The sequence below is a fragment of the Ictalurus furcatus genome, chromosome 6, assembly GCF_023375685.1.
Source record: "Ictalurus furcatus strain D&B chromosome 6, Billie_1.0, whole genome shotgun sequence".
Taxonomy (NCBI): domain Eukaryota; kingdom Metazoa; phylum Chordata; class Actinopteri; order Siluriformes; family Ictaluridae; genus Ictalurus; species Ictalurus furcatus.
The window spans coordinates 4,276,282-4,420,460 of NC_071260.1; the positions used below are offsets into that span (position 1 = coordinate 4,276,282).

The following is a 144,179-nucleotide window of genomic DNA, read 5'->3' on the forward strand; positions in this document are numbered from 1 at the left end:
AGCTTCATGGCAGGCCGCATCACCACACCACACACATCTGTATAATGTACAGACCAAGACAATTCTCAAAGCAAATACAACTTCGCTGAACACTCCAGCAATAAACGTGCATTACTACTTACTCATCCCAAACCCCTAGTCTATTTTCATGCACAATTTCTGTTTGACAGTATCCCATTTTTCCTCACCGCCACATCCTGTTCGTAGTTATCACCTGATTACCCCTATTAGTCTCATTATGATGTTAAATCAGTGGCACCTCGCTGTGCACGTCTCTGTGGTGTCAAAGTCTTGCATGCTTCATTATTGCGGTCTGAAACGTGGTTTCTTAACATCTACATTCTCCAGTTTCCTGCTTTATAACCTTACTTTTATCATCCAGATTTTACTCCTATCTCCTGACATACCTGAACTAAGCAATCAAAAGTACTAAAACTTTAGTACACTATAACAGTGCACTATATATCGAACAGGTTGTGATTTCATTCATTCACGAGGCTTATTTTCAAGTGTCGAACACTTACGACTTATCTACAGTCCCGTTCTTCTGTTATAGGCTTGTGCTTTTGAGCTCATGCATACAAATTTACCCACAATGATCTTGTTTGACTGTGAATTAAGTGCTATTCAGGACTAATATATTTGTTTAAGAAACAAGATGCAGGAAGCAGGCATGTACTGAAAGCATGCTCATTGGCGGTAATACAGATATTAATATAACGTACACAAGGAAAGTGAAAAAGGCCTGGCTGAAAACACTGAACCTATGGACAGAAAGTGACCAAACAAGGACAGGAAGATTTGACCATATTAGGAAAGCGTAGGCAAATGGAGTTGGTTTAAAAGATTGATTATTGTGGAGTCCTAAATACAAAAGGTAGTGTATTGAGTTGCCTCTAGCTCCCATGTATTACGACAATAAATATATATGACTGAAAAATTATCCATCTTTTTTTTTTTCAAGTTTTTTCCTCCTTTTAAAAAATATCTACCGTAAGTGTTTCCCACCTGATGGTCCAGATAACTCCTGACATATCTGAATTAAGCAGTCAAAAGCATTGCAAAAAAAACACAAAAAAACATGTTTAAAGAGTTTTAGGAGCTAAGAGACTGCAAAAATATTAACTGACAGGGGGTCTCTGGGGAGGAAACGTTGATGACTGTCAGGGAGAAATAAAAATAACTAAGCTAACATCTGACTGATAAATTAAAATGTTTGTGGCACTTCCTTCTATGTCTAAAATATGTGCTGGTATAAGAAGTGGTGTTAAAGCCAGCAGGGAAGCAGCGACTTGTTGATGAAGACCAACAGCGACAGCAGCTGAGGGGTTCAGGAGACAGCTGAGAAAGTGTCAGAGCTTAAGGTCTTCAGAACCACGGCTCCAGATAGCCTGGCCATCTGTCATGGCTTCCAGATAAAAAAGGTTGTTTTTTTTTTTTAAAAGGCTGAAGAGTCCCAGGCAAAATCACAGCAGGTTATTAATAGTCTCACACACAAAGCTTCTAACACAAATTCCAGGCCCCGATACAGCAATCACTCGTGTTCCACTCACCATGACTAAGCTTTTCCTGAAATGCGAGTAAAAAAAAAAAAAAAAAGAATTTTAAATACAGCATAATTCTTCACCCACCATCACGCTTCTTTAAGCCCAAACGTAAATGAAGTTTAAACAACGTGGCTTAATGAAACTTTTCTAGCAAGGCCACGTGAAGATGTTTGGTTTAAATCTCACTCCCCTCCAGGACGGTGACTTCAGCTCATCAATAAAGGTGTTCAGACCAACAACCAAAGTAAACTGTTTTCATTCGTTTATCCAGCGAGCAGCCGGTGGATGTCGGAGAAGTGCCTGCTATTCAACAGCTCCATTTATTGAAGCAAACAAAGCATTCGTCTAGATCTACTTCAGAATAATGCAGTTTGGTGGGTTTCTTCTAAAATCACCAAACTGTGCTGGAGTCCAGAACTGGAGTTCTTTATAAGAGCCAGATAGTTTTCATGCTCAATCCAGAGTCATGGCAAATACAGCACTTTTTGGTTAATTTGTAGGTATATAACTATAGTCTTCTTTCTCCCCCATGTACAGTGTGTATTAACAAGCCTATACCTTTTATACGTATCATTTTCTGACCACAGAACTCGTTGTTGGCTTGAGATGTTGGTTGGTGACACTGGGGTCTTATAAATCCTACTAACACTGCTGTACCTGTGCACTCAATACATGGCTTAACACACCTTAACACAGGGATCCTATATTATAAATCTGGGTGGGGGGAGTTGGAAAAGGTTTGGGGTCACGGAAAATTAACAACACCTATTTGGAGTCCTTTGAGCAAGAAGTTTGGGAACCCCTGCCTTATACTGCATTTGAGAGGGACTTACAACTTCCAAGTTCCAAGACTACAACCTGTAAAAACCACCGAAAACACACCACAACTTGAAATTTCAACTCATCATCTTGGGCAAGACTTCTCAACTATCGGTTCCTTACCCAGTTACGGAGGACGTCAAATCAACACTGAACGGTGTAAAAGTCCCCCTTCTCTGCTTTTAAACGGGTTTATAAAAGTATTGGCTTTAGAGCAGTTAATACACCATAACATTAAACCCACAGACAGGTGAAGTGAATAACATTGATTATCTTGTTACAATGATGACTGTAAAGGGGTGGGAAATATTAGGCGGCGAGTGAACAGTCCGTTCTTGACGTTGATGTGTTCGAAGCAGGAAAAATGGGCAAGCGTAAGGATCTGAGCCAAACTGTGACGGCTAGACGACTGGGTATCTCCAGAACGGCAGGTCTTGCGGAGTGTTCCCAGTACGCAGTGGTTAGTACCTACCAAAAGTGGTCCAAGGAAGGACAACCGGTGAACCGACGACAGGATCATGCGTGCCCAAAGCTCACTGATCGGGAGCGCATGGGGAGTGAAGGTTAACCCATCTGATCCGATCGCACAGAAGAGCTACTTTGGCTCACTAATGCTCTTGTGACTGAATGGGCAAATCCCCACAGCCACGCTCCAAAATCTAACGAGTAAACTGGGAGAAAACGGGATAAGATGCAAAATGAGATAGTTTGCTATAAATAAGAAAAACATCTAAAGAAATACAGCACAACTTACCAACGAAGAGTCTTTATCTCGAAACGTATTGCTGAGATGGATCAGATAATCATAGTTTAATCGGTATTATGGGATGACGGGATGCTAATCGAAAGAGATCGGCAGGCCAATTTAAGATGTTAAGAAGTTTATGTTAAAAGTATATATAACGTTTGTTTACATATCTGACTAGTCAACTGAGACGTGAAAACTTACATGCATCTTATGGACACATTATGAAACGGTACGATTAGTAATAGGTTCAAAACACTTTTTTTGTGTAAAAGTATGGTATGCTAAAATTAACCACAGCGAAACTAATGGGGGGGGGGGGGGGGGAGATGGGTGTAAATTTGGGGGACTTGGACTCCCAACTTCATAAACAAAACACTCCCAAATCTCAGAACTTTTTTTTTTCCTTCATTTATTTCCATATGACCCAGATTTTCATAAAATTCCTAGTCATAAAAAAACTTTTGTCTTTTTTTAAAAGAAAAAAAAAAAAAAAAACCCTGTCAAAAGCATTATACAGTTTTAAATAGCAAGTTTAAAAAAAAAAAAAAAAATTAAAATAAAAAAATTAAATAAATATGGACTTTAAGATAAGCCTCGACACGCAAGCAGCATACACGTTAGACAAATATGAGATGAAACATTATTTTGGTTTCACATTTTATTCATGGAAACGTTTTACCCACCCACCATTTTTAAAATTTTATTAATTTCTTGACAAAGCCCTGTTTTTTTTGTGTGTGTTTCTTCTGACGGAGAAAGCAAAATGCTGTACAATCGCCACCATGTCCATGATTAAAGGCATGTTTTCTCCCGTAACTGTACATCGTACAAACACACACCCATTTTCTTTCTCTCCCCCTCTCTCTCACACACACACACACACACACACACACACACACACACACACAGTTATAAGATAATAAAACTGTACCTTAGGCAGAATATGCCTGAATCAACGATCATCATCATGATGGCATAGAAAGTAAAATAAAATGATGATATTTTAGATATGGAGATGTAAAAAATACATTGCTTACTTAAACATCTACAGCACCATGTACGCACACGGAGCAGAGAGATGGTAGTTTCTGTACATTCTATAGACTTTAGTAGCACCAATAAAAGCTCAGGTCGTCCCTACAGAGGAGACATGTCAGATAAAGCTTGGTTTTTGTGTGTGTGTGTGTGTGTGTGTGTGTGTGTGTGTGTTCGTTCTGCTATATATGGATGTAAGCAATGCAACAGGAATCTACATATGTACTACCTTTAACGGATCCTGGGAGGTTAACATGGCTTGGAAAGGCATATATTAGGACATAGTGGCCTGCGCGGTGATTAGATTAGATTAGACTCGACATTAACTCTCGTCGGGCAATTCCTCCGGAGCGGTTTCCTCCTCGAGGGGTCTCGCCGATTCTTCCTGCAGCCTCTTGTCCTCCACGAGCTTCATCTTGTCGCGGATGTTCTCGGCTGAGGACGCCATGTCGCTGGGGCTGCCGAAAAACTGCTCGCTCCTGTCAAATAAAACGTTATACATCACGCTCGCATGCTTGAAAATTCCTTTCTGCCTTAAGCTTCGTATAAAAAACGTGCACCGTATGGCCAAAAGTATGTGGACCCCTGATCGTCACACTCGTAAAGTGGATCTTCTCCAAACTGTTGCCGCAAAGCTGGAAGTACAGAATCGTCTAGGATGTCTTTCTATGCTGTAGCACTGCCAATATTTCTTATCCATTTATAGCTACATTTAACAACGTGGACCGGTTTGTTCCTGTTATCACTTTTTTGTCTTAAGCAAAGAAGACAAAAAAGCAACTTGCTACATTATTAAGAAACCATAAAGCACAAATTCCACTGTCTTGAAGACTCTCCTGTCTAAGAAAACGTAAACGAACCACTTTTTACAGGAAAATTCACCATATCATTGATTATACAAATGCGAATTCGTTGTTTTTTTCATCGCAATACTGTGACATCGCAAATCATCGATGAGCTAAAAACTGCAGTAAAGCTCACAGCAGAAGTCTGAGTGCACTTGTGCAACCGCATGTAAATGGTCTGCACTTATACAGCGCCTTTTAACCTGGGCGGTTCTACAAAGGGCTTTACGCTATGTCTCATTCACACACACACACACACACACGCGCGCGCGAACACGCACATGCACGCTAGCCTGCCATCAGGAGCAACTTGGGGTTCAGTGGCTTCAGTGCCCAAGGACACTTCGGCACGTGGAGGCGACGTGGGCTGGGAATCGGACCGCCAACCCTGCGAATAGTGGACTATCCGCTCTACCACCTGAGCCACAACCGCCCTGTGACGTCTGAACTCTTACCCATCAGGAAAGATGACTGGCACAGTGAGGCGGTCCAGCAGAGCCTTCCCCACTGTCTCCACTTCATCAAACGCTTCCAGATCCAGCAATCCGGCCTGGTCCGGGCTGTCTCTCAGAACCTGTTGCGAGAGGGAGAGCAAAAAGACAGAACGTTTATTGTGTGAAACGTTACAGAGCTCCAGACAGCCGTGCCAGGGACTTTCAGCTTTACTCCTGAAGCCAGAGAGTACTCAGAGCATCAGTTATTTCTCTCTCACTCACACACACACACACACGTCCAGAGGGTGAGATCACTAAAACCATCTTCCTCCACCGCACCAACACATCCTTCAAAATGTCAGCAACTTGCATTTAGAAAGTGAAGTGCACATAAAGGTGCAGCGTAGCCAAGAAACTAAGGACACAACATATAATAAAAAATATAATACTCCTTTTGACAAGATCCAGTCTTCCTTCAGGTTTAAAAAAAAAAAAAACAAGACAGAGAATATAATGCAGCAGGTACACAGGATGAAGTTCTTACAAAACACAACACACGCTTTCTGCACTAGTAACGCGTTTCACATTGAAACCCAGAACACACCCAATAAATACGTCGTAATAAAACCTAAAACCTGCACTGAGGTTTAATAGCTGTTGGGACGTTTTGGATTACGCAGCTTTCCATTTGAGAGAGAATTTATGTGGAAAATGCACTTGGAAACGTTTGCTAACTAAGGCGATGAAAGTACGAATTGTATATTAATGAATGATTTTCCCCCCTGTTTAACACTAATGAATAACGGCTGAGGAAAAAGAAAAGTACAGTTTTACAGAGAAATTTTCGCAGTAAATTTATCACGCCCTTCTACAGCAAACCAACGACACAGTGGGTAAAGAAAGCAAGTTGGCTGCACCGAGGAGACAAGAATTACGGCCACGTGACGCGGGTTCTTTCATGGACAGCCTGAGCCGTTTTACTGCATTTGTGAAATGATTGATCGCTCAGGACGCCAACGACCGACCCACGTGTGTTACGCGTTACATAGTTACACAGTCAGGTTATAATCGGTAAAAAGAGCTCTTCGTTAGCTTTCAACTGACACCAGCCCCACACTGCTGTGATCTACAGTGCATGAGATACGAGCCGTGCACGTTTTAGCCGACTTTGGAGCTCTATTTCCAGTTAAAAACGATGCCTCGTTTTTGTGCTGCTACAGAGCTCGTTATGTTTCGATTGATCGTTTTCGCCCAGTCGTTTATTTTGGGGAGAATTTATAAATAAATTCATAATCAACTTATTTATTTTTAAAAGACGTGATGAAGCCGTGGTACGTTTTTGTTTACAATATTACACCTCTGTCCGAAACAACTTTTAATTGATTTAGTTTTAAACAGAGAAAAATGCACGTTCATTCATTCAGAAATAAACGAGGAGTCTTCCCAGTCAGTCATCGTTTTTCTTCATTTAAATTGTGCTCAAAATATTCTGAGAATCGAATCTAAAAAAATCAAGCCTACTTAGTACCACAGTGTTACAGATCCTGAATCCAGATCCTGTGTCTTCATATTCTTTGGCCTCTCCTTTTCTTTTGAAGTTTCAGCGCATCAAATTGCGTAAACAGAACTCTGCCTGCTTTCAGACCATTTTTCATCACCGGCAATTAAATTCCCGTGGTCTTGAGGTATTGTACGATTTTCACCGTGTTGTGAAAATAGTCAGACGACGAGATTTCTCCCGTCACACAGCGTGAGCCCGGCTTTCAACTGTGGCTAAACCCACCCTCTCGGCAGCAGCATGGAAGTCTCTGGCTGTCTCCAGGCGGTGCTGGCGCTCGTCGGCGGTGATGGTGAACTGCTTCCACACGCGGTTCAGTCGGGGTAGCGTGTCGCCTGAGGAGCGCGTGGCACAGCGCAGAGACTGGCACAGCACCACAGTGGCCTGCAGCAGCTGCCTGCCGTAGTCGTATGTACTCTGTGGACGAGAGTTAAACACCCGCTGCTTAAAACTAAATATCAGAGAAAGTATTTATTTATTTTGGTATTAAAAAAATAAATAAATAAAAACTGATAAACCCTCCATTTGGGCTGACGGTTAACGAACCGCAACGACTGCGTCCTGACAAGCAACCCTGGCAGGATCACACACAAACTCCTTCCTAGGATGAATTCATTCCAACCCTACGTGCAGATTCAGGAACTAACCTTGCCGATCGTCACATGTTATTAAACCAAATATATTCATTTAGCGTTTATCTGAGCACCTAAGTTTTGCATTGCAGATGTTGAAACCCTCGGTTAAATCCGATTATTCCTTCTAGAACGGATTACTTACTTAATTACTTATTTAATATCTGAATGCAGTGGGGAAAATCTAAGCAAAATATTTCCCAAAGTTGAAATACATCAATAAATAAAATCAAGTCATTTACAAAATTAAAAAAGAAAAAAAAAACTCCCATTGCAAATGATTAATACAATTTAATAGGGTCTTTTTTTAATGGGATTTGGCTGGTTACCTGTGCAACATCCACAAACTTCCTGTGTTTCTCCAGAAGGACTTTAGTTTCCTGTGAGTCGTCTCCCAGCCTGATGTGGGTCTTCAGCAGGGCATCCAGCAGCTCAGTGAGCCACTCTACAGCCTGAGAGAGCCGGGAAGTCGATATTACACACAACACTGCAGCCATAACATCGCAATAAAATCAATAAATGTTCTTTACTCAGGAACGGAACAAACATGGAATCGAAGAACATCCTCGCTTACGGCTGCAAGTCTGTGACACGTGCTAATAATAATAATAATAATAATAATAATAATAATAATAATTATAATTATCCAAAAAGCTCTATTTGACAAACCTTTTAGCATGATGTTTTCACAGCACTGGCATAACATACTGTTTCCCCCCTCCCCTGTACCTGTCTAGTAGGCAGTTTTTTTAAACCATCAGGCCGAATATATTTACACCAATTTCTCTTCCCAAGTTTAAAAAATAGATTCGAGACTATTGGCTAGAAGACCCGCGACAAGAAGCCTGCCTCAGGCTTCGAAACGTACTGAGGCTCGCTCACCTGTGAAGCATCCTCTTCACATTTGAAAAGCTGGACCATCTGCAGCATCTTCAGCCGCCTCACGTCCACCATGTCCTCACACCTTTAACGCACGGTTCAGCACATCAATAACTGTCAAGGACGCTGTAAAAAGCTGCATCTGTCCCCCCCCCAACAAAAGCTCTCCTCCATGCTGACATAAAACTGAGCACCTCAAACACTTCAGTGGCTTGAACCATCCTGTAGGCTGAAGACTAATGACAGCTAGAAACATGTAATGGGGCAATTAGACGCTTAGTTAAAATTTAAAGAGACTTAAGCAATTAAATCCTAAAAGCTGGAACTGCTGAAATGGAAGGTGTGAGGGTTTAAAAGGTGCGATTTGCTATTGTTCCGACTGAAACCCTTCACGCCGTTCAAACTAGCTATACACTGAAGACATTTGGGTTCGCGATCAGAAGATTAAAGAGACAATCGATCAGAATTTCAGCTTACATTTCCTCATATTTACATCTAGATGTGTTAAACTGCTTAAGATCATACCCCTTTTTTAAGTGATCAAAAATATTGGAACACGTGACTGACAGGTGCATCTTATTGTCCAGGTGTGACCTGTTAAGAATGAGTCTTTAAGCAAGTTACTAGTTCTGAAGGTCTACTCTTGGTTTGAGCCCTAGTTGTTTGCCTGTGAAGACTGCATTTGTTGTCAAAAAGGATAAAACCACATGAAGACCAGAGCGCTGTCTATGGGAGAAAAACAAGCTGCTTTGAAGCTGAGAAAAGAAAAGAGGGGGAAAAAAAATCAATCAGAGCCATTGCACAAACATCGGGTATAGCCAATACAACAATTTGGAATGTCCTGAAAAAGACAAAAAAGAAACAAAAACCCACCACCACCAGACATGGAACAGGTCGGCTAGTAAAAACAGCAGCAACTGACGACAAACATTGTGAGCGCTGTGAAGATAAATAATCCAAAACAACTGTTAGTGACATCACCAACATCCTCCACATGGCAGGGGTGGAGGTATCACAATCGACCGTCCGAAGAAGACTTCGAGGACAGAACTACAGAGGCCAAACCACTCATCAGAAGTAAGAATCATGAAAGCCAGATTGGAATGTGCAAAGAAATACAGAGATGAGCACCAAAAGTTCTGGAAACAAGATGAACCTCTACCAAAGCGATGGAAATGTCAAAGTGATGGAGAAAGAAAGGATCTGCTAACGATCCAAAGCATACAAGATCATCCGTGAAACATGGTGGAGGTAGTGTCATGGCTTGGGCTTGCATGGCTGCTTCTGGAACATTCTCACTCATCTTTATTGATGACGTCACTACAAAACCATTCGGGGAGTGGCGTTTCAGGCTAACCAAGTTAATCACCAGACCTTAAGCCAATACAGCAGCATTTCACCTCCTGAAGAGGAGAATCGCCCTATTAATTGGTCTTGCAGTTCCAATACTTTTGGAGGGGACTATGTATGTGACAATTTCAGCAACACTGGCAAGCAACAAGTGACTTTCTCAAAAGATTTTCAAAAATTCTCTCAATTCTATTCACGTTAGGTATGACAACTGTACACTGAAGAAAACAAAAACAAATAATTGTCTCAAACGATTCCTTGGACCAATCCTGTGCTGTGTGTGGTCTGATCTCACTTGTTAATGTGAATACAGGATAACGTTCATTATATCACAACGTGGTTGAATGCGCAAATCTGATTGGTCAGATTATTTTCGTATTTCCGGCTGTAATATGAACGACAGGTTCATGTTAACGCGCTTGTTCTAACGCGTTATCGTTTCTATAGTAACAGCACATGCGCAGGGATGTGTACAGACTTGGTGCTCCACGTATGCTTATCCTCCTGATCTGGTTGGCTTTCTTCATTTCAGGCCCCTGTTCACATTTTTTCAGGCCCTCTAGCCAGAACAGCGCTGCTCAGCTTTGCTCCTTGTCCTTATAAGGCTACTTACAAGGCAAACGTATAACTTACAAACAATAAGCAGGCTTAAACATGACAAAAAGAAAAAAGACTTGTTTTCACAACAATGAGAAGGAACTTCCTATGTAACAGAGGCCTTTTAAAAACGACAAAAGTGCTCTTTTAACACAAAAAGCTCTCGCATGAACTATAAAGGCGTGGAATAAACGTCACGGTTTATACGGCTCGTAGCTAAATCCGCCCTGTTTGCCAATCAATCGATCACAGGAATTGCAAATGTTTATTTCTAATTCAGCGAGATCTGAACCTCTGCTTGCGCAGCTGCATGTCCTCCATGACGCTGTGGATGTGGTCGACGTTCTCCTTGTTCTCGATCTGCATGTCTTTCCCATAGAACCAGGATGTCTGGTTAGAAATCTGGTCCAGCAGAACCTGACCCTTCTCCCTCAGGCCTTGCAGAGCTCCCTCTAACACACACACACACACACACACACACACACACACACACACAGTTACAGCAGTCAAAGATATTCAATATAACCAAAGTGTTATTTATCTTTATTTGCAGACAAATGAAAGTGCACAGTTAGAGAGGAGGTGGAGAAGGAGGAGGAAGAGGATGATGATGATGATGATGATGAAGTCCTCACCGACACTCTTCAGTTTCTCCTCCAGATGTTTGAGCGTTTGCTGAATGGCGGCTCCGTCGGCGGGGGCGACGTCTGCGCAGAGCATGCCCAGCAGACCGTCCAGCTGCTGAGAGAGCTGGAACAATGAGGAAAACGAGACAGAAGCCTGCGTTAATAATCTCATCTACTTCGTCAAATCACGACACGGTCTCCCACAACAGCCCACGTTACAGACGAGTGACGAGAGCTGATCACGACTGACGACGCATCAACACTCCAGAGTGTATTTTCCCCCATCGTAGGAACGCACGGGAAATGTTTCGCTAGTCCTGTGTTCACATGATTTGAGCCTTTCTTAATTCTGATATAATAAACACAATTAAAACTCCTCCAACATTCTTTCTGCATATATTGTTTTCCAATTCTGTAAATAGCAGGCTGAGTCTTTATTTATTTCCTGCACTGGGCTGCTATTAGGTACCATTGAGCCTTTAATCCATAACCCACTCTTCTCCAGGGGTGCTGTTTAATAGCTGTTGGTTGTGTGCCAAATGGACATAAATACGGGCATTTTTTAAAACGGTCTGAAAGCCACCTGTCAAATTATCAGTGATGCATACGCACCACTGCTTACACCCTGCAGAGGACAAAGTTGTAATGTCTGCATGCCAATCAAGAAAATATGGAAATTTAGCCAACGGAAGAACAGAGTGAATTAATCAGCGATTATTTCAGCACTGGTGTAAAAGCGGACCGAGATAAGTCGAGTGAAGAGACACCGGATGAGGCTCCTGTTTAATCAAATGCCATCATGAATGGCATTTAGCTCGGGAAATGAGGCTAGAGAGACTGATATGGATGATGCTTTTCATCACAGTGAATTTAACATTTCCAATCATACACTTGCAATCAAAATGATTCAACCCCCATTGCAAATCAGGTTTATTGTGTAAAAATACAGACTTTCAGCTGTTTGAGATGAACAAATCAGACAAAAGCAACTGGAACAGTTCAACACAACGAATGCTTCAAGTGGTTTCCTCAAATTCAACTGAAAATGCGACTTAGAAGGATTTCTCCAGTTTCAAAATTACTCAACCCCCTGAACAGAATCCCTCACAACAGCACAAATATACAAAACCGGTGATGTCTCAAGCACACCTGATGTGACTAATCAAGGGCTTCATTAGTGCCACAGTCATCCTTGTGAACTCGTTCTGCATCATCCTCCACCGCTGAAGTAAATCTATTAACCAGCTGAAACTTGTAATTTGTATTACTTAGCGAGCACTGAAGAGATGAGGACGCCGTCCCGCTACTAGAAATGTGCTGGGACGGTCCACTGCACGACAGGGAGCTCACAGCACATCCCGACACGTGACCATGCTCTCTGGATGGGAGAGGTTTACTCTCGCTCCCCTATCAATCGCAGTGACACTAGCCAACCGTGGGCATCTGAGAGTTCATGTATGCGGAAGACGCTGGATAGTGCTTTCCTCAGATTGTGTTACTCTGCCCTGTGAACTGGCATAAGCAGCAGTTTGAAAACATGCAGTTGGCTGTCTTCACGCGTCTCGCCGTCGCAGGTTGGTAGCTGACGTATCGCCTGAGGATATTTATCGAAAAGATTTTGGGTAAGACAAATGGGATTTTAATGACTTGTTATCTACACTAGCTTTGAAGCAACTGAGTAGGAGAAGTTGAGTCGGAAAAGTGGAAAAAAACGTGCGAAGTAGATTTTTTTTCCCCTGAATTACTGCTACTATTAGTACACTCCTCTACTTCTCCATAGTAATTTCTATGTCACACTGCTCTAGAGTATATTTTTCTACATGAAAGATCTTTAACATGACTCTCACGCTAAAGGGATTATCTGAAAGTAGAAGAGGAAGGAATGAGGTCTGGAAGTCTTAACTGGCTAGCAGAAATAAGAGGAGAGTTTATAGTTCCAAACTGGAAATGAGGCACTGATGCTTGCTAGGTGTTATGAGAAAGACGTACATCCTGTGCTGTGCTGTGGAACTCGTGGGCTGAGTGTAGGACGTTCTGTCTGAACTCCAGCTGGCTGGCCTGCCTGTAACACACGTCACTCAGCTGCTGCTGCAGATTCTTCAACTCCAACAGGTCCTCCTCGTCGCCTGCGCTCAACAGCGCCGCCATCTGCTGGTTCAGCTCCACGTACACAGCAAACCACTCCTGCTCTCTCACACACACACAATCACAACATTTACTAACAGAACAAATCTGAAGAACTTTTCAGCTACTGAAAGAAAATAAATAAATAAATAAATAGAAATAAACCAAAAACAAACCAAAAAAAAACCCCTCACGTTATGCATAATTTGTAAATAAACGTAAAACACAATACTTCGATCACATCATTGCCAAGTTCCTGATTGGTCTTGAATAATTAAGTTGAATAAAAATTTTTTTTCCCCAAAAGCAGCTCTGACAGTACAGTGCTATGAAAAAGTATATGCTCCCATCCAGATCTCTTCTGTTTTTGTGTACATCTCATACTAAATAGTTTTAGATCTTCAAAAGAAATACAACATAAAACAAAGGCAACCTGAGTAAACACACTATACCATTTTCATTTTTTATTGAAACGAAAATAAAATAAAATAAAATAAAATAAATAAATAAAATCGGGTTGTGCCACCTTTAACAGCAATAACTGCAACTGTCCCATGGACCCCCTGTAGACCCCTGGCTAAAACCCTTAAAACCTACAGCTTATAATGGTGTGTTTCGGTTGTGATTTGTAAACGCATGTGAAAGTTTCCATATTTACACGACATAAATCTGGATTCAGAATTGTATTACAAAGCCTTCGCCTGCAATCAGAGTTCCTGATTCATCAACAAATTATACATTTACGATTCATAATATCACTCGTTAGGTATAGCATTTACACGCAATTAACTTTCGACCACAAAAAGTTTCACAAACGGGAAAAAAAAAAAAAAACCCCAACTCAATTAAAAAAAAAAAAAAAAAAAAAAAAAAAAAAAAAAAAAAACAGAACCCCTCCATAAGATAAAGTATCAGCTGCACTACTTAAACAGTGATGTTTTCCCCTCAATGACGCTTTGTGTCCTTGTAATTATTTAGAATGACACGAGGATTTATCATCACGCTTGTAAATTTAGCACAAAACCTTAAAGCCAGGCACATCCCCATGCAATGAGTCATGGCCAGAACAGCACCGATACACAGCCTAACAGTTCGCTCAGACAAATAGAGTTATTATGCTGTAAAAGCCTCGAGTTGTAAAACCACAAAGCAGCTCAGCACTGTGAAACAGTATCAGCATTGTAACCACCACTCAAGCAGTACAGACCAAACGATTCCCATAATACCTTTCGGGTTAACCGCAGACAAACAATTCAAGATGCAAAGACCCGTAAATCATCCATCAGGCTCTCCACAACCCACAAACCAGGATGTAAACAACCTGGCGTGAACCACAGGAGGACTGCTGGAAGCAGTGAAGTGGTGTGTGACCACAAAGCCGAAATGGAAAATAACGTCTTGTACGGTGACTTTTTGGCTGGATTCAGCGGTATCACGGTGTGCTGTTCAGTATCTATGATGCAGAAGTCATGTTTGGAGTTTAAATAATTTTTTATAGGTGTTGGTGGTGAAAGCAGTGACGCCCAACAGCTGTGAAAATGAACTAGGAAGGCTTACTCATTTCCTGTTCTTCAAAAACAAACACTGAACCACAATCCTGACAAACCATGACTCATTTGGAAATAAGTCACTAAGAAAATGAAGTTTCAGATATTATTCACTAGGAGAAAAAAGATACAGAGAGATACTTATTCGGACTTACTCCGAATAAGCTTTTCCTTAAAAGGTAGACAGTATTTTTGTTAGAAGTTAGCTGAAGATAACGGTTCTAAAACTCAAAGCGCAAACAAGTACAGTTCAGTGCTCCCTCCAAAGCCATAGAACAAAAACAGATGGATGTCTGCGTCCATGACTAGAACAAGACTACACTGTTGCTGAAAACAGCTTCTCACAGATGTCGTAAAGATCACCGTAGGATTGCTGAGGATGATACCGCATGGACACTGTAGAGATGGCTGTAGAGGTTGGATGCTTTGATACGGCAGACTTCAAATTAAAACTCTAAATGAAATCAGAAATGACTCTGATGCTTATACTCAAGATCCTTTGTACAGAAGGGAAATTATTAATATTCTCGCCATCCGGTACCTCCTAGATGAGGACGAGTTCTATTTTGAGTCTGGTCTCTCTGATGGTTTCTTTAAGACATCTCCGGGAGTTTTTCCTTGCCACCGTGGAAAAACCTTGCTTCTGGCTTGCTCATTAGCGATAAATTAAAATAAATCTGAAAAATGTACATCCAGATTTCTGTAAAGCTGCTTTGTGACGATGTCTATTGTTAAAAACGCTATATAAATAAAATTGAATTGAACTATCCATCTGTCGATCTATTTTCTGTACCGTTTATCCTACTCAGGGTCGCGGGGGAGCCTGGAGCCTAACCAAGGGAACTATCCCAGGGGTGAGGACACCTTGGACGGGGTGCCGACCTATCGCAGGGCACATTCACACATTAGTGACATCTTGGATATGCCAAATCATCCTACAATGCATGTCTTTGGATGAGGAAACTTGGGTTTCAACTGGGTTAGCAACCGTCGTTTAGGTTTCAAAGTGTCACAATAAAATCTGTGTTTAAATATCCATCCCATAATAAACCCGTTACAAGAGCACTCGTGGAAATGAAGGATTTCTAAACACACTCAAACTAACGATCAACAAAAGTCTGTCTGACTGTGATGACCATTACAGCCTCACCATGCTGTAATTCATCAGCAGTCATTATCTGTGCTTATCTGCCAGGACTGTTTTAATGTCGCAGACGTTTTATGAAGATGCAAAACGCAGATTCATTTCCACTGGATGCAATTCATTCATCAGTAGCTACTTGTGCATGGTGAAAATTAACCTGCGTTTTACATCTTCGTAAAACGTGTTCGACAGACCGAGCACCTTTCATCGTCGTAATCTGTTCAAACTAAACAAATCCATCGAGTCGTTTTATTCATGAGGTGATACGTGTGCTGTTGTAAGCTTAGTGAGTCTGTCGAATGCAGGACCCTCTGGGGCCCTAAACAGTCTTTTCAAATCCATTTACTCCTAGAGTAGTCGTGCTCATACGCTCAGGTCCAGGTGCAATCAAGAAATGTTTTGACTGGTTGTCGAAAACCAGTACGATTCCACCAAGTCCACTCGTATTGACTGAAAGCAGCACGAACGATGAAACGCATCAAACGTTAACGCTGTATGTTAGGAGTGAACGCGTTACAAGCGTAGGTCAGGAACTACGGGATTTACCAGGAAAAGGAGGCAGCAATGGACGCAGGCTTACCAAAAGACTGGAAAAAAGACCAGGTGATGGTTTCCCAGTAGTCGAGTTTCGGTGAACCTGTGCCCACTACAGTCCGAGGTTCCTGGTCTTAGCTGACAGGATTGGAACCTGATGTGGTCTTCTCCTATAGCTAGTGCACCTCAATGTTTGACATTTCCTAAGTTCCGTTACATCGGCTGTCCTGAAGCAGCCCGCATATGCTCTTGGGTCTTTATCAGCTAATCTTCATAGCCATGCCAGGAACTTTGACAAGCAAATTAACTTGGTGGAAAAGAGCAGTTTCTTCCAGCTCAGAATGACTGTGAAACTCAAAGGGATCTTTTAAAGATCTGGAGATGCTGATGTACACTAGGGATGTCACGAAAACCGATACTTCGGTGCCAACACTCTTAAAACGTGACTGTACTTGTTTTTCTGCAATAGCGTAGGTACCATCATTAGTGAAGTTACCGGATTGCAATTCTTATTAATCAATGTCAGACAGTGTTTGATAACTGAAATATCCCTCTCTCTCTCTTTTGCCAGTATTAGCCAGAGAAGGATGTCCTACAGGAGTTTAAAATTTTATTTAATTTTTTTTTAAACCACACCATGGTACTGACTTTGGTATCGAGTATCATGTACTTTTGGTGGTATCGGTACCGACTACTAGATTTTTGGTATCGTGACATCCCTAATGCACACTTGTATTTCTTCATGTCTCGACTATTTAACTCCCATACGAAGGGAGGGACGCCAGTCCTATCTTGTTCGTTTGGAGCTGCCGCCAGGCTCTTGACTGTACGAGGAAAAGGGAGAGCATTTCCTCAGTCCTGGCTTCCCTCCAACAGCTACCTGTCAAATTTATAATCCAGTACATCCATTTATTTTTAAAGCTCTACACGGGCTGGCCCCGAGCTAGATCTCGGACCTTGTTTGCCCTCAGTCCTCCTCCAGAATGCCAAGGTTCTCTGGTCAGCTACTCAGCATTTTTAACCGATCAATTGTATAGTGTCAGCGAGGTTATGTTTTAGTTCTCGTATTTTATTTTAGTCTATTTATACAGTTTTAGAACAAACTTGCTTATTTTGCTTATCTTGCTTATTATTTTAGTTCTGTGTTTCAATCTCTTTTCATCTTATTTTACTAGCCCATTCTCTTGTTTTGTGTGTTTATTAGCTTTTATCTCGTCTTATCGTGTTAGGTAATTTTGCTAGGGCTCATCCCTGTATAATTATCTGTTAAAGTTATTCATTCTATTGTACAGCCCTTGCGGTGTTTTAAAACATTGTGCTCTATAAACAAAGTCGACTCAACTTGGCTCTCTCGTAAACGAGGTGTTTCCGCCCACAGAACTGCCGCTCACTTTATGTATTTCACACCATTCTACGTAAGCTCTAGAGGCTGCTGTGTGTGCGTGTGCGTGTGTGCGTGTGCGTGTGTGAAGTGTCAAACACCCAGACCTGACCATCTGGCACAAACAACCACACCATGGTCATAGTCACTGAGATCATGCCCCTCCCCCTCGATCTGAGGTTTGATGTGAACATTACCTGAAGCTCTTGACCTGCACAGCTGCATGATTTTATGCATCGCACTGCTGCCATGTGATTGGCTGAATGGATAATTGCACGCGTGAGCTGGCGTTTCTATTAAAGTAGAGCCGCATCACGTTTTGAAGAGAAAAACCAAAAAAAACACAGTAAATAAGAGGATACTTTAAGATATGTTTTGGACTCGTAAGCAAATTTCTCAAACTAGAAACGATCTCAGGTTTAAATAAATAACGTAATAATAAATAGCAGTTAAACAAAGTGGCAATAACTTTTATTATGATTATTTTTTTAATGAGTAATTGTAGTATGCTGAAAGCAGAAAGCCAGGAGAGGGTGTGTATTACAGTGACAATCATGGGTAATGTTTTTATTGGTTTCAAACCTAGAGCGTTAATACAGAATTAAACTGTGAAGAGGTCAGCCAATCAGATTTTAGAACTGAAAACGTGTTATAAGCAGATATTTACATTTACTCATTTGGCAGACTCTTTTATCCAAAGCGACTTACAAATAAGAAATTTGGCCTGCTAGTGTGGGAGCAGACACCTCAGGCTTTCTGTCTGTGTGTGTGTGTGAGATCAGTGTAAGGGGTGTGCTTACACTGTGCTGGCTCTCGATCTCCTCGTGTTTGACCTGTAGGGCCTGTGACGCCCGGATCGAGTCTCCGATTCCCCACTGAGTGCGGAGCTGCTCGGTGCCAGGACCCTCCAGCCAGTTCACCACCTACACACACACACACACACACACACACAATGACAACAAAAAAAAAGCACAGTGTCATAATACCTCACAGTGAGGACCTCACAGTGACTCCTATAATGTGCGCCAACACAATAACCCTACACTTCACCAGCTAACTGTCGAACGACGACAGGAGCAGCGACGTCTCGGCCAGTCAGCTTCTGGACTAGTGACGGGAAGACGGTGTTCAAATGCCAGCTCTGTTCGAGAGATACTGTTGAGGCTTGTTAAAGATTCCCATAAGCCTCAGATCTCTCAAAACTGTGCTTGGATTAGATTTATTTTTGTACAAATATTAACATGCGTATTCCAATATGTTAAAGTTTCTATAGTAACAGCCCACAAACGGGGACTCGTATGGTGAACCCTACACATAATGTAAGACTAATAAACAGATTTCATGTAGCAGAACAACGTACACGTATAATCGTCGAGTAATATTAATGATACAATAAAAATAATAGGAATCGTCGCAGGTTCGAGGGTCACTGCTTTGTTTTCCGGTTTCTCGCGTCTCTTGTTAACTTGTCTCTCGGACGCTCGACGTCATAAGATCAAACTATATAGCTTTCAAATGTGTGCTGAATCGCTCGTTATTACATTAATCATGGTAATCGCTGGTAAATCACCGTGGCACAAGCAGAATAACACTCTCCAGACTGTGCAATTAGGCAAAAATAATAACGATAATGATGAGCAGTCTTTATTGGTCACGGTAACATTAGAGCACAGTGAAATTCTTTTCTTCACATACCCCAGCATGTCAGGAAGTTGGGGTCAGAGTGCAGGGTCAGCTATGATACAGCACCTCTGGAGGAGAGAGGGTTAAGGGCCTTGCTCAAGGGCCCAACAGTGGCAGCTTGGCAGTGCTGGGGCTCGAACCCCCGACGTTCTGATCAGTAACCCAGAGCCTTAACCGGCAAGCCACCAAAATACTGCACTCTGCTTAACTCCTCCTATTATGTGATGGGTCGATTTGACCCATTTCCACATTTGAGATGTCTGAAACACAGGTTCGTCTCTTTTTTTCTTTGAAATTCTTTGACTTTTCCTCATTCCTCATTGTATGCAAATATTTCTTCTTATGGCTCGCCTCGGACAAGCTCTTTTTGGCTGGTTTTTTGTGTGTATTTAAACTGTGGAAGTCATTTTGACCCATAACATAATGGATGAAAGCCCCTCCCCCGACACCAAAAAAAAAGATGTACTGCTTCAGACCACATAAAAGATGAATTTTCAAGCGGCTTTGAATAACTCCGCGCCTCGGACATCTGTCCGTTTGTCCAGTCACTATGACCTCTTTTGCCCAATCTCACTTACATCCCTCTGGTTCTAAACGCATCAACCTTGAACGAGCGCTATGAAAGCTCAAGGCAGGATTGCGTCATTGTGTAGTGAACGCTCTTTCATCATTCACATAAACACCTGCTGAAACGTCTTTAAAAACAATAAGCCTGGGTTATCGAGGTGGATACGAATTACGAAGAAACGCGATATAGAGTTTGGGGGAAAAAAAACAAAAAAAAACAAAAAAAAAAAAAAACACCCCCTCTGTTTCCTACGAGAGCTCCTGAGTCGGTCTCAGTTTACTACGAACCTCGAATTATCAGCTTTCTAGTGTCAAGTTTAAACAGCTCGCTTATAAAAGCGGATGGGCGTTAAAGCTTTACACCTTCTGCGTGACATATGGAGTTTGACAATCGTTTTTTGTGCCTCTTCGTAGCGGCGTGTCACTATTCCCGATAACATCTGGTGTTTCCGAGATTGAGGTTTCGCCAATTATGGCGCCGATATGCTCGTCAACTTCCAAAAAGCTTTGTCGCGCTGCTCAGGCTTCCCCCCGGGGAGCAAACAGACGGATTCGTGTTAAAAGTGCTTCTTTCCAGGCGTTACTTCATCTCTTTGTGATCTTGGAGATTTTTATGGAGTTTAGTCGGCGTCACTAAATGAAACCCGAGAACGCTCTTTAGAATTCATACTTAATTGTTAAGTGCCATTTATTAAAACACGTGCACATGAGTACCAAGAGAATATCCAAAACTTTTGTAAATCTAATGGGAATTTTTTTTTTTTAATTTCGGTTTGGCCTATTTAAAAAAAAAAATAAAAAAAAACGACATTCACACACAGCTTTGCTAGACGGTCCGATAGCGTTATAATCAGACTTAAGTCAGAAAAAAGAAGAAAATGCTTAACTGATACAAGTGTTTTTTCCCCCCACTTCTTGTGAAAACTATCCAGTATATGACTTGTGAACGAATGCATTCATATCCGACTTGATAAACGAGGAGAATTGTTTGCTTAACAAGAGGAGTAAACGAGTGATCGTTCTCACCTGTGTGTTATTATCAGTAACCGTCATCAGACAGAGAGAGACAGACACACACACCAAACATGAACTTGGACGTGGTGAAGCCATAACTGATTGTTTTCTGTGATGTTTTTTGCATATAATTTATGAGAACACGTGCCGAAAAGCTTTTGGTGAAAATAAACATACATGAGTTGACATATTCTTCATTTTTATATGTAAATATTCATCTACATATAAATAACGAGCCAGTTTCTCACACACACTGCAGACCGAGTGCTCCTCAAATTAAACGTTAAAAGAAGTCACAAGACTTGAGTGCATTCTCCTGAGAGCGGATAATTACAGCCATCGTGGTCCTCTCGGAACGAAAAGCGGATCAGCCGTGAATACATGAGTAACGCCGCTGAGATGTTTTCAGAGAAGCGGTGCGTCACTGCTGAACAGACCTCCACCGGGAAGCAATTCAATCGAGAAGTAGTGAAAGACGTACACGATTGGCTCTGACTGACCTGATTTGGGATTTTAACCCGGCAAACCCGACCGCTATTTAAACGAGATGCGAATGCGCTCCCGGTCTCGGAAGAATCCGGACGCGATCCGTAGTCTGAGCCAGAGAATCGAGAAAACAGGATCGACTTTAAATAAACAGGTTTTCAGTGCCGGCACGGGCGAGGTAATTAAAAGCCGTTTCTCGTGAGACTCTCGGGTATGCGCGGTAACTCGCGTCTGTGATTTCATAAGAGAATTACAGTCGAGTAAGACAAATTTAATTCCCTCCTGCTGTTAAGTGAATTACGGCGTCTAGAGTAAGCGGCCTGCTGCGGCGAATCTGCTGAGTGAGGAGACACTAACGGATCTGTGTTCAAGTGGTTCAGGAGTGGCGCTGTTTCTGCTCGAGAGGCAATTCTTCACCGAGGATAAGGAGTGGGCTAATTTCTTAAAGCTTGCCACACACACACACACGCCTTGCTCAGCATGGCAGCAGATGTTTCCGTTAATTAGGACAACAGAGCTTTGACAGATCTCTTAAAAAGGAACATTTCTCTAATCCCGGCCCAAGTTCTATCCATGTATGTAGTGTATAAATTAAGGATTTTGATGTGAAGGGGAGGGGGGTCAATTACAGGAAAATAATCAGTGACAGGGTGATGTGATGTGGCCCAAAGTGAATCGGAAGTTGATTTACACCTCGGCAGTTTACGGGCTCTAACAATTTTTCATTTATTTAAAAAGAACCACAGACTGTACTTTTTTTTATAGTTATGTTTATTGTAAAAACGTCTGCAAAACAAGTTTGCTCAAGTGACGACGTAACTGAAGCTAGAAACGTTCGTTCCATCCCTTTCTCTGGAATTGAATACGATTTAAACGTTACCTGCATGACCTTGGTGTGGATCTGGTCGAGCTGCGAGCGGCGGCTGCGCTGGCGACACACTTCCTGGTACTTGGTGTACTGCTCGCGCAGAGAGTCGAGCAGCTTCATGACCTGCGGCTGAGCCAGGAGCTCGTCGTCCATCGGGGACCAGGCCGTCCCTCCTCCTCCGCCTCCACCGCCGCCGCCGCCACCACCTCCGCCACCCTCGGAGCCGTTAAACCTCCTCTGCTGCAGCTCCGACAGCAACTCGTGACCTGAGAGCGAGGGGGAAGATGGTGAAAATTTATAAACAAAGAAAGGAAAAAATTTGGAAAAACAGGAAATTAAATAAAAGGAAATAAAGAAAGGGATGGGGAACGAGAAAAAGAAGAGAAAAGGTCATGGATCGTGGATGAGTAAACGCTCCTGAAAGGAAGCACTTCAGCCGGACGAGTAAGACCTGCTTTCCTTTGTTCGCGCGGAAAACGTCACAATCCTTCAGCAGTTCCTTCAGACCGACTAAAAACATCCTTGAAAATGAAGGGCTTGAATTGTGCACTCGGCCTTTGCTCACTCAGTGTGAGTCATCGGAGTCGACAATGGCATTGTTTAACCGTCGCACTGTAACGGTGACGGCACAGTGTTTCTTTCAGCAACGAGCTCGGGCACAGGAAAAGAGCTGCATGAACACTCGTCCATTCGCTCCTCTACACTGCACTTACGGGAGAAAACCGCCTCGGGTGTGTGCTGCGGCTCGGGAAAACGCACGCTGGTTAAAAATTCCACCCTGAAAAGTCTGCTTTTGTCACATCCTGGCATGGTAACCACTTACCAGAAATGTTCTTACCGTTCAGACCCTGACAGGATTAGGACTTGACCGAGTTTCCAAATGCATGGGGAGAAGAAAGAAAAAAAAAATCCTACTATTCAGGACGATGGTTATAAATCTAACATTTCCCCAAATTATATCATCATATGGCTATCTGGCTGACTTCCAGCCCAAACACCACCCCCCCCCCAGAAGTGATAGTTCTTTATAATCATTCCACAGTGCGTTCGTGAATAGAAAGTTAGGCGTACCGGTTTGTAGGACAGTTTCTGGGTCGAATGATGGCAGGGCGTTACACTCTGAAGGCCTGTGGTGGGGGAGAGAGGGGGAAAAAAAGCACAGTTTTATTATTATTATTATTATTATTATTATTTTAAACATTTAGTGCAACAGAATGTCTCCTTGTCTGACCTGAGCCCTGACATTTCTGGTGTGGTTCACAAGACCAGCAGATAAACAGCACTGCTTTTACATAATGAGGGCTTCACGTGCATAAAAATAAACACAAAATAGAGACTCTTGTGGCTGGGGCAATAATTCTACTCTGATGCATCTAACCACAAAGACGAATTACTATGTAACTTTATGGGTTTTTTTTTTTGATGAAAGTTATATTTTTTCCAGACAATAACACACAGTAAGACTCCACAGTAAGACCCACTACCCAAACTTTGGATTTCTTAAGCCCTATTCGGACAGGATTACATTTACATGGGGTCCTGGGGTAAATTTCCCATTTTACAAGCGCTCCTATGTGACTTTTCGTCTGTCCGGATCAGCCAGCTTGTGATTTTCTACGCAGACTGCTGCTACTTTCTGCATGCATTGTCTGACTGTATTTTCAGACTGAAACTTTGCTTCACGCCAAAGCGAAATAAAACCCAGCATTCTCTACTCCGGTGGCTCTTTGGACACCATGTAACCGAATGGAGCGTGATCACATGACCACGTGATTCAAACATCCAGGTTTGCAGAAAATAAAATAACCCGCTAGGATCTCATTCCTCCTGTCGTCACGTCACTGCTGATGCGATCCAGATGCAGGAGATTACAACACCGAGGAGACGTGCACAAAACATGTCCCTGATAAAACTACACGTGTTCTCTGATTGGAAGGGACATACTCGCGCTCCCCTTTCAATCACAGCAACACACGTGAGCTCACGTATCTGAAAAGGGACGGATAGCACTTTCCTCCGTGGCAAAAATATTCGTTATCCACTCTAACCTGTGTCGTATTAAATAGACTGTTCAATCGTTTTAACCTGGCGTTCAAAAGAGGCGTATTAGTATTAATACAAGCTAAACGTAGATTAGCTAAAGCAACAGCATTATCATCATACTTGGTCCATTATGAACTGTACGGAATATAACCCGAGTCCCGGCGCCTGCTGCGAGGCCAGCTGATAGCACTAAATCACTCGAGTAATCTGAGAGCAGAGGACTTCATGAATGCTTAATACGGTTTAATAAAAGCCAGCGAGAAAGCACTAAAGACTGAAACAGCGGCGTATCGGTCTGAACCAGGGGCGTAGATTACCTGGACTTATCCGGCTGAGTGGTCTTTTCGTTTTCGTTAATGATGGCGAGCTCGTCCAACAAGGAAGTGGACTCCTTGGTGAATTTTTCAAACACCTGCATAAAACATAGAATTATGAAAAAATTTACATTCAGGGGAAAAAACAACAACAACAACAAATAAAAACACACATTTTGTAGTGTTGGAGCTTGGTACTGAAAAGAATTTAATTGAGAGTCTATATCATGAAACAAAACAGCACATAATATTGAAGTATGGAGAAAATCAATACTGCAAAATTTTGCACAAGTATTCACCCCCGTTGCCATCGGAATGCAATTAAAGGGTCATGAAATACTTTCATGTAAATACACCTATTCCTGAAAGAACCCAGAGGACATTCTGGCATCAATCTGGGTTTTGGTATTAAAAAATAAATCCAGCAACCACCATTAAATCTATTATTACAAAATAGATGGAATACGGCACAATCTCAGCTCTGCTGGATCCGGCCATCCACCAATAGTTACTGATGGGATACGGAGAAGATTAGTCGGACGAGATAAGCTGTTCATAAGGGTCATAGCCTGGACACTCCACAAAGCTGGGCTTTATGGGAAAAAAAAAAACAAGAACATATGAAATCACTTGTTGGTGACAAAAGGTCTCTCTAGTCTGATGAGACCAAAATGGAAATTTCTGGCATTGGCACAAAGCACTAGATTTGGCTGAAAACTCAGCACAGCTAGTCAACCCTTACAACACCATCCCCACAGTCAGTACGTTTACACGGACAACAATAATCTGATATTAACAAGATTAAGAGGAGACTCTGATTAAGAAACTAGCATGTAAACAGCGATTATTGATGACCTTAATCCGATCACAGTCATACTCGAAGTAAACACAAATGGAATTAAGACGTGTGGACGTGTTTTAGTCGCATTATCAAAGCGCATTACAGACATGTACACACCTTAATCACACTATTAACGACGTGTGAGAGTTTTCACCGCATTGTGCGACAGGACACGTACACACACGGCAGCGCTCAACCGTTTGACGGCAAACAAGAGAGCACGGCTGCGTCCCAAACCGCATACTTACCTGCTATATAGTAGGAGAAATACATGTATCTCGGCTACTATATACTAGGTATACGGTTTGGGACGCAGCCCACGGCTTCAAGCAGTCGTCTATTAGCACGTACAGCACGACAAATAATTAACCGCACTTGAAGCTTTCGTAAAATTAAAAATAAAAACACCCGAAACTGTAAACGGTACCATAACGAAGACCAACTGTACGTCGATACGTGAAATTCCAGGAGGGAACGTCGGACGGCGTGGCGTGGGGACGTAATGACGTGTGACGTTAATCGATCTATATTCTATAACACGTAAAACGGGTACATGAAAGGAATACTCTCAAAGCGCCTCATGTGAACACCTTAATCATAATATTGTCTCATTCAGAAAAAGGTCCATAATTAGATTACTGCTGTCCATGTAAACGTAGTCAGTGAAGCATGCTGGTAGCCTCATGTTGCGTGGACGCGTTTAATCAACAGGGTCTGGGAAACTAGGCTCAGGGTTGGAGTCAAATACATGGAAGTCATAGGAGAAAACCCACTCCGGACTGGAAAGATCTGAAACTATGCCATGTTCGAGAATCGCCTTCGAGCAGGACAACAACCTTACGCGTACCGCCACAGCTGCAGCGGAGTACTTCAAAAACCAAGAATGTGTTAGAATTGCCTCGTTCGGATTTGCGCATCTGTGGCAAGACATGCTCTTATCCAACATCCAGTCTGGTACAGGCTGAGAAATATTGAGGATCCAGATGTGCAAAGCTGAACAAGACATATCCCAAAAGAGTTGCAGCTGCACTTACAGCCTAAACTGGAACATGTTGTAACGCTACAGAATGCAGACATGTTCAAGACTCTTGTTCTCTTGAAGTTCTCTTGACCGCACGGTTTCCCATTGCACGACGAGATGAACAAAACGTGTCGGAATATGAGAAACTCTGTAGTGCCGTGATCCCGGACAGGGTTTCACCCAAAAAAAAAAAAAAAAAAAAAAAAAAACCACCCACACACACAGTACTATCCAAGATAAATCATTTCCCACAAAGAATTCACACGGAAACACAATCTGTACACGAGCTTAAAATAATTATAGCAGAGTTAGTTACTGACCAGCCTCTTGTTGAGCCAGTCCATGTGGTCATACTGCAGACTCCCTCCAAACTCATCGGTCAGCTGGCAAGGCTCGATGTACCGTGTGAGCTTATTAGCCGAGACCAGGATCACCTACAAACACACACACACACACACACACACACACACACACACAAATCTGGTCAGACAGATCGTCTCAAAAACTGATTCAGAGAAACTGAATCTCTGACATATGAGCAAACTGGATGTCTTTGAGAAAAATCACAACATTAATAATAATAATAATAATAATAATAATAATTCAGCTGTAATTATATCTGAAATATCATTGACAGTTATTAACTTCGTTCGCATTCATAAAATGCCAGAGATGTTATAAAAATAAATAAATAAAAACCTGGTCGCTGTGGGTGAACAGTGTCGTTGCAGAAAAATAATAACGACATTGACAAAAATGCCAGCCAAGGTTAATCGTGCGTGAATAATTGAGCTGGTATTTAAAGGCAGAGGAGGCAGAGACAGCAGGTGAGACGGGCGTCTGCTGGGGTGGAATCAGATGACTGTGGTAAATATCACAGACGCTCGTTACTCGCACACGAAAGGCGCTGAAGGGAAACCGGGAGGACAAACGTTGATGCTTTGACCCAGAGGAGCTGAATGGGTCTGGTGTACATTTATCGATCAACACACGCTTACGTGCGATCCGATCTAAACGAACACAACGGTGACGCAAGTAACGTGTGTAAAACTGTATAGAAACTGTGTGCAGCTGTCTCTGTGCATGTGTGTGTATAACGTGGAGGATGCTTGGAAGGCTTTTCAGATGCTCAGCATCAGCATAATTTTCATTTAGAAAACTAATCTGATGAGAACTCCACGTTACCTTTAAGGCATTTAGTAGACACACTTTATCCAGAGCAACGTACATTTCTCTCATTTCACACTTCGACTGAGCAGCCGGAGATTAAGGGCCTTGATTAAGACCCCAGCAGTGACCGCTTGGTGGTGCTGGGATGTTGAATTCTCGATTCTGATTGGTGATTCGTTCTCTATAACAGCAGCTTGGACACTAGTTCCAACGCAGGAACGCGTGTCCGGTGACGACAACTGGTTTTCCAACACGGTAAAATCTTAAGAGACAGATTGGCTTTGCTGTGTCTTGGTAACAAGCAACAATTTTAGTCTTATTAACTACTTATTAAAGAGAGAAAGAAGGGAAACGACCGCTAATTACAATCTAACTAAGCTAACTTGTCTCATGGACAGTACATAAGGTTAAAATGCAACTATAAATAAATAAATAAAGTGTCGTGTAATAAATGAAAAATTTTAACCACTTGGAAAAATGTGGTGGTGTTGTAATAATAATAATAATAATAATAATAATAATAATAATAATCAGAAAATGCTGTAATAGTAAAATGAACTTCACTATCTTGGTGTAAAAGTACCTCCACTTTGCGTCTGGCTGCATCACACCAACCAGTCCTTGATTGTTTTTCTGAGACCGCATGCACTGGAATGTTTTAGTCCTCATTTAGCTGTGCAGAATCATCAAAAGACCTCGGCTGGGTCTGAGAGTGTTCTGACATTTGAACACCACCGCACATCTTATTTCACGGATTTATATCAAAAGGCATCAAAGAGGAGAACGAGAATTCTAAACAAGCATGGCATCTAATATATAAAACAAACACACTGTAGTGTGTGTGTGTGTGTGTGTGTGAAGCTCAGAAACGGATCGATCTCCGTTGTGAGCTCTCGTCTCTCCCTCGGTCACTGCGTCATGCCGCACTAGGCTTGAACAAGCGAGAAACACGGAGAGAAAAACAGAATGAATAGAATGTTCTTTGGATATCCTGCGGTTTTTTTTTTTTTTTTACTCTTCCAATGGACACCAACAAATACGCCGACCCTGAACACAGCTGGAAGACTCCGGCCAAGGAGCCTTGGGAATAATCCGTCCACGCACAGATTTGATAAGACAGTGATTCACACACAAAAAAAAAAAAAAAAAAAAGTAGAGAGCTAGTATGATTCGTAGACACTTATCGAACCTCTTTTACATAATCGATCTGGCATTTAAGAACGACACAATGCCCTTTTAGTCGAGTAACCGCTCTGCGAAGCAGCACGACTTTAATGTTTAATTAGCCCCGTCCAAAACCGTGCACCGTGATTAAGGTCCACGCCGACACAGCAGAGTCAGACAAATCATAAACTCATTAACGAGTGCAACTGAACGCTCCAACGTGCTTTATTTTAGTTGCCCAGAAACTACAGGAATCCACTAACTGGAAGGCGGTCATTTTGCTCGAGTGGAAAATTAGTTTGGACTGTACACGGTTTGGCTCCAGAGGACCATGAGAGACTGAGCGAGCAACTAAAGGCAAACAGATTCCTCCCTGCACTGCTGCAAATTCCCGTTAAATCGAGTGACGGCCGAGTTGTGACATTTCGTTTTTCAGCCCGTATTTGAAACGACCTTGACGATTTACCAGAAGATATATATTTCTCGAATCCTCTACCAATTAAGCCTTCACTTTGCACATATGCAAGTAATCAATGTGGTTTAAAATAAAAAAAAGGGTGCTGGCCTATCTATATACCAAAAAAAAAAAAAAACCTTGGCATCTCAATAGTACCAGGGAGTTCCTTTGGGTTTTGGAGCAGTCAGCAGCATCAGATTTGGAGTTGTTGCTATGTGCGGTTTCGCTGTACACACTGCTAAGCAGAAACGTAAACCCGCTGGTATTTGGGAGCAGTGTTATTAAAATGTAGCTGTTAACATTAGGCTGGCTTTTTGTGTGTAATTACAGATGGGTAATACCGGCAACGTTAGACACTGTAAAGATCTTCGGTTTAGTAAAGCATATTAAAAGGCACCAGTATACTCCATGCTATTGAAGACAAGGTCAAATAGAACGTACACTATATAGACAAAAGTTTATGGACACCTGACCAGCTCTCTCGCTCACACACACACACACGCACACACATACACGTACTTGTTGAACGGCTCATTCCAGATTTAGTCCTGCTTTGCGGTTATAATAACATGCAGCCTTCTGGGAAGGCTTTCTGCTAGATTTGAGCAAGTCTGTAAGGATTTGTCCGTTGAGCCAGAAGAGCATTAGTGAGGCCGGGCACTGGTGTCGGCCGATGAGGTCTGGGGTGCAGTCGGCATTGTTCGGGGCCTTTTATTTCCAGTGAAGGAAAACTAACACCACAGCATACGGAGACATTCTATACAACTGTGTGCTTCCAACTTTGTGGGAAGGGTTCGAAAAGAACCGCAGAGAAGGTCTGCTATTACCACATACAATTTTGCACTCGAGTTTCCTTTAGTGAACAGTGGATCAGTTCAACAAAACAGACTTCATATTAAACCATAACGAACTTTCCTTTACTTTCACACTATCCGCTGTTACCCAGACGAGGACGGGTTCCCTTCCGAGTCTGGTTCCTCTCAAGGTTTCTTCCTCATATCATCTTAGGGAGTTTTTCCTCAGCACCGTCTCCACCGTCACTCAATAGGGATAAATTCACACACTTAAAATCTCTATCCTGTGTTTATATGTTTCTGTAAAGCTCCTTTGAGACAATGTCCAACTGTTAAAGGCGCTATACAAATAAAAATGAATTGAACTGAAGAACCACATATGGGTGTGATGGTCAGATGTCCACATACTTTTGGCCAAATGGTGAAGCTAGAGTCTGTGAGACGAAACGTGACATAACTGGGTAGATTCACGAAGCAGTGAAGGACACAAGTGCAGGTACTTAACGGTTTTAATAATCTTGGCAAACAGTACAAAGACAAAATCCAAGAACGTGGTCAGTAAACATGCAAGGGTCAGGCGATGAACAAACAGCATAAACAAAGGCAGACAAGATCAAAGACATCAATACCACAACGAGGTCAAAACCAGAGAAACAAACGATGGATCAAACGGCTTGGTATCGACTGGTACAAGAGACACAGAGCGCATACTTTGCGATGAACGTGAATACGGAGAGTCCTTGTATAGCGTGTGTGTGTGGCAGTGCAGGTGATGGAGTCCAAGTGTGTGTAATCAGTAATCGGGAGAGTGTGAACGTGTTCTTCGCTAACAATTCTTCTCCAAACTGTTACCACACAACCGTATAGAACGTCTTCATATGCTATAGCTTTACAATTTCCCTTCACTGGAACTAAGGGACCCAAACTTGTCCCAGCATGACGACGCCCCTGTGCACCAAGTGAGCTCCTAAAAGACACGGTTTTCCAAAGTTGGAGTGGAAGAACGCCACACGAAGCCCTGACCTCAACCCCAGTGGACATATCTGGCATGAGCTGGAACTCCGACTGCACCCCAGACCTCCTCACTCCTCAACATCGGTGCCCGATCTCACTAATGCTCTCGTCACTGAATGAACACAAATCCCCACCGCCGCGCTCCAAAATACAGCGGAGAGCCTTCGCAGAAGAGTGGAGCTCATCATAACAGCAAAGGGGGAGTAAATCTGGACCGCGATGTTCCGCAAAAACACATACGACTTTGATTGTCAGATGCCCACAACCATTTGGCTATTTAGTGCATCTAGAGGTTCCTTAATCCCGTCTGATATCTAAAAATCGATGCACATCCTTTAAAAGAGAAAAGAACAACTTTTCTCACAAGCAGGAAAAATTCAAATATCTATATTTACATGAGAGAAAACCTAATCTGCCCGAAAGCTTTGGAAAATCATAGGCTCTTAACTTTTGGCAGTAAAATAAGCTACTTAAAGCACTCCACCTCCTGCTATAAAACTAACCAGCCAGCAGCAGTGCAGTATTCTGGGTAAGAGCCAGGTGTTGTGGAAGTCACTGGGCTACTTCTTAAGCTGGTGGGGGAGAAAAGAACATGCAATTAGCACAAAAATGCGCAAAGCTAGAATAACTGGTCTTCTGGGAGCCGAGTGGCAGAGAGAGAGAGAGAGAGAGAGAGAGAGAGAGACTCTCATCTCCGTATGTTTCTACATTGATGCCAAATGAGGATTTATCGTTTTTTTTTTAAGGGGCTTGCTGAATACAGGATGGTCCTTGTGCTGTATGTCTGTCATCAGCTGTACTAAACCTCTCCATTCTGCGTGTAGGTCACGCACTAAGTGTTCCCTCAACTATCCCCATTCAGGTCACCTCGCTGAATGCAATCAGTACAGCGACCTCCATTCCAGCCCAGACGGCACCATCTGCTTCGGCAGAACGGCCGGAAGGGAGGAAAACAGCCCAGAGGGTAGCGCTGGCCCATATTACATCCTGAAACAGGTGGAGCTCAAATTAAATGGCAACTGCAACACACACACAAAAGCGTCTGTATGTCAGATATGAGGACGTGACTCTTCTGGAAGGACATTGTGACATATTTCATCATTTCTTCGTGGTCAGACAGAAGGCAGAGCTGTCATACAAGACGGCAAATGAGTCATCAATGTGCATGACTGACAGGAGAGCTCAACCCCTAGTCCACCATGTACCTGTACATCACGTTTATGGTCATAGATGCTCGCTCTGTGTGTCAGGACTGGCGGATCCAAAACTCTACAGACGTGTTGGGATTCTTTGTTCTAACTAACATGATTTCCATCATGAAAGTAATCACACACCATGCTCGATCAATTTTATGAGCGTAGACAAAGCATAAAAATGCACAATGCATTGGGACTGCTGCCGTCACCAGCTCACGTCTGACACAAAAAGCAAGACAAAGATATTTCTAATTCCCCCAAAAGCTGTTAACCGAGATGGGATGGTGACAGCTGAGAGGGAAAGAAAAAAAAACCCAGTTTCTATTTTAAATCAAATAAGGCTACACCATATGTGTAACGATCACTTTTACCATCATCAATGTTGCAAATCCATCCAAAGTGTCTCCATTGATTTCAAAAAGGTTTTACATGTCAAACCAAGTTATGATCTGGGCAAAAACAGTATGCACCTTATGACAAAGTAGTTTTAATTAAGTAGAAAAAAATTCAATTAGAAAAGTCAAATAGAAATTAGCGATGTAGCGAAAATAGAATTCCTTGCAGTAGAACCAAAAATCCAGGGATGGAGTTAGACCTGACCCAGCTCCTCCTACCTGGGCAAGAGTTTAAACAAAATTCCAGGGGGTGGAGTCAGACCTGACCCAGCTCCTCCTACCAGAGCAAGAGTTGAAACCAAATTCCAGTGGGTGGAGTCAGACCTGACCGAGCTCCTCCTACCAGAGCAAGAGTTGAAACCAAATTCCAGGGGGTGGAGTCAGACCTGACCCAGCTCCTCCTACCAGAGCAAGAGTTGAAACCAAATTCCAGTGGGTGGAGTCAGACCTGACCCAGCTCCTCCTACCTGGTTGAAGTTGAAGCAAAAGTCCATGTGGTGGAGAAAACGCTGCGTGTTGTACAGCGTCTTAAGAATTCGGGTTAGAGTTTATAGGAGGAGGGAGTTAGATCAGGTCCAGGTCCACCCCCTGGACTCTTGTTGTGCAGCGAGGACTTCCGTTGCCTCAGTGAAACATCCTTTAAAAACTCCCAGGGGAAAAAGTTATTAAGGGGATTTGAAATTTGACTTATTTAACCCTTTGTTCAGGGGGCAAAATATGGCAATTTCCTGTTTGGTTTTTTTTTTTATTCCATTGAAGTCTTGCTGCCCCAAAGTGTAAGCACTGCACACCAATGACTACTCACTTAAACCAAAAAGGACAGGCGTACCGATATAGATCCTGCTCTATACATGTTTCATTGTACTAAATAAACAAAATGAACTATGATATAACTGTTGTTCTACTCATCAGCTGCATTATTTTATTATTGCCTTGTTGGAACACAAATATTTGATGGTAAAAGTTTGTAAAAAGCATGTGATGTCCAGAATACCCGGCCACATTAAGCCGGGACTCGCAGCAGGCTTTAAACAAGTCCCAAGGCGATATGTCTGTTCAGTTATTCAGTACTCTACAACAACAGAACGCGCAGATTTCATACTCAGATACATAACATATTACTCTGAAATATCTTCCTTTCATTTCCCTTTTAGCTATTTTCGCACAACAGACAGACTGCAGACGTTGGCGTCTACTCCACTAGGGCACCTGAACAAACAGGCTGCAAGTTATTAAGCGGGAAGAGTTTTATTCTTGATGACGTCAGTGCTTTCAGTAGTAACAGGTGCGGTAAAGGGAAGAAAAAAAAGCTGCATTTTAATAAAACTGGTTTTCATCATCATTCATCATTATTCGTGTTAGAACTGACACGTCATTAAAGCTTTAATTTTTCCCCCTTGGCAAAACATTGACAGTTTTTCCCCTCTTTTGGCTGAAAAAACCAAAAGGACACGTTCGATGATTTTCAGCTGCCAAATTTTCAGCACGTGCCCCCTGATTACAAATGCACACTTTTCATGACTCGTTCGCTGGAGGAGTTTTCGCCGCACGGCCTGCTGTGGTGTCCAGACAAAAGGCTGACACTACAAACAGATTTTAAAACATTTTGAAGGACCGGTATTTAAGACTGAACTGAAGAAGCCTCTATAGCTCTAGGCCGGCGAACTGCTTTGCATGTAAACGTTTTAGGGGTCTGCGGTTGAAAAGAGAAAAAAAAAAAAAAAAAAAATCACCACTGCCTGCATACAAAGTTATTCGACTTAAAGGAGAGTCAGACATTAAAGCAAGCTATTCGTGAATGAGACGGTCATTACGGGTGGAAAAAGAAATAATGAAAAAGGTTAATAACATCCTGCATAACAACCAACTTTATAACCTGTGTCTTGACCACAATCACAGCGCTTAATGAGCGGAGTGCTTGAGCCCGGCTCAGTTACACAGGTCACTGCATTACAAGGCCACACACACGCGTTCAACTAGACGGTGTGATGAAAACTTTTAAAAGCAGCCATTAGGCCGCAGGCAATTACTCGACTTGTTTGTGAACAGCAACGAGGAATAATTGGGTCTCGGCCCTTTTGCCTGATTTGTTTCTTCATTCGGTTCATTACAGTCAGTCGGAGGAGGAAATTACCTCGTTATAAAGCAGGAAGCCCCAGGGTGCCTCTGACTGTACCTGCAGCACAATCTGTTATTATACAACCACGTTCAGTGCCGTGTGTGTGTAGAAAAAAACGACTCGTTTTTTGAGAGCAGAGCCTTAACTGCACTCCTAAAATTCTGGAGAAGTGAACTTCATCAGCAGCACCCAGGAGACCGGTGCGTCACGAACAGGGCGTCGTGTTTAATTGGTGTTCTCGTTCTGACGCAGACGTGACCTGTTCGAACCTAAGCTCGGACACGAATCCTTCACGCAACAATCCTGACACGCTGGATTGGTGTTGGATAAACTGACATAAAGGATGCTCGTCATCGGGTAAAAAAAATAAAAAAAAAAAAAAAAAAAAACGGAAAAAAGGCATGTCTTCTTTCACATGTACACCATTCAAACATGTTAGGCAAATATTAATGTAAATAAATAAATGAAAAAACATCCATTAGCCAGCACTCAGAGCTGCGATAATCACATTATTCCTGAAGTGCACAAACACGGTCATCATTAAGACATGGATAAACAGTGCAAAGGCTGCTGAAAAATAAACGACATTTCTGGGAACACAGATTTACTGTCATCATTACTCTTGAGCTGATCCTCTGTTTTTAACTAGCTCAAAGCCTTCCTGCGCAATCAGTCGTGATGATAAAGAAGGATTTGACGCAGGACTGTGAAATATGTCGTCAAACACACATTAAAATAGATCAAATCCAACACCATCATTTGTACGATGCGCATTATGAAACCCCACGGCTGATTATGGAATGGTTTTGGGGGGGGGGGGGGGGGGTGATTTATTAAAATAGCTCGGCAAACAGCACTGACACTGGGGCACTTTCCAAAAGATAAGTATTATCAAAAAAATAACCCGGGTCTCATTCCATCCTTTTCAGTTGAGACAAAAATTCTAAGAAATGCACAGGGGACAAGCCCTCTGCAAAGTAGCGGGGGGGGGGGGGTTAGAATGAGAAAGGATGGAGAGAGAGACACAAAGAGCAAAGGAAGGACAGAATGAGTGCAAGAGAGTGAAAGAAGGATAGTGAGGGAGACAGGGAGAGAGACTGAAACAGAGAGGGGAAGGGGAGGGGAGAGAAAAAAAAAGGAGTGCAAAAGAAGGACAGAGGGAGAGCGAGAGAGAATGAATGAAGAAGAGAGGGAGGGAATGAGGAAAGGAAGGGGGGAGGGGGAGTGAGAGTAAAAAAAAAAAAAAAAAAAAAAAAAAAAAGCAGCACTTACCTCAAAGCCAAGCCTGTCCTTCTCCTTCCAGAAGCAGAAATGGGTGACCTTCTTATCCCAGAATTCATCTGGCTTCACCACACACACTAAGGACACCTCAGCTGGGATCACGTTCTATACACACACACACACACACACACACACACACACACACACACACACAGGAAAAACAGCAACATAAAGATAAACCTTACAGATGTACAACCATTAAATTCCCACATAAAGCTATTACACTGATAACCACAAACACCACCACAATCATCTCCACACGCATTCAGCAACAAAGCCATGAATTTGGTTCATAAGAGGACGCAAGAGTGATGTAAAGCTCTTCAATAACAGCACACAGGAAAGCTAACGCTGACGTTCTTCAGCGTGCATGTCTGGACGCATGTCACGTCAGCACGTTCGACCCAGATCATGGTTTGTCCGACGCAGTCCTGAAATTTTACCACAAAAGCACGAGGGCACATCAGCAGACCAGGGCCATCACGGTCCTGCCCATTTTCCCCTCATTGGCTCACAAAGCTTCGGCTCATGATTTACAGTCTGAAGTCCACGCAGTTAACGTCAGCATGAACTAAAACAAAGCAGAAACTCAGAAAAAGTGTTCGCTTTATCACCAGGAGATCGCGAGTTCGAATCCCGAAGACGCCACGGTCATCTGTGAGCAGGAAACGAGAGCAAATTAAGCTGTGCTCTCTGGGTGGGAGGGGCATACTCTCTCTCCCCTGTCAGTCACAGCGACAGTAGCCAATCCCTGGCATCTGTGAGGAACACTCTGAGGAAAGCACGGGTACGCTGCCTTGTGATGCAGCATGAACAGCAGTTTGAAAAGATGCGGTTGGTGTCTTGGAGGAAGCACGTGTTAACCATCTCACACACACACACAAAAAAAAAAAAAACACGTGTCGTTCATGTCCGATCAGTGAATTGGCTTTCCTTTAGGACAAAATGTATTCATGTTCAGTCTGACAGCTGCTTTATCTGAATATGCGTCTCACATACCATAGCAAGGGGCCAAAAAGCACAAATGGTTCTAGTTAAGCATAGATATTGGCACCTCTATGCACTCCGATCGTTCTGGCTCATCAAACCGGTCCATCAAATCAGTCCCTGATGCAAAGTTGTGGGTGATAAAGCATCAAACTGCGCAGATCAATCTGTCCCCAAGATCGTTTTTCTGGAAGTTCATCATCAATTCCGTATAAAATATGTTGGCTGAAAAGTCCCCCCCCCTCTTTTTCCTCCTCACGATAAAAACCTTGAAGCGAACTGTGACACCGAATGAGAAGCAGACGTGGAGAGGTCGGTTTTCAGCCAGATCCCCTCAGGCACAGGGAGATGACCAATTTTGGGCAGAAGCATGCTTTGACGCTGTCATTCAGTGCCGAGTGCAGAAATAAAGGAGAGATCTGCCAAGCTGAATATCTCAACTCGAGTGTCTCTGAAAAATCCAGGTCGAGGGCTACGAGATCAGCCTAGTGCAACGAGAAACGGGAGAAGAGAAACGCGTCTCTACGGGAAGACTTGATCCTTCCCTTTCCCTGGAATAGTTCACACTGTGAGGCTTTTCGGTTTATAATCACATCTTGGTTTAACCAAAATTAAACCTTCCATTAACAGCTCTTTTAATTGGAGTCTTAAGTGGAGAGCGTTTGACTACATTTTAAATAACAGGCGTAAAGGAAGACAGCACGTACTGCCACTAGCAAGACGAGTGATAGTGTAAAGGAAAACACTTGACTGCAGCATAAGAACGCTTTCCCGTCTGTGAAACATGGTGGTGGTAGTAGTGTCGCGGTTTGGTCGCAGCAATGGATTCACCATTATACCGGTGAATTCTACAGGAAAACGACAGGATACCCATCCATGAACTGAATCTCTAGAGGAACTGGGTCATGAGGCAAGACAAGGAACCTAAGCACATGAGTCGTTCTATCACAGAACGGTTAAAGAAGAATAAAGTTCATATTCTGGAATGGCCAAGTCAAAGGCCTGACCTTAATCCAATAGAAATGTTGTGGAAGAACCTGAAGCAAGCAGTTCATGTGAGGAAACCCACCAACATCCCAGACTTGATGTGGCAACCGAAGGATATGTCGCTTGTCGACGTCCTCAGAAACACGTATATACACACACACACACACACACACACACACACACACACACAGTGGCGCTTGAAAGTTTGTGAACCTTTTAGAAATCTTCAAGATTTCTGGATAAATATCAGACCTAGAACATCAGATTTTCACACAAGTCGTAAAGGTGGATCAAGAGAACCTGATTAAATATACACGGTGACCAACTTGTGTACGCATGTAAAAATCAGCCTGAAGCACGGCAGGCACCAAATCTTCCGGTAACGCAGCTCAGACGTCGCAGAGCATTGCCACACGTTAACTCTTCCTCCTTTTATAGGCTGCCGTTACCTCAGAAATGAATGTGTTCATATTCAGGTTCATACAGGCTAACTGTAAGGTGGCTGTGGCTCAGGTAGTAGAGCGGGTTGTCCACTAATCGTAGTGTTGGCGGTTCGATTCCCGGCCCACGTGACCCCACATGCCAAAGTGTCCTTGGGCAAGACACTGAACCCCAAGTTGCTCCGGATGGCAAGTTAGCGCCTTGCATGGCAGCTCTGCTACCATTGGTGTGTGAGTGAATGGGTGAATGAGACACGGTGTATAGCGCTTTGAAACCGCTAAGGTTAAAACAAAAAGCACTATATAAGTGAAAAAACAAAACAAAAAACAGACAAACACTGTGTGAGTTCGCATCAGAAAAAGCATCCCTGCCCAAAACGAAACATGACCCTGAAACATGGCTGGTCATCATGGCATTATGTTCTATACTAAGAGTTAAAGCGAGTACAGCGTGTAAATACTGAACATAAAATGCTCAGAGCCGGCTGAAATCCTCACCTTGTGACTAGCGAGTTAAACTTGTTTGCATTTCATGTGGGAGAAAGATGATCTCTTCGTAACACGACCCAGATCGGATCAATCCGTGCCCGGTTAGAGTCCCCCCCCCGGCCCCCCAACCACACACACACACACACTGCATGTTAACAAAATTCCCAGAGAGTATCAGCAAGGGAAATTTTGAGCAATAAATTTTCATACAGAAGCGACACGGTCATGAGGCAGCGGCCCGAATGAAGTGGGTCAGATCACACGGGGTTTTATTAAAATACTTCTCTATGCTTGTAGAACCAAAAAAAAAACCCAGTCATGGAACAAAGTGTACTTCATGTTCCAACTAATCCGTGAACCCGTTCAAAGCTGTGCTTCATTTTAAACCTGCTGATGATGTGATGATAGGTATAACCCACAGCGATATATAGAAAATAAGAGACATGTTCACATTATTTGGCTCTACAGCACATAAATTAACTAACAGATTTAAAGCTCACCTATTATGGATTTGAAACGTGCCTAAGTTTTTGTTTTTTTTTAAAGGTCTCATACTATAGATTTACGAGCATCCGAGGTCAAAAAACACTTTCATTTGCTCATAATTTAAACTGCAGCGTTACCTTTTTTCCACAAACGACTCGTTAAATGATCCGTTCTAAAGGATTCGTTCTAAACTCCTTCTTTCAGAGAGCATACTCTGCTCTGATTGGTCAGATGTCCCAGTCTGTTGTGATTGGCCCACTACCATAACGAGTTTCAGCTCCATCCGTCAGCGAGCAGCCGGTGAATGACATTCACAAGCAGCTCCAAAACACACACACACACACACACACACACACACACACACACACACACACACACACACACACACACACACTACACGAAAGGTAATATTTGAAAAACCCTAATATGAGCACTTTTCTTCATGGATTTCGTCGCAGACAAACGTAAAGGAAATTTCAATTCAGCCTGCGACACAAATCGGCAAAAGAAATATATATTAGCTGATAACTTTGGAAACAAGCTTCCTCTGATGTTATAGTGCGAGCGTGTCGCCGTGTGGACGTTGTACGGTGTGTGTGTGCGCGCGTGTGTGTGAGAGCACAAGCATGCTCGTCACTTCCTACCTGCAGCATCAGAACGACCGTCTTCACCACGTTCCACTGAGATCTCCGTCCGTCCACGATGACCGTGAAACCACGTGCTTTACACTTCTCACTGTGAGCACACACACACACACACACACACACGATACGGAGATTGAGACAGACGGAAATGGATATCAGATTACATGGATAAAAGAATGAGAGAATGAGACATGTACAAATTGAAAGATAGGAGATGGATAGTGAGAGTCAGATAGAGAGAATGAAGCATAGAGACGTTAATAAAAGGAAACAAACAAAACAAAAAAGAAAGGAAAGGAAAGGGAAAAGACAGACGTCTTGGTGCCAGATACCACAGCACACCTTTAGAGGTCATGTGGAGTCCATGCCTCGATGGGGTCAGAGCCGTTTTGGCGACGCTAGGAGCACCTACACGATATTAGGCACGTGGTTTTAATGTTACGGCTGATCGGTGTACATCATCATCACGTCACCCAGCCATTATAGAAGCCAGACAAATGGGAAATATGAACAGAGCGGACTAAACAGAGAGAGAGGCGCTGATGCAGAGGGGGCTTTAATCAATAAAGAAATAGTTAAAGAGAGAATAAATGAACAGAGAGACTGGCAAATCCAAAAAGCTCGACTCAGTGACACAAGCTAGAACCTACCATGCTACGTTTCTGTCCTACACACTCATTTGTTTACCAGTAAGGTGATATTCAGCACACTCTGCTCTCAGAGTGACTCAAATAGTCCAAAAAAAAAAAAACAAGCCAAATCTGAAACGGAGTGGCGCGTCAGACCGCAGCACGGCTCAGCTGGCATTTAAACGGCACTCTGGATCAGTCTGGAGGGTTCGTGATCAGGCGCCAGACTCATTAAAACCGCTTATAGAATATCAGCGGAGAGCAATCCGAGAGGAGCGAGTGTGGGAACACGACTTGCGACACGTTTAATAAACGAATAGCAAACTCAAGAGGGTCAAATTAAAGGATTTGAAAAAGGACTTCCATACAGCCAAGAGCAAAGTAATTACACCAAGTGCAAAATCTTCCCCGTGTCCTTAACTTGCTCAGATTTTAACCCTGTGTTTGCACAAGGAGTGATTTTGTTTTTTCCCCCCACTTCAAAATGCTATAGGTTTCTATAGTAACCAGCTCATTCGCAGGGACTGGTACAGCGGAAACTCCACATAATGTAATCCAAGACTAATGAATAATAAATGGTTTGAAGAAGCAGTGGGGTTTTTTTAAAAAACAAAGAAACACACAATCAGTGATCGCTGATACAGTGTAGCTTTCTGTAACGTTTAAGGAAGGAGTCTCCAGTGTCTGCGCTTTGTAGCTGGCAGAGGTAAAAATAAATAATAATAAACAGGTTCTGACATGGGATTTTCAGCATATTAATTTCTAAGTCACAGCTACTCCCCATTGCAAAACATGTCTGCAAGGGTTTTATTCTGTTTTGCGTTTTACTCCACATTTTAACGGTTTAATTTTTAGATTTAATGTTGTGGAACAATCGACAGACAAGTTAGTTCCTGTCCTCACCTATATTATAGCAGCTATAAACAGTTATTCCTTCACCACCCCCCCACACACACACACACTTTACCCCCAAAAAAACAACAAAAGCATAAGACTTACAACCCTCACAAAATCAACAATTCTAAGGATTACTTCGTTAAATGTTTCTAAATCAGTTTATCATCAGCCGTAAATGAGGTCACATGTCCACCATACAAATCCGCATGTATGAGTATTATATGGAAGCAATGCATCAGAATGACCACATTACCATAAACGTTCACGTCATAGCTGATAGGTGTGTGTGTATGTGTGTGTATATATAAAATCATAGATGTTATATCATGTTAGAACTACTTGTGCTGTTAAACGAAAATACACAGACATCTTTTGAGCAATCTAATGCAAGCATTCAACTGCACAGTGGTATTAACTGCAATAAACAACTGCTTCATTATCTCGACGGGGGTGTGAATCCGACAAAAAAATAAGATGGGGGGGGGGGGATGGGGTGTTTGACTCGCGTTACTAGCAGCTATATTGCTGCGTACTAATAAGAAATCAAACAAACAGATGATCTGCCTTCGATGATGCCCGGGGAATGAAGCAGGAGCTGTTACAAATGAGGAAATAATAATAATACTAATAATAATATGATGTACAGTAACAAGTGATACACTGGTTAGCTTAGCTAGCTTTATTCAGCTTACACACGAGTTGTATGTTAGAATCAAGAGAGTAATATAGTATAAACGTTCAAAGTTTCTACGAGATGTGAGATTATATTTATACATATACACACACACATTCGGTTGCTGCAGGCTCGGTCACCTCTTAGCACCATTTAACCAAGGACAGGACTACGGCTACACCATAAGGACCTTCTATAATTACAATATTTGAAAGTATTTGAAACATCACTGTCTTTTATTGCCCAATCCATCATAATAATAATAATAATATTATTATTATTATTATTAATACTACATGGATAACATTTCAGCTAACTTCTTGATAGATCAGCATATAGCCCAGTATTGCTGTGGAAAAGAGAATGGCGCGTGCTGACCTGGGGATGCCGAGCAAGTAGTCCAGAGTGGAGCTGAGCTCCTCCATGCTCGTCTGCTCCGTGCATAGTGGGATGGTCAGGATCAGGCCGCTGCGCCGGTCTTTACCTCCTGAAGTGGACAAAAAAATTATAATAAACAAAAGACAGACAACCGATGACCAATTAAGGACCAGGATGGCGATGGCGTAAGGACAAACATTTTTACGAAAGGAGATCGATAAAGCAGACGTGCAAGACTCCATCGCTCGTCGCCAAACACGAAAGAATGACTTGCCTAATTCTGATTGGTCAGAAGGTGCAGATTCGTTTTCGATAACACCCGCTACGCTAACGCGCTCGTTCTAATACGTCATCGTATCCGTAGTAACGGCTCGTGCACACGGACTCGTATGGTGGACGCCCTGCGTAATCGAAGACTAATTTATTACATTTTAAAACTATAATTAAACAAACATGTTTTTACTCGACAAAAGAAAAATGGCTAATTATTGGTGTGGTGAAGCTGTCGGTAAGGAGTTGTTCATTATTAGTGGAAGGAGTCGTCAGCGTCAGCGCTATTTAAAGCGGTTTCTTTAGGTTTTTCCACCACAGGAAGGTTACTATTTTTTCCATCTTATTAACTTCCAGAGAGAGACAGACGGGGGGGGGGAATGAAAGGCTGGTGAGGGAACTTGTTTTGGGGAAGTACCGCTTCATTAAAAGTAACTATAAATGGGTAAAAAGTATGCCATGCCATTCTTGTTTGTAAACTGCTGTGGTGTAAGAGGAATAGAACACAGTGATGTGCGATTAACGGAAAACAGCGAAATTCAGGGTTGTACCAGTAAATCTGCATCACGTCGTTGATTGTTTTCCTATAACAGCATGTCCATAAGTCTTTTTATTTCTTCCATAACACACACACACACACAAACTGTAATGTTCACACCTCCCCCCCTCCACTGTACTCAGAGCGCCACTGGAAATGAAACGAGGAGACCACCGCACAAACTTTACCCGTATACACACACTCTAGCGGTCAAAAGTTTGTGGACACTCGACTAAAATGTTCATGATCTTAAAAACCTTTCGATCTGAAGGTGTGTGATTAAACGTTTGAAATCGGTGTCGTAGACAAAAATATAACCGTGCCGACGTATTCGTTTCTTTCATTAGAAAACGAACATTTTATTTACAAAAAATACACACACACAATATATATATTTTTTTTTATTCTATTTTTTTTTTTTTTTTTACAGACGACTCTTACAGAATATTCCGAAAAGCAGCCGATAAGAGTCCGGCGTAGGTGTGAACTCCTTTAATACTGTTTAAAAAGCATCTCAGGGAAATTCCTCAAGTAATCAGGTGAGAAAACACCAAGAATACATTTCTGTAAATTCTAGGTGAAAAGGGGGTCTACTTGAAAATGCTAAATTATTTTGGATTTTTTTTTTTTATCACAACATAATTCCCATAGCTCCATTTGTGTTACTCCAGAGTTGTGATGACTGTATTATTATTCTAAAATGTACAGAAAAAAATAAATAAAATAAAGAATGAGTATGTCTAAAATTTTAACTGGTAGTGTGTGTGTATAATATATTATATACATGTATAAACATTAAAAAAATACTTTTAAAGGCATGTTAAACAACCTTTCAACATCACTTGATCCTGAGAAAATCACAGAAGCGCACAGGCGTGACTTTAAAACCGACAAGCACATGTCATTAGTGGTTTAAACCGTCATTCAAATTACAGCACCCCATAATCAATCAGCTTATACTCCATTAGATTCCTAAGCAAAGACAAGACAAAAGTTGTTTCCAGATGTCACTCTGTGGGAGAGAATCGATGGCTGGAAAAACCCGGGATTTCAGAGATGGAAAAAGAGCACGACTGAAACCAAAAACGCAACGTTCAAGAAAAAAAATTTTTTTTAAAAAAAAACACTCCCAGAGAACACGAGTGCCGTGAACGCGGATCTACTAAGATGCACGTCAGCTGTTCTTCTAACAGGAACGTTCACGGTTATTAATCAAACCTCTACAAGAGATCACTCTGCTCTTCTGGATAAACATTCCAGTAGTGCAACTTTCGATGAAACGAACTGTTCGGCCAAAAAGAGACGCGATACGAATCGGATGAAGCGAACGTCACGCGATTGTCCCCTTCCTCCGAGTGCGCCTGGGTAACCAGGACCGCGTGGAACGATAATTAGATCCGAGTCACGTTTTAGAACCTCGTTTTCAGTTGAATCAGATACCTTCGTCGTGAATGACTTCTACGACAAAAAAGAAGTAAATAAAGCTTTAATGAAGAAGAAGAAGAAGAAGAAGAAGAAGAAGTGGGTTAAACCGAGGAGCGCTCACTAAAGCTGAAGGTAACCACAAGCACGGTAAATTGTACCGCAGACTTTTTACCCAAGTAGAGCTACAGTTAACGTCCATGACGCAAGTAAGTCCCTGTTAATTCTTTATTGCGTTATAGCGGCTATAAACAGACGTTCCTCCGCCGTCCTCTCTTTCTTCGCGCTCTTAATCGAGTTAATCTTAGTCACGTTACTAACGAAGCAGAAAGCGTACAGTGAACTCCTCCCTCCGTCCTGAAGACTTTCCTGTTTCAGAAAACCTAAAGTCACAGCTTTACCTCGGCCTGCTACGAAGCACTGACACCGGAGACTCCTTCCATAAAAGATAAACAAACACCTCGAGGAATCAACAATTATATTACATTGTTAAATTACAACTGTGTGTGTAACCCTTTTATTAGCAGTCTTAGATTACGTGTCCTCCGCACAAGTCCCTGTGAATGCTGTTACTATAGAAACGAGCACGTTAATATAAACCGGTGATATGAACTACAGCCAGAAAAATTTTAAATCAGCACCTTTCGACCAATCAGAATCGAGAAGTCAATAGTGCTGTTTTATATACATATATATATACACACATTTTTAAAAGTGTTATGTGTATTATAGGTCTTCATTCATTACCTGACAAAAACGCCAATTTCTTCTTCAGCACGGGCAAAATGGCGGAGGCCTCCATACCGGAACGCCTCTCCTCGAATCGGACAGCTGCAAGAGACAGAAGTCACAAAATCTTCACGTTGATATCCAGAAGCACAAGTGGAGCATATCTAAATCTGTCTTGTTGCCAAAAAGATAGTGTTGAACGTTACTAGTGTCATATCGTCATGTATATCGTTACTGCAGAGAGAGTTTTAAGTCTGTATCGCCCATCCCGAGGTCAGACCTGTACCGCTGGCCACATCCTCACGTACCACTACATCGTGATCAGGTACCCAAACTAACTAACTAAATAAATAAATAAATCACACAGCTGGTTCCTTTGGGCCTGAACTGTACAGCCAGTGGAAACAGCACTGTTTATCTTTCCTGGTGCCAAAGTATCCGATACGCTGTGCAGTGGAAATGTTTAAACGTGTTACTGGCACACAGAAACTCAATAAAATAAACATTTATGGGTTTGGAAAATTGGAAAGACGTCGGTGTGCACTGAAACGCTGAACGATGCTTTCCAACACTAATAGTGGTGTAAAAACACTGACTGAAGGTGATCTTAATAAAAACAGCCACGGTGAAAACCGAGTAATTCCGTTCAGCCGAAAAATTCAACGTCGGGTCCGACTCGCCTACGAACTGCGACGCTATTATACGGGATTTAGAGGAATCAACAACTTCGTACTGAACGTAGACGGTCAGTCGGGGGGGCGGGGGGGGGCTGACACTGCACTGCGGTGCATAAAGTATCAAGACTTCAGGTGGAAGTCCTTCATCAGCTGTGCAAGCAAAGTGCGTTTAAATCTGAAGAGTCGTGGGACGAAGCGCTTTGCTTTGCTCGCGCAGCTGAAAGACATCACGGACCAAACCGACTCCACGTCTGTATCTCACGATATCGATCCACTGATTTAATATAAAACGTGATTGGCTTAACTGTCTGTGTCTCACCTCAGTAAGTGGCCGGGAACAGTTCAGATCATTCCCTCATGCGTTTCCTTCACAGCCCATGTCCTGTAGCAGAGAGGAAAGCGGAACACGGGTGAGAAGAACAAAAGAAACGGGTTTTCCCAGCTGGACTACACCACTTTGGGAAAAATTCATGCAACACTGGAGGAGTGGATGCGAGCAGGCGAAGCACAAGAACACTGGAGGGAGGGGGAGGGGGGGAGGGGGAATAATTAATTTAGAGAATAGAGTCAGGATTCATAAAACTGTCAAAGCTTTTGCAACTCTCTGAAATCCGCCGGCAAACGATGGAAGATTAAAACAGCTCATTAAGCAGTGGTTATAAACAGAATCGATGGAATGGGAACTCCATGGGAGCATCACTGAGCAGAAAACATTCTTCTTCTTCTTCTTCTTCTTCTTCTTCTTCTTCTTCTTCTCCTCGTGACTGTGGGTAGGAGTGGATCAGGTACAGCAGCGTCACTGGGATTTTAAACACCTCGGGGTTAAACAAAAATCTCCAGCGGCCAGAAAGTAATACTGAAAAACGCTGAGCTTTTAGTCTCTTAACTGCTGATCCGCAAATTCTGTCCTAGCACCACACACACACACACACACACACACACACACGCTACAACGTCAGGGACAACATGTACCAAGATCCAACACTGAAATTACATCTGCTCAGCGGTGTTCTTACGGCGCATCCCTTTCTTTTGCATTTTCCCTTTAAGAAGACGCGCAGACGTCTTGCGGTCGATTCGCCACGTACGGCAAGCATCGTATCTGAATCGGACCGACGTGTCGATTTCGACGCAGTCACGCCGGTCTTCGCGTAGATCGCCAACTAGCTGAATCGACCACGCTGAAAACTGCATTGCATTCTGGGACTTTAAGTCCTGAACATCTCAAAACATGACTTATGTTTTGAGATGACGTTTTTTTCCCCCTCCGCTTGAACTCCGTTGTAACTGCTCGAGTATAACGACGTCAGCGTCTCACAGGAGCAGTGCAAATACAGCAATGACTGACAAATTAAGACTAAACTCACTAGCAGAGTATTGACAATTTTTAAACATCAGAATGAGTAACCTACTTATTTATTAACCGATCAATCAACCAGGGGAATCGTGGAACCTCATTCATGTCTGTTTACGTTTCCACGGTTCACACAGCAGCCATAAAACAGCACGTGAACGCTACTAGGCTCATTCTTTATAACGATTTTAATCGTTAGCTACCTCGGATCAAATCAGATCGCAGTGGAGAAGTTTTGTTTCAACCCTTCCTTGCGTCAGAATGCCTCGGTGTTAACGATCTGTTATTTCAGTTTGTAGGCATCACGAAATCGTAATCAGGTTTAAGCTATCAGGAGAAAGGGCTACTGAAAACAACGGACCAGTAGCACATTTTAACATCTGTAGCTAAAACTTTTACGCATTGTTTTGCTGTTATTTTGTGTTGTCTGTTCGCCAGGGGCTCCCAAAACAAGTGGTCACTCCCCCCCACCCCCCCCCCACAAAGAAACTTACAATCTCCTCTCCGTATCCATCAGAAATATCAAAAACAGATCACGTGCGCTAATATTTTAAGACGTTACTGGGAGACACATTTAGGCAAGCCGCGTTTAAATGAATACGGTACACGTTTTCAATAGTGTTCGGATTTTCAACACCTCTCATCACCTTCAAACCAGCTGAACAATCAATGAATCAATCAGAGTTTCCGATACGAGACACGACCATCGGTACGTTTACATGGACGACGATAATCCGATATTAACCCGATTGAGATGATACTCTGATTAAGAAACTAGCATGTAAACAGCAATATCTGATGACCTTATTCCGACTAAAGTCATACTCGAAGTAAACACAAATGGAATTAAGACGTGTGGAGTATTCCTGTTTTAGTCGCATTATCGACGTGCGTTACAGACATGTACTCACCTTAATCACACTATTACTTACCTACTACAATATATAGCAGGTGAAATACATGTATCTCAGCTGCTATTTAGACGGTAAGTACGTGGTTTGGGACGCAGCCCACAACTTCAAGCAGTCGTCTATTTGCACGTATAGCATGACAAATAATTAACCACACTTGAAGCTTTCGTAAAATTAAAAGTAAAAACACCCAAAACTGTAAACGGTACCATAATGAAGACCAACTGTATGTCGATACGTGAAATCCCGGAGGGAACGTCGGACGGCGTGGCGCGCTGACGTAATGACGTGTGACGTTAATCGATCTATATGCTATAACACGTAAAACGGGTACATGAAAGGAATATTCTAAAAGCAACTCATGTAAACACCTTAATCAGGATATTGTCTTACTTAGAATAAGGTCAATAATTAGATTACTGCTGTCCATGTAAACGTAGTCACTGACAACAATCAAGATGACGGCGGAAAGGTTCAAGATTTAACGTGTTACAGTTGGAGAGTAATGGTTTGGCTTTGACGTGGCATCTAGTGGACGCCGATTTGAACTCTTCCAAACCTACAACGTGGATTATTTTCCAAAAACAACGCGACACTTCCCAACAGACTGGCAAGCCAGTGCAAGGAATATTCCTTTTGGGGTTTTTGTTGTCAAATGTTACAGCAATCGTATAAAATAAATCTAGAACCTTTTTTTTTTTAAAAAAAAAAAAACGTAGTGTGGTCAAGGCTTGGGGTTAAGAAAACTCAATATCCACAAAAAAAAACTTATTAAACATATTTAATGTTTCAGAGTGGAGTTTTCCTTTAATTTGACATAAGGCACAACCAAAACAAACTAAACAGAAAACAAATGTATTTTCTCACCGATTTGGACTATGCAACTGAGGAAAACGTGACCTCAGATTTAACAACAACAACAAAAACACCATCACCACCATCAGTAATTCAACTCTCACCAACTCAAAGAGGAATATTTACGGATAATAACACTACATAAACTACTTACAAATTATATTTTACTAAGTTTTTTTTTTTTAAGCTCTGGGTCATATTTCAGTTAATCTGAGTCTGAAAAACTCATCATCAGCAGCAGCAAAAACAATATATATGTATGTATTTCTTCCATTTTTTTTACACTTTTTTAATAACTAATAAATATTTCTGAATTAAATAATATATTTTGAAAAATTATTTTAGCAAAACCAATCCATCTGCCTGGCCTACACAGCACTCAGAAGTACTGAACGGTCATTTACATAAGAAGCTCATTACAGTGCATGAAATAGATTGCGTACTATTTGTACATACTGTTTAGTGTACTAGTATATTAGTATGCGGCCCGGTTATAAACCACCACCTTGACTCCTATACACTCGCGTTTTAACAAGTACGCCACGGCTACATCCGGGTACTTCTCCCATACACTACTATTATCACAGTTCAGATTGTGCACGAAGCCTGGAACGACCGTTAAACTGTTTGGGATGTGTGCACGCGATTTCAACATTTAATAATAATAATAATAATAATAATAATAATAATAATGGTCAAACGGCGTTTTCCCTGAGTTTTAGTTATAATTGTGATCCCCCCCCCCCCCCCAGTCCGCATGCGTGTGCGCGCGCGCGCGTGTGTGTGTGTGTGTGTGTGTGGACAAAACCTGCATAGTTGAATACAACAGGATTAATACAGTCAAATGCTACATTTGTTAGCATTCAGTATTTATCATCACCATCCGAGAGAATCTCAACGAACTAGCCCTTAGCTGTGTTAGCTTAGCACCCATTAAAATGGGTTAAATGATTCCAGTACTAACGGCTGCTGACCCTCCTTTAGCTTTTAAAATAAATAAATATATAACTAAAAAGACGCATTGTAACGCTCCGGTCATCACGGACAAATTCGCATTTTAAATGACGCTCTCGGTCACACATTACCTTGCTCTCTGCTTCACGCGCTGATATCATACGCAGTTATAACCACAGCACTGTTTATTATTAAATGAACACAGAGCTGCTAAAAAGCTTAGCCGCTGTGTTTTGTGGAAGAGGGGCGGGTCGTATCAACCAAAGTCACGCCCATAAAACACGTCGACCAATGGAATTTGTTATAGATGATGGGCGGAGTTAAGCTTTAGTCTGACCCGGCCTGCATGTTCACTTGATGGTGCGTCATTTAAAGAAAATAAATAAAATTTATAGTTAACAAATAGTTTATTTGATGTCAAAGAGTTTATGGTTTTTATTATATCATCGAGGTAAGGTTTTGATATTTATTTTACATTTGTTCTCATTCCTAGTGCACTATGAACAGAAAAGTACATATGAAAAATAATAATACATTTTATTATTATTATTGTTATTATTATTATTATTATTATTATTATTATTATTATTATTGGGCATAATATAATTAATGTATAATGAAAACTATAAATATTGTTATAAAACCTACTACGTAAATTCTTTTTTTTTTACTTTTTTGAACATTTTTTATTATTATTATTATTATTATTATTATTAAAATTATTATTACCTTGTGGAACCTTCGGATTAGATAGATTAGACTCTTGCACACCTTGTTTGCATTGTTTACTGTATATGTCTGTATAAAGATCAGCTCCCTTTCTAAATATATTTTCTCCACATTTTTTTCTACTGTGCTCATTCTTTATAGTATTTTATAGAATCTTTCAGCTGAAAAGTTTTAAAAAGTCATGAAAAGTAACACAATGTTATTTTTAATAATAATAAATATAATTGAAATAATACATTTAATTTAAATTAATGTTAATAATAATTCTTTAATAAAAAAAATGTAACCCTTAATAATCATTAAAGGGGGGAAAGACAGTTATTGAGATTTGTGTGTACGGTGTACAGTGCTGTGGAAAAGTAGTTTCCCCCATCCTGATTTCTTCTGTTTTTGTGTACATCTAATACTAAATTATTTCAGAAATTAAAACAAAATAAAAGATAAAACAAAGGCAACCTGAGTAAACACAAAATACAGTTTTTAAGTTATAGTTGTTTATTGAAGCAACAAAAGTTATCCAATACCAACTGGGCCTGTGTGAAAATGTATTTGCCCCCGTAGTTACTAATTCCAAAAATCTATGAAACTGCATTCATAATGGGGTTCAGCTGGACTAGACGCAACCAGGTCTGATTACTGCAAACCCTGTTCAATCAAATCAACACTTAAATAGAACTTTTTCAACAGCATGAAGTTGGTTTAAAGGTCTTATCCAGTAACACACTATGCCAAAATTGAAAGAAATTTAAAAAATGATGAGGAAGAAGGTGATTGAAATACATCAGTCTGGGAAGGGTTACAAAGCTAGGGTTAGGAAACTGATAAACTCTGCACAGTAGTGAACCTTCCAAAATTCCTCCAAGAGCACAGCAGTGACCCATCCAGGAAGTCACAAAAGAGCCAAGGATAACATCAGAGCAACTACAGGGATCTCTTGCATCAATAAAGGTCACCGTTCATGACTCCACTATCAGAAAGACACTGGGCAAAAATGGCCTCCATGGAAGAGTGACAAGGTGAAAACCACTGCTAACCCAGAAGAACATTAAGACTCATCTGAATTTTGCCAAAACACACCTTGATGATCCTTAAACCTTTTGGGAGAATGTTCTGTGGACTGATGAGTCGAAAGTGGAACCGTTTAGAAGACAGGGGTCCTCTTACATCTCCCGTAAACCAAACACAGAATTCCACAAAAAAAAACATCATACCTACGGACAAGCATGGTGGAGGAAGTGTGATGGTGTGGGGATGTTTTGCTGCTTCAGTATCTGGGCAACTTTAATAATTAAGGGAAACGTGAATTCTGCTCTCTACCAGAAAATCGTAAAGGAGAATGTCCAGTCTTCAGTCTGTAAACTGAAACTCAAGCGCAACTGGATTATGCAGCAAGACAACGATCCAAAGCGTAGGAGTAAATCCTAGTCCTAGAAGTAAGTGAAAGACTGATCTCCAGTTATCGGAAGCGTTCAGTTACAGTTACGCTTGTTATGCAGTTATGTTGCACAGCCTTTAAAAAAATATATATATATATATATTTACTCTTTTTCTCTAATGTTTTTTTTTCTCTCTCTCTTTTCCTGAGAGGTGATATCTCACTCTGCTTGCTGTCATTTACTCTGCATGGATCTCAGTCACGTGCCGCCTTTTGGGACATTTTCGCTTCACACTAACACCTGCTTAACTAGCAGGTATTTTAATCGTCTTTTTTGCCCCTATCTCACTTTACAACAATAAAAGGTGACCGCCCCAAGACTCTCAAACAACCTGTTGACATTAGGTGTATATCATGTATTTCTGGGTATACAGAAAGCCACAACCTACAGTATTTTACACTTCAGCATTTGTTAACTGATGAGAATGGTTTCTGATCACATTATTTATAACTTGCTGTTTAGGGCTGTCATCTAGTTTAGTCTAGTTTAATCTACATTCACAGATGCCCTGACAGTTTAGCTCTTATTGTGGCTCTTTTTACTCCAGGTGGTTAACACAGTCACAAACACAGGTTGGTGTTTGAACACTGAGCCTCTGAAATGTTTCCTAATTGAGAAATAATGACCCCCCTTCAGTCAGTAATGTATGCACGACCTCCAATTTAAATCTATAACGTATTTATTACCAATCTGCACTAATCCTGTGAGAATTAAAAGATTTGAATAATAGTATTTCTCTCCATTTGCACAAATACAATGAATACTAATGAAATGCTCTTAATTTAAATTGGCCATGATGTTCTCCGGCTGATCCCAGATAAGAGCCGACACTAATGAAATGTTGGCCTTTTGAGTTAATGGATTCGTGGAGTTAATGGACTTTTCAACTCGGATAATGCAAGCCTTTAACCGACAATTTATGATCGCAATACAAATCAACACATCTCACTGTACCACACAAAATGCCTGTGAGCCCTCTAGATCTGCTACTTTACCTAAGAAAAAACTAAGAAACTAAGAAAACTATTCACAAAAAGCTTGACTAAGCAAATATGTTTTCAGCCTGGACTTATACACTGAGACTGTCTGAGTCCCAAACACTAATTGGAAGGCTGTTCCATAACTGTGGGGCTTTATAAGAGAAAGCTCTTCCCCCTGCTGTAGCCTTTACCTTTCAAGGTACCAACAAATACCCTGCACTTTTTGATCGATGTAGGCATGGTGGATGACATCGGCTGTTCAACACTGGCTGAAGTAGGCGTGAATGACATTGATTATCTCGTTACAATGGCACCTGTGAAGGGGTAGGATATATTAGGTAGCAAGTGAACAGTCAGTTCTCAAAGTTGACGTGTTGGAAGCAGATGTGGTGTAGGTCTTGTGGGGTGTTCTTGGTGCAGTGGTTAGTACCTACCAAAAGTGGTGCCTACAATGGGCATGTGAGCATCACAGCTGGACCATGGAGCAATGGAAGCAGGTGGGCTGGTCTGATGAATCATGTTTTCTTTTACGTCATGTGGACAGCCATGTGCATGTCCGGTGTTCACCTGGAGATGGGACCAGGATGCACTATGGGAAGAAGGCAAGTTGGCAGAGGCAGTGTGATGCTCTGGGGAATGTTCTGCTGGGGAATCATGTGGATGTTACTTTGATAATGACAATGGTATCTTTCAGCAGGATAATACGCCCTGCCTCACTGTAAAAATTGTTGAGGAATGGTTTGAGGAACATGACAAAGAGTTCAAGGTGTTGACCTGGCCTCCAAATTCTCCAGATCCCAATTCCATCTGTGGGACGTGCTGGACAAACAAGTCTGATCCATGGAGGCCCCACCTCGCAACTTACAGGTCTTTCTGCTAATGTCTTGGTGCCAGATACCACAGCACACCTTCGGAGGTCTTGTAGAGTCCATGCCTCAACGGTTGATTTGGTGGCACAAGGAGGACCTACACAATATTAGGCAGGTGGTTTTAATGTTATGACTGATTGGTGTATGACGAGTATGCCCCACATAAGCAAATTGTATAAATGTAAAAATATGTAAATGTTTATATAGTGAAACCGGAATTTTCCGTAAGAAGACATTTATTTAACATTTATGGAAGGACTCTCCAGTGTAATGTAAGTGATAACATGCAGCTGGGTTAGCATAGCAGAATTTTAGCATTTTAATGCTTTAACGCATTAACTTTTAAACATGTTTCAACATTTTTAACCGTTTAATCTTTACATATTATAAACCTGTAGCCTTTTAACCTTTACATGCTTAACAGTTGAATGGTTGTTGTTTTTTTTTTAACATTTTAAAATCAGACTCTGGATCCACTGCAACCCTGACCGAATGAGAAAATGAATATTGCTTTGTAAGTCTTTCCTTTGCTACTGATCCTCATCAAACACCATATGAGCCTGTTTTATTGGAGCACGTTTAAGTATAAATTTCATTTCTTCTTTTCATCCCAATCGGCTTACAAGTGGGAGAGAATTTAATCCAGAGAATTATTACTTGTAATACCTCATGGGAGTGACGCAGCATCAGTTTGATAGCTCTGACAACCCCTTTGCACTCATTGTATTCTAATACAAACACTCCATGATGAGTGCAGTGAGAACAGCCAACTCTACTTACTGTACCACATCCTCTTGTTACCACGCTTCATTTCAGCTCCAACTATATTCAGGAACCTCGAGTCCTGCAGGAGCATCGCTTGTCTTACATTTATATTATCGTTTACTCAGCACTGTTATCCTGAGTGACTTTGCGAGAGAAGCTGAATCCAGTATAGGTAAAGTGATGTTAAAGTGTTATAGAGTAACTGAGAGACCAAGTGCTGCATGACTTTCATGAGCTTCACTTACAGTCAGAAATAGGCATGAGATAGATGTAAGAAGAACAGACACCTGTTCTAAAGCTAGGAACAAGCTTGGAAAATGGAAAACTCCCCTCAACAAAGCAGAACAATGGAGCTAATCTTCGCTCCAGTTACCTGCCAGGTCTGGATTTACTCCCATAATCTCTGTTCTGGTTCTCCATTTCTCAATTTCTGCTGTTGAAACTTTGTAGAAGATGAACAAGAATGGTGGAAGAAATTGTCTAGAGCGATTTGTTGTGCAGAATAACTCGCATGATTCAAGACATAGATAACACGTCACTGATTGATTGATTGATTCATCTTCTGATCAGAGTCTTTATTTTATATATATTATATATGTATATATACACACACAGTGGTGCTTGAAAGTTTGTGAACCCTTTAAAAAGTTTCTATATAGCTGCATACATATGACCTTTTCAAACAAATCTTAAAAGTAGACAGTGGAGAGCCCAATTAAACAAATGAGACAAAATATTATACTTGATGATCCAATATTACATATATGTGAGTAGCAAAAGTATGTGAACCTCTAGGATTAGCAGTTAATTTAAAGGGCACCTATTATGCAAAATTCACTTTTACATGGTGTTTGAACATACATGTGTGTCAGCAGTGTGTACACAACTACGCTACAATGGTAAAAAATCCACCCACTCCTTTTTTTTATATTCCCCATAAATCATAAACAGTGTGTCAAAATGAGTCGTTTACGTTTTCTCTCCAACGTGATGTCACATCGGAACAGGCCCCGCCAACGAGTGCTGACGGACTCTGCCCTATTAGCTAAAGTTAATGCTGCTAAAGTCACCATTGTGCCTGATTGTATTCACTGAGACCAGAGCTATGTCCTCCTTTTTTATTTTTAACCCGAAAATGCTTTACTGTCTGTATAATTCATAACCGTTCCATTATTATGCACAATACGTCAAGGTGATTTTTTGAAAACTGTGTACATTTTGTGCGAATCATTTTACACCAAACTGCTTTGTGAATGAGCTTGTTAGCAGATTCCATGGCTAATGTGGCTAAAGTTACCATTGTCTCTGACTGTATTCACAGAGTAACCATTCAGAAACGTCCTGGTTCATTCTCACAGTTGTTACTTCTGCCGGAGTTTCTCCTTCATGAGTGTCCGACTCTGGTTCATACATATAGGGCTGAACACCAGTATTTACGATGTCAGTCATATTGTTTTCCCTGATTTATGAGGCTGTTCCATAACTGTGGGGCTTTGTATAGAGAAAGCTCTTCCCCCTGCTGTAGCCTTCGCTATTCAAGGTACCAACAAATACCCTGCACTTTTTGATCGATGTAGGCGTGGTGGATAACATCGGCTGTTCAACCTTGGCTGAATTAGGCGTGAATGATATCTTGTTACAATGGCACCTGTGAAGGGGTGGGATATATTAGGCAGCAAGTGAACAGTCAGTTCTCAAAGTTGATGTGTTGGAAGCAGATGTGGGGTGGGTCTTGTGGGGTGTTCTTGGTATGTTGATTTGTTGTCGCCGTAGTATTTGAAGCACGAGCTGTAAAGGCACAGCTGTCTTCTGGAAAGGGGGTGGGGAGCAGCAGCTCATTTGCATATACAGAGACACACACGAAAACAGCGTGTTTTTGATTCCACCCAAAAAGGAGCATTTACAGCATGGTATAATAAATGATCCGTGGGGTATTTTGAACTGAAACTTCACAGACACATTCTGGAGACACCTGAGAATTATATTATATCTTGTAAAAGGGCTCAAAATAGGTCTCCTTTAAAGGTGAAATTAGAGTCTGGTGTTTTCAAGGAGAGCAGAGTTGCAAGGAGAGTTGCAAGGAGAAAGTCACTGCTCTTCAAAAAGAACATTGCTGCACATCTGCAGTTTGCTAAAGATCATGTAGACAAGCCAGAAGGCTAATGGAAAATGTTCTGTGGACAGATGAGACCAAAATAGAATTTTTGGTTTACAGGAGAAGCATTGTGTTTGGAGAAAGAAAAACACTGCATTCCAGCATAAGAACCTTATCCCATCTGTAAAACATGCTGGTGGTAGTATCATGTTTCGGCCTGTTTTGCTGTTTTGCATTGATGGAACAATGAATTCTGAATTATATTTAGCGAATTCTAAAGGAAAATGTTAGTCCATGAACTAAATCTGAAGAGAAAGTGGGTAATAGTCGACCCCAAGTATTCTACCAAAAATAGTTAAAGAAGAATAAAGTTAATGTTTTGGAATGGCCAAGTCAAAGTCCTGACCTTAATCCAATAGAAATGTTGTGGAAGAACCTGAAGCAAGCAGTTCATGTGAAGAAACCCACCAACATCCCAGAGTTGAAGCTGTTCTGTACTGAGGAACGGGATAAAATTCCTCCAAGCCGATGTGCAGGACTGATCAACAATTACCGCAAACGTTTAGTTGCAGTTCGTGCTGCACAAGGAGGTCACACCACATACTGAAAACAAAGGTTCACATAGTTTTGCTACTCACAGACATGCAATATTGTCCCATTTTCCTCAATAAATAAATGACCAAGTATAATATTTTTTCTTATTTATTTAATTAGGTTCTCTTGATCTACCTTTATGACTTGTGTGAAAATCTGATGAAGTTTTAGGTCATATTTATATATTGTGTATGTATATATATATATATATATATATATATATATATATATATATATATATATATATATATATATATACACATACATACACACAGTATCTCACAAAAGTGAGTAAACCCGTCACATTTTTGTAAATATTTGATGATATCTTTTCATGTGACAACACTGAAGAAATGACACTTTGCTACAATGTAAAGTAGTGAGTGGACAGCTTGTGTAACAGTGTAAATTTGCTGTCCCCTCAAAATAACTCAACACACAGCCATTAATGTCTAAACCGCTGGCAACAAAAGTGAGTACACCCCTAAGTGAAAATGTCCAAATTGGGCCCAAAGTGTCAATATTTTGTGTGGCCAACATTATTTTCCAGCAGTGCCTTAACCCTCTTGGGCATGGAGTTCACCAGAGATTCACAGGTTGCCGCTGGAGTCCTCTTCCATTCCTCCATGATGACATCACGGAGCTGGTGGATGTTAGAGACCTTGTGCTCCTCCACCTTCTGTTTGAGGATGCCCCACAGATGCTCAATAAGGTTTAGGTCTGGAGACATGCTTGGCCAGTCCATCACCTTCAACCTCAGCTTCTTTAGCAAGGCAGTGGTCGTCTTGGAGGTGTGTTTGGGGTCGTTATCATGCTGGAATACTGCCCTGCGGCCCAGTCTCCGAAGGGAGGGGATCATGCTCTGCTTCAGTATGTCACAGTACATGTTGGCATTCATGGTTCCCTCAATGAACTGTAGCTCCCCAGTGCCAGCAGCACTCATGCAGCCCCAGACCATGACACTCCCACTACCATGCTTGACTATAGGCAAGACACACTTGTGTCTGTACTCCTCACCTGGTTGCTGCCACACATGCTTGACACCATCTGAACCAAATAAGTTTATCTTGGTCTCATCAGACCACAGGACATGGTTCCAGTAATCCATGACCTTAGTCTGCTTGTCTTCAGCAAACTGTTTGCGGGCTTTCTTGTGCATCATCTTTAGAAGAGGCTTCCTTCTGGGACGACAGCCATGCAGACCAATTTGATGCAGTGTGCGGCGTATGGTCTGAGCACTGACAAGCTGACCCCCCACCCCTTCAACCTCTGCAGCAATGCTGGAAGCACTCATACGTCTATTTCCCAAAGACAACCTCTGGAGATGACGCTGAGCACGTGCACTCGACTTCTTTGGTCGACCATGGCGAGGCCTGTTCTGAGTGGAACCTGTCCTGTTAAACCTTGTATGGTCTTGGCCACCGTGCTGCAGCTCAGTGTCAGGGTTTTGGCAATCTTCTTACAGCCTAGGCCATCTTTATGTAGAGCAACAATTCTTTTTTTCAGATCCTCAGAGAGTTCTTTGCCATGAGGTGCCATGTTGAACTTTCAGTGACCAGTATGAGGGAGTGTGAGAGCGATGACACCAAATTTAACACACCTGCTCCCCATTCACACCCGAGACCTTGTAACACTAACAAGTCACATGACACCGGGGAGGGAAAATGGCTAATTGGGCCCGATTTGGACATTTTCACTTAGGGGTGTACTCACTTTTGTTGCCAGCGGTTTAGACATTAATGGCTGTGTGTTGAGTTATTTTGAGGGGACAGCAAATTTACACTGTTACACAAGCTGTACACTCACTACTTTACATTGTAGGAAAGTGTCATTTCTTCAGTGTTGTCACATAAAAACATATAATCAAATATTTACAAAAATGTGAGGGGTGTACTCACTTTTGTGAGATACTGTATATAGATGGTAACAACATGCGAAATTCCACACACACAGTAACCCAGGCCCACTATTGAACATTGGTGTGGAAACCAAACCTAAACAAAGGCACACGGTGCTTGTTACTATGGGAACCGTGAATCAGTTTGAGAAGTATACTTGTGGCACCTGATAAGATTATCAATTACATGTGGCCATAATGGGAACATTAATATGTGTTATTCATAATAATAATAATAATAATAATAATAATAATAATTATAATTATAATACTGTGTTGTTATTACCTTTTTTTTGTTTTTTTTTTTTAATAATAGCAATAGAAATAGACACAATGAGAATTCAAAATGGAATTTATTTTTAGACCTTGATCCTTCATGGCAATCCAGAGGAGTCAGTAGTGAGCCAAAAAAAAGTGCGAGAGCAACCAGATTTAAAAGAAAACACACCCTCTTCTGGGTGAAATAGTGGGATTTGGAAAGGATTCTGATCATTACAGAACAGTAGACAATCAAGCAAACAATAGTGAATGTATTACAGGACGTTTGGTATTCATACGACATATTATGAAAAAGAAGCTTAAATGAGCATAAGACGGATTTAGATTTAGAACGCATAATCGAGGAATATGTTCATGGCAGGACTTTGGAGGTCCAAGTCTCGAGAGTATTCAGGTGAGATTATTCAGAAGACGTATCAGAATGGATCAGGCAGATCCAGAGTGTGAGAGGAGCTACAGAAGTAGAAATGTGTCAGCAACAGGCACATCAGGGAACAGGAGTGAAAATAGAGCTTGACACGGAATGAGAAATGATTATTAAGTATGCTCGTATCGTCAAGTGCTTTAAAAGGGTGGCTCCCATGTGCCGCAATAAAACATGTTCACCATATCACTTAGAGATTGCAAGTTTGTATCCTGACAATGCCACAGCCATTCATGCCAGGGGAGCCAAGAGAGCAAAACTGCCTATGTTCTGTGGGTGGGAGAGGCGTTCTCTGTGTCCTCTGTCAATCACTGCAAGACTAGCCAAATCGTGGGCATCTGTGAGCTCATACAGGAGGAAGAGTTTGGTTTGTTTGGGGGAAGCACAATCGGAGTGTAGATGGGGTGATAACCGAGTGTACATAAGCAGGTCTAGCTATAATGCCGTAACTAAAAGGCAGAGCTGTGGAGAAAGCGGCATCTTTTCATTCATATAACCATTCTATTAGTTAGTCTCTTATTATTAATTTGTCTGTTGCTTTTATATTTGATCACATAACATTTTACAGTTTAGTACTCATGGTATGTTCGGGCTTAAAGGCGAGTGCTTGTGTTTAAATGTGGGCAGCTAGACACTATTGAAAAACCCTGTTGAAGACGACATTTCTACTCAAGGAAACTCTGGAAACCTCTGAGGTGTCAACTACAAGCAAGGTTATTTCCATCAAGTGAAAATCACCTGGTTAGGCGCCGAGTGCATTTCACCTCCCGAAGAGGAGACTGAAGGGAGAAACTCCCAGAAACGAACAACTGAAAGAGGCTGTGGTAAACGCCTGGAAAAGGGTTAGGGTTAAAAGAACAAACCAACATTTTGGTGATGCCATTGAGTCAGAGGCTTGATGCAGTTATTGCAAGCAAGGGCTAGGCAACCAAATATTAATTGTTATTTACTTTAAGTCTCAAGTCTGTTCCTATACTTTTGCTCAGCTAAAAATGGGGTGGTCTGATACAAAAGGTTGTATGTTCTATGTCGTTTAACACATCTAGATGTAAATACCAGGAAATAAACGCTGAAATCCTACACTCTCGTCTCTCATCCATCTTTTCATCTCAAACCCAGAAGTCTTTGGTGTACAACACAAACAAAGGAATCGGCCTTGCCGTTCCAATAGTTTTGGAGGGGACCGTACATCTCCAACAGATAGGCGTGCCAAAGTCATTTTTAGAAATTTGATTTGTTGCATACTTTCCAATTGTTTAACGCAGAGGTCTTCAGTCTTATCTACAAAGGGCCGGTGTGGCTGCAGGCTTTCATACCAGCCAGATAGGAGTCAAATATCCCTTTGTGGATAAAACTGAAGACGCCTGGCTTAATGCGTTCAATATTTTTCCCTTTAGCAATACCGCTGAGAGATTACATGCTTCCAGTGACTCAAGATATCAAAAACACACTACTTACTCTATGTATATTTATGTAAAACACCCAAATCAGGCAATCCCTCCACAGCAGTTCAAAATGTTTAAACCTATAGACATAGTTACACCAGCATTTTCTTTCAGTTTACCCACTATTGGCAAAAAAAAGTGCTCCTTTATAGACTGAAATCTTTGTGTGTTTACGTACTTCTTCATTGTCCGTGTTCGCAGTGCACACACCCCTAACACACAGCCTCTAACATATACGACTAGATTCATCCTTGCCCTATAATGCTCAGTCACTGAGCGCTAGTCTGTATGCTAATATTAATTTTACATGAGCACATTCATCAGGCAGCATCATTTGCTTACCAAATGATTTGCACTGACTTTCTGGAAGTCAATTAATCTGTCCCCTATTGCTAGTAACGAACAAAAAAAGCTAATGTGAGGGGCTTGTTAGCATTATGCAAATGAGATCACGTGCACACATTAGCATCATTAGCAGTGTTTGGCTGAAGGATTCCTTCACAATAAGTTGTGGTGAACGTGTAAAAGGTTTTTCATTTACACTTGGAAACATTTCTAATTATGATGTCATTTTGATTCAGTTTGCTACAGTTCATTTGGGATGATTAAACACACGTGGTGCTCTTTGCTCTGGATTTGAAGATTAGCCATTCTGTACGGCTTAAAGGTGTTTATAGAGAACTAAATGTTAATCATTTCTAGAGAGCATTAATCATTAGAATTGACTAACTGTAATACTGAAGGAGCAGTATTATTATTGAGCAGGAATTTAGTTGTCTTGTTGGTGTTTTGTTAATAAACACCTCAGATGAATCTATGTAAAAATGCGCCGTATGAATTTATTCTATCTCAAGGAAAGAAAAAAAAACACATTAGGAAACAGTGCTCTCTTCTTACTGAGAAAGAAAATAGAAAAGCAGACAGATAAATTCCGTTGCTATGGTAATCATGTTTGCTCATTGCAGTAACTGAAAATACAAACATGTCCACTTGGTGTCTCTGTTCACCCAATATGAGTGTTTATGGCGATTTATACTAGCCTCCTGAGCATGGGGAGAGGGGGGGTAGGGAGAGAGAGGGAGAGAGAGGGAGAATGCTCAGAGTCCATTCCATGTGAACCACAAGAGCGGAAAAAATCTCAAAGGGGCCTTTATATAGGGTGCACTCTGTGTGTACTTTCCATACATTTTATATTGCTTTCGGAAAAGCCAAGCTAATAGATTTGTCAATAATTTTCTTCACTATGTTTATAACTAATCCATGGCGAAAAAGATAAAGGAAATTACGTGACTCAAGATGTTATCAATAATGTAATGTTCAAAACATTACACATAATAAGTACCATTGAAATAATCTAGCCACTTAAATAAATTAGAATAATGTGGGGTTTTTTTTTATACCATAACATCTCCAAATTCCCAAATCTGATTAGTGTTTTTTTTTTTTTTTTTTTTAAAACCTGGTGTTATATTAATTTACTAAAACATCAACTGTATAACTATACATTATTGTTTCTATAGTAACGGCTCATTCACAGGGGCTTGTGTGATGGAAGATCCATTTTATCTAACCCTAATAATTAACAGAACTATAATAATAATAACAACAATAATACAAATTATACACACACACACACACACATATATATACATATACATATATATATATATATATATATATATATATATATATATATATATATATATATATATATATATTATTTAATTATTAACATATTGAAGTTTTCTGTTAGGAGACATGTATTTAGCAATTATGGAAGGAGTTTCAGCAGTTTGTAACAGACAGGAAGTTTTCCATCACAGGAAAGTCTTCAGGACAGAGGACGTAGCACTTCCTAGGTTCTTGTGACATGCTATTATTATTTTTGTTTTAAAATAATAAGCTGCAGGGTTGTATTGTGTGTTATTAACCTCAAAGGGAGTGGGGAAAAAAGAGGCTAGTAAAGTGACAGCTGTTTACAGCTGCTATAACACAAGTGATAACAGGACGTTTCACAGCATTAAATGTAACTATAAACTGATTTTTTAAAAAGTGCCATACTTTAATAAATAAGCAAATTGCTGTGGTATAAGAGAAATTAAACACTTGTACATACTGTTATAGGAAAATAATAACTATTATAGAGTGGCAAGAGTAACTTTGCTTCATCACAGCACCTTGTCTTTGATCCATCCATCCATTTTCTATACCGCTTACCCTACAGAACCTGGAGCCTATCCCAGGGAGCATGGGGCACAAGGTGGGGTACACCCTGGACAAGGTGCCAATCCATTACAGGGCACAATCACATACACATTCACACACCCGTTCTTGCACTACGAACACTTTGGACATGCCATTCAGCCTACCATGCATGTCTTTGGACTGGGGGAGGAAACTGGAGTACCCGGAGGAAACCCCCACAGCACAGGGAGAACATGCAAACTCCACACACAGGGCCACGGTGGGAGTCGAACCCCCAAGATCCACCTCCAATCCTGGAGGTGTGAGGCCCCGGTCCTTGATTATTTATTGGCTACCATGCGCCAGAATGCAGCAGAAACAAAAATTCAACACGCATGACAACTTGCTGGGAAATATTCATGCAGCTAAAATCATCCCTCTTACCCAACTCCTTCTCTTCAACACCATGACCAATGAAGACGCTGCAGATGGCACAATGCTCACTTAAAGCTTACTTAAAGCTTTGGAGGGGTAGGGGGGTTGGCAATCAAACAATAAAACAAACAAACAAACAAACAAAACAGAATGTGTGAGTAATCAGAAATCTGCTGAGATGATATGAGCAGTATATGATACAGTTTTCTACTCTTAGAAAAAGGTGTGATTTAGTGCTCTAATTGGTTTGTCCCTCTGGGAAAACCCTACAGCAGAAGGTTTTCTTTCAGAGACATATACAAATAGAGCTACTTTAGGAATTTATGCAAAGAACCCTCAAGGAACCCCCTTTTATTTTGTCTAAGAGAGTACATGTCTGAAAAAAATAAATAATGTAAAATGTAAGATATGATGGAAAGGCAGTTGCAGTTTAGAGTCCTGGAGTCATGACGCCTGAATTTTTGCCTCAGATTTGACAGTTTTATTGCTCTTTTCCATGTGGAAACATGCTACGTATAATTACAGCTCTATCGTTATGATTTGACATACCATGTGTGTCAGTTGCAGACAGAGTAAGTTTCTAAGGAAGTTTCCACATCAGACCCTCTGACTGTGTGTAGTGCGACTTCCAGTAGTCTAAAGACTTAGAAATGTATCTCAATCATCTTTCTGTATATTACCTTCAAAGGCGGACAAAACAAATCTATACATCAAACAGCAGTGCAAGCAGTGCGCTAAACAGTAGGACAAACCATCTGGTGGTTTTTTTGTTGTTTTTTTTTTTTGTTGTTTTTTAGAAAATTACATGGTAGTTTGTTGACAAAGAAATGGTCCACACTGACAGACTGACATCCGCTGGTTGGGCCCATGTTTCTGGTTTCAAGAGAACAAAAACACATGTCTCTTGCTCAAAGAACAGAGAAGCTACAATGGTCTAAAACAGTAGTGATCTCCTTCCACCAGTCAGATTACTGCAGAAAACTAGCGCTTAGTACCACAGGGCTGTTGAATTCGCAAATCTGATTGGTCAGACAGTGTTGGTTAATTTTCTATAACAGCAGATCTGAAAGTCAGTCGTGTAGCTGCAAAACACAGGTTTTAAGTAATTAATGCACTGTCCTAATATATTATTTGTTATATCGTAAAAGCTCATTCACAGGGACTTGTATGGTGGACAGTCCATCAATTACAGTGTGTATATATATATATATATATATATATATATATATATATATATATATATATATATATATATATATATATATACACTCTATGATATGGTGACAGTTTCTGTCAGGAGATGGTTATATCAATGCACTCATTCTCATATGTTATAGTTTCTATAGTAACAACTTACGCTGTGACTTGTATGGCTGATTTTAAACAGATTTTTTTTTTTTTTTTTTTTTTACATGCGTAATTGTTGATATGGGTGACGTTCATTTATCGAGTTGTGGTTTCTCAGGCTGCTTCATTTTCTTGTCGTATTAACTTCAAGAGAGAAAGAGAGACCTTCCTAATTCTGAATACTTGAGCTAACAGACAGTATTTTCAACTAATTGGTAGTTTAACATAAAAATCAGACTTGACTTGAATGTTAGAATGAGATGACTCGAGAGCTGCTAATCTGAAAGGGGAAGTGGATGATGCCTCATAGTTAAACATAACTGTCGTGCTCTGTAAGCGAGTATGGCCATCCTCACTCCCCTGCCATATTACAATGATGCCACCCCATTACAAGCATCTGTTGTCAAGATAGATAAATAGATAGATAGATGGATGTAAAGATAACGTAGATAGATACCATTATATGGCCAAAAGTATGTGGACATCTGACAATCACACCCATATACTGTATGCTTATTGAACATCGCGTTCCAGATTTATTCCCCCTTTGCTGTTATAATAACCTTCACTCTTCTGGGAAGTCTTTCCACTAGATTTTGGAGTGTGGCTGTGGGATTTGTGTTTTTGTTCAATTACAAGTGTGTTAGTGAGGTCAGGCAGCGATGTTAAGTGAGGAGGTTTGGGTTCATCCAGTTCATCCCAAAGGTGTTCAGTGGGGTTGAGGTCAGGGCTCTGTGCAGGACACACGAGTTCTTCCACTCTGACCTTGGAAAACCATGTCTTCATGGAGCTCGCTTTGTGCACAGGGGCATCGTCATGCTCGAACAGGTTTGTGTCTATTAGTTACAGTGAAGGAAATTGTAAATCTACAGTGTACAAAGACAGTCAATAGAATTCGGTGCTTCCAATTTTGTGGAAACAGTTTAGGGAAGAAACACATATGGGTGTGATGGTCAGATGTTCACAAATATTTGCCCCTATAGTGTAGTTGGAAACCAACTTAGAACAGCATGGCTGATCACAACTTCACTATGCTGGTCAAGTGGCCATGACCAGCTAACCAGTACAGCATGGAATTTATATTTGTCTCTAGCTAGTATTACCTAAATAACTAGCCTAGCTTGCTCTCTAGTTTAGATTTATTATCTATAAAATATTGAACTTTTTCCAACGTTGGAAGCTCTGCTGTGACCCAGCAACACCAGCTGTTTTTTTTTTTGTTTGTTTTTTTTTTAAAAAAAGAATCCATATTCCACCCACCTTACATCAAATTACTTTCCATAGGATTACATGTAAAACATGTGCTGGGGGTTGAGGAATAAAGAGCAAGTGTGAAAGCAGCCTACTTGTAACACTGCTCATAAATGAATTACATTAGAATTTTTTTAGCCTGAAATTCTTGTCACTCTGCCCACTGCCCCATATGGCTACACGCTTACGATTTTTATGCTAAATTGCCAATTAACAGGTGCTACATTGAAACTGTTTAAGTACCAACAACTCTATCAAGGCTAACAAGTCTGAAGCATCACTGTTGCTATGGTAATATCTCATAAGGCACTGTATTGCACACGATGGCTTAGTAGCTAACACGTTCACCTCACACCGCCAGGGTTGAGGGTTTGATTCCCACCGCTGCCCTGTGTGTATGGAGCTTGCATGTTCTCCCTGTGCTGCGGGGGTTTCCTCCGGGTATTCCGCTTTCCTCCCCAAAGTCCAAAGACATGCAGGTAGGTTGATTGGCATGTCCAAAGTGTCCGTAGTGTATGAATAGGTGTGTGTATGAGATTGTACGCTGCGATGGATTGGCACCCTGTCCAGGGTGTACCCTGCCTTGTGCCCCATACTCCCTGGGATAGACTCCAGGTTCCCTGTGACCCTGAAGGATAAGCGGTATAGAAGATGGATTGTGGATGGATGGATTCATCCACTGTAACCTATATATATATATATATATACATACATATACATACATACACATATATATATATATATATATATATATATATATATATATATAAAATGAAAGCAATATTCATTCATTCAAATATGAAATGGTTAGAAAGTTTATGAATTAATTCCCAGAGTAAGTTTAAGGAATTAATAATGACATGTCAGAAATATGTAAATTAATGTTTCTGATTGATCCATAAATGCACTGCTTTTATAAGAGCCAAAGTAAACGATTTTCCAAACCTTTTTCAATGAGACGTTAAGGCTCTCATGAGACGCATTTCTTCAGCAAATCTAATTTCCTAAATTTAATGGGAGCGGCTTCACAAACAAGTCAGCGTGATTCATGTTCTCATTTGCAAATAGAGAGACTGCAGGGTCTACAGAGGATCAAGGGTTGTATTGTGACTTCGTGAAGCAATAATTCACCACTGTTTTGGTGTAGTTTTAAAGCCTTTTAGTTATCTACATGTTTAGAAATTCAGTAATCATGAATCACACAAACCGAATAGTATATATATAGTGTGTGTGTATATATATATATATATATATATATATATATATATATATATATATGCATTAAAGGGACAGGAAGCAGGACATTCTATGAGTGGAAACTATGACGTGATTTGTATTAGTATATCTCAGCTTGTATGCAACTAAAAAAGTTTTTTTTTTTTAAATTCACTTCCCAACCATTCTCACCACAATAAGCTCTTATATTAGTATAAGGTCATGCTGCTGATCACAAATACAATGCTTTCATTCCTAGTGCACCTACAGGCATACACGCTTACACACAAATAATTCCATTGAAGGCAGACTACTATGACATTAAAAAAGGACACCAGAATTTGTGGGCATAATGGAAACTGCCTCGGTTTGGTGAATGTGATTTATTCAAGTAGGATTTGTTCTTGGATCAAGATCCCTTTGTTAATCCCAGAAAGCACAATTCGATCTAACCAATTATGACAACTGATTTCTTCACTATGTGCCTCTGAGTCTCCAGACCAGGGAAAATCCCCCCCAGATGGCTTACATACATGAAAGCTACAGTATTGTGCAGCTCTGCGTTTCAGCTCCTCAAAACTTTTAATTTGTTCAAATGTTAGCGAGCCAGTGAGTGCGCTTTACTTACGAAGGACACGAATCAACACTGTGACTGACCACATGCGTGTCGGAGCCTGGAAAAACCATCACGTGGTGACAATGTAACACAATTTTAGAAACACACAAAAGAGAAACACGTTTCAGTTCAGAAAAGCCTGAAACGTATTTCTCTTTTGTACGTGTCTCAATCAGAAGTGAAGTTCTAGCATTAAAGCCTGGCTAACCCCAAAAAAGTGAAGAGGAAGAAAACTACCTTCCAATTTTGAAGAATTGTGGTTTTTAGACATTGTAGAGAGACTGACTGTTTTTAACCACAGGGTTTGTTAAACTGCCTCCGTACTGTACACAACATCTCTGTATAATCTCTACGGGAAGATTAAAAATAAAAAACATGTTCAGGTTTGCTTCGGTGAAATATATTCATTGGTAGTTATTACCTTTAGTAGTTATTATTATGATAGATAATATATGCTGAGCCTCTTATATGTAAATTTCATCTAAAAATAGCACAATTTAGTTTAGATTAAAAAAAAAAGTCAAAACCCCATTCATTCTTAAAAACATTGTAACTACAACGCTTTCTTCATTCATTTAAATGAGGACTTTTTAATTCATAGTTATCTAACACTGCTAGCATTAGCCATCTATGCTTGTAAACTAATAAGTATGGTTGTTCAAGGATCCGTCCATTATGTACCGCTTATCCTACACAGGGTCACAGGGAGCCTGGAGCCTATCCCAAGGAACTCGTGGCACAAGGCGAGGGACACCCTGGACGGGGTGCCAACCCATCGCAGGGCACAATCACACACACAGTCACACGCTATGGATAATTTAGAAATGTTAATCAGCCTACAATGCATGTTTTTGGACTTGGAGAGAAAACCAGAGTATGCGGAAGAAACCTGTGAAGCACAGGGAGAACATGAAAATGCTGCGTGCACAGGGGGGACTCGAACCCCCAACCCCAGAGGTGCAAGGCAAACATGCTAACCTCTAAGTCAGCACGCCCCTCAATTGATCTGCTTCAAAATGTATAAACGGTGGTGAGTTACTGTAATTTTACATATGGATTAAATCACAAGACTGACAAACGTAAAAGCACTCTATAAAATAAAGAAGAGAAGTGTGTGTGTGCAGCAGTGGCTGAGCTGCATTACTGGAAGATTTAACACATGTCAGGCTTAGGAGGCATTCTTTCACAGTTAAGTCATCATTTTGTCATTATCAGCTCTCTGTGAGCTTTGTCTGTTATGGAGTTTTGTGTCTGTGTCTAAATGTAAAGAAACTGAGCTGTGACCTGGTGTCGCATGTACTCCCAGAAATACCCAACCCCCTGTAAATAAAAGACGTGTAGCATAACTCATTCCCTGTGTCTCCCTTGTTCCAGTGGATATAGTATGTCATGGCTGATTTATCAACATATGCATATGAATACGAAGAATATTAGTGTTAGGCAAAGCTGCAGGAATTGTTTAGGTTGGCTTTGGCATACAAAAATATTTACGCACGACTACGAATCCTCAAAGACCGGTTAAATACATTTACATTTTAAGTACTTATTTATTTATTTATTTATTTATTGCATTTATTGATGATGTTGGACATATTGTACAGTATACTCTATAATATTGTGTGTTGGTTGTACAGTGGATTTAAGGTGCACTATGGGTAACAACATACATGATTATTCCAGGTAATATGTGATAAGTACAACATTTATTTAGACAGGGTTTAGGTTGTAAATATGTATATATGTGCACAGATTGATCATGTCAGATGGCAGTAATAATAACAAAGGGACAATGATCTGGAAATGTCCAGAAATGTAAAAATAAATAAATAAATAAATAAATAAATAAATCACAATCAGTATCATGTCTTGTTTTAGGCTGTTGTACGATTTATTATTTATCACTTTCAATATGAGTAAATTTTCCCATTGGAGTTTTTTTTAAAATAGTGAACTTTATGTGCTTAATACTTTCACATACTTTTTATTGCCCAGATCATTCCACTGAACCGCTGCTTAGGAGTCCTGCTGTGCTTAAAAAGTGCTTCATGCTGATTCATGTAGTGGTTAGATAACACATTTGTGCGTGAGAGTGCTCTCCTGGAAACAGATCTGAGTGGTTTGAAGTTGTGTAGGCTGGTTGCTTGCACCTAGAGGCACAGAAACGAACAAAGATGCTTGAGAGGCGTTCTGTCTTGGATGACTAATACTTGCTGTACTTTAACAATGATTTCTATTTTTCTGTTTGATCTCAGAGCAAACAACAAGGGTCATCCATATGTGATGGCTGTGGGAGGATTTAGCACAGTTTGGAGATGTGGAACATATTTCCAAGATTCTCACGATGATGTTTAGTATGGGAAACTTTGAAGGTCTTATCGTTTGATTCGTAAGAGTTGTAAGAGTTATTTTAAAATGAAAATAAGACCCACAAAATCCACTTGACTGCTGGAGTATGAGCTGGTGGGAGTAGAAATGAGATGGAGGTTATAAGAAGCCACCAACATAAATTTTTTCCTCTCTATACTGTATATTTAATTCACCTTGTTACACTCCTAGAAAACTAAAGTACCAAAGTGTACCTTTCCTCGTCAACGGGTTTGTACTCTCAAACGCACATGTTTTAATACTTTTAGTATGCATACTGTGGAAAAGTAAATATGGTATATCTTTAAAATGTATTTAAAGTGCATAATTCAACCTTAATGATGGGTGGTTTTAGAATAAAGCTTTAAAGGCACTTAAGTTATATACTACATGTACCAAAAAAAGTACCATTCAGGATACAAGAGGGTACAGTTTAGTACCCAGGGTACTAAACATAGCAAACTAACTAGCGTTCAAAAGTGTTACTATGAAAAGACACACTATTAGCATCACACAAATATATATAAATAAAATTGCTTTCACTCTGCCCAGGTTTTACATTTTTCCTACATTCTTTTGAATGTTCATGGAATAAAATAAAATATCAGATGCCATGAGTGAACCTTCTGCCATCATTTACACATTTGAATGGCTGTGTAATCTGAAGCCATGCGATAACATGAAATTAAAAATGACCTTATATGGTTATGGGCATTGTTTCGACTCAGGACAGCTGTCATTTGCTGCGATTGTCAAGTATCTGTTTGACGCCGTACACAACATCGCTTCACTTTCACGCGTTAGCTGAGAGTAGGCTAATGGTTGAGAGGCAGGAATTTGGCTAATAGTTGCTGCAAGTCTTTTAGAATCGACCAATTGGTGTGCGAGAAGGCGGGACTTACAGAGAGGGGTTAAAGCGATGCAAACATGTGCACAAATGATGCAGTATAAGACCATAAGCACATCATAATGAAACTAAAGCCGACTCCCAAACGTTGTCTCACATTTAGAAACCCTGTCCGGACACTTTTTCAAGGTCTGAAAAAGAGGACATGTCCGGGAAAAAGAGGACGTATGGTCACCCTAATAAAAGCATTTCAGAGAACAATGTGTGTTAATTTCTACCAAATTAAGTTTGTGCAAAATGTATTTGCACATGCACCAGGAGGTTGCTCACGTGAGCCACGACTGGCAAGCGAGAACCGGAACTACAATCAAGCAGCTGTCTATGTTGTGTTACATCAAAAAATTAATTTCTTTGGTTTTCAATGAAAAAATTCTAATCCTGAACGTATTCCTCTTTTTTAACCTGTAATCTGATTACTTTGCTTTTTGACGCAACTGTAACGGATTACAGCTACCAGTTGTTTGTATCCTGACTACGTAACGCCGTTACATGTATTCCGTTACTCCCCAAGCCTGTTAGTACCTGACCTTATTTTTTGGAAATAGCTTCATATTTTCACTGCAAGTGCATCGTTGCAAGGGGAAATGTCTTGAATATAGGCAAATTCATCATTACAAGATTATTATAAAACAAATATAAACCTATTTCTAGACATTTTACTACAGTAATTTCAAGGTGGAACTTGAAATAAGTGATTATTACTAGCAAGAAGCAGAAATCTGCCAGTTAAAGTGTCTAGAAATTGGCTTAATCACCTTATATTTGTTATATAATCATTTCATATTGGATACATTTGCCCTTATTTAAGATATTTTTCACTTTTGCAGTATTTAGTCTTAAATCTTTGGTGCACTTTTCTGGCCACAAGCTTCAGGATCTTGAAGGTTGTAATCTGATTGGCTCTCTGCATTTCTGTCTCCATCAGACAACAGCAAAAACAACAACAGTTGAACATTGAAATCACACACACAAAAAGAACTGAGTTACAGAAATGTTGTGTTGCCTCTCACAAATCTCCACCGTAACCCGGTTCCTTTTGTGTGGTCTTCTAGCTTTAAGGCTGCTTTTGAGGCTGATAAGTTCTTTCTGCTCCTGATTTTAAGAAGCCCTTCAAACTTGAAGTAGACACCAGTGGTACTGGTGGCAGTGCAGTCTTGATTCAAAAAGATGCTCATGGCATAGATCATCCTGTTAGCTTCTTTTCTCATAAGTTTGACCGTCATCAGTTGAACTACAGCACTATTGAGAAGGAGGCCTTTGCCCTTTTGTTTGCCCTCCAGCATACCGAAGTTTATATTGGCTCTAGCTCTAACCCTGTTATTGTTTTTACAGACCAAAACCCCCTAGTGTTTTTACATCATATGTCAAACAGCAACCAATGGCTCATGCGGTGGTCCTTGATTGTGCAAACTTTTAACATAACCATACAGCATAAGAAAGGATCTGAAAATGTAGTGGCTGATTCAATAGCTCGTTGCCAATTTAGTGACATTTGTGAACCAGACGTTCACTCTTAAGGGCAGGGGTGTTACATTCTCAATCGTACTTCTGTTTGTACTATGTGCCATTCGTGTGTCTTTGTCGGGGGTGGGATGGGTGTCTTTTGTCTCCTCCTCCTCCTTTAGGCCCCGTCCACTGCAAGGTGCCTTTTTCCGGCTTGCTATTGGACGATCACAACTCGTGATCTGCCCCTTCCTCGTGCTTTGGGATTGGTTGACTGTACATTTCCAGAAGTGTACTTAAGCCTAGTCAGTCTCCATCCCCGGGCAGATCATAGCCTTTGCTTTGTATCGCTGATATTTCTTTACGTGTGTTGATTCATCTTGTGTATGAACTTCAGCTTCTTCTTGACTTTGTTTGTGCTCTGCTCCTTATATATATATATATATATATATATATATATATATATATATATATATATATATATATATATACATACATACATACATATATATATATATATATATACATACATACATATATATAGGGTGACACGATGGTTCCTTGCATTACAAGATTTCTCTTTCCAGGTCCAGCACTGGGCTGGAGTCCAACACAGGAACGCAGACAGTGTCTCACGAAGGGATGAACTTTGGGCCCGACATACAGCGGCAGTAGACTCGGAGCTGGGGGGGGGGTTGTGTTTTTTGCAGAGAAGCTCGAATGTGACCGAAGGCTCTGCCCCTTGGCTGTCTCCACGATGAGGCTGAAGGACCGAACCCGACTCCAGGCACTCGGAAAACCTCCAGTGCGGCACTTACCGCTCACGGACGACCCTGGCACTCGAGCACTTTCTTCCTAGGGACCACTCCAGCATGTACACGCTTTCACACTCAGTAAATAAATTCACTTTGTTTACCACTTAAACGGCCTCGTGTCTGTCTGTGCTCTGCCCACTGCTGGCTAAACTCGCTACACTGGTACACTGGTGGAGGGTGCAGGCATTGAGCACAGACACACCCACTTAAAAAATAAATATATAAATACATTTTAAAAACCCCAGAAGAAACCCACACTGGAAAAAAAAAAACAACAGAAGAAACCCACACTGAAAAAAAAACCCCCACATGTGTGTGTGTGTGTGTTTATGGATATAGTTAACATGGACCCCATGCTACAGCATCTCATAGAGACTAGCCTCCAACAGCAGACCACAACACAGCAGCTCACCCAAAGCCTGCAAGTCACTACCCAGGAACTACTGGCCCTGAAAACGGCCCCACCTCTCCGGGACCCTGGCCGAGAAGTCTGGCACCTTCTCCCCTGCCTGACCCCAGAAGACGACATCAAGACCTAACTCAAGGCCTTCAAACAGGTCACCCACCGAGAAGGCTGGGGCATGGAAGCCTGGCCACGCATCCTTGGTCCTTTGCTCTACAGACTATGGAGAGGTAAAGAAGGAGATCCTGGCATGGTGTGGCTGAACTTCCCACCAGGCAGCGGCAGAGTTCCACCAGTGGAGCTACCAGCCGGGGGCCAAGCCCTGTGGACAGATGGACACCCTCCTGTGCCTCACCAAACGGTGGCTCCACCCTGACCAGTGCACCGCCACCCAGGTGGCAGAAAAAGTAGCCATGGATCGGTTCCTGAGAGCTCTGCCACCCCAGCATGCCTAGCCATGGGAATACAAATGGCCAGTACCCCCAAGGAGCTGCTAACTGCCCTAGGACTCGCCCTGCCCCTCATGGAGTTTGGCAGGGATGGGCAGCGACCCAATAGCCCGCCCGGAAGGGGGCGCTACATCGGCCCGACCACCAGCGCGCTGCCGAAGGAAAAGAGGTCATCCGAAACCAGCCCAGCGAAGGAAGGAGGCCACAGCCCGGCCGGCCTACATGGGCCAAAGGTGAGCCACACACACCCCCTAACCCATTCTCGTCTGTATTTCAAAAGTTGAACCAGCAGGGGAACTTCGGCCAGGAGCAGAAAGAGGACAACCGCCTGAAGCATTGCTGGGCCCAGGTGCATCAGATTGAGGGGGTCGACCAAAACCCAGAACACAGGCTCCCTGCCTCCTACTTTTTAGTCAGGGGAGGCCTGCTATACGACTGGACCCAGCGCAGAGGAGAAAATGTGGACCTCCTGGTAGTCGAAAACGCTGATGCACCTGGCCCATTCCCATCCGCTCGGGGGCCACCTGGGGGCCTGAAACACCGGGGAAAAACTGCTTTATCTGGCCGAAGGTGGATGCAGAGGTCCGGGACTCCTGTAGACGGTGCCCTCAGTGTCCGCGTACCGCCCCCAGGAAGCCCCCGCCTGTGCCCTTGATCCCTCTTCCCATCATAAGCGTCCTCTTCGAAAGGATTGGCATGGACCTCATAGGGCTGCTCCCCAAGTCCGCCTGGGGCCACGAGTACATACTCGTCATCCTGAACTACGCCACCCGGTACCCCGAGGCGGTGCCACTACGCAAAGCCACTTCCCACAACATCGCCAGAGAACTGGTACTCCTGTTCAGTCGTGTGGGGATCCCAAAGGACATTCTGACTGACCAAGGTACGCCTTTTGTGTCCAAACAAATGTCTGATCTGTGTCGGCTGTTGCAGGTGAAACACCTCAAGACATCTGTTTACCACCCGCAAACTGATGGACTTGTTGAAAGATTCAACCAGACGCTAAAGCAGATGTTACACCGGGTGGTAGGCGAGGAAGGAAGAAACTGGGACCTCCTCCTTCCCTACGTGCTCTTCGCCATTCGGGAGTGTCCCCAAGCGTCCACAGGCTTCACCCCCTTCGAGCTCCTCTTCGGACGGCGACCTCGAGGACTGCTGGATGTGGCCCGTGAAGCGTGGGAGGAACAACCATTCCCATTCCGCTCGGTCATTGACTACGTGCAGGAGATGCAGGAGAAGATTGACCGGGTAACCCCAATCATTCAGGAGCATATGTGAGCTGCCCAGGAAGAACAGAAAAGGGTGTACAACAGTCCAACGCAGGCTCGGGAGTTCCAACCTGGCGATCGGGTACTCCTACTAGTGCCCATTAGCTCCTACAAGTTCCTGGCCCGGTGCCAGGGCCCGTACACAGTCCTCGAGCGGAAAGGCACCATGAACTACCGCCTGCAGCAGCCCAGTAAGCGAGCAGAGGCAAAGCTCTACCGCGTGAATCTGCTGAAGAAGTGGATAGAACCAGCACCGGTAGCGTCGGCGTTCACGGCCCTAGGCACAGATCACGGCAAGGGTACCTTGATAGAATTGGGGGAAGATCTTACCCCCACACAAAGACAGGAGCTAACAGAGTTAGTGGACCAATTCACTGATGTGTTTTCTACCTCCCCAGGGATGACGTAGCTAGTCCACCACAAGATCAAGACCCGTCCGGGAGTAGTGGTAACACAGCAGCCCTACCATGTCCCAGAGGCCCGTTGCAAGGCTACCGAGGAGGAGGTTGGCCGAATGCTGCGGGACCACATCATAGAGGAGTCCAACAGCCCCTGGTCCAGCCCCATCGTCGTCGTGCCGAAGCCGGATGGAAGTAGGCGGCTTTGCAAGACTTCTGGAAGCTGAACCAGGTCTCCAAGTTCGATAGCTATCCCCTCCCCTGAGTAGACAACCTCGTGGAGTGACTGGGGAAGGCCCGGTTCATATCTACTCTGGACCTAAAGAAAGGCTACTGGCAAGTGGCGCTGGCACCAGACATGAGACCGAAGACTGCCTTCATCACGGCCACTGGTTGCTGGCAGTACCGGGTTCTCCCCTTCGGGCTACACGGAGCGCCCGCAACATTCCAGCGGCTGATGGACATTGTCCTGCGACCCCATCGTATGTTCGCGGCCGCCTACCTGGACGATGTGGTCATCCACTCCTCCACTTGGTCAGACCACCTATACCACCTGGGGTAGATTCTGAAGGAACTCCAGAAGGGCGGGCTGACAACCAACCCCAAGGAATGCCACCTAGGGCTGACCAAGGCACAGTACCTGGGCTACCGTATTGGCTGGGGTTTGCTGAAGCCATAGGCAAAGAAAGTCAAGGCAGTGAAGGACTATCCCCGGCCCACGTGAAAGAAAGAGGTACGTGCCTTCTTGGGGTTGGCGGGGTATTACCGCAGGTTTGTGCCTAACCTCTCCTCTGTAGCTTCCCCCCTCTCAGACCTTACGAAGGAGCGCCAGCCGGACCAGGTGAAATGGTCTGTGGAGGCGGACCAGGCATTCCAAGCCCTAAAGGAGGCTCTCACCAGAGCCCCAGTGCTGCGGAACCCGGACTTCACCCTCCACTTCTCCGTGCACACCGACGCATCCGAGACCGGGCTGGGTGCTGTCCTCTCGCAGACCTTGAATGGAGAAGAACACCCGGTCCTCTACATCAGCAGGAAGCTATCACCCGCTGAGAGGAGATATGCTGCCGTGGAAAGAGAGGCACTAGCGATAAAATGGGCCATCAAGGAGCTCCGTTACTACCTGGCCGGTCAGCACTTCACGCTCGTGACAGACCATGCTCCATTGCAGTGGATGGTTAAAGCCTAGGACACCAACGCCAGAGTAAGGAGATGGTTCCTTGCATTACAAAATTTCTCTTTCCAGGTCCAGCACCGGGCTGGAGCCCAACACAGGAACGCAGATGGCCTCTCACGAAGGGATGCACTTTGGGCCTGACGTACAGCGGCAGTAGGCTTGGAGCTGGGTGGGGGGCGGTGTACTGTGGCAACAGACTGGCTGCTGTCACACAAAAAGGAAAGAGCGCTCCTCCCGCGACTGCCGCTGGGGTGCTGAAGAGACAGCTCTGCTTCAGCACCCCCAATATTTTGGACAGCCGGTGAGCATGTGGCAGTGGTGCGGAGCCACCGAAATACACACGGGTGGTGGCCGATAAGCAGCGCGTCCGCTGTCCACCATCCAGCAGACGGAGGGAGAGTATAAAAGGGCGATCCTCCGCTAGCAAAGGGAGAGAGGACTCTCCCGATGTGCTAACTAATGTCATGTTTGTTGTGTGTTTTTTGCAGAGAAGCTCGAATGCGACCGAAGGCTCCGCCCCTAGGCTGTCTCCACGATGAGGCTGAAGGACCGAACTCGACTCCAGGCACTCGGAAAACCTCCAGTGCGGCATTTACCACCCACGGTGTGTATATACATATACATATATACACACACACACACACACATATATACATATATACACACACACACACACACATACATATATATAATATATTAATATATATAATATATATATACACACACATAGATATACAAACACATCTACATACATAATTTACAAGAAATATACATATATATGTACACACACGTGTGTGTATGCATATAATATATAATATATATATATATATATATATATATATATATATATATATATATATATATATATTTCTTGTAAATTACACACACTAATAGTCACCATTTGTAAATAGAACACTGTTAATCATGGTTAGTAGTAAGTCAGCTCCATTTATGTTCATTCGTTTTCTTTTGGTTTTGGGTTAGCTAGGGAGTGAAGGGAGGTAGTATATATTCGTTTTCTTTTTTGTATAGTTAGAGGGAAATTTTGTTTATTATTTTGGCCTGGTCGGCTTCTGAAGTTTAAACCACTGAAAAAATAAACACAAAGCAAACGCAATCCTGGTCTCGCCAGCCCGTTATTTCATTGTATGTTGCGGCCGGACCTAGACCGGGTCGTAACACACACAGTGAGCTTTTTAGGCTAAGATACAGTTACTGGCTTAATAAAAAGAGAATAATGAAATCCCATCTTTCAAACTTATTCCAGAGATTTGTTTAAAGAACATTTGATAGCATTGCGTATTTGGCGTTAGCAACAGGGAAAATGTCTGTGATTGGTCATCTGCCATGTCTTTCAAATGGCTTCTTTCTGCAAAATTAGGTGCTGCTTTGGCATATTTATGGATGAAATGTACCAGACTCTACCAGACTCTAGCAGCTATTAGAAGCCTGGATTGTAAAACTAATGCAGTTCAAGCATGAAGCCATAACCACTTCAACCCCTTCGAGAGCAGCGATAAGTTGAAGAATTACTCTATTACACCAATAAACCAATCATCCCCAGGTTTATCATTTTCTTGTTTTGTAGTTCTCGAAGTATCATGTTTTGCCACTTTAATGGTAAGCTCACTACATATATTTTGGTTTAGAACTGCAAGGCCAGCCAAAAGATTCCCTCTGGAAACATTACAGAGAACTGTGAAACATTCAGGAAAAAAAAAACAAAAACCTTCCAGTTCTCTGTGTGTGGAAGATGAACGGGCCAAGCACAAAAAGGAAAGCGAATATTAGTTTCCATTTAACAGTCTTAGGATAATTTGCAAGGAGATATTTGTATGAAGACTGCATAAAAATAACCATTTAAAAAAAATCTTTTCTTTTTTTTTTTTTTTTAAAAAAAGGCCATATTTATTCAGCATCTGTTGCTTTGGATCTCACACAGAGTTTAGGACCAGGGGGAATTTGGCACAAAATGAGGCTAAACAGAGGACTTGCGTGTCCATAAGAAATTATTGTGCCTGAGGAAACACTGGCACATGGTGTGAGCACTTCACATTTGAATTAGAACCAAACCCTCATGCGACACGCCAAATACTACATATTTGAATGTTAACTCAGGCAGATTGATTGCTAATGTACAGAGCAAATGATCAGAATCAGAAGCTGAGCAGGAACAGAGGAGAAAAGTTTTCTTGGACGAGCACACATTGTGGGCCGAGATTCACCACAGAGAATGTTTTTATTGTCCAGGACTGGCCTCAATATTGTGCTCCAAAAAAAAGAATCCATTAATGTTAAGTTGTGTGTTTACTGAAATGAATAGCTTTAATGCTGGAGAGACTTCCAGACACCACTTATTTCACAATCAAGGAGCACAGTCACCCACAAACCCCCCTCCCACCCACCCCCAACGGCCCTCCTTACCCCCCACCCACCCACTCCCCAAAGCTCCACACCAGGAGTCTGAAAATTAACACACAGTGAAATGTGTAAGTGCACGGCATTAAACAAACTGCTGCTCGGGCTTTTTATAAAGAAATATATTTTGTGCGTTATTTCTCAGCACATATCCAAAGGCGAATATGCGTCACTGCCAAAGCTTCTGAAAATAATAGTAATTATACATCGTACTTATATATAATTTTCAGTAAAATAAGATGCTTTACGGTTATTTTAACATGCCGTACAAGACATTCAGCATTTCAGAGAAGATAAAGTTTAACGTCAGAAGGTAAGGTTAAAAGAGTTGAGAGGTCTGAGTGGAATGTCGAAGAGCTGAGTGTGGAAGACTGATTCGCTTTAAGTTGCAGGGGGTTGCAGAGAGTCGAGTAGTTGCTCATAGCTGTGAAGTCTAAATGGAGGAATAATGAACAAGCCAGCAGTGGAGAAGGGTAGGAAAGAAGAAGATCAGACAAAAGGAAAGCGCGAGATTATTAAAGATTTTGTACGTTTGATGCCGAGCTTAAGCATCGATGAAGAGATGAGCAGCGGATTTTTAGACAGTTTGGACTTTTATGGAGAGATACTGTATATAACTTACATACATTTTCTCCACATTATGCTGATTTGCCCACATTTAAAATGATAAGTTGGAGATCAGAAGCATCTACCATGAGCCTGGCCAGGATAAAGCACTGAAGTGCTGAGGGTCAGAGTTTGAATACTGATGATGTGATGTGACAGCCGTCCATGGCCTGGAATCCAAGATAGCAAAAACCGGAAATGCTTTCTGGGAGGGACGGATGGTATACTCTCTCTGTGCTGTCAATCAGAGCAACACTAGCCAATCGTGGGGCTCTGTGAGCTCATGTACTGTGTGTTGAAGAGGGCAAATAGTGCTTTCTAATGAGCGTTTCACGTTGGACTTCTGACCAGAAGGATACGAGTTCAAATCCCAGTGCAGCCACTGCTGGGCCCTTGAGCCAGGCCCTCAACCTCTCAAAATCTATAAATGAGATGAACGATAATGGCGTCTGCCAAACGACATCAATGTACATGTAAACATGCGAAATTTCCATTGACTTCCATTCAATGGAAAGTCTGGAGACTTCTTCATGTGAAGAAGTTTTGTATAAAGTTCCAAGTTCAAGTTTGGTGACCTGTGAATTCGTATCACGTGAAGACATGTGACCAATAGAAGATCGACACGCTTCAGAAAATCCAAGATGGGGGCCGCACCGATTACAGCGCTGTCACAACATTCTGTTTTATTTATATTTAAAAGAATATAAAATCAAAACATCAAAAGAGAAGTTGCCTGGATTGCAGTGTCGCTGCATACAGGAACAGGTGGTATATTTTAACATTGGCGTGTGATGTCATATCCGGGTTGACGCCCATATTCGCAGCTGTCTTCGAAGAAACTTCGCATGCTGAAAGTCATGTGACCGCCGCTTTAGCCTTGACCCTACCTCATTCGTCACATGATAGGGGAGAGCTGGCTGGTTGGGATTTGTCAAATGACCAAATTGAAGAGAAATTGGGAAAAATTTTTTATAAAAGGTCAAATTCATGCAATTGTTCCCTCACCCCAAATGTAATCAATCAGCCAGGATATGTTCATGTCCTCTGAGGTTTACTTCTTTAGTTTTGATTTCAACATTATTAACCCACGTAATTGATGATCACTTCCCAAATTATCATCGGGATCACTTTCAGCTTTCCGCTCCTCATCACCTTTCAAATTCTAGGAGAAGGGGCCTAGGAAACAGAGTGATCCCGGTTTTCCAAGATGGCCGCCGCTATCTTCTTGTGAGCATGTTCATAAATTACAGTACATGATGTTAAGCAAGTCTGCACAACATCACTGAAGAACTGGATGTGGTTTGAAGCAGATATTTACAGAAAAGTCTTTTCTGAGCGGTTGTGCTTACTCCGAAACTGAAGAAGTAAACGTTGGACACCAAACATACGTTGGCTGACTGACACCATTTGGGGTAAGAGGTCTACTTTTTTTTTTCTCATTTATTGCAAGTCTGACACTGAAAAAAGGTGGGAAAAGAAATACAAAAAAATGTGTGCTAATATATTGGCGCCTGAGGCATTAAAGCAACTTTCGCACTGCATCATATACATTATACTTGTGCAGCAGCTGTACGTCAGTGGCTCTTTAGTTGATTAGAGCAATTAAAAATGTCACTATGTGTTTCTTTAGGTTACTGACTAGCAGTCAGTCTATTTTCTTTTAAAAATAGCCTATGCTGATGCTATTAAAAAAAGAGAGAACAAAGCAGCCACTGTTCATCTGTAGAGCAGCAGAATGCATTCGAATCCCTGCTGAGAAACACAAGCGCATACCTGAAGTGTAAATCACACCAGCACATCCATGTATCTGCTCCCTACCTCTATAACTGTGAAATCCTCTACCATTTCGCTGTAATACTTCTGAAATATTTCTGCCGTGAAGCTGTACACAGACGTGCACACTCCTCATACGTCATATGGAAACTAAACAGAAAACAGTGGCTGAGATGATCAACTTCTTTTTGTAGAAACAACAGAAAAGTTTGGCTAGCATACTCAGCAGTTTTGTTTGTTTTGTTTTGTTTTTTTTTTTGCTACGAAAAGTTTTGCTAAGAAATTGGCCGCGCAATGAAGTTTCAATCAGCTCGATTAGCCGTGATGGCCTGCGTGCTGACTCAAAGGAAATTCTAAAATAATCAGCTAGTTAATAACAATAAAGAGGGAAAAAAAAAATAGAAAGAAAGAAAATACTCGGTAGTAAAAATCAGCGATCCCCTCAGGCGATTAGACTGGAAGGACTCCAGAGGTAAGCAGCAGTTCATGAGTCATGATCAAAGGCTGCTTCTAGAGAGATTATACTACTGCTGGTTTCCATAAACAATCCAGTAAACAAATCCAGCACAAAAGCATCATTAGCAATTAAGACACACTACTGTGTTCACGCTAGCTAGCAACAAACTGACCCGTGACCACTCAGCCATGATGCTGGTGACATTTCAAGTCAAATGTTCATGATTTAGCAAATCTCTTGATGCTGATAACGCCCTAATTCTCTCCTTTAACAACTTTCCAGTGGAATATATTGCATTGATTAACAGTGAGTGCTTGCACTTATTTTAAGTAAGGGGGGAAAAATATAGTCTGGTGTACTGTTACAGGAAAAATAAAAATCCACTACACAATACAGAGTTGCTCTTACGACACTAGAGTTGCTTCTTTTCCCATAACAGCATGTCTTGATGTGTTTTATTCAATACGATCAATACTAACAATTTTTTTATTCATTCAATAATGACACAATGTACTTTTTAGCCATTTATTGCTATGTTTCGGGTTGTTACTTCCTGTGATCAGTTATCTGTTCAAAGCTATAAACAGTTGTTGCCTCACCAGCCCCAAATCCCCCCCCTTTAATTTAATAAGAAGTTTAAACACACACACACACGCACGCACACACACACACGCACGCACACAGCTTGTCACGTGACTGAGAAACTGGAAAGTACAAAACCATCCGTCCTGAAGACATGTCAAAACATGTAACGTTACAAAGTGCTAACACTGGAGACTCCTTACAAAAAAAGCTAAATAAACATTTCCTTAAAGACAATTTCACTGTATCAACAATTAAATCTGTTAACGGGAATTAGTTGTTGATATTACAGAAGCCGTAACGTATTTCAGTGACTGCGATTTGCCTTGCAGCTGCGTTACTGTTAACTGTCAACACTTTCTGACCAATCAGATTGTAGAATTCAAAAGCCATATTATTTATAGGTATCAATATTTTTCCACAGGTTTTTCTTTTCTTTTAAAAAGTCTTTCAGGTTATGAAACCATACAGATCCCTTCAACACGGTTTGTACCTTTAGCTCCAGAGCACTTTATATAAGTGACTCTGTAAAATGAGTCAGTGTGAATGTCATAGCACTCATCAGAGTATTAGCATGCTCTTCTGGAGTTAATCTGGGTGTGGTGGAGGTTGGAAACAAATGTGCAGTTTAGCGGGAATAAAAGGAGCAGTGTTTGGTAATTGAGTGGTTGGTGGTGGTAGCTCAGTGTTTAAGACAGTGGACTTCTGATCAGAAGGTCATGAGCTCAAATCCCAGCACCTCCAAGCTACCACCACTGGGCCCTTAAACACAGCCCTTAACCCTCAACTCTTCAGTTGGATAAATGACATAACTGTAAGTGGTTCTGGGTTAGGATGTCTACCAATTTCTGTAAACAATAATGCTGACAACGCTAACATATCTACACTCACTGTCCAATTTAATAGGAACACCTGTACACCTGCATATTTCTGCAGTTCTCCAATTAGCCAATCATGTGGCAGCAGAGCAGTGCATAAAATCATGCAGATACAGGTCAAGAGCTCCAGTTAATCTACACATCAAATATCAGAACAGGGGAAAAGTCTGATCTCTGTGACTTTAACCGAGGCATGGTTGTTGGTACCAGATGGGCTGGTGTGAGTATTTCAGAAGCTGATGATGTTCTGGGATTTTCACACACAACAGTGTTTTACACAGAATCATGTGGGGGGTGGGGGGGGGGACAACATTGAGTGAGCGACGGTTCTGAGGGTGGAAACACCTTGTTATGAAGAGAGGTGAGAGGAAAATGTTCAGATGTCCATCAAATCTTGAGGTGGACAAGCTACAAGAGCAGAAGACCATGTCGGGTTCCACTCCTGTAAGCCAACAGGAACAGGAATCTGAGGCTATCCCAGGCACAGACTCACCCAAACTGGACAGTTGAAGATTTGAAGAAGAAGAAGAAGAAAAAAACAAAAAACTATGTACGACTTAAAGGCACATTTTATGTCCAGCCTAGTTTTACAACCAGGTGTACGTCCTGGTCTTTTCCCAGTCTTGGAAACTATCCCGTTTGAGTCTGTTCCCATGATTGTGTCAGATTCCTCTTCTTGGCTGGCAGGAATGGAACCTGATCCACCACATTTATTTCTTTCTCAAAGTTAATAAGACAAAAAAAAAAGAAAAGAAAAGAAATCTGTTACTTGTCACGTAACTGATGAACTAAAAACGTACTAAAAAAGGCTCCTTGTATAAAATATAAATAAACAACGGCTTACGGAACAACTCACGACATCAAGAATCGTTTTCTTCTGTTGGAAATAACATATTTTTAATCTGTTTATTATTAGGCTGAGATTATGTACATCGTCTATCATACAAGTTTCCGTTAATGAGCTGTTACTATAGAAACGTATTTACCTTAAGCTTTTTTTTTTTTTAATAAAGTTTTTTCACTTCATGAATCAGATGATAAATGAGCTGCAGAAGTGATTAAGCCTTTCAGAGCAGGAAAAACACTAAAGAGGAGAGGATAGGAGAGGAGAGACGGCTAGTTAGTCTCATTTCCATGTAAAAGAAATGTCATCTCAAAATAAATCGCACGACCTCGCCCAAGCTACAACCGTTAGATCTAACAATGTGCATCAAAAGCATCGACAGGATCTGCTCTTGTGCTCGTTGGGAAATGTGGACACGTGCCGGATAGCATTAGCTATGATAACGCAACACTGAGGTGAAGGCCAGTCTGAGCTAATCGGTGTTCGGCGAGTTGGTGCGTCTCGGATCTCCGAACTGTCATCACATCATGTTCTTCTTTAAGATATTTGTATAGACAATATTTCTAATGGTTTCTATTCTCTCATCTCCATCTTTCTATATGAACGCTAATATAACATGTTAATTCATATTCTGATCATACGTTTATTCAAACACTAATGTGTTTATTAATAACAGTTCTTCATTCCTGTAATGTTTTGGCAATACGGTATACGTGTATGGTCATGCCAATAAAGCTTGTTGAATTGAAATTGAATTGAAAGAAGAGAGAGGGAGAGAGAGAGAGAGAGAAAGAGAGAAAGACAGAATGAGAATGACAGAGAGAGAGAAAGAGAGAAAGAGACAAACAGAGACAGAAAGACAGCTTGAGAATGACAGAGCGAGAAAGAACAGTGAGAATGAGAGTGAGACAGATAGAAAAGACTGAGAAACAGAGAGACAGAAAAACAGAATGAGAATGACACAGAGAGAGAGATAGAGAGAAAGACAGATTGAGAATGACAGAGAGATAAAGAAAAGAGGGTGAGAATGAGACAGAAAGAAAAGAGTGAGAAAGAGAGAGACAGAAAGAAAAAAAGAGTGAGAATGAGAGAGCAAGAGAGAGAGACAGAAAGAAAAGAGAGTGAGAATGACAGAGAGGCAGAAAGACAGATTGAGAATGACACACAGACAGAGAAAGACAGATTGAGAATGAGAGAGAGAGACAGAAAGAAAAGAGAGTGAGAACGAGAGAGACAGAAAAGAGAGTGAGAATGAGAGAGAGACAGAAAAGAGAGTGAGAATGAGAGAGACAGAAAGAAGAGAGAGAGAGAGAGAGACTTACTATTTGTGTTGAAAGTTCATCAATAAATCTATGGACTGTGTGTAATATTTCAGAGAAATCCTCAGCTGAATAAATGAGGTGTGAAGATCTGTACATTATTCTAAAGCGGAACTCTGTCAGTGTTGAGATCTGAACTCACAACCTTCTCCTTCTCACCATCACAGAACTGTAACTACTAACCAAACCACTAACCCAACCACTAACAATAACCAAACCACTAACCCAACCACTAACAGTAAACAAACCACTAACCAAACCATTAACGGTAACCAAACCACTAACGGTAACCAAACCACTAATGGTAACCAAACCACTAACGGTAACCAAACCACTAATGGTAACCAAACCACTAACCCAACCACTAACAGTAAACAAACCACTAACCAAATCACTAATGGTAACCAAACCATTAACGGTAACCAAACCACTAACCCAACCACTAACAGTAACCAAACCACTAACCAAATCACTAATGGTAACCAAACCATTAACGGTAACCAAACCACTAACCCAACCACTAACAGTAACCAAACCACTAACCAAATCACTAATGGTAACCAAACCATTAACGGTAACCAAACCACTAACGGTAAACAAACCACTAACCCAACCACTAACAATAACCAAACCACTAACAGTAAACAAACCACTAACGGTAACCAAACCACTAACGGTAAACAAACCACTAACCCAACCACTAACAATAACCAAACCACTAACAGTAAACAAACCACTAACGGTAAACAAACCACTAACCCAACCACTAACAATAACCAAACCACTAACAGTAAACAAACCACTAACGGTAAACAAACCACTAACGGTAACCAAACCACTAATGGTAAACAAACCACTAATGGCAAACAAACCACTAACGGTAAACAAACCACTAACCAAACCACGAAAGGCAACCAAACCACTAACGGTAACCAAACCACTAACTGCAACCAAACCACTAACGGTAACCAAACCACTACCTAAACCACTAAAGGCAATCAAACCACTAACCAAACCACTAACGGTAACCAAACCACTAACCAAACCACTAACTGCAACCAAACCACTAACGGTAACCAAACCACTAAAGGCAACCAAACCACTAACCAAACCACTAACGGTAACCAAACCACTAACCAAACCACTAATGGTAACCAAACCACTAACGGTAAACAAACCACTAACCCAACCACTAACAATAACCAAACCACTAACAGTAAACAAACCACTAATGGTAAACAAACCACTAACGGTAACCAAACCACTAATGGTAACCAAACCACTAATGGTAAACAAACCACTAACGGTAAACAAACCACTAACCAAACCACGAAAGGCAACCAAACCACTAACGGTAACCAAACCACTAACTGCAACCAAACCACTAACTGCAACCAAACCACTAACGGTAACCAAACCACTAACTAAACCACTAAAAGCAACCAAACCACTAACCAAACCACTAACGGTAACCAAACCACTAACTAAACCACTAAAGGCAACCAAACCACTAACCAAACCACTAACGGTAACCAAACCACTAACCAAACCACTAACTGCAACCAAACCACTAACGGTAACCAAACCACTAAAGGCAACCAAACCACTAACCAAACCACTAACGGTAACCAAACCACTAACCAAACCACTAATGGTAACCAAACCACTAATGGTAACCAAACCACTAACCAAACCACTAACCAAACCACTAACGGCAACCAAACCCCTGACCAAACCACTAACGGCAACCAAACCACTAACCAAACCACTAACGGTAACCAAACCACTAACCAAACCATTAACTGCAACCAAAGCACTAACGGTAACCAAACCACTAACTGCAACCAAACCACTAACAGTAACTAAACCACTAACAGCAACCAAACCACTAACCAAACCACTAACGGCAACCAAACCACTAAAGGCAACCAAACCACTAACGGCAACCAAACCACTAACCAAACCACTAACCAAACCACTAACGGTAAACAAACCCCTGACCAAACCACTAACAGCAACCAAACCACTAAAGGCAACCAAACCACTAACCAAACCACTAACGGTAACCAAACCACTAACTGCAACCAAACCCCTAACCAAACCACTAAGGGTAACCAAACCACTAACCAAACCACTAACGGCAACCAAACCCCTAACCAAACCACTAACGGTAAACAAACCCCTAACCAAACCACTAAAGGCAACCAAACCACTATCCAAACCACTAACTGCAACCAAACCCCTAACCAAACCACTAACTGCAACCAAACCCCTAACCAAACCACTAACGGCAACCAAACCCCTAACCAAACCACTAACGGTAAACAAACCCCTAACCAAACCACTAAAGGCAACCAAACCACTATCCAAACCACTAACTGCAACCAAACCCCTAACCAAACCACTAACGGTAAACAAACCCCTAACCAAACCACTAAAGGCAACCAAGCCACTATCCAAACCACTAACTGCAACCAAACCCCTAACCAAACCACTAACGGCAACCAAACCTTTAACGGCAACCAAACCCCTAACCAAACCACTAACGGTAACCAAACCACTAACCAAACCACTAAAGGCAACCAAACCACTAACCAAACCAATAACGGCAACCAAACCACTAACGGTAATCAAACCAGTCAACAGTTCCAGTGACTCACAGTATACTTGCTGCTATTTATAAATCTATATAGAGATATAATAAAGCAGAATTCCATGCTAACTTGACAAGCTGTCAGATTTTTTATTCCAGTCATGGCAGATGTAATTTAGCTCGAAGCATAAGTCTCACGCAGATGCTGTCCAATGCTGTAACTAAACAATTACATGAAATATTACTATATATAAAGCAGGAAAAAAACCTGCGGAAAAAGTGTTTCCTTAGTTTCAGCACTGAAGTGAAAAACCGTGTTCAAATTAAGAAGGAAACCAAAAAGATCTTCAGTTCCTCTCGGAGCTATTAAAACACACACACACACAAAAGTACAGGGATTTAAAAGCAGGAATTAATTAACTCTCTTAATTCTCTTATTAATTAAAGGTTTGCTCCTCAGTGTGTATGTAAAAATGAAAATGGTGTTAAACCCCAGCACGCGTCTATAGTGCTGTGGGATTTCACTTAGGAATATGAGATAACACATTTTATAGAGCTGCATAAAAAAAAAGACACTCTCTGTGCAAATCAGCCTCACATCTACATAAAACAGGAATAAAAACTGATGAAAAATGGGAAAGTCTGAATTGCACGACAAAGGATTAAAGCAAACGCATGATATGCTGGAGAAATTACGAGTGAGGAGTAATAAAGAGATCCTAAAGCTGTAGTCGAGTGTGATCCGGACGCGGACGGTGGAAATCACACAGACGGGATTAAGAATGGATCAGTTTTACATTGGCGGAATTGGTGTAATGTAATTATTACTGGAGTATCTCAGAGTTTTGCCTCATCTGAATCCGTATATAAAAAAAAATAATAATAAAATGATTGTTTACAGACTGCAGATGTACATGTCTGGAAAAAATATATAAATATGCTGTATTTTACCTTCTATAAAATGTAAAAAGTAGAAATAACTCCAAGAAATATATACAGTATCTTAAAGTATGTATAGTATATATAAAGAGAGTGAGAATGAGAGAGAGAGAGAGACAGAAGAGAGAGAGAGGGACAATGAGAGACAGAAAGAAAAGAGAGTGAGAACGAGAGAGAGAGAGAGACAGAAAGAAAAGAGTGAGAACAAGAGAGAGACAGAAAGCAAAGAGAGTGAGAACGAGAGAGAGAGACAGAAAGAAAAGAGAGTGAGAACGAGAGAGAGACAGAAAGCAAAGAGAGTGAGAACGAGAGAGACAGAAAAGAGTGAGAACGAGAGACAGAAAGAAAAGAGAGTGAGAACGAGAGACAGAAAGAAAAGAGAGTGAGAATGAGAGAGACAGAAAGAAAAGAGAGTGAGAACGAGAGACAGAAAGAAAAGAGAGAGAACCACAGAGAGACAGAAAGAAAAGAGAGTGAGAATGAGAGAGAGACAGAAAGAAAAGAGAGAGAGAACCAGAGACAGAAAGAAAAGAGAGTGAGAACGAGAGAGAGAGACAGAAATAAAAGAATTTTTTTTTTTTTTGAATTTCAAAGGCCTTTTATTTACAAGCTTTTAAAAGCTACATCGACCTATTTCGGTCCCTCAGAGTCATTGCAAATTACCCTAAAAGAAAAAATTTATTTTACTTTATATATATATATATATATATATATATATATATATATATATATATATATAGATAGATAGATAGATAGATAGATAGATAAATAAATAAATAGATAATTAAAATAATTCTCCTTCCAGTTGCCTTTAAATAAAATAAGCAAACAAGTTTCAGACAGTATGTACACAGTCTTCTAAAAGTTGATGAAATCTCACTTTTTTTTTTGCAACCACACATAATGCCCCTTCCAGACACCATATATTTTCAAATGATACAAGGTCTTTCATCTCTTGGTAAAACTTAAAATCGATTAATATCCTAGATTTTAACAGAATCACAAAAACCACTGAAATGCTGTCCCCTGAATTTGATTCAATTTTGTTTCTCCTGCTGACATATATGGCCATCTTTGCCTGCCCTATGATAAAATTTATCAACTGACACTTAAACCTTTTTTTTTTTTTTTTGAGAGTATTTAAAACCAAAAATAAAAGTTTCGATTGTAAAACTCTCATTAAAATGGCCAAGCAGTCTCTGTAAAACAGTAAAAAGAGGCTTCAATCTTACACAGTGCATAAACATGTGAAAAACAGATTCTCTCACGGCACAGAACGGACATTCATAACTCACATCAGGGTTTAAAACACAAATAAAAGAATTAACAGCCACTGCACCGTGTAAAATCCTCCATTGTAAATCCCCACACTTTTTTGTTAATGGTGACTTGTACAAAGCTCTCCATGTGGCTTTACATGTTCCTTTATTTGTAGAACAGAACGCCAAGGTGTGTCGATTCTTTTGTCCAGAAACTTTTTATTCAGAGATAGTACACACATTTTGTACAGTTCTTTCCCAGATGGTAACTTGGGACCCACAAAACTTAGTTTTTCAGATTTAAAAAACACACCTGAGCACTCACGTACATTTGCCGCGACACTAAAATCCGGTAAAGAATCTTGGTCATTGGGACTAATTAGCCCTCCGGAATATTCCTCCAGCATTTTCAAGACCTCTTCAGTCAACAGGGACCTCCATTCCACAAGGAACTGCGTGACTACACGGACTGACCTCATCTTTATGTGTCCAGCAACTGCCACCGCGTTCCCAAACTCCGGTCCTGCTAAGGTCAGTAGGTCACCCAGAGTGTTGACTCCAGCCCAGCGGAACCCCTCCGTAAGCGCAGGAAACGGCTTCCTTTGAGATACATCTAAAATGGAACCATTTATGATTGGCTCCTGCAGCAGCCAGTAGAGAGAACATGAGCATTGTACTCTCTGCACTGTTAAAAGTCCCCACACTTTAAAAACATTACGGTAAAAACAGGAAGTTTCCCGATGTCCATCTTTTTCGGGTCCATCCAGAAAAGAGGTTTATGTAAATCCAGCCCTTCAAGTGTCCGTAAGATGGCACATGCTACAGCCTTCCAGTTTGCATTTACAGGTCCATGTAGCAGCCTTTGCACAAACTGTAACCGAAAGGCTGCAGTCCTGCTCTGCAGGTGTACCAGTCCATGTCCCCCTTCATCCTTGGGGAGAAACAGAACACTCTGTGGAACCCAGTGTAGATTGTCCCAAAAAAAATTAACCAAAATTGACTGGATTTTAGATAAAACATGTACTGGGGGATCGATGCACGCAAGCCTATGCCAGAGGGATGATGCTACCAGGTTGTTAATTATAAGCACACGCCCCCTAAAGGACACTTTTTTAACTAAAAAATTCCACTTCTCTAACCGACCCTTTACCTTCTCTACCTTTTTTCCCATAAACCCTTCGTCTCCTAAAAACACCCCCAAATACTTAAAACCATCTCTACACCATAATAAGCGGCCTGGAAGGTTTGGGACACCGCCTAACCATCTCCCGATTAAAAACGCCACGCTTTTCTCCCAGTTTACCTGGGCGGAAGAAACAATTCTAAAATCGTCAGTGATCTTCAACATCGTATCAACATCCCTCTGGCTGCCAACAAGTATCGCCACATCATCAGCATATGCTGATAGTTTAAAAACACCCTCACACTTTGGAATTGTTATACCTTGCAGTTCTGTTCTCAGTTTTGCTAAAAGAGGTTCAATCGCAAGGGAATACAACATGCCTGATAGCGGGCATCCTTGTCTTATTCCCCTATGAACTTTGAAAGGAGCACACAAGTCACCATTAATTTTCAGTATGCTTTCACTGTCACGGTACAGAACTCTTATTTTATCGATAAAATCCGAATTAAAACCAAAAGCAGTCAAAACGTTCCATAAGTAGGTATGCTCAACCCTGTCGAAAGCCTTTTCCTGGTCAATTAAAACCAAACCACATTCCAAATTAAAAATCCTTCCGACCTCTACAACATCCCTAATGAACGAAATGTTATCGTGAATAAATCTACCCGGCACACAGTAGGTCTGGTCCGGATGGATCACCTCTTCCATGACTATACTAAGTCGGTTTGCCAATACCTTAGAGAGCAGTCGGTATTCCACACAGAGAACTGAAACAGGTCTCCATGATTTTATGTCGTGTAGATCTCCTTTTTTGGGCAACAGAGTCAATACTGCTCTGCGACAACTGAGTGGCAGCCGGCCCGTGACTAAACTGTCACCCAGTACCTCCAGTAGGTCTGCACCCATTTCAGGCCAAAAAGACTTATAAAAGTCAGCCGGTAGACCATCGATCCCTGGTGCCTTGCCACTCTCCCTACCCTGGAGGGCTCGTAGCAGTTCCTCTATGGTCAACGCCCCTCCGAGGTTTGCATGTGTTTCCTTTGACACCTGAGGGAGATCCTTCAAGAAGACGTTATCACGGGCCTGTTCACTGGAGATTTCACACTTGTACAGTTCCTTATAGAAACCGACTGCTCGCTGTCGAATTTCCCTATGGTCCACTAAAAGTGTCCCATCATCAGAAAACAGGCCATGTATCATCTTATTTTGACCATTCTTTTTTTCCAAATTAAAAAAGAATTTTGACGGTGCATCCATACACTCTACAGTCTGAAATCGTGACCTGACCAGAGCTCCTTGTGCGATAACGTCTAGCAATTTGCTCAATAAATTCTTTTTTGTTCTTAAATTTTCTATGCATACCTGCCGTCCTGTGTTTTTCATTAACTCTTGAAGCGCCATTATTTGAAGCGTCCTCCAAGGATTTCACGCGTAGAGTTGTGTCTCTCGTGACATTGGAGGTATACTGTTGACACAGCTGTTTAATTTGCAAAATCCCACCAGTGCTGCACTGATTTAAAAGAAACCTTTGTGGTTCTAAAATCACTCCAAAAATATTTAAACACATCCCTAAAATGACCGTCTTGCAATAAACTGGTGTTAAAATGCCAATACGCACTCTTATGTTTGAGTTTACTTAAATACACAGTAGACAGAACCATACAATGGTCCGTAAATCCTGCTGGTATAATTACACAACTTCTAAAAGCACTTAACTGGTGTTTAAAACCATAAAATTTATCCAATCTGGCCATAGAGAGCATATTATTGTAGGAGTGCACCCAGGTATACTGTTTCTGCATGTGGTGAAAATTTCTCCAAATGTCCACAAGATCACAGGAATTCATTAACTCGACTAACCTTCTACGTGATGGCATATGGGGCTCTACATGATTCCTGTCTATATCCAGCTCTGTACAATTAAAATCCCCCCCTAGAATCAAAAAATCATCAGAGTCACAATTTTTTAGCACATTATCTAAGCTTCGTAAAAATACCATTCTTTCAATGGCTGTGGTCGGGGCATAAACACAAACAAAAACGACCCACCTATTCTCATATTCAGCTCTAACCTTTAACAGTCGACCCTTTATGATTTCATCAACTTGATAAGAACAGGGAATAAAATTATAGGAAAATAAAATATCTACTCCCCCACTGGTAGATGTCTTATGACTTAAAAAAGGATAACCCTTTAAACTCCCCGGCCCAGTCAGCAGCATTACTAGCGTCTGTGTGGGTTTCCTGAGCAAAGATTACATCAATTTTCTTTTGCTTCACCGTTTCAAATAACAAAAATCTTTTATTTCTTTCCCTTGCTTCATTTAAATTCAACGAAGCGATGCGAAACTCACTCATAAATATGAGGGAAAATAATAGATTTACGTACATAATGTCTAGGATTGACTATCACTATCATTATTGTCTAACATTACATTGACTTTTGTAAGGATTTTTTTTTAGACGGTATCCCTCCTGATTAGTGAAACCCCCTTCTGCCATAAACCCACGTGTTTTTTTAATGAACTGTTCCACATCCGGAAAAAACTCGTCTATCCTCACATTCCTAGCATGTTTAGTCTTTCTCAGAAAAACCTTGATGTCGTCCACACTATATTCATGGCTCGAAAAGCCACTTAGATTTACACTACATGTAATACTACAGTCGGAGGCTTCGCTCTCACTCTCTACCTCCCCAGAATTCAGCTCCTCTGCGACATCTTACCTCTTAGCCTGTGCACGAGGACGATTTCTCCGTCTCTTTCTCTGGGGCACCTTGAACACATTCTCTTCTGTATCCATATGAGAGCTATCATCCGCACCTTCATCAACAAGGGACAGATCCACACTGTCTAGTGACACTGTACTATCATGTGTACCCTTATCACCTAAATCCGGCTCAGTCTCAGCCTTCTCTTCTTCACCTGGTTGAACACCGACACCCTGGAGAGAGGGGCCAGCATCAGGTGTCTCCACCTGAGAAGGTGCTGCTGTTCCCTCTCCCGGTGTGTGGGCCCCATCCACCCCAACGCCCTCTCCAGCAGTAACCTCATTACCCGCGGCCGCGTTAGCATTATTATCATTTTCGGGATTTACCCGTTTTTCAGGACAGGCCCTCACCAGATGACCAGATAAACCGCACCCAAAACACTTCATTGTAGTAGTAGTGGCATAGATGACACAATTAAAATCCTCCACCTTTACATTCAGTGTCAGATCCAGCTCATTATTGTCCTTCAGAACCATGTACACAAACCGTCTGAAAGACACGATATGTTTTACACGAGGGGATTTACTTGTAATCGCTATCTTCTTGATCTGGGAGACCAGTTTACCATAGCGGGATAGAGTTTGGGACAGAACCTCATCCTTAATAAAAGGAGGAACATTCGACAGGATGACTTTTTTAGACGTTGTTGACAAAGGAAGCACTAAGTGGAACACACCATCAATCACAACTCCGTTGTCCACCATTTCGTTTGCTAACTCCACCGTTTTCAGAAACAGCACAATGGCACTATTCATCCGGGCCGCAGACAGAACGTTGTCGTATCCAACACTCTCCCCCACGGCCAGACTAACCTCCTCAACGCTAGCGGTAGTGGCTACTTTAATAGCATGCCGCCGCGTGAGAGAACCATATTTCCCGGTACCTGGGGCAGCCATGTTTCCCAAAACAACACGGAAACAGCTGCCCAGGCCAGCGAGAAACACACACACGCACACAAACACACACACACACACACATACACTCAAACACACACACTCAAACACACACACACACACACAAACACACACACACACACACACACACACAAACACACACACACACAACAAACAATAGTAGATTTAAACTCTCTCAGAAATCAAAGACCTAAAGGAAATCGTATTTCTTAAGAAAAAATAGATAGAAAAATGAACAAGCGAACTTGGAGCAGCGGCCTCGGCCACGCTCCGCACACACTCACTCACTTCCGCTCCGACTCCGCCCACTCACTCAGTCCATGCGCACACGAGAGAGAGAGAGAGAGAGAAAGAAAAGAGAGTGAGAACGAGAGAGAGACAGAAAGAAAAGAGAGTGAGAACGAGAGAGAGACAGAAAGAAAAGAGAGTGAGAACGAGAGAGAGACAGAAAGAAGAGAGTGAGAATGAGAGAGAGAGAGAGAGAAGAAAGAAAAGAGTGAGAATGAGAGAGAGAGAGAGAGAAGAAAGAAAAGAGTGAGAACGAGAGACAGAAAGAAAAGAGTGAGAATGAGAGAGACAGAGACAGAAAGAAAAGAGAGTGAGAACGAGAGAGACAGAAAAAAAGAGAGTGAGAATGAGAGAGACAGAAAGAAAAGAGAGTGGGGACGAGAGAGAGAGAGACAGAAAGAAAAGAGAGTGAGAACGCGAGAGAGAGTCAGAAAGAAGAGAGTGAGAATGAGAGAGACAGAAAGAAAAGAGTGAGAACGAGAGAGAGACAGAAAGAAAAGAGAGTGAGAATGAGAGAGACAGAAAGAAAAGAGTGAGAACGAGAGAGAGACAGAAAGAAAAGAGAGTGAGAATGAGAGAGACAGAAAGAAAAGAGTGAGAACGAGAGAGACAGAAAAAAAGAGAGTGAGAATGAGAGAGACAGAAAGAAAAGAGTGAGAACGAGAGAGAGACAGAAAGAAAAGAGAGTGAGAATGAGAGAGACAGAAAGAAAAGAGTGAGAATGAGAGAGACAGAGACAGAAAGAAAAGAGAGTGAGAATGAGAGAGAGACAGAAAGAAGAGAGTGAGAATGAGAGAGACAGAAAGAAAAGAGTGAGAACGAGAGAGACAGAAAAAAAGAGAGTGAGAACGAGAGAGACAGAAAGAAAAGAGAGTAAGAACGAGAGAGAGAGACAGAAAGAAGAGTGTATATTCCATGTATTGTCCAAGATATACACAACGTTGAAAACTCGTCAGAAAAGCGACACTTCTGATGCTTTCAGGTACGTTATCGAGTTCCTAGCACAGGTACGTGGTCATGTGACCAAAACTAATGCCACATCCTATACAACATAATAAAGGTGAATGAAATGACCTTGTATTAAAAATGTGTTGGTGTCGTGTTACGGCTTCTAAACCTTGCACTCAGCCTGAAAAAAAAAAAAACAAGTCGCTTTCTACTAATCCCTAATATCCCTAAATTTCTGATAGGCTCTTGTAGTGTGTTTGGCCACTCAACGTGCGCTTTATCATCAGTAGATCACATGACCATAATATGAATGTAAGCTCTAGCCATGCTAGGACATTTTTTTAAAACAAACAAACAAAGAAACAAAAAAGCACGCTTTTAATGTCCATTTTTTATTGTTCTACATTTTGACCTTTCTGTTTTTAATGTTCTTCAGTGGTTCCTTGAGGAGTTAAGGTGTCCAGGAAAGCTTTGTAAAAAGAGTTTCTTTTTGGAGAGGAAAACACTCTCTTCTGTAGGCTTCAGTAGAGAATGGCTGAGGGACAATCAAAGAACCTGTAAGAAACCATAGAAGAACCTTTTTTTTCTTTTTGGTGTATTGTCCCATTTCATCTATTCTGATTGAAAGCAATACAAGAAAGGTGAATGTAAAATTCATTATGAAATATATATCAAATAGTTGTTTAGAAGTCATTTAGAGCTTAAAGGCTTAAACCTGGACAAAACTGGCTGTTCGTTTGGTTTCAGGCGAGAGACGACAGAGAAGACGGCTTCCTGGAGTGTCTTTACACTGCGAGAACATCTCTTTTCCTTTCACCAACGTCAGGTCGTCAGAATGCAGAGAATGTGATCTCAGTGATTTACTGATCTCGAATCGGTTGATGTTTTTCCAATCTGTCCAGTTTGGGTGAATCAGTGCACACTGTAGCCTCAGATTCTTCTTCTTGGTTGGCAGGAGTGGAACCTGATGTGATGATCTGCTGTTGTAGTCCATCTGCCTCGGGATTCGATGTGCTGTGTGTTCTGAGATGCTTTTCTTCTCACCATGGTTGTAAAGAGTGTTAGACTGCTAGAACCAGTCTGACCGTTCTCCTCGGACCTCTCTCCTCAACAAGGCATTTCCGAACACAAAGAACCGAAAGAAACTCTAGAGAGTTTGTGAAAACTCTACTGTCTACTGTCTACTCTACTGTCGTGTGTGAAAATCCCAGCAGATCGGAGAACTGCTCAAACTTGATTGAGAACTACTCAAACCAACAACCATGCCATGATCAAAGCCACTGAGATGTTTGACGTGAACATTAGCTGAAGCTCTTGACCTGTAGCTGCATGATTTCATACACTGAGCTGCTGACACATAATTGGCTGATTGGATACTTCCATGAAGGAGCAGGTGTACAGGTGTTCCTCATAAAGTGTCCAGTGAGGGTATATTTCCTGGGGTTATTATTACAGGTCCAAATGTAGGAACATGCAATCCATAAAAAAATGACTCACATGATGAGTTCTGACAGAACCTACATCTCAGAGATTTACCAATCCGAATAGGGCTTTAGGAACACGCATTATTAAGCTCGACTTCAGGCTTCTGCCTTATTTCACTGACCAGATACTATACATAGCTATAATTCAAAGAACTCATATCTGAGATTGTAAAAGTAGCTTTCATTAACTTTCATCAACATTCTGTTCCTGCTAGAGCGGATGCAATTTAGCACGTAGTTCCATTTCACACATTACAGACACACACCTATATAACGAAATGAATAAAACACCACTATATATGAAACACACTGTGATGATGGGAAATAAAAAGGTCCACTGCAGTAGGAGCGCTGCAGAAAATGTTTTGCTTTTCTACATCTGTCACCTTCGAGAATACAGATTTCTATTGTTCGGGTGTGAAATCGTGCAAAGTCCACAGCATTATGACTATTCAACCTGGTATTTTCAGAGCGAACGGTGTAACACTTCGGATACTTCGTTTCGTAGTAAGCTCACCTCAGAATCAGACCTCGATGGGCGGGATCAGATATTATGTTGTCATTATAAATCTCAACGTATGGTGTCTTGAAATGAAACACTGAGGGAAAACAATCCTTAGAAAAGCATCTGCTGTAACTGATGCCTGAAATGAGTACATCCACATACCACATGTACTCTCTCCTGAGCCCCTAATGTTAACATTATCACCACAGACAGTGCTGGGTCAGTGGTTAAGATTTTCCTCTGGGGATATACAGATATACATCTGGGGACCCAGCAAAGTATTTCACAAAAACATGGTAGCAGAACCCACCCACCCACCCACCCATTCAACCACCCACCCACCCACCCATCCATCCATCCACCCACCCACCCACCCATCCATCCATCCATCCATCCATCCACCGACCCATCCATCCACCGACCCACCCACCGACCCACCCATCCATCCATCCAATCAATCTCCCACCCACCCATCCATCCATCCATTCAACCACCCACCCACCCATCCACCGACCCACCCATCCATCCATCCATCCATTCAACCACCCACCCACCCATCCACCGACCCACCCATCCATCCATCCAATCAATCTCCCACCCACCCATCCATCCATCTATCCAATCAATCTCCCACCCACCCATCCATCCATCCACCCACCCACCCATCCATCCATCCAACCACCCACCCACCCATCCATCCATCCATCCAACCACCCATCCATCCATTCAACCACCCACCCACCCATCCACCGACCCATCCATTCAACCAACCACCCACCCATCCATCCATCCAACCACCCACCCATCCATCCATCCAACCACCCATCCATCCATCCATCCATCCACCCACCCACCCATCCATCCATCCCACTTATCCATCATAGGGTTGCGGGGAGCCTGGAGCTTATCCCAGAGAACTCGGGGACACAAGGTGGGGGACACCCTGGACGGGGTGCCAACGCATCACAGGGCACAATCGCACACTTTCACACACTACGGACAATTTGGAAATGCCAGTTAGCCTACAACGCACATCTTTGGACTGGGGGAGGAAACCAGAGAACCACAAAGCATGGGGAGAATATGCAAATTCCAAGCACAAAGGGCGGAGGTGGGATTCAACCCCCCCCCCCCAAACCCTGGAGGTGTGAGGCAAAGTGCTACCCACTAAGCCTTCGTGCCCCCTGCAGATCAGGTTAGTGTATGGAAAAAAAATCTGGCTATAGATTAATGACTCCAGCTTTTCCTATCACAAACCACTGTGGCTTCTGTAGCAGATCCTACGTTGCGGCTTGTTGCAGCCAATCACATGAGATTATGTAGATCACTTACCTCACTGGTAAGAGGTATGAGATCACTTACCTCATCAAGACTTACCTCACTCTCTCTGGTCCGATTAGTGAAGAGACAACAGTACAGGATCTCAACTGGAGCAACAGAAAAGTGTTTGTCCGTCAGGAGTCAGGAGAGTGGAAGTCCGAATCCCGATGATGCCGGGAGCCAAGGGAGCAAAACTGGCCATGCTCTCTGGGTGGGAAGGATGGGAAGGATCCTGCCAATCATATCGACACTAGCCAATTGAGGCCAACTGTGAGCTCATGTATGTGGAAGATAGCAGATAGCACTTTCCCCAATGAGTGTGTTAAGCAGCATGAGCAGCAGTTCAGAAAGATGCAGTTGGCTGGCTTCACGTGTCTCAGAGGAACCACACGTTAGTTAGCATTCACCATCTGGTTGCTAGCGGCAAGGTTAGCTGGGTGGGAAATTGGCAGGCGACCAAATTGGGAAGAATACAGAATGTTTAAAGGTGAACGGATAAGAAGTATGCATTTACTAAAAGGTAAGCTGTTAGTTGAATATCTGGACCGTTATAAACAAGGAATTTTAATTAACTGCACAACTACCTCTTGTGTTTAGCATAAAATAACATGCCACAACATTAATGGTAAGTTTTTCCACAGCTGTAATAATGACATCATTTCAAAAAGATACTTTAGGCAAACTATGATTTGAAATCTTGCCACGGAGTGGTCCTGGAAAATTTTTGGGTGACATTTCTTGGAAAAATACCTCCAGCCCCAGCAAGAATATCGCTGCTCTCATTAATGAGAAATACATACACATACGGGAGTTTCAGTATAGCGGGCGGGGTCGTTGGAGGAAAGGGAAAGGTTTGGGTAGCAGATAGGGACATGGATTGGTTCATGAGCACACTTGTAGTTTACATCCGACGCCCTATTAAATGTTTCATACCATCACGTAGCGCTATATCATTGTCTTCCTTGTGGAATCATTAAGCCATAAAATGTCAATTATAATTAGTAAGTGAAAAATATGATATTTTATAGCTTAAAAATTTCATTCTGAGCTGTTTGGGAATTAGAAAAGAAACGTTCAAGTTTAAAAAGTGAAAGTTTTTGATTCTTTATCCTACACAGCTGTTACACGTCCACCGGCTGCTGTGCATGGATACCAGGTGCTAATTTTGCATCGTTCATGCCTCGGAGAATTTAACCTCACGGATATTATAACACAATCCAATAATTCCACATAACCTGGAGGCTTTAATAAAAGAAACACAAGGTAACACACAAAACCATCACCACACATCAAACTCCACAGAATAAAGGAAAGGAAAAAAATAAAATAAAATAAAATTTCGGGATCATAAAAAAAGTTTCTGAAAATAAATACTGTACATTTCACATCATATTAATTACTGCTTTTTTTCCCATCAAGCATGCTATTTATTCTAAAAGCTGCTTGCTATTAGAAACTATAAAAAAAAAAAAAAAAAAAAAAAAAAAAAAAAGAAGTAAATTCAAATATCTTTTATGTTCATGGACAAAAAGTACTGTACAGTATCATCTGGGAAGAAAATCATTGAAATATATTATTTTTATTGAAAAGGAAATATTGTTATGTACATCCTCTCATACATACATATCATGATCTAAATAAAGAATTCTCTGTGAACGAGGGTTTTCTCTTTCTGAGAATTTTTAAAAATACAAATAAAATGTATTTTTTTTTCTATGTCTCTTAGCACCTCCTCCAATCCATAAAGTACAACAAGTATTGCAACCTTTTAGGTAAACATTAAATACACTACAGAGAATATCGATATCGTACATTCTGTACATTATTGCATTGCCAAAGAGCTGCAGAGTTAGTGCAGTTTAGTTACAAAAGCGGATTTTACACAGAAATGAAAAGACGGCGTGTTTAGTCTTATTACGGCGAATTTATAATGAAAAATGGGAAACCTGGGATAAACTTAAATGTATATTTACTGTGTGTGTGTGTGTGTGTGTACAAAATAAGGATATTACCGCATTTTCCAGATGATGAGACGTTTTTGTTGCCCAAGTGCTAGTATTACATACATCAAAAAGCAACAAAATAGTTCAGCAAAATAGTTCAGCATTTGACTTTATTAGTCCTATTTATTGGAGTTTTTACGGTCGGCGTGATACTATATCAATTATGCTACTCTGTTTACCAGAGAACCCCATTCCAAACCACAGTGTTGAGCTAGCTAGCTCTTTAGGTTATGTAGGTAATGTTTAGCTACTGTAATAATAATGTTTTATCTCATAAAGCACTTAGTTTTATAGAGTAAGTGGAGCTTTTCATTTTTAGCTGCTCCAGTGATCACCCTCTTGGTGTAAACGGTTTTATAACATCATATAGAGCTAGTATTTTATAATGTAATTAGCTTGCTAATTATTTACATTCATTTCAATGGCATGTCTTGATGTAGCCCGCTAGTTATATGATATAGAGCTATTATTTTACAGTGCTATTAGCTAGCTAACCTTTTATGTTTAGCTAAGATACTCCAGTGGGTGCCCTTTGCTGTAAGACTAGCACAGCTAGATAATGCAAGCTAGTTAGATTTAGCAAACAGTTACTCAGATTCGGAATCAGTAAAAATGTTTGTAACATTTTTTTAATCCGTGTACGTGACCTCAGATGATGGAACACCATCTATGGCATCAGGGTGGACTGCCACAGCTTGGTGCTAAATTAACATTAGCTTGGTGCTAGCATAAGATGTTTTGTCATAGAAATTAGCACTGGTGTAGTGGCACCCTGCTGAAAAAAACCCCAGAAACCATCATAGAGATTCTAATGGTTTCCACTACAAATACCATTACAAACCATCAGCTAACCATTAAAACCATTACAATTATTGGTCCTTAACGGTATCCACTAGACATAACATGCCACCAGCAGAAGGCAACAAATTACCAGTAGAGACTCCATTACAGGAACCATTACAGTTTCCATTAAAACCATTACAAATTCGATGAGGGTTTCTATTGTTTTGTTTTTTCTTCTTTTCCAGCAGGACAGTGATGTGATCAGACAGATAAAAGCTACGTAGAAAGAAAAGGATGAGGTTTCTGATAAGGAAACAATACAGCCCTGAACTGTCGCAACACTACCAGGACAAAAAAACTAAATAGAGAGCTCTAAAGCGCCATTTTGAAGCAAGTACAAACATTACCACACTAAAAATGTTTGGAACATTAGTGTGACTTGGAGGACAATGCACATATTGATTGATTCTTTCTCTAACGCTGGATTTAGACTGTGTGATTGCAGCACTCTGAAGATTATTACTTACTATTATACGAGATTTAGGAATCCTATATCAAACCGCGTGAGAGCGTGTTCCTCGTGTCGGATTATACGATGAAGGTCCTCTAACGATAGAGCTGTGTTTGATCCAGGCTCCTGTGAGAAATGGGTTCGTATAACAAACTAAACAAACAAACAATGTTTATGTTTTGTCTACCGTATTTGTAGCTATACAATAGTAATCCTATGTCATCCTTCTACTGGTGGCTTTTAGACAGTAGCAGCGGCCACCGATGAGCATGTCGAGTGATGCGTTCAACACACGAGCAAAGAATTCTTTTACGATGTGCGATTTTTGTCTGTGACAGCAAGATCACGCCAGAAATTCATCCATCGGTTTATTTGTATATACTACGCAGGGTCGCGGGGAGCCAGGAGCCTATCCCAGGGAACTCGGGGTCAAGGTGGGGGACACCCTGGATAGGGGGCCAAACCATCGCAAGGCACAATCACACACTATGGACAATCTGGAAATGCCAGTTAGCCTAAAACACATGTCTTTGGACTGAGAGAGGAATCCGGAGTACCGTGAGGAAACCCCTGAAGCACGGGGAGAACATGCAAACTTTGCACACATGGGGTGTAGGCGGGATTCGAACCCCCAGACCTGGAGGTGCAAGAGCAAATGTGCTAATACCCCAGGCAAGGAATCGTACAACATAAAGCAGGCTTAAGCAGAGAGAATTTACTGGGCCGCGTCTTACAACGAGAGGTGACTTTATTGTCTGGAAAATACGGTACACGGACATGATTGGTCGGTGGAGTTCCTGGGTTTTCAAAATCACAACGAAAATTAACGCCAGAAATCAGCGTCACGTCTGGTGTAATAGTGTCATTTGTCTGTGAGTGCAAGGAGTGAGTGAATAAGACATTGGAATCCTGTGGTTTTTCTTAATAAAAGAAGTCTAAATAATTAAAAAAAAGACTCTTAATAAAAATCAAAAATCCATTTTCAAGTGGAAATTAAAATGAGGAATCGGTCATAACGCTAGCATAAATGTCGTAATCTGTGATCAGGAGGATTCCAAATGAAGAAATTAGCCTCAGGCTCGGTGTTTAATTTAAATGAAAATGGGATTTAGTGTAAATGTGTGATGTAGATGACTGTAACCCAACGAATAAGTGATGAAAGTTCGTTCAGAGGCTCAATAAAGAAACGACACAACAACATCAGATTAAAAAACAAAAACAAAAAAAAAAACAAGAAGAGAACAAACAAGGAACAAAGTCCAGCACTGACGATGAAGCATCATCGACTACACGATACGAGACAGCACACATTCCCTGACCACATCGAGCCACTGAACGCAACACGGAGCATCTGATTGTTGTAGGTTCGTGATTGTTAGACTTTTTTTTTTCTTTCCATGTGTGTATCCAGAAGTGTCTGTTCCATCGAAGAGGAAGACCACGATCATTCAAGTCAATCAGGAAGCAGTTTTTTTTAGTTATTCCTTCTGTGAGAATCCAAACACTCCCCGAGCACCTCACGGGAACTTGGACCATTGAGAGAAAGAGGATTTTTATTTTTCCTTGTACAAGAATCCAAACCCCCCTTCCAGTAGCACATGAGGACTTGGACCATCAAATAGTTTCTAAACAAACACACCTTCCTCTCTCAGGCTGTGCCATCTCTTGAGTATTCCATGCCTGAGAGGTCCGAGGTCAGAGCATCAGCCTCTCATCCTCAGCATTTTTCAGTACGGGGCAAAGAGGATGGAACTGCTGGAGGGCCGGATGGGCCCCGGCGCCCCTCGCAGGAAGGAGGCTGGCAGCGCCGGAGTCTGAAAGATGGAGGTGTTGGGGCGCGGGTGGAGCGAGATGGACGGAATCGTGGTGGAGGAGAATGGAGAGGAGATGAAGGCTGGAGAGATGGGTTTCACGAGGTCTTTCTGGAGTGCAAGCTTAGCCTGAACAGAGAAAGAGACACCAAATAAATATGGATTCTGATACATAAATAAAAAAACTGGAACAATCAGGGCATTTTCACATCTGGCTCCTTTGGAGCGTTTGTTTCGGAACCGGGTGCATGGTCTCCCTTGGTTCGGTTTGTTTAGACATATATAGACACGGCACGGATCCGCACCAAAACACTCTCATTCAGGTGGTCTCGGTCCGGTTGCAAAGCCTGGAGCGGTTCGCTTGTGGTGAGAAAGCGACGGACCCAACATACCAACATGTATAGCAATGCGTGATAGGAACCGTGTTGCGTAAAAAAAAGGCGTGTTTGTTTTGCTCATGGCTTGCAACATGAAACGTGGTTTCACTTGGACCAAAGACGAGGTAAAATACCCCTGGTCTGACGAACATATTTCTGAACAACTTTCAATACGGCATAAAAACACCGAAGTTTACAAGGTGTTTAGCGAGCGTCTCAAGGAGATGGGCTTTAATCGTTCCGTGGAACAAATAAATTAGATACATTATAATAACTACAGCTAAAAAAGAAAACTACAATAAGTTCACGGAGCTGCTGTCTGTACATCGTGATGGATGACCGCTATGAGCAGAACCCCGGAACGTAAACGGGAGCACTCTGACCAATGAGAGGACAGTTTACTCACACGTCACTCGCATAAACACATTTTGAAATGTTGCCTTGAGAAAGTGAACCGAGCCGAGGAGAAAATACAACACTGTAACAATATAAAGTCTCGAAGCACACACCTACAGGTGTGAAAACGCCCCCTAAATGTTCATTTTCCGACGCATTAAAGGACTCCAACGGTTTTCAACCTAATATCTACAGTTTTTAATCTCGAACCTTTAATGACACGTCAAACATTTCATCTTTTTATAGTTGGTAATGTCGTCGGATGTCCGATAAACAAGTTAGTTGTTCATATCTGTGACGATAACGTGTTAGAAATCCTGTGTTTTCTATTAAAAATTTTAAAAATACAAAAAAAAATAAATAAATAAAGATTTGCTCTGGACTCTACAGACGTCATTGCATCCAGTTTACTTCCAAGCAGCATAACTGGCTTTGGGGTAATATGTTTCACATTATATATGTAATAAAAACTCCTGTAATGTGGGAGGGGTCATGCAGCTCAGGGCCGGATTTTTACATTTAGACGCATTAACCACCCTGGAACGTATGATTAGCATCTGTTAGCGAGCAGACTACTGCGCACGATGGCTCACACCGCTGATCCCTGACACACGAGCATCTCTTGATGAAAGCGCTTGATTACAAAGTTGATAAATAATGCATTACTGCAAGGGAGCTGGAGCTGCGCTGCTGCTTGTTGTAAGGACTGTATTTGGGCTTCAGAGGTTTTCCTGCCACACGGTCTTTGTGCCTTCTACTTGAGATGTGCTGAGGGGAAAAAAAAAAAAAAAAAATAATAATAGTAATAATAATAAAAGACAAGGATTAAAAACAATAATCAAGCATTTTGTATTCAACTCATTTAATGTGTGGAATATGAAAATATTTAACAGAAAAATGGCATTTAGACGGTTTCCCCTGCAAACGTAGTCGATCAGCCAAGACACGCGTAACGTCTAAAGTTCCTTTCTTCAGTTTTTACTCGGACTACAAGGCTAACAAATAAGAGAATATTATAGCTAACAACTGACCAAACTGCATGCTTAAAGCCTCAGCTACACTAGATGTTTGCTTTATCTACAGCTAGATATAGTACTGTGGTACACAAGACTGGTCTAGGTCTACCGAGACCACGAATCAACAGTACTAGTCTTGTGATAAACTCGGGTGAAATTCTACTCGGAATCGTCTCGATCTCAGTAGCAGGAACATCAGAGAGCCATGGGTGCCCGGTTGTCCTTCCTTGGAACAATTTTGGTAGGTAGTAACCACCGCATACATGGTAGGGAACACCCTACAAGACCTGCCATTTTGGAGATGCTCTGACCCCGTCGTCTAACTAACTGTCACAATTTGGCCCCTGTCGCGTCAAAGTCGCTCAGCTCCTTTACACTTGCCCATTTTTCCTACTTCAACACATCAACTTTGAGAACTCATTGTTCACTTGCTGCCTACTTCTTCAATTTAAGTACGTTAGCCTTGTAGTGCCAGGACAAAATGAAACCCCATAACTTCAGACACCAAAGACGTACATCTCGGCTGATCGGCTCCATTTATAATAAGTGTGTGAACTACAACCTTTAAAGGCTTGAAATGAAATGTAGTTATACCACAGTTACGTAAAAATAACATACAGCACTGATAATGAAGGCAGGACGTCTCATATAAGATATGCTGTCTCATAACGCAGCTAATTACGCAGTTAATCATATAATACATGCTAATAAATATTTGCACCTGTCTATTGCAGAACAGGTTATGTTATACACGGTCAGGGTTTTCTTTTAGTGAAGAATGAATTAAAAATAGAATGGTACTGAATTGTACTAGGTCAAGCAGTTCATGAAAGTTAAAGAGGATCCTTTAACTTTTCTTTTACAATTAGAATTACTAGCAGTTTTGGTTGAAATGCTTCTTCCAGTTTCAGACTTATACACACACACACCTGTTTGAGCTGGATTTCTGAATTGACGTGGACGTCGCAGATCTCGCAGTGGAACGTCTTGTTCTGTAATCCCGAACCCTTCAGAACATTGGCCTGCATTTTGAGTTTGGAGCCAGGCCTAGGGTAGGCTTTAATGGGGCCGGCTCCATTCCTCGCCTCCAGCATGGTTTTGTGCTTCGAACCTGCCGTGACAGATCAGAGCCGACATCACATGACATCTCACTCCTGTCAGAAAATATTATTTAAACCAGGTTTAACCTTCACGTTCTCAGTCAACCGCTGAGCAGCGTGTGCTCCGACGGCACATCATCTCTTGTTCCATTTTTCAGTCATTTCACATAAATACATTGTAAAAATTCTAGCAATAACAAACACGGCTTTTAAAGTTATTAGTATAAAATATATTTATGGAAATATACATACATATTCTTGCGAATATATAAAATATTTTATTTATTTTTTTTTACACCATTAAACCAAACTGGAAATCTCCTAGTGTGTCTCATTTTAAAACGTAAAAGATTTTAAATAAGGATTTTCTCATAAGCGTTAATGTAAATTTATTCCAATATAAGACGAAATCAGTAATTTAATTGAAGCTGCTTTACAGAAACACAGATTAGCAAAAACCCATTTAGCAAACCAGTGGAGATTGTGGCGAAGAAAAAGACGACAAGAAAGGAAGAAATCTTGAGAGGGACCAGACTCGACAGCAAACCCGTCCTCTTCTGGCTGACACAAGACAGTGAGTATATCTCTCATTAAAGTAGTATACAGGTGTAGAAGAGTGAGCACAAACAGTACCAAGTGTGCTGAAAGGATCTAGAGTGTGAGCAGATTGTGAATAAGAGTCCTGGGATGAGCACAGGGCAGTCTTTATGATTACAGTAGTAAGATATTACTTTTCTTATATTTCTTATGCTACCTTAGGGCCTCGTTAACATCTGTGAAATAACAACAGTGTCAGTAAGCAGCACAATTTGGCAGAATGCAGTTGTAGTGACAAGTAAATGAGAATATAAAATGATCTAGACTTAGCCAAACTCTCTCCTATCGCACTGTTCTGAAGGCTAGCATGTGCATAAGCTCTCAGATGCCCATGACTGGCTAGTGCCACTGTGATTGACAGGGTTGAGAGAGTGTAGGCCCCTCCCACCCAGAGACCACGGCCAATTTTGCTCTCTTGGACTCTGGCTTTGATATCATCAGGATTCAAACTCATGACTCTCTGGACGACAGAGCTAACGCGCTTCTGTTCCAGCACTCAGAAGCCTGACTTTTTTGTTGTTTGACTTGTTTTGTTTTGTTTTTCCCCTAAACATGAACCACTACAGCTTCTGTAGCAGATCCTCTATTGCAGTTTATCCAATCACATGCATTTATGTTCATTATTTAGCTGAAGGCAGCATTGGAAAAGAGACTAGCTATAGGGCTAGAGACATTAGGTCAGACATGAGAACGTTTTCTCATATTAACAAACAGTCCCCTCGGAAACTACTGGAACGGCAAGGCCAATTCAATTCTTTTTGCTGTCGACTGAAGTCATTTGGGTTTGAGCTCAAAAGATGAAGATGAGAAGAGAGTTGAGAATTTCGGCTTTTATGTCCTGGTACTCATATGTAGATGTGTTACATGACATAGCAAATTTTGTATCAGACCACCCAATTTGTAGGTGAGCAAAAATACTGGAATGTGTGACTGACCAGTGTTCCAGGTGTGACCTGTTAGACTGATTGTTTAAACAATAAATAGTTCTGAACATCTACTCTTGGTTTTGGCCTTCAGTTTCACCTGTGAAGACTGCATTTGTTGTTAAAAAGGATAAGCCAATATGTAGACCAGGGAGCTGTCTATGGGAGAAAAGCATGCCATTTTGAAGCTGAGAAAAGAGGGAAAATTCAATACAACAGTTTGGAATGTCCTGAAAAAGAAAGAACCCATTGGACAGTGAATAGGTCTGGCAAGGAAAACAACAATATCCCATGACATAAACATCGTGAGAACTGTGAAGAAAAACCCAAAAACACACAAACGTGATGGAGAAAGAAAGGATCTGCTCATGATTCAAAACGCACAAGCTTATCTGTGAAACATGGTGGAGGTAGTGTACTGGCTTGGGCTTGCTTGGCTGTGTCTGGAACATTCTCAATCATCTTTATTGATGATGTAACTCTTGATGGTAGCAGCAGAATGAATTCAGAAGTTTACATTAACATTCTGTCTGCAAATTTACAAAGAAATGACTCCAAATTAATCGAGAGGAACTTCATCATGCAACACGACAACGATCCAAAACACACTGCCAACTCAACAAAGGACTTTATCGGGGGGGGGGGGGGGGGGAAGTGGAAGGTTTTAGACTGGCCAAGTCAATCACCAGATCTTAACCCAACTGTGCAGCATTTCATCTCCTGAAGAAGACACTGAAGTGGAAAAACCACCTGAAACAAACAACAACAGCAACTGAAAAAGGCTGCGGTAAAAACCTGGAAAAAGCATCACAAAAGAAGAAACCAACAATTTGGTGATGTCAGTGAGTCGCAGGTTTGATGCTGTTATTGCAAGCAAGGGATACACAACCAAATATTAAGTGTTATTTACTTTCATTTACTTCAAGTCTTATCTGTTCCTATACTTTTGCTCACCTAAACTTGGATGGTCTGGTACAAAATGTGCTATGTTCTATGGTGTTGAACACATCTAGATTAAAAAATGACCAGGAAATAAAAGCTGAAATTCTAAACTTGTTTCATATCCATCTTTCGATTTCAAACCCAAATGTCTTTGGTGTACAGAACAAACAAATGAAGTGGCCTTGCCGTTCCAATAGTTTCGGAGGGGACTGTTCACAATGAAAACAGAATGTTTAAAACTGAATGGACAGAAAAGTACTGTATATGCGAATAGCCATGAACCTTAGAAGGTAACTGTTGTCACTATTCAGTCTTGTTAGTAACTTATCCAGACCTTTATGCATTTTATGTTATTTAACTGGACCATTTGTAAGCAAGAAGAAGCAGAAGAAGAAGAATTATAATTTTTATTGTTGTTGTGGCTGTGGTAGCTCAATGGTTAAGGCATTGGATACTGAGGGTCGGAAGGTCTTGAGTTCAAATCCCAGCACCACCAAGCTGCCACTGTTGGGCCCTTGAGCAAGGCCATTAACCATCAACTGCTCAGTTGTATAAATGAGATTCTGGATAAGCGTGTTGCTGTAAAATGTTGTTGTTATTATCATCATCAGATTTTCCTGTCCTTCATAAGTTGCTTTGAACTCATTTCAGAGATGTAGCTGAGAAATCAGAATCACTGTAGGCCCACACAGCCAGCAGGACAGCAGCATCATAGTACACCACCACCACTAATACCACACAAAGAGACCACACACACATTGCTAAACAAGGTGTAGCAGCCTCAAGACCCCGAAAGAACGATGGCCCCAAACATCAACAGACGCAAACAACCGTCACAACGAACATGACCGGATGCCACAACCTATCGAGTGGGAAGAAACACATCATGCACGCAAGACCAAGGCCAGGATATCCGCCGCCCAAGCCTGGGACTGGAGCTCCTCCACAACCAGTAAACACCAAAACAGAAAACAGGTGTGACCACAACATCCAACATACATGCGCAAGCAAATAAACAGAAAGAAAAATCTCAACTGAGAAGCAACAACATACTCTCATCATTTCAGATCTGCAAAACCATCTATCAGCTTAAAATGCCAGATGCTCAGAAGACGCTATACTATCACTGACTCAAACGTAGAAATATTTAACACTCAACGCCATGAATATCACACATGCAAATTCATTAGCAGCTTCGACTATGGCACCCAAATATATAAAATTTTCCTCAGCAAGTCTGAGCTGTTACTTCGACGTCATGGAAATAGCCTGGATCATGATTCCAAGCTCGAAGTTTATATTTAGCTCACGTTTAAATCGTATCTTATCAAACATTCTAAACATATCAATTAACACCTCGGTGGTTTTTTTAGCTCGATGAGACATGTCCTTGTGACAGAACGAACACAACAGGTAGCGAGAGACCGAATGCTCACAAACCTCCGACCGTTCTAAGCAGTCGGTGCTAATGAGAGTGAGGAACACAAGGCAGTCTTGAGGGAAAGTTGCCAAATGTTTGGCGCACCTGTGTTGTGAGCCTCCAGCTGCGACAGGGAGTTGACAGCCACTTTACACAGCGAGCAGTAGAGCAGTTTCTTGGCTTTCTCCTCCTCGGATTCTGCGCTCGGTTCAGCCTGGCTCGGTTTGGGACTGGCTTTGTGCTCTGCCGGCGAGCTTGAGGGCGCAGGATTCGGCTTACAGGTGCCAGACGCTAACGGAGAGGCAGGCACCAAGAAACGTGGAGAGACAGGGGCTTTGGGAGCGCTGGGTGATTCTGGGCTTTTCTCTGCTGGGGAGGGGGAGAGAGAGAGAGAGAGAGAGAGAGAGAGAATTAAGAATCAACACAAGGCCCTCAAGAGAGTTTTAAAAAATTAAATATTTCTGAGCCATGAGTCATTTGGCTATATTAAACCAAACCAACATACAGTCTTATGAGTGTTGGAAATACGTAAATAAGCCATGGGGTTTATTCCATTAAAACAAGAATATGAGCGAGAGAGAGAGAGAGAGAGAGAGAGAGAGAGAGAGAGAGAGAGAGATTCCAGTTTTCTGTGAAAATACGAAAAGGAGAAATGTTCACATTTTAATTAGACCCCCACACAATCCACGATCCTGCATGCTAATCTCCACTGTTACTATTGTTATTACTGCTATTATCCTGTTGCCATACTATTATTATCATTGTTTTGGTATTTTTCCCTTCTTCCCCTCATTATTATTATTATTATTATTCATTCAACTTAAGATCGTAACTCCGATTTTCCGAACTCTGACTAGGAAAAAACAAAGAAAATGGAAATCTGGAAATTCCTACTCAAAGTCAGGACGTTCTTCTCATCCCTGAGTTCAGCGCGTGATGTCACGTCAGTCATGAACAGTAAATAAAGCATCACTTCACTACTTTAAAAGGTTTGTAGTATTTACTTTAGATCAATCAGACACATTAAGACGTTGGATTACTGATCAGAAGGTCTTCAGTTCAAATCCCAGGACTGCTGGGCAAGGCCCTTAACCCTCTCTGCTCCAGGGGCGCTGTATCATGGCTGACCCTGCACTCTGACCCCAACTTCCTGACATGCCGGGGTATGCGAAGAAAAAAAAATCCACTGTGCTGTAATGTACATGTGATCGATAAAGACTCATTATCATTATTAATAATATCCTGACACTTGTGTAGCTTGAACTGCAGTCCGAGCAGTGCTGGTATACAGAAATAATGCACGCCTTCTGACCAATCAGATTCGAGAACTCACCCGTTTATACCTTAGGTGGTGTAAACCGAAATAAGCCCAACATTATGCGCCTCAACATGTCTTGATCGTGGATGTAATATTTCCTGTTTACGTGGGATCGTGTTTATGATTTGGCTGGTGATGGTGAAATACGGATATTTTGTGCGACAATTGATTTCCAATCACTTTATTCACTACAACGTATCTTAACGGTCTGTGGTGCGACTGAATTCCCCTCAACATACGGTTTAGGACCGACTTTAGCCTCACAATCAAATTTATTTTCAGCTGGTCCAACCGATGGCTGGTTGGAAAGACAAAGAGTGAGAGAGTGAGAGAGAGAATATGAGTGAGAGAGCGAGAGAGAGAGAGAGAGAGATAAGACAGTCATGAGGTGCCCAGAACATTGCACATCGCACTGACTCATGTTTAACTCCTCAACTATGGATTTGTCAGCCAGGATGTGTGGTGCTGTGTTGTACTGTGTCGTATTGCCTTGTACGGTGCTGTGTAAGGCTCCTTGGGGGTGTTGCTCCAGTTTCTATATCAGAGTTATCGCTGCAGTAGTGCTAGAGGTTTTCGCTCTGAGTCTTTCCTCATGATGAAATGGCTCTCAGGGCTGGATTCATCTAAAATGATGTGACAATGCCCCCATAACAAACCCCATAAAAAGTACTCTCATGGCGGTAGATTCTGCACAGCATGAGGGCCAGGACCTTCTCTTATCGTTCAGGGCGTACGTCTTGATCCGAGATAGCGTACTTTCTTAACGACATGGCCCTGAACCTCCGAGTCCGAAGTGCTTTTAATTACTCGGATCTCCTAAAGAGCTGTTTCTAGCCGTTGTCTTGTAATAAATAAGGCAAGCCAGCTTGCCCTAGACAGGCAGTCGAAGCACCCTGGAGTTTGAGAAATGGGTTCAAATGCAGTGCTGTAAAACTAGAAAATGTACGTACAAAATATGAATACTGTGTGAACTGTGAAACTGTTCTTGACTTTTTATTTTGAAACTGGAAAAGGCTGATCCGGATCATTCTATTCAAACATAAAGGCATGTATTTGTGTCACAGTGTATACTAACAGTGTATAATATCAACTGTAGGAGAAAATCTCAGCTTACAGGAACTTACAGGAACTGCTTCACTAAACCAGCGAAATCATCTATAATGAAACGCTAATTTTCAGTCCTTAGAAATTTGATAGAACACCTATTTATTTGTCCCTTATTTCAGTGCTATTAGAGAGTAAATTGCAAAATTATTTTTCTGCCGAAAAGAAAAAGGTTCCTTTGGACAGCTAATGATTCGTCCCTTCCTAAATGGAAACCATCCTTGATAGGGAACTTCTATGATGTTTTCTTTCTTTATTTCTTTTTTTTATTTTAAAAAGTGAGCTTCAGATTCAGGCGCTTAGCCCTTGAAGAAAAGAAGAAAAAAAAAAAAAAAAAAAAAAAAAAGGGAGCCTTCCCTTTTTCACAAAAGCTTCCAACTAGAACTTCTTTAGGAAGCGAAAACCATCCAAAGACACCCTGATAAATACATTTTTGTCCAAAACTACACGGAGGGTTCTCACTGGTTTTTTTTTTTTTTTTTTTTTTTTAACTTTCAAAGCTTCCTTTCCGGGGTTGGAGGGGCGGGGGGTATATATAGGAGCTGTTACTCTGATCACTAATGGGCTACAGTGGTCTTAGATCAAATGTTTAGGCTACTGTATAGTATACAGATTGTCTAACACCACAAAAAAAGTCTAACACCACACTGAAAACCTGGTTTTTTTTTTTTTTTTTTTTTTAAATTGGGAAATAAAAAAAGTTTTAGAATTTTTTGAATATTTAAAACAAAGAAAGTAAATGTTCAATATCTTGAATATGAAATATTTAAGATTCTGCACTATTTCCAGGTCTCTATTTAGCAAATTTGGGATAGTGACCATGTTAACTGCTGTGCACTAAAGGTCAAGTTTCCTTAAGTCTTATTGAGTCCATTCCACTAAAGCGCAGGTTCAGACGACACGCTGATGGATTTGATATAACGTGTATAATCATCAGGTTTTACAAACTACTGTAAATACTACACCAGCTACTCCATGCCAGCTCAAATTCACGGTCACTATAGCAAAAGGGGGAAATACCAAATACTAAGAACTTGTGGAATTCGTGTAAATATGGTTATTGCACATAATGTAATCAATTACATGATCAAATTATTACATTTTCTAAATCAAAAAAAGAATGTAAAATAGAAGCATTTTCACTAGACTTTTGGACTCCACTGTCTGTATAACATTTTCCATCCATCCAGTCATTTCCTGTAGCACTTATCCTACGCACGAATGCGTGGGAGCCTGGAGCCTATCCCAGGGAACTCGGGACATGAGACGGGGGGCGGGGGAGGGGGGTGGGGTTGGTACCCTTGATTGGGGCCAGCTTATAGCAGGGCACAATCACATCCACATTCACACACCATGGACAATTTGGACAGTCACCTGACAGGTTGTTCATAATGGATAGAAGGTTTGTTGATTATTTGTTGACTAGAGGGTCAAAAGTGGACAAAACATATAATAAAGTGATACCCTTTCATATTAACAGTGAAGCTACCTAGCCTTCATTTTTGAATGTTTTTTGACCAAAGCTGCATTTGTAACTTGTTATTCTATTTGTCTTTACTTGGAGACAAACTCCATTGAAAATATCTACAGGAATGGAGTTACCTGTTGCTTTGTAACTTGCTAGTGAGGCTATTAAGTGTTAATATGATACAATACTTGAAATGAACTTAATAACCAAAGCCTTTCTATGGAAGTCACCAGTTTATTACGTAAGCCTACTATGCAGGTCATATGGTATCCAATTATCCCATCTGTTGCTATACACAGTTTATATGAGACATACTGTAAGCTGTAACAATGTCACGGTGCATCTCAGAATCACGAGGGGGGGAGAAAAAAAAAGATGCACCATTCTGACAGCTTTGTCTACAGACACCACAGCACTACGCCATGCTTTAAGAGCTTACATAAGGAGAACGCTCTTACGTAAATAGCTGGAGCTATTTTCATGATTCTGTCCCTAAGGTTTCCTGTGTGAAGTATCCTAAAGGTCTGAGATGATGAACAGCAACAACATCAGGCCTCTGGGAGAGAGCTGGAGCTTGGTGTTAAGAAGCTGCTATGGCAGCGAGGACCCGCGGGCCATCTGTGGACCAGCGTGACGTTCATTTGGCTCGATTCGTGCCGAGATGCTGCATAATAATGAGTAATAAACATACAGCATCCCAATCTGTCCGCGGATGAATAAGTGGGAGTTCTGAAGAGCGTGTCTCTGCACGGGGCGGAGATCTCGTTTTTGCATTCTTTGAAATAGGCTATGAATCAATTCCAGACAACCACATGCCATCATGCTTAAACGGTATGTCAAAAATGGTTTATTACCGATGGGAACTACGGTAATCAATAGAAAGGTATCATTTTCGTTGGCAGTATGTGATTTGGGATGACTTTGGTCTGGCTGCTACATCCTTAGCTAGCTAGCAAACACAGCTTCCTAAATACAATGTATGACAAGTGATGGACTAGTGGAAGTCAAGTTCAGACACTTCACTTACAGAACACAGAGTGTCGATTACCTTTTGTACACCTATCTGGCCACAAGCTTCAGAATCTTGAAGTCTACAATCTGACTGGCTAGTCACACTTACGTGCACTAATATTGCACTCGGAGACCAAATTTTTGAAGCAAATGAGCCATTCGGACCAATATATAGTGACTTCATAAAAAATCATGGCATCCAATTTTTAGAAGGTCCTGTTTAAAGCAGCTAGAGATGAATAAACAAGGCTTTGACAAAACTCTATTGTAATTTGGTTGCAGTGATAGCCAAACGCCCTCGTCCTGTGGAGGTAGGTGGTTCTTAGCCATGTTAAATGACAACGTATGAGACTATAGCTAGCTTGTGAGACTAATAAATAAAGTGCTGCAGGAATGATTCCTAACACCAAATCAACACCTAACACCAAATCAAACGAGTTTGAGCACTTCCGGTTCCATCGTCCCAAAGTCACTGGGGTTTTTTTTTGTGAGCGGGTTTTTGGTTAAATGCCTGAAATAAGGTCTGCGTTTAACACAAGCTCAAGATATTTTTTTCCATGTTTTATTCTACAGCATCAAATTCATCAGTAATACCAAACTCGTGATTTTGTCAAGCTTTTACACGTCGTGAAAAAGACGATCGCTAACAAGCGGCTAAATGGGACTGCAGAGACATTAAACATCGTCACGCCGAACAGGAAAACTCATCTACGACAGCGTCGTTGCATTTATACTCGCGCTCTTGCAAACTATTCCGACTCGAACGTTCCAGATTGTAGATTTACTTCCATTTATAGTATGTTTAGCTTTACCTTTTTTTTTTTTTTTTTACTTCTGGCGAATGTATTTAGGCTTCAAAACGCAGCTGTGTTCATTTGTGAAGACTATCTTGATGAACAAAACGTGTAAGAATCATAAACCTTTGTAGGTCACAGAGCTTATTTTCTGCAATAATCTAAAAGCCAATGGAAAAAAATCCTATTGGATTTTTGTCGAGGGAACCAGGGTGATGCTGACAACCCGGGGGTTGGCCCACAGATATACCTCATCCCTGGAGCACCCTACTGTGACTGTCCTTAGTGAAGATGTATATATACACCGCAACATACTGCCTTGTATATAGTGCATATGTCTAATCTATGGAGTGATAGTGGAGTTAATATTAACATTGCAAAGTTGATTTTAATTTTAGCATGGTCCAGAATGTCCTGAAGAAATCTGCCAGCAATTAGTGTCACTATTTATTTATTTTTAAAACAATGCATCTTACTTTCTAACCATTTATTATTACATTTATATTACATTAGTCATTGTTATCATTCACATTATAGCAGCTATAAACCTTGCTCCATCACCAGCCTCTCTATTCCTTTCGGCGAAATACACAAGATGTTACGGAGAACCGACGCGAAAGATACTCCCGTGTCCGAAAGCTTAAAGGAACACCCCTGACTGTTACCCTGACACTGGAGAGTCCTTCCGAAAATGGTAACTACAACATCTCCTTACAGAAAACCCTCAGATTATGTAGAGAATCTGCCCGAGTCTCCCTAAGAGCTAATGAGCTGCTAGTATTGAAACAATGAGGTATTAGAACTAGGCTTGCGGCTGTCAGAGCTGCTGTTCTAGAAAACATACCCGCACCATCTGACCAATCAGATTCGAGACTATAAGTTAGATTTATTATGCCCCAGAAAACACACTGTTGATGCCCCAAATTTTCCAGCTTCATCTGGCCCACATACCGGCGTCAAATGCCAGCAATCGACTCATGCGGATCTCAAACCGGCATATGGAACAGAACTTGCAGCTGTGTCACATCTGTCCAAATCTGTACTAACATTCGACGTGGTTGGTTGCATTTAAGCCATTTGTGGCCCAGATTCCAAACACGGTTAATTATATTAGCTGTCTTTTTTACACGGAGAAATATTAGTCCAGGATCTTTATTCTAGGAGTGTACGCGCAAGCTCTTACAGTATGCTATAAAACCTGGTACATTTCCACTGGCATTAACGTCATACCCAGGGGGTTGCGTGCAACGGAACGGAGAGGAGCACGTGAACCTCTGCAAGTGTAGCTAAGCTCCAGTACTATAGTTTCCTGGATAAATGTTAAGCGTAGCACGGTATAATCAAGATGATAACAATAATAATGAGCTAATATAGCTTTCATGCTGTTTTACAGAACAGAGAAATGCTTTCGTTTCATTTCATGCTAACTGCCGTGCGTTGACATTTGCTCGTTAGGGGAAAACGTGTTCATTTAAGGACTTTCGTGTAGTGTGTTGTGTATCTTTGCCAGAAAATAATGAAAAGATCTTCTGCTATGATTTTGTGCTAAAACGGAAAAACAACAAGCCCCGAGAGCTAAATTAAGCCCTTAGGACAGAAACCGGTGATCAGAATCTAGTTGGAATCACATTTTCTATAATATCATTTGAGAGTGTTGAGAACCTAAAACATAAATTGAACAGTACTGTTCCTACAGTATGTTGCTGGCACAGAGAGAGATCCCCCCACCTCCTTAAGCTTAATTTAGCCACTAGCTACACCCACAACCATGGAAATGAAGTGTGAATGTTTCACGTTCTTCCATATGTCTGCTCCCAGAAGCTGTTGTACTATTATAAAATGTTCTTGTTTCCAACAGCACCTTCAATTTACTGATGAATATCTGCGTTAGTCTATAACGCGACACTAAGTCTATACCATACATGTTTTCTTAATAGTCATCTTATTTTTGTTTTTTTAAGTAGCGAACCTGAGATGAAATGCATCGTGACATCCATAGGAGGAAACAAGCATCATTATATAACCATAGTCGTTCCGGGTTCGCTTTAAGCCAGTGAATCAAATCAAGTTCATGTAGGAACTCCTGTGCAAATGACAGGTAAGGAGAAAAGAAATCCACATTTAAGAAGCAGCGTATTCTGATTGGACAAGAAGAGTAAGCAAAGCCAACCGTATCTAGAGAGGATGAAAGTGTGTTCATCCTCTGTGATGCTTCACGCTCACACGCAAACAAGACCTCCAGGTTCTCCGGTTTCGTCCCAACCTCCCGCCTAAAAAAACATGCTGGTAGGTGGACCGGCTACTGTTCCTATGGGTGCGTGAATGTGTTTGATAAACTGACGTCCCATCCAGAGTCTATTCCCGTCTTGTACCTGGTGTTCCAGCGATCCATCGCCACCCCGACTGGGATAAAACGCCTTTTCATGTTGAGTGAGTGAATGAAGATGAGGATGCATTTAGTTTTGTCTTTACTACCGAAAGCGGCGCTTTTCCAGCAAAAACAGCTGGGTAATTATACGACTTTTATATTATTTGGCGAATTTTGGCTCAGTCTACTCAGATTGTGTATGATAATTTATTTTTCTCATAATGGTTTTTGTCCTTTAGAATATTCTCAACAATTCATGCTTTGGTTAAACGTCATGAAACGTCGATGGAAAAGACAATCATGCTAAAGGGCTGCTCATTAGACAAAGAAGCAGTTATTTGCTAAGCTCAATAATAGCTCTAAATTTTCAACATTGGAAACACACACACACACACACACACACACACACACACACACACACACGCAGTGTACAAATATACAGTGAGGGAAGAACAAGTCAACCCAACAACACACATGTTCAGCATGCAGGATCACACACAGTGCAGGCCAATGTGAGAAAGAGGAAGAGGATGAGAGCAGGTGATGAGAACAAAAAGGTTGAGATTAACCTGATTGGTCAGAGGTGCTGTCAGTGACCATAGCAGAGGAGGCGGGGGCGGGGGAAGGACCAGTGCTGATTGGCTTGGCGCCGTTGTCCGAACCAGCTCCGCCTTTCTGCTTAGTTTTGGTGGACTCTTGTGCTTTGAGCTTCTTGGCATGTTTACTTCCTTTGTAGTGTGCCTCGGCTTGGTTCTACAAAGGAGAACAAATGAACCGTGCAAATGAGGCTCATTTTCAACAACTGGCATCACGTATGTCTCACACACACACACACACACACACACACACACACGATCTGGGATGAGATGCCAGGATCAGAGATTCATCCTAAAACCACTGAAACACAGTGTGATGGTCATTATATCTAGATGAATATCAGAATTGGGAAATTACAGGTGTTTGTATGTGTATTATAATCGAATACAGGTGAACCGTCCAGGGTGTACCCTGCCTCGTGCCCCATGCTCCCTGGGATAGGCTCCAGGTTCCCCGCGACCCTGTAGGATAAGCGGTATGGAAAATGGATGTATGGATGTACCGAATACAGCAATAGAGCCAGCCCTGACAAGGATAGGATTGTGAAAATTCTTCTCTTTGTATATCCCAGCTTGTTAGGAAGCAGTAGCCTGAGCTCAGGGTCAGTCATGATACAGCTCCCCTTGAGCAGGTGGGTCAAAAGTCTTGCTCCAGGGCCCAACAGTGGCAGCTTGCTGGTGCTTGAACTCACAACCTTCTAACCAGTAGCCCAGAACCTTAACCGTAGAGTTACCACTATATCAGTTGGTTTTAATGGCTGTATTTATGTGCTATAAATATAAGCAGAGGATAATATGCTGTTTTTCTGTGTAGATCTGAATAACATGCTAATCCTTCATAACTATCTCGATTCGTCAAAAAAACAAATGGAGATTTTTATCTCTACAATCCGGCACAATTGGGAGACATATGGGTGGACGTCTGAACCTGGTCACAAAGCGATGAGAACTGATTAAACGGACACGAACAGTCTACAGTCACCGAAAGCCAGTCTTACGAGCTCATATTAGAGTCTGGTTCACTTTCAGCTGTGGATTTATAGGGAAAATGAGCATTTATAAAGGATTAGAAACCTTTTGAGATTCAGTCTGCTAGGACTTACGCGGCTCACGTTCTCGTTTTCACGAGATCAAAGTCGCCAAGTCTCTGAGGACTTCAAATACAGACACTCTCCGAAGCTTATTCTAACTACACGGCTCGGAGCTTTCTCACGGTGTTCAGACAATCCCTGAGAGATTCTCGTTTCCTTTACGGAGTATCTGAAGATTCTCTGTAATTAACCTCGCCATCCTCAGAGTCCTACCTAACAATTTGTCATTCTCGGACTATTCTTATCTGCGTTATACAAGTCCGCAGTTTTATAATCCGCCATAATCAGCATTTTATCCCCAGGTTTCTCTATAAGAGATGGAACGAGCATATTTCTCGCTCTACGACCTGTCAGAGGCTACAAAGCTGCAAAACTGCGAGAAACCCCTGTCAAGAGCTGATAAATTGGGGCCGTTATGAGAATAATGCAGCAACTCGGCCCGCATTATCTTTCATTGCTTTTCCCCTACATTTACAACACTCTGCAGTGTAATAAAAAAGAAAACTGCGTTTATTTCAGATAGGACGTGGATGTGCTTCTGTTGAAAGATGCATAACTTTCACAATCAATACACACACTCACTGAGTCAAAAGGAGTAAAGATGAACATTTAAGATGACAGAGAGTGCTGCTGATGCAACCGTGAACCTAAAAAAAAAAAAAAAAAACCCCACAGTGACTGACAGAGAATTCCTCTTTTTGCATTCAGAATTTAAAGTAGCTTTGGTCTCACAGATTCAATTGATTAATTAATGAACTCTGAGAATTGATTTTAGAACTAAATCTGAAAACAAGGGGCGCACGGTGGCTTAGCGGTTAGCACGTTCGCCTCACACCTCCAGGGTCGGGGGGGTTCGATTCCCACCGTGGCCCTGTGTGTGCGGAGTTTGCATGTTCTCCCCGTCCCGTGTTTCCTCCGGGTACTCCGGTTTCCTCCCCCAGTCCAAAGACATGCATGGTAGGCTGATTGGCATGTCCGTAGTGTATGAGTGTGTATGTGATTGTGCCCTGTGATGGACTGGCACCCTGTCCAGGATGTACCCCGCCTTGTGCCCGATGCTGCCTGGGATAGGCTCCAGGTTCCCCGTGACCCTGAAAAGGATAAAGTGGTATAGAAGATGGATGGATGGATCTGAAAACAATTAAATGCATATTATTAGGATTAAATGCGTTCCTGTTTGTCACTTTCTGTTATAACGGAGAGGCGGAGACTGATGCAAATGCACTTAAGCAGTTTTAATATATAAAGTCCAGCAACAAATCCGATACGTAAGGCAGATTCAAAGTCAAGGCGGGCAAAAGGGCCGGGCGATCAGTGAACAGGATATCGTAGAATAACCAAAGTACGAAAACCAGGGAAGGAACAAAGTCAAAAAGCCAGAACAACAATCGGCCTCTGGTTCCTTCTCGTAGTACGGGGTAAACCGTGAGACAGATTTGTCCAACAGGCTGGCCCTCCCCCCAAAATTTTTTTAAGCTTGGGGGTGAATTCAGCATTCCCGAACACTTATATTAATAGTCCCACTAACTGAGATATGCTACTTAGTCCACTATATCCAGTGGTGATAAGAAGCTCCGCCCACTGGCGGGCTGGTGAACCCCTTCTCGTCGGGCTTGGGGTCCACCAGGATAGCAAAATATAGCTGGCTTTGTAACAGAAAACATTGCGGGTAAACTGAAAAGCCAGCATACAGATCCAGGGGATACATAAAAGTCCACTGGGGAAAAAAGGACCGAATTAAGCGCTGGCATGGCTATCCTGGTGCTATGCCACTTGCGCCTTCCTGCTGCATCCATGGTGCAGGCGAAGTAATCGGTCACGTTCTGTCATAACAGAGAGGCGGAGACGGATGCAAACGCAGTTTTAATATATAAAGTCCAGCAAACAAATCCAACATGTAAGGCAGTTTCAAAGTCAAGGCAGGCAAAAAGGACAAACAATCAGCAAACAGGATATCGTAGAGTAGAGTAACCAAAGTACAAAAACCAGGGAATGAACAAAGTCAAAAGACCAGAACAGCAATACAGGATAAAATGCTTGGTAATGACAGAATGGTACTGTGATAAAGTGAAACTGAGCAATTACTTCGCAAAGAGTGAGTGAATGGAAAGTCCTTGAATACTGTGGCTGTGATTGGATGCAGGTGTACGTGATTAGAATGAAGGTGAGAGTGTTCTGGGAATTGCGGTCTATGGCGTGCAGGATTAGTCCTCTTCTTTCCGGTATTTCCCCTCACACTTTCTTGCAGTACACTGACGTTCCCATTCCGCCTGCGGAATGTAAAGCGACTTAGACATTTTCAGTCGGTACAACCAAATGAATTATTTTATCGCTGCAAGTCTGGTATGAGATGAGTCGGGACACTGTTGGGTTTCTGTGTGTAGAGTATCGTGACTCTGTGTTTAGCTGCTGCTGAGCAGGCGATGGGAAAGAGGAGGTGTGTGAGCCCCCTACAGGGCAAACAATTCACACCTCTCCACAATAACACTGGTAGAGAGATATAACCGACAGCACAACTAAAGCTTTTTTGATGGATAAAAATGAAATACTTATGAAAAAATGCTCATTCTTATAGCCATGAGCGTCTTCTTTCATATGAGCCATTAACCACTACTGTGGACGGTGACGTCACAAATAAATTCAGATGCTGAATATGTAGCTGAACATTAGCTTTTTCAATCATTTATTCAACGGAAATATCAATAGATGTGATATGCTTCTGTGGAAAAAGTAAGTACACCCTTGGTCTCAGAAGCTAGTATTGCCCCCGTTAGAAGAAATCATACCTTGTAGGCGTTTTGCATAGCTGTCCACCTGGTTTGCTGGAATTTTTGACCACTCTTTGATGCAATATTCTAGTTGTTAGATGTTTGAGGGTTTTCTTGCATGTACTGCGCATTTCAAATCCCCCCACAACATTTCACTGGGATTCAAATCCGGGCTTTGACTAGAACATTCCATAACCCTCCATTTCTTCTTTTTGAGCCATTCCTTGGTGGATTTATTGTGCTTAGGATGTAAAGGGAACTTATTTTTTCACAGCTAATTAGCGATCTACCGGATCTGAGAAAGGAGCACATTGGCGTTGATGGCGTTATTAGGATGAAAGGTGAAACATGGTAAGCTGATCTGTTTGAACAGAGTGTACAGATGAGGAGGTGACAAAGCTTGACAGACTAAAGTGCCACTGCATCACTGAGCTAATTCCCAGAAGCGCCACGATCAGCAGGTAGCCGAATGGCATTGTGGGAAATACAGGAAACTGTTAACCAACGTGAAAATAGACCAACACGTGGATGAAAGGAATTGAAATGAAAAAGTCGACACAGGTTTTTAACACAAAATGAAGATCGTGTTAATGATTAAGATTAACATACAAGTGGTTCACTTCGTCTCCATTTCAGCCCCCCTTCTATTTCCATAATTGCCTAAATTTCCTTCTACTTTCCTTCCATCTTCCCGTTATTTTATGTTTGAATTTGTACTTTTATCCACGAGACCCTTTTCTCATATCAAAATTCTATTCGTGTATAATTTAGCATAATCAAGTTGTAATTCTATATATTCCATGTGTGTTTCATATAGATGGGCATATGTAGGAAATCAGGACGTACCTTTTGCAAATGGTATGTAAATGAGGTGGGCAGTAGCTTGATTCGACAAAGGAAAATGCTGAGACATCAGTTAGGCTCAAATCCCAGCTCATTTTGATGTTGTATGAAAGTTGAATGAATTAGACAGGAAACAGTTGATATGTTATTCCTGGCGCTCAAATCATCCCTGATGAATAATGTCTAATACGGATTTAGTCTTTTATTGTTTCGCTTTAATCATGAGGAAAAGTATGAGCTGTCAGCAAACGGTTCTGTGTGACAGACCCAGTTTCATTTTTTCCCCCCATATAGTTTCAAAAGAAAAACAGATTTAAACTATTCTCAAATGACTGATAATACATCTCCATGTCATCCTGAATAGATAAATCATTTTAGAAATAATTGGGCACAAGGTGGCTTAAAAGTTAGCACGGTCGCCTCACACCTCCAGGGTCGGGGGTTCGATTCCCATCGTGGCCCTGTGTGTGCGGAGTTTGCATGTTCTCCCCGTGCTGCGGGGGTTTCCTCTGGTTTCCTCCCCCAGTCCAAAGACATGCACGGTAGTCTGATTGGCATGGCCAACGTGTCCGTAGTGTATGAATGAGTGTGTGATTGTGCCCTGCGGTGAATTGGCACCCCGTCCAGGGTGTTCCCCGTGACCCTGTAGGATAAGCGGTATAGAAAATGGATGGATGGATTCTAGAAATAACTCAACTGAAGTACATTTTATTTATATACTGTAATTTTGGCACCCTTGGTAAATATGAACAAAGGGTTAGGGTTCACAAAAATACTCTGCTGTCATGGATATCAAACAATTGCAAACACAACACAGGTTTATCAAAACAAAAATATCTTCGTTAAGTATAGGTGTGCAACAATTATTGGCACCCTTTTAGTCAATACTTTGTGCTACCTCCCTTTGCCAAGATAATGCCCAGTGAAGTTGGAGAATACATGGCAAGGGAGCTGAGACCATTTCTCCATACGGAATCTCTCCAGATCCTGAACAAAAGATTAAAAGGTTAAACAATAAAGACAAATTTTCACAGCCTTCTTTGCTCATATTTACCAAGGGTGCCAATATTAGTGGAGGGCACTGTAGCGATGGACATTGTCACAAAGCAGCTTTGCAGATATGTGGATATAGATATAGATTTATCCCTAACGAGGAAGCCAGAGGCGACGGTGGAAAAACTCCCTGAGATGACATGAGGAAGAAGCCTTGAGAGGAACCCGGACTCAAAATGGAAGCCATGCTCATTACTCTTGTACAACTGTATACTGTAGAGTCCAGCAGTGCTGTATGTTGGAAAGATCTTCAGTATAAGCATCAGGGTCGTTGTTGATTTTAGTAGAGTTTTAGCTTTAAGTCTGTAACATCCAGGCGAAGTACTATACCGTATATTGAATCAGACTTGAGCATACTTAGCCGTCTCAAACCGGAGCAAGGAACGAGAGTAATGAAGTCCAAGATGACTGGGGATGAAATTAGCATGAAACTCGCATGAAATTTCCTGAAAAATATTTCTCAGTCGCTCCAGGATTTTGCGATCGCAGAAACGAATGCAAAAAAAAAAAAAATCAAGCAAACGAAGCAATATTCGGAGGAGCTTGCAAGTTTTCAAAATCGACACAGATTTTCCGCAAATTCGGGCTGAGACGTGTCACGTGACGTCGAACACGAGTACAGCGAAAAGGTCTCGTTTACCAACAAACATCACTGTGCAAAACCATTTCATGCGATTGCAGTTTCGCCAATTCAAGTAGTTTTCCGCAAAAAAAAAAAAGCACAAAAAAAATCCAGGCATTTTTGGCCGCAATCATTTCACGCAGCGACGACGTTTCGAAGCCTAACGACAAAGAAAGTAAAACATCAATAAATTAACTGAATTAATGAACTGAGACATTATTCTTTAGCGTGACGACAGTTTGCTGAAACTTTCACCGCACTGTGGAAAACCAGAACCAGCCAGAAATAAACCGGTAGGTCCATGAGTCAAGAATCTGGGACAAACATTGCATTAAAAATAAAGGTTCCACCTGAAGGAAATGTTCTGTGAAGTGTAAGATAATGATAACACACTGGCTTTACTTTCCCCATTATAGCATTAAAATGGATTATGGAATATGCCTTGCAGCAAGGCCTGGTCCGGCAGAGGACCATATTGTGACCATAATGCGCTAGAAATTCATCCAGTGCTAACACAAAAAAGATCATAATCAAACCCCTCTGTGTGTGTTGTTAATACCTTCATCCAAATCCTAGTGGTCACAGTAGTTCACTACTTGCTTTGTGAGATATTGAAGATTTCCCATTATCCTGGCCAAATATTAAATATTAACCACCGCAACGTAAATCTCAGGTTGACAAGTATATTAATTCGCTCATTTTAATATGTTATCGTTGCTATAGTAACAAATTTGACATGCTGGATGCTCCACATAATCTCAATCTAATAATAAATTGACTAAAGTTTCGTTATTTAATAAAGAAAAACATATGATCATGTATGGTCTGAAGTTTATTATTTAGCATTTATGGAAGGAGTCTCCAGTGTCAGTGCTTTGTAACAGTAAGTTCGTTCTCTGCCACTGGAGGAAAGTATTCAGGACAGATTAGACTGATTTTGTAGAGATGACACGATACAAGTTTTTTTTTCAGATACTGATACTAATTGCTGAAAACGTGAGTATCAGCCTTTACCAATACTGACGCAATATTGTTTCCTTTTTTAAAAAAAAATAAAATAATTTTCACTTCACATTTGCACGTTTGCCTCACACCTCCGGGGTTGGTGGTTCGAATCCCGCCTCCACTCCGTGTGTGCGGAGTTTGCATGTTCACCCCGTGCTTCGGGGTTTCCTCCGGGTACTCTGGTTTCCTCTTCCAGTCCAAAGACTTATGTTGTATTCTGATTGGCATTTCCAAATTGTCACCCCCCCAAATAAAGACAAATAAAGAACCTTGAACCTATTTGGACATTTTTACTTAATTTAAATAAATGAATGTAATTTAATGCACTGTTTCTCTAATTTAAATCAAAGTTTTTCTTTTGACTCAGCCTCATAAAGCATAAACTGTCTGCTTCATAAAAAGCAGCAACAGCTTTTTACTTGCACAAGTGGCAGTCCATGATAAAATAAGCAATGTGATGAAACAAAAGCTGAGTGGAAAACAAAGGCATGGCAGAGGAAAAAGAGAGAGTGTGTGAGCTGGAGCAAATAATATGCATAATATAATCAGTCGCACCAGTGGTTCACATTGCAAAAGCAGCCCTTGTTTACACCTGATTTATGAAACTGTTGCTTGACATTGAAATAAGAGGCAATTTGAGAGCTACTGATGGATCAGCTTTGGCTGTGTAGAAACAAGTCCCCGCCCACCGGTACCTCATTTACATAGCACATAAACATGACGTACATAAATATGTCATCTGCTTTGCTTGGACCGGACACTTCTGCATTTCTAAATCCCTTCAGATTAAAATCTGGCAAGTGAACTTACGTAAATTTTGACCTTGTATCTCAACCGAGTATGCATGTGTGTGTGTGAACCCGTGTCAAGATATTTTTGCAGAACCGTTCATCTGAGTTCTGAGTGGTAATGAGATTCATATGTCGACAGGGTAGCGCTAACATGCGCCGTATTAAACGGATCATTTTCAGAAGGGATTTGCAAGCAGAGAGAGAGAGAGAGAGAGAGAGATACAAAACAGCTTAGGGCAAGTTAAGCCTATTTTGCTGGTTTTTGCATTTGGGAACAGTGAAAAATATCATTTCATTTCCCCTACAACCATTTGAAAATTCCTTCATTTAGCCTTCAGCATCCTGGCATAACAATCGGTGATTGTCAATATGGCTTCCAATTGGTACTCTTACATTCCTGTGTACTCCTTTGACTTCATCTTTTACTGTCTTTTAGGTTCACGTCATCTTTTAGGTTTCACTGCAGTATTAAACAATGCTTGTACGGAAAACAGTTAAATACACAGAAGTGTCCTTGATCCTATCCAAATTTCAGTGCATCGGCTTGTAGGCGAACCTAAGATATTAATCATAATTAATTGTGGGAACAAGGTAACTCCTAACTGTAGATTAGTGTTTTTTTGGTGTCAGATTTAGAAACATGTGCATTAAGAAATTAGTAATTTGCTCATCGGATACAACTCCTCATGCCTAATATTCTGGGAGAAAGCTCTGGTTAGGTGTGTTAACTAGCTAGTAACAACCTCTTGTGGTAACTTTATACAGCTAGTCATAATCTCATGTTGGTAAATTGATATACTTAGCTGTAAAATTCTGTGGTAAATTTATACAGCTAGTAATAGCCTCCTGTGGTAAATTTAGGAAGCTAGTAATAGCCTCCTGTGGTAAATTTAGGAAGCTAGTAATAGCCTCCTGTTTTAAATTACGCTTGGTAGCTACAAACGGCTGTTGTCAATTTAAGCAGCTAATAATAGACTTCTGTGGTAATTTACAGCAGCTAGCAATAATCTCCTGTGGTAACTTTAACTAGTTACGTAGCTACAAACTCTTGTGGTAAATTTTGGCAGTAAGTAATATCCTCCTGTGGTAACTTTAGACAGGTAACCCTAATCTTATGTGGTAACTTTAGGTAGCTATCATGTCCTGTGGTAACTTTAGGCAGCTAGTAATAACCTCCTGTAGTAGAATTTATACAGCTAGTCATGATCTCATTTGGTAACTTTAACTTTGTAGTTATAAACCCTGTGGTAAATTTAGGTAGCTAGTAATAGCCTCCTGTGGTAAAGTTAGCTTGGTAGCTATACACAACTGTGGTAAATTTAGCAATCACCTGTGGTCATCGCCTTCGGTGGTAAATTGATTTAGTTATCTGTAAAATTCTGTGGTAAATTTAGGCAGCTAGTAATAGCCCCATGTGGTAAATTTATTCAGCTAGTCATGATCTCATATGGTAAATTTAGCTTGGTAGCTATAAGCTCCTGTGGCAAATTTAGAAAGCTAGTAATAGCCTCCTGTGGTAAATTACGCTTGGTAGCTACAAACTCCTGTGGTCAATTTAAGCAGCTAGTAATAGACTTCTGTGGTAATTTAAAACAGCTGGTCATAATCTCCTGTGGTAACATTAACTAGTTACGTAGCTATAAACTCTTGTGGTAAATTTTGGAAGAAAGGAATATCCTCCTGTGGTAACTGTAGACAGGTAACCCTAATCTTATGTGGTAACTTTTGGTAGCTATAATGTCCTGTGGTAACTTTAGGCAGCTAGTAATAGCCTCCTGTGGTAACTTTAGACACCTAGCCATAATATCATGTGTTAAATTTAGCTCAGTTGCTATAAACTCCTGCGGTAAATTTAGGCAGCTAGCCATAAACTTGTGTGGTAACTTTGGATTGCTACCAATAATCTCATGTAAGTTTAACTAGCTACCAAAGACGTCCTGTCGTAACAACTAGGTATCTATCAATAAAAATTAAAATAAAGATTAAGGCAATTAATGCAGCCTGTATTAAACAGTTCCACATTCTCATCTCCTTGTGAGTTTGTCCTCACCTGGTAAATTTCCCAGGAAACCAAGTCTGTTCTTCATATTCTTGCTTCTGGAAAACTCTGGCTTTATTCTGTGTTTATTCTCCATTGTCTTTTACTAACAGCTGGTTTATGCTTCGTCAGAAATTCTTTTGAGAAGACAAACCTTATATGGCCTGTATATAGTTTTTCAGAACAGTAGGAAGGTCTCCATTAAACAGGCGGGAGAGCAAACAGCAAAGTGTAAAAGGTGAAAGCATGGATTTATTACTGTCTTTTCAAATAAAATGCTGTTACATAAAAGTTTAAACAACTGGAATATGCTAAATCTTTCATTCTTGGTCAATAAAATAGTTATTAGATGCATTATTTGCAGGATTTGATAGATACCATTATCCATAGATAGTGTACATAAAGTATATACTCTTAGTAGTACAAACCAGGGTCACAATACCATTAAGCTAAACCCTGGCATGCATAAGTTCGTTTTTCTTTCAGGTTTTGTGGATGCTTTAAGTGAAGTTTTTTTTTTTAGTGAAGAGGTGGGATTCAATATTTGTTTGAACACAGCCAGTGAGTGAGCTCTTCACACAGTCAGTGGAAGTTCATCCCACCACAGGGGTGCCAGTACACAGAAGAGTTTTGATGCGTATCTTCCTTGTGTCTTGAAGAAAAGCCAGGCACGTGCAGCTGATTCAAACAGGAGCGATGCTTCTACCTCACTAAAACAAACACAATTTAAACTAAGAGTCTCATTTACTGCACAGCACTGTTTGAAATAAATTTGACAAAGGAGAGAGAGTGTACAACTACCGTTGCAAATTCTTTTCAGCGAAAGTAGCATGCATGCTTAAAAAGTGGCTAGAAGTCACCAGATGATGTACATTATTTGACGACAGTATCTCACAAAAGTGAGTACACCCCTCACATTTTTGTAAATATTTGATTATATCTTTTAATGTGACAACACTGAAGAAACGACACTTTGCTACAATGTAAAGTAGTGAGTGTACAGCTTGTGTAACAGTGTAAATTTACTGTCCCCTCAAAATAACTCAACACACAGCCATTAATGTCTAAACCACTGGCAACAAAAGTGAGTACACCCCTAAGTGAAAATGTCCAAATTGGGCCCAAACTGTCAATATTTTGTGTGGCCACCATTATTTTCCAGCACTGCCTTAACCCTCTTGGGCATGGAGTTCACCAGAGCTTCACAGGTTGCCACTGGAGTCCTCTTCCACTCCTCCATGACGACATCACGGAGTTGGTGGATGTTAGAGACCTTGTGCTCCTCCACCTTCCATTTGAGGATGCCCCACAGATGCTCAATAGGGTTTAGACCATCACCTTCACCCTCAGCTTCTTTAGCAAGGCAGTGGTCGTCTTGGAGGTGCGTTTGGGGTCGTTATCATGCTGGAATACTGGCCTGCGGCCCAGTCTCCGAAGGGAGGGGATCATGCTCTGCTTCAGTATGTCACAGTACATGTTGGCATTCATGGTTCCCTCAATGAACTGTAGCTCCCCAGTGCCGGCAGCACTCATGCAGCCCCAGACCATGACACTCCCACCACCATGCTTGACTGTAGGCAAGACACACTTGTCTTAGTACTCCTCACCTGGTTGCCGCCAAACACGCTTGACACCATCTGAACCAAATAAGATTATCTTGGTCTCATAATCCATGTCCTTAGTCTACTTGTCTTCAGCAAACTGTATGCCAGCTTTCTTGTGCATCATCTTTAGAAGAGGCTTCCTTCTGGGACGACAGCCATGCAGACCAATTTGATGCAGTGTGCGGCGTATGTTCTGAGCACTGACAGGCTGACCCCCCACCCCTTCAACCTCTGCAGCAATACTGGCAGCACTCATACGGCTATTCATTGAGGGAACCATGAATCCCAACATGTACTGTGACATACTGAAGCAGAGCATGATCAGTATGCAGTATTCCAGCATGATAACGACCCCAAACACACCTCCAAGATGACCACTGCCTTGCTAAAGAAGCTGAGGGTGAAGTTGATGGACTGGCCAAGCATGTCTCCAGGCCTAAACCCTATTGAGCATCTGTGGGGCATCCTCAAACGGATGGTAGAGGAGCACAAGGTCTCTAACATCCACCAGCTCCGTGATGTCATCATGGAGGAGTGGAAGAGGACTCCAGTGGCAACCTGTTAAGCTCTGGTGAACTCCATGCCCAAGAGGGTTAAGGCAGTGCTGGAAAATAATGGTGGCCACACAAAATATTGACAGTTTGGGCCCAATTTGGACATTTTCACTTAGGGGTGTACTCACTTTTGTTGCCAGTGGTTTAGACATTAATGGCTGTGTGTTGAGTTATTTTGAGGGGACAGTAAATTTACACTGTTACACAAGCTGTACACTCACTACTTTACATTGTAGCAAAGTGTCATTTCTTCAGTGCTGTCACATTAAAAGATATAATCAAATATTTACAAAAATGTGAGGGGTGTACTCACTTTTGTGACATACTGTACATATTCACTGGATCATCATAATCACTTGCATATCAAACTGCCTAATGTAACAAGATTTACTAGACACTTAGAATAGAAAGGAAAATCTTTGACTCTTTGGACATAGCACCACAGACTATGTATTTACAATAACCTATCATTTCTAATAAGAACACACAAAATGTGGGGACATTTAGTATAGAATAGTGATTGGTCATTCGATCACTCGCTAGGTTATTGGGTACAATGCTGATCAGTGATTAGTCAATGGAAACAATGGTTACCAGTGATTAATTGTTGGGAACAACAGTAATCTGTGATTGGTCATTGGGAACAATGGTGATCATTGATTTTTAGTTGGGAACAATGGTGGTCATTGATTGGTAGTTGGGAACAAGGGGGATTGTTGATTGGTAGTTGGGAAAAGTGGTGATCATTGATTGGTTGTTGGGAACAATGGTGATCATTGATTTTTAGTTGGGAACAATGGTGATCATTGATTGGTTGTTGGGAAAAGTGGTGATCATTGATTGGTAGTTGGGAACAAGGGTGATCATTGATTGGTTGTTGGGAAAAGTGGTGATCATTGATTGGTCGTTGGGAACAATGGTGATCATTGATTGGTTGTTTTCAGGGGCCCCAGAATAATAATCAGTGATTGGTCATTTAGTCATTCACTCGGTTGTTGGGAAAAAATTATGATCAAGTGATTGGTTGTTGGGAAAAGTGATGAGCAGTAATTGGTTGTTGGCAACAATAGTGATCAGAGATTTGCTATTTTATGGGGATACTTAGAATAACGATAAATAATTGGTGGCTCAATCACTCGTTGGGTTGTTGGGAACAACGGTGATTGGTCAATTGGGACAATGGTGATCAGGGATTCATTCGCTAGTCTCTTTTTTTTTAAATAAACATACTAAAAATGGTACAAAAGTCACCAAATCTAGGGACAAAGTCACTATGCTGGCAACACTCAGCCAGTTTTCACTCCTTATTCCTGTCATCTTTACCCGCCAGCTGCTGAAAAGGTGGGTAGGCAGGATGGACATTTTGGTTCGGAGAGCTACTTTTCTGAATCTCCTGCACTCTGAAGTGTCTTTTCAACACTCCACAGGCAACAAATCTGTTCAGAAGGAAGCATAAACCAGGCTTCAGCCATATTTCTAGTTGCCTGGTCCATTGGTTTTCCTGTATTTTTCGTTCTGTTGTTTATTCCCCCCTAGTTCTGCAGTTTTCTGAATCGTGTTTTACTAGCTTCTGGTTTTGACCTCTGTTTATTTATTTATTTATTTATTTTTTAGATTTATCTCTACTTACCCAGACTGGCTGTGATCTATAATCAGACCCCCACTATGAACACTGACTGTGATTATTGAATTAGCCCAAATAAGGAGATGATGCATTCATATTCAGCTGCCTCTGGCTCCCAGTGTTAACAAACACACCACCGCAATGTTTTTCAGATCTCAGATCCACCGCTGCTTTGGTCTCTTTCTGAACTGAGCTGTTTTACCCACACACTTTCATGTCTGTGTGACTTGCTGCTGTATTTGTTGAACAAGTTCCTTATGTATGCCATTGTTTTTCTGCTGTGCTGGACAAGATGGTCAGCAACCAACTGCCTTCTTGAGGATGAATAAAGTCTACTTTAGTAGACTTCAGTTTACTTCTTCATCTTAACACACACACACACGTTTGATATGCTAATGTGATCATGCCTGGAGTGCACAGCAGTCTCCGAAAGGAGAACCATGAAAGAGCTGCAAGTTTGTTTTTTTTTCCTTTAACTTTGCTTGTAATAATAGTATAATCTCACAGGTACCTTAAGGGTAAAATAAACTCTGTAACATTGCCATGCAATGTTGTGGTAAAAGAGGAAAAACACACTTAAAAAGACATGCTGTGCTTGGAAAATAATCAACTTTGGGGTGGCAACAGTAACTCGGGCCACATAACACCACCCCTTCCATCCATCCATCCATCCATGCATCCATCCATCCATCTTCCATACTGCTTATCCTTCACAGGGTTGCAGGGAGCCTGGAGCCTATCCCAGCGAACTCGGGGCACACCCTGGACAGCCTACAACGCATGTCTTTGGACTGGGAGAGGAAACCCCCGAAGCACAGGGAGAACATGCAAGCTCTGCACACACAGACGGAGGTAATGTAAATGTTAGCTAAACTGATGTTAAGCTGAAAAAATTAAAGAATGAAAGAAAGAAAGAAAAAAGCTAGTAGTTACATAGGGTGTTCAAGTTTGTGACTGGCTGATCAAATTCGCCTTTAGCTCCGCCCTCTGTTCACTCGTACACACCTATCGCTTGGCTCCCTGTGCTCCCTCAAGAAGATGGCGCATTGTGCTTTCTGCATCTCAATTCCAGCATGCATGGTGAGTTATTATGATGTGTGTGGTATAACAGTGTGCCTCTGTGTGTGTTGTAGGAAGAAAATCTTTTTTTCCTTCTTCTGTTTTTCCTTTGCGCTGTTCTTTGATTAACATCCTAATCTGCTCATTATGTTTGACTCCACTCAGTCTAGCTCATGATTATCTAATATGGCCATGTGGTGTACAATGCAGTCAAAGGATCATACAAAATTGAAGAAGTATGTGTGTGTGTGAGTTTCATGGTGTACCCTGTATAAGAGTAAGAGGCCAAGGCTGAAATCAGTAACATCTTGCAGCAATAAAGTTTTACTACAACCATAAGCTCTGCGCCTCATCACTGATTCATTAAAGAACTAAAGAGTAACAGTGTTTGTGTTTGTGTTTGTACCTTGGGTCTCGAATGAATCCGCCAACTCCTGTATACTACATGTGTTTTGTACGTATTAACTCTAGCTGTTTAACCGTCTAGCCTTCCGTCATGAAATCCCAGCTTTCATTTCCTCTCTATTAAGCAGAATTCTACGTCAATCTGTAGTTAAGCTCCTCTCTCTATACGACATACACATTAGTCACCTGCATAGCCGATGACATCATACTATACATAAGGACACAAGGCCAGGAGGACACTTTTGCATCCAGTTCGGTCACTGCCCGAACTGTTACAAGGTCACGACAAGCAACATCAGAGATTATCTCTGAACGAGCAAGCATGTCTTTGATAAGTACCGTCTCCAATAACTCTCTAGGCTCTCTATCCTCAACCTCGTTAAATGCTTTGTATCTGCAGTGAGTCCAAGGACTGTGAATGCACATTGCTTGATAAGATCAGTATTGATCCCGTCCCATTGTGCAGAGCCGGATTTCTGGTACTCAATAACTCGATATGACTTGCTCTAGTCCTTCGGTTTTAGAACAAGAGGCAAGAAACTTGTGTTTTCGACTGCACATTTAGCAAGCATTAGCAAGCATATCGTTCAAAAGAAACACGATTAAAACAAGGCCCACAATGCTCGAACACCTTAATAAACATGGTTGACGTTGTTAACATTTTTTTGCGAAAAACTACTTGAATTGGCGAAACTGCAATCGCACGAAATGGTTTTGCACAGTGATGTTTGTTGGTAAACGAGACCTTTTCGCTGTACTCGTGTTCGACTTCACGTGACGCGTCTCGGCCCGAACCTGCGGAAAATCTGTGTCGATTTTGAAAACTTGCAAGCTCCTCCGAATATTGCTTCGTTTGCTTGATTTTTTTCGCGTTCGTTTCTGCGATCGCAAAATCCTGGAGCGACCGAGAAATATTTTTCAGGAAATTTCATGCGAGTTTCATGCTAATTTCATCCCCAGTCATCTTGGACTTCGTTACGCTCGTTCCTTGCTCCGGTTTGAGACGGCTAAGTATACTCAAGTCTGATTCAATATACGGTATAGTACTTCGCCTGGATGTTACAGACTTAAAGCTAAAACTCTACTAAAATCAACAACGGCCCTGATGCTTATACTGAAGATCTTTCCAACACACAGCACTGCTGGACTCTACAGTATACAGTTGTACAAGAGTAATGATTTATAATCTCGCTGTCTGGTGTTATCAAGTTGAGCATGGCTTCCATTTTGAGTCCGGGTTCCTCTCAAGGTTTCTTCTTTCTCATATCGTCCCAGGGAGTTTTTCCACCATCGCCTCTGGCTTCCTCGTTAGGGATAAATCTATACCTATATCCACATATCTGCAAAGCTGCGGAAAATCCGTGGTAATATTGACAAATTGCAAGCTCCTTTTCTACGATCGGAAAATCCTGGAGGGACTGATTAATGCATAAGTCACTATGAACAAACCATGACCTTCATACATGCTAATTTATGAATTAATACTAGTATAAACATTTCCGTTGTCAGAAAAATCTCTCCAAATCCGAGATTTTCTCTACTTAAAAATTAAGCTTATGGAATTATTATCCTTCTTCGTACAGGATCTGCTGTATTTTCATATAACTAAACCAATAATGAATTTATTATTGATAATAAATGATGCTCTGCGACACAGTTTAGTATAGAACCATTTTCAGTAGTCCACCATCAACCGCAGAGCAGTTCCCAAGTGGCACAACTTAAAAAAAAAAAAACCCAGCTGTAATATTGGATTCTTTCACATGTCCAGCAAGCGACATGCATTTTCCATAACAACACTTTATTTATTTATTTTTATTTTTTTTATGCCCTACTAAAAAGCGCAGCTACCGCAGCAAGCCCTTTGAACATGTCCACCACAGATAACTTTGTGGTTTCAGCAGAAGCCCTGTTTTGATCCAGACTGCCACAGGCTTCTCTGCTCTTTCCTTAGAAACTTCTCCAGAGACAAAAAGATTAGGGCTCTTCAAGCGCACACTGAAATGCCCCTGCACTCTAATTTAAACACGGCTCATTATAGCTAATTAAGTGCTGGAAAGCTTAATACGGGGAAACGGCACTACTTCCTGACCCTCTCTTATCTCGTTACCTTTCGATTTCGCTAATGCGCACCCTAGCTAATGCTTGTCCAGGCGAAAGAATCAGACAGACAGGCGCACGCACGTACAAAAAGGTTTTGTTTAGCGGTGAAAGTTAATCAAGTGGAATTGAGGCAGTTGAGCAGAGAACTCTGGGCGCTGTGTTACTGAACATTATGAAAATAAATGATGGCGTTGAAAATGAAGGAGTTAGATGCACAATATTGAGATACAACTCAAAGTGTTCTAACTAGAGCATCTAACTGTCCTGGCCACTTGATAGTGTGTTATTTTTTTTGTTTTTAAATATGCAACCAAAAGTACAGTATGATTTGATTCACATGCTTAGGACAAGTGAAAATTGTAAAGTGCATGAATACAAACCATACGGCTTCTTTAATTACCTAGTTTCGTACTTGAGTCATCTTGCTTATGGGAAAATATATATATATTTTTTTAAAAAGGGTACTATTTGTGGGGTGCTATTTTTCTGGTTACCCCAACAAATGAAAAGGTTTTTAAGATTTCATTCTAACAATCTCTCCCTCTCTTTACCTCCCTCTCCCTCTCTCCTTCTGTCGAGCCACACATGATTTTATGGAGATGCTAGTGATCCTGACCCTTTCTGCTCTCCGGACCTGCCTGATCCATCCTGATGCCCTACCTCTAGATGGCGCTCTCATCAACTGGAGGCTGCATTCTGCCACTGAGGACGACCCCAAGCCGTGCAGCCTGGAGATTACTTAGGATGGTACCGCTTGAAGTACCATGGAAATGGTTTTGGACCTCAGTTCCACATGGACGTTCTCGCTGTGGCTGCTGGGACTACGGTTGCAGCGATGGCCTTGGGACTGCAATTACCACATGCAGTTTTACACTCAGGTCTCCTTTAGTGAACAGTGGACTAGTTCAACAAACCAGACTTCATATAAAAACCATAATGAACTTTGTGTGACCTTTACTTCACACTATCCGTTGTGACCCAGATGAGGACGGGTTCCCTTCTGAGTCTGGTTCCTCTCGAGGTTTCTTCCTCATATCATCTCAGGGAGTTTTTCCTCACCACCGTCACCGCCGGCTCGCTCAATAGGGATAAATTCACACACTTAAAATCTGTATCCTGTGTTTATATGTTTCTGTAAAGCTGCTTTGAGACAACGTCCATTGTTAAACGCACTATACAAATAAAATTGAATTGAATTGAATCAAATTCCAGCTGCAGCACAGGATCATGGCAAACATTTTGACAACCAATATCTGACCCCAAACTGAATTAATTAACTATCCAAGAACTTGATCAAAGCATGGCATTCACGGTGGCCCTGTTCACACCAGGCATTAACATGCGTCCTGGGTAAATGAATCACAAGTGAACAGCACTAAATACACACGATGGCCTTCCTCCAGTGGAAACAATGTATGAAATCTGATCACAAGTGGCCACTGGAGATGCGTTCATAGTGCCAGGTGTGAACGCATCTAGACTGTCCATACGTAATCCGATCGCCCAGGATGCATGTTAATGCCAGGTGTGAATGAGGCATGTGTGAGAAAATCACACTTAGCTAACAAAGTTTTATACATCTGTACACAGACTCAATGCTTTAACTACCTGACTTGTTGAAGTGGAATGTGCTACGCTAATCTTAGATTAAAAATTAAATAAATAAATGTACATGGTTTCTTAGGGTGCTTGAACACCTATTAGTCTGGTTCTTGAGTTCGAATCAGAGTGAAATTGATACCTTTGGCTCTTCTGCCATTTGATTTGTTTTGTTTTGTTTTCTCGCTCTACGTAATTAAACGAACAAAAAAAAAAAAAGCCACGTAGACCCGTGTAGGGCTTTTAAGTGCATACACAAAACTATTTCGGTGATGGGTCAGAAGTACAATCATGGCTCACTTCACCAATTGCACATAAAAACCACCTGAGCATTGTACAAAAAGTCGGTCCCTCCAGGATTTTATTATCGCAGAAATGAACGCACATTCAAGAAAACTCCGCAATATTCGGAGGAGCTTGCAATTTTTCTAAATTACCGCAGAATTTCGGCAGATTTGGGCCAAGACGAGTCATGTGACGTCATCACAACGAACATGAGTACAGCTACCAGGTCTCATTTACCAACAAACATCACTGCGAAACTTCGTGTGATTGCGATTTCGCCAATTCGAGTAGTTTTCCGCAAAAAAAAAAGCACAAAAAACTCTGCAAATTGCATCGCAAATATAGAAAAAATCCGTAGCAACATCAAACACTTATGGCTGCGACAATTACAAAAAAAAAAAAAACTCTGCGAAATCCTGTACAGACTGAATTTTCAGCCTGGTGAAAATTTCATGTGAATAGCCTCATTGGAAATATATTTACTGAAATTTTTTTTTCGACACTTATTTTTTACTAGCTAACATTTGATTTGTGCAGTGAAGACACCTGTCCTTATCTTTGCTCATTAAAGTTACATTCACTGTCGGTGTTTTCCAGTGTTTTGGGAATTCTAGTTCAAGTTAGAGGTTGACTTTTGGGATATTTAGAGAAAGGGTTATGCTTGCCTTGCTCGATTGTTAGCCTCAATTGGGCCATGCCAATCAAAAAATTCTCCTTTCACCACTGCCAGCATGCTAACATAGCAGTATATAGGATTAACTGGAACACGGCCACGATGTTTGATGGGGAATCCCGACTAGCCTGGGCTTCACACCACGTCTTAAATATGGTGTGTTTGTATGAGACTCTAAAGCTTTAACGAGATGTGCTGGTTACATGCCAAACTGGCTCAGTTTCAGATCATAGTGCTGTATGGTCAGTTAGCGAACATTGGAAAGAAGCCACAGCCTCACACACACTGTCGCCTCACAAATAGACACCGTTAGCCAGGGTGGGTTGAAGTCGGATTATTTATTTATCTCTCCCAATACACATTTAATGAGCTCATTCAAGCTACATCTGGAGGAATTTAAAATTTACAGCAAGACACACAGAGCCAAGAGGTGGCGAGACCGAAATATGAAATAAAATTAATATCAAACTCAAAAAAAAAAACAAAAAAAAAAACAACCAAAAAAACCCCCACAAAACTTTATGAGCCTTTTGGTTGGGTTTGGAAGATCAGAAAAACACCACGAAGAGGAGAAAATGGGAGCGTGTGTGTTTTATGGAGAGATCATAAAACACTGCTGCACATATTAATCTTAATATGAGTCATATCTTAAACCCAGGTTGTTAAAAGCCCTATTACAGTAAGTAAACAATGTTGCGGGTTTGGGCAGGAAAAAAACTTATTCCACACAGCCGACACGGCATCGACTCAACCTGACTGCTTAATGGACACGACCACTGACCGCAAGTGAGCTTTTACATCCATCGATCTGAACAGTGAGCCTATCAATCAAAAAGTAGCAGAAAATCTATAATGATGGACCGAACGAGTGCTGCTGGAAACTTGTTTCGGGTCATTACACAGCAGTCGTAAATTTTTTTTTTTTTTACAAAACAAACGTCTTATATTCGGCTTAGCAAATTCTCCCTGTGGGGCAAAACACAAATGCACAACAGTGAAGTACAGAATGTTTCAGGAACAGACTGAACATAACAGTTAAGATTTACTTTATAGTCCTTGAATGATGTCACTTATTCGGAGAAATGGGAAGAACTCTGGCCTTGCTGATTCAGGTTAAGGATTATTGAAATACGCTTAATAAAGTGCAATGTTATTTTCTTAATTAGAAGTTAGAAAAAGTACGGTTTCAATAAACACTTATGGCCATAATTAACCGCTGGTCATAATATCGCAAACTGTGTCCGGTTTAGAAAAAAAAAAAAGTCACAATGAGTCATTTGGGAGCCAGTCTTATTGATGACTCAAATGAGCTGCAGTGGAATTCACATCACGGGTTGGAAGGTGAGAACACAGCGATTTCACTCCAGACCAAATTAAACAATCTGAGAACTTTATCTGAGCAATTAAGGTCTAAGTCCAGTTCCAAGCAAAGTCTACTGTGGTACAATTACAGCGAGAAAGCAGTTCAACCATAAACCAACCCAATTGCAGGAAGTACACGATGTACATACAGCTTATTATGGGCATTTTTAAAAAAAGTGTGAGCTGCTCAACTGACTTGTGAGGCAAAAACTAAAATAAAAATAAGTGGAGAAATACAATTCAAGATATCTGGACCAAATCCTGTGATGGGTTGGCACCCTGTACAGGGTGTCCCCCGCTTTATAACCCCGAGTTCCCTGGGACAGGCTCCAGGCTTCCTAATGACCCTGTGTAGGTAGAGAAAATGGACAGAAAATCGATGGATGGATATCTGGACCAAAGAAGATACTAAATGCTGGGTATGGTACACAAAATATTATCCATCCATCCATCCATCCATTTTCCATACCGCTTATCCTACACAGGGCCGGAGCCATACCGCTTATCCTACATAGGCCTGGAGCCTATCCCAGGGAACTCAGGGTACAAGGTTAAGGACAGGGTGCAAACCCATCACAGGGCACAATCAAACACACATTCACACACTATGGACAATTTGGAAATGCCAATCAGTGTATGTAACAACGCATGTCTTTGGGCTGGGAGAGGAAACCGGCGTACCCAGAGGAAACCCCCGAAGCAAACATGCAAACTCCGGGCACACAGGACAGAAGTGGGATTTGAACCCCCAACCCTAGAGGTGCGAGGCAAACGTGCTAACCCCTAAGAATTCCTGTCCAGTGAGTACGTTTA

The 144,179-nt window shown here is 41.5% G+C and overlaps 2 protein-coding genes across 7 annotated transcripts in view; both read right to left on the reverse strand.

Moving 5' to 3' along the window:
* Nucleotides 1-3,754: 3,754 nt before the first annotated feature.
* On the reverse strand, nucleotides 3,755-50,803 carry sestd1 (SEC14 and spectrin domains 1). Of its 2 annotated transcripts, XM_053626266.1 has the most exons (19): nucleotides 50,679-50,803; nucleotides 46,793-46,855; nucleotides 45,815-45,898; nucleotides 42,838-42,946; nucleotides 40,261-40,351; nucleotides 36,219-36,332; nucleotides 26,958-27,071; nucleotides 24,779-24,873; nucleotides 23,490-23,545; nucleotides 22,431-22,684; nucleotides 18,601-18,723; nucleotides 13,060-13,254; nucleotides 11,080-11,194; nucleotides 10,737-10,896; nucleotides 8,501-8,582; nucleotides 7,948-8,070; nucleotides 7,212-7,403; nucleotides 5,450-5,568; nucleotides 3,755-4,628 (listed from the first exon to the last, which is right to left on the reverse strand). In XM_053626266.1, exons 3-19 carry the CDS (start codon nucleotides 45,867-45,869, stop codon nucleotides 4,472-4,474), a joined length of 2,154 nt encoding a protein of 717 aa, XP_053482241.1. In that variant the 5' UTR covers nucleotides 45,870-45,898; nucleotides 46,793-46,855; nucleotides 50,679-50,803; the 3' UTR covers nucleotides 3,755-4,471. The 2 variants fall into 2 exon arrangements, with proteins under 2 accessions (XP_053482241.1, XP_053482242.1); XM_053626267.1 differs by lacking the exon at nucleotides 46,793-46,855.
* A 55,570-nt stretch (nucleotides 50,804-106,373) lies between these two features.
* znf385b (zinc finger protein 385B) overlaps nucleotides 106,374-144,179 on the reverse strand; it is a 211,487-nt gene continuing 173,681 nt past the window's right edge. For 4 of the 5 annotated variants that reach the window (XM_053626271.1, XM_053626270.1, XM_053626274.1 and 1 more), the window contains 5 exons: nucleotides 121,861-122,044; nucleotides 113,334-113,597; nucleotides 109,176-109,357; nucleotides 107,897-107,998; nucleotides 106,374-106,586 (listed from right to left, as the gene is read on the reverse strand). In XM_053626271.1, coding sequence (XP_053482246.1) covers nucleotides 106,374-106,586; nucleotides 107,897-107,998; nucleotides 109,176-109,357; nucleotides 113,334-113,597; nucleotides 121,861-122,044 — 945 coding nt within the window. The remainder of the gene's footprint in view (nucleotides 106,587-107,896; nucleotides 107,999-109,175; nucleotides 109,358-113,333; nucleotides 113,598-121,860; nucleotides 122,045-144,179) is intronic. The other variant, XM_053626272.1, reaches the window with a different exon arrangement.

Bases quoted from the DNA above. Each gene is read 5' to 3' on its own strand.
- sestd1 (XM_053626267.1), bottom strand. From the start codon at position 45,869: ATGGAGGCCTCCGCCATTTTGCCCGTGCTGAAGAAGAAATTGGCGTTT. The intron at 22,685-23,489 runs GTACGCCTAACT...CCTCGCTCTCAG, and splicing joins AGAAACTGTCCTACAAACCG to GTCACGAGTTGCTGTCGGAG. The intron at 11,195-13,059 runs GTACGTCTTTCT...TCATTGTTCCAG, and splicing joins TCCACAGCACAGCACAGGAT to CTCTCTCAGCAGCTGGACGG.